The sequence below is a fragment of the Xenopus laevis genome, chromosome 9_10L, assembly GCF_017654675.1.
Source record: "Xenopus laevis strain J_2021 chromosome 9_10L, Xenopus_laevis_v10.1, whole genome shotgun sequence".
Taxonomy (NCBI): Eukaryota; Metazoa; Chordata; class Amphibia; order Anura; family Pipidae; genus Xenopus; species Xenopus laevis.
Genome location: NC_054387.1, coordinates 45,466,316 through 45,585,538, shown reverse-complemented (window position 1 = coordinate 45,585,538; position 119,223 = coordinate 45,466,316). Strand labels below are relative to the sequence as shown.

The 119,223-nt window shown below is 41.2% G+C and overlaps 3 protein-coding genes across 4 annotated transcripts in view; 1 reads left to right on the top strand and 2 right to left on the bottom strand.

The window, feature by feature from the left end:
- Positions 1–1,202: 1,202 nt before the first annotated feature.
- Positions 1,203–15,869, bottom strand: tldc2.L (TBC/LysM-associated domain containing 2 L homeolog). The gene is made up of 6 exons (XM_018235280.2): positions 15,583–15,869; positions 7,515–7,676; positions 6,184–6,336; positions 5,462–5,557; positions 1,684–1,760; positions 1,203–1,605 (listed from the first exon to the last, which is right to left on the bottom strand). The coding sequence occupies exons 1-6, from the start codon at positions 15,760–15,762 to the stop codon at positions 1,470–1,472; spliced, it is 804 nt and encodes a 267-aa protein (XP_018090769.1). The 5' UTR covers positions 15,763–15,869; the 3' UTR covers positions 1,203–1,469.
- Positions 15,870–34,280: 18,411 nt separating this feature from the next.
- On the top strand, positions 34,281–96,430 carry soga1.L (suppressor of glucose, autophagy associated 1 L homeolog). 2 transcript variants are annotated; one of them, XM_018235278.2, is made up of 15 exons: positions 34,281–34,899; positions 51,557–51,781; positions 59,603–59,761; positions 66,475–66,531; positions 72,171–73,400; positions 78,003–78,131; positions 80,683–80,808; positions 82,465–82,692; positions 85,587–85,691; positions 86,906–87,058; positions 90,115–90,360; positions 91,788–91,847; positions 92,733–92,803; positions 92,956–94,387; positions 94,853–96,430. In XM_018235278.2, exons 1-15 carry the CDS (start codon positions 34,417–34,419, stop codon positions 94,997–94,999), a joined length of 4,851 nt encoding a protein of 1,616 aa, XP_018090767.1. In that variant the 5' UTR covers positions 34,281–34,416; the 3' UTR covers positions 95,000–96,430. The 2 variants fall into 2 exon arrangements, with proteins under 2 accessions (XP_018090767.1, XP_018090766.1); XM_018235277.2 differs by having other exon boundaries at positions 78,000–78,131.
- Positions 96,431–117,549: 21,119 nt separating this feature from the next.
- The window catches only part of chmp4b.L (charged multivesicular body protein 4B L homeolog), a 13,765-nt gene continuing 12,091 nt past the window's right edge, over positions 117,550–119,223 (bottom strand). Inside the window, exon 5 of the mRNA NM_001094821.1 lies at positions 117,550–119,223. This exon is cut by the window's right edge and continues 418 nt beyond it. The gene's annotated coding sequence lies outside the window, so the exon portion shown is untranslated.

Genomic DNA, 119,223 nt, shown 5'->3' with positions numbered 1-119,223 from the left:
ATCTATCCATCCCTATATCTATCTATCTATCTATCTATCTATCATCTATCTATCTATCTATCATCTACGTATCATCTATCTATCTATCATCTATCTATCTATCATCTATCTATCTATCTGTCTATCTATCCATCCCTCTATCTATCTATCTATCTATCTATCTATCTATTATCTATCTATCTATCTATCTATCTATCTATCTATCTATCATCTTCTTATCATCTATCTATCTATCTATCTATCTATCCCTCTATCCATCTATCCCTCTATCCATCTATCTATCTATCTATCTATCATCTATCTATCTATCCCTCTATCTATCTGTCTGTCTATCTATCTATCTATCCCTCTATCTGTCTATCTATCTATTTATCTATCTATCAATCCCTCTATCTATCTATCTATCTATCTATCTATCTATCCCTCTATCTGTCTGTCTGTCTATCTATTCCTTGTCCTTCCTCTTCAGGGGGAGGATGAGAGTGTGTTCACGATCCAGCAAGCACTAGGACCTGGTGTGCAATGAAATTACTGCATATATATAGCCGGAATATAGCCGGAATTTGCTGAAGAAGCGTGAAAATTCAGAAGATGCAGCTTGCAAGGGGAGGATGTGAGCGTGTTCACCGGCAGGACCTGGTGCCCGGCGCATGTGCTCGCAGGGGGGTGGGGGGGCGCTAGGACCTAGGGGCAGCAAAAAGGTAAATCTGGCCCTGAATAGTTTAAATAATGGGAAATACCCCTATCCTACACAGTGCTCTTTATTATTTAGCTGAGGAAATGGGGTAACACCCCCCTGAATCATTGTACAGGATAACCCACAGTTATTTCCCAGCCATTCACAAGTATTTAAAACGAACACATATAGGATAAATTTAAAAAAAACGAATTTTGTAGGCAATGATGTATACTTTTTGGTGCTGGTTTTACTTTTGGGTGTAAATTAATATTGTGTTTAAAAATGTCAGTTTTACTGGAGCTTCCTATAGATGTTCTCTGGTCCCTGTCTGTGTTTTAAATTAGGGATGCGCGTGTCCTATGAAGGCAGCCCAGCTGGTAATTGGTTGCTATCCTACAGTGCAGTGAGCGGAGTTCCACCAGCTCCCCTGCACAGCCTGGGAAAGGAGGCAGCAGGAAGTGGGCGGGACTAGTAGGGTTTTTGCAGAAATTTTTAAGAAGTCAGAAATAAAACATTTTTAAAGCACATTCCTTCTATAATTTTAATGCACTGGCACAGTCTTGTTTTTTTTACATAAGTCTCCTTTAAAGGTCTGAAAAGAAACCCATACAGACGGATGGTACATGGTAGCTTGTTATGAAGTTTAAAGCTGGTTGTTGGTTTCCAGCACAAATCCATTCACAGTACAGAGTTCTGCAGCATTCCAGATGGACTGATGGTCTGCTGGGCATTTTCTCCGCCGGCAGAGAAGATGCCAGTGTGTCTTGGGCAAGAGAGAGATGATGAGAGTTCAGGTGAAAGCCCAGACCTCCAGGCTGTGTATGTAGAACTGTTCATAGGTAGACAGAATCTGGTTATCAAAAGTTTCGCATCTTTGGCTCCTTCCATTATACAGATCTCCATCCAGCCATAGGCCGATGCTTCCACTAAAAAATACAAAGGACACGTGAGAAAGAGCAGAAAGTGTGAGGAGCATTAAATGTGCAAGTTATAAAGTTACCCACCACTTTCCTCCTCCAAATGTTAAGGATTCGACATCACCTCTTACAAAGAATGTATTTTCACCCGTCCATCGGAACACCTGTGCACAAGCAAAATATTACTGGGATTAACACAGGGATTATGGTTACTTAATTTATAATGCAGCAATTTTTAGGCTTTATGAGGATTTTTTTTTTTTTACAGAATTTATAATTTATTATATTTAGAAAGTTTCTTCTGTCGGGCCTATCAGTGATTTGAAGCTTATATAGTTCCCTTATATACATGCAGAAATGATGGTATGTTAAATGCATTGAATGGAGAGAAAGAATAAGAGAGATATATTGACTAATAAGGATAAATAACTAAACAAACTATATTATATAAGGACTACTATATAGAATGGACACCGATTATAATGCTATGCTATTAAGATTTTCCATTTGGAAATATATATGATTATTGTCAAAGTTGTTTTTAGAATATTTAGAGATGAGATGATTATCTCAATTTTAATGGTGAGTTGATGTATCCAGGGATGTCACATGATTGATGTGATGTCATAATGGTACTAGCTCTATATAATGAGGTTTCTGAGCAGCCACAGCTCAATAGTTTCTAACTAGCGACCTGTTAGGAGCTACAAACTCTGTGAGAGAGGAGGCTATACATCCTATTCATATATCATTATAATACACAAAAGCCATGAATATCTTGTAAATTATATCCTTATAAACGGTGACTAGTGATGTCGTCAGTTTATAATGGTTGGTAGTGATGTCATTTTTGTCACATATTCAGAGTTGGTGTGAACTCCACGTGAAGTCCGATTTTTGCAGCACCAATAAATATTTTTATGGACCCACTAGTCCATGAGTCAAAGAGTTAAATTGAGCAGGCCCGGATTTGTGGAAAGGCCACCAAGGCCCGGGCCTAGGGTGGCAGGATTTTAGGGGGCGGCATGCTGCCCAACCACACCCACATTGGTTCAAAAACACTGGGGATACAATAATTTTTTAAAATTTCCCATGCACCAATTCCCATTGCTCCGGTACAGATGATGAAAATTTGCATGAATAAAAGGGAGGGGACAGGGGCGCCCAATATGTAAATCCGGCCCTGAAATTGAGATTTGGTGCGCTGTTAAATAAAATGCCTGTTTTCCAGTTCCTAAAAGAAAAAATAGGCTCTCTGATGAATTAACCTTTTTTCAGGGATTGAGGGCAAAATCAGATCTAGTCACAAGATAATTTCTTGGTATGTATGCCTATCGTGGATTTTCCTGCCTCTGTGATGTTAATTCAATAATCTGCAGTGCCTGCAAATAAAGGCTTACTGTATATAATGAATTATCGGCAAAAGTAACAGGGGCCTTGAGGGCTATCAAACTCACAAAGCCGCATATACAGAAGTGCATTAAGCATGCAAGAGCTCTCTGCAACTTTCAAAACTGAAAAATTCACAGTGCAGACCAGTGCGGGAATTGCTACGGGTCCACAATAGTTAAATTCAGTTGGTCTCCATCTTTAAAGCTGGCAATTCATGCTCAGCAGATATGGCCAGTGATGTCATGCCAGCACCTGTCAGGTGAGGTAGATTCCAGCTGGAGGTTGGTTACAGTTGATGGCTGTGGTTCACTTCTGTATATGCGGCTTGGTGAGTTTGATAGCCCATGAGGCCCCTGTTACTTTTGGCGATACTTCACCAAACTTCACATGTAAAATTGTGTATATTCTCTAAACTGCGACTGTTCGAGGTAGAAATAGATTGGAATTTTAATTTACTTTTAGTGGAGCTGATACCCAGTCCAACTATTCGTTATATATGCTGCTCGGCTGTTAAAACCTACATGTTGTTTCTCTTTAGATGGATTCGAATAGATGTTCCATTAAATTGCTTTTTGAACCGGCTTATATTGGAGATAACCAAGAAAAGGAAGAATTGCCAGTCAGTTAGAGGACCTTACCAGGCCCGGTCCAACTCTACTGCCCCAAGAAAAGAAAGTGTTTCCTGTCAGAGCACCATTATAAAAAAGGTTTCGTTATTGTACTGCTGATTGTCAGCCGTGTAATACTGTGCCGGGCAGTCGTTCACCGGCAGCAGCGCATCAGTGAACTTGAGCATCAGCTCCAACTCATGACCAGTAACTTCAAGGAGAGCAGAGAGGCGCTCAAGGACCTCAAAGAGAAGGAGATGAAGCTCAACAACGTAATTTCAATTCTTGAAGCCAAACTCCAAGAATCATCAAAGAATTTGGAGGAATTTGCAAAGAAAATGCAGCAGAGAGAAGCCTCAGGGGCTGAACATGGACAAAATCTGGGTTCCTCAAAAGATCTACATGGGGGATCATCTACTTTGCAAAAAGTTACAAAATACTTGTTCCAGCTGAAGACAATACTTTTTAAACCTTAAAAATCACCACTTTCATGGGAGAAGAAGATGCCCTGCAACCTGTTTTGATGGTGGGTGGGGGGCCCTTACGCAACTCAAGCTCATTAAAGATATAAATAGCTGTTTTTCCACCAAAAATAACCATCAGTGTTTTATTCTTGGGTATTCCAGCAGAATATCAGCAATAGAACTCACCTACGTGATCAAAATTAAACCTCAAATTTAAATCTGCATAAAGATCTGTGCTTTAAACTTTATGTGTGTATGGGATTTGTGGGAGCTGAATGAGAAGGTGTTGTACTGAATATGATATAAAAAAAATCTCAATACAGATTATCTTAAAGTATCCCAGGTATCACTAATGTGTAATTGTGTGATATTTCTCTATTATGTATCTTTCGTTTTCATTTGGCCCCAACATTACTTCAAGATACACATGTTACTAACTACTCACTTTACATTCTGATGCTTTGAAAAGTCTGCAGTTAACACACATTTTTAACCTGTATGAAGGTATCAGGGAGAAATGCATCATACACACTGTTCTTCCCTGTCTGCAGCCAAATGGTATTCAAATTAATGGAAAAACACTGATTGGTAACACAGTGGTGATAAAGAAGTATATGGCATAGTGGGTAGTCAATACAGAAAATAGGTAGAAAACAGGTAGTTACTATAGGCACCATCTCTCCCTACTATACCTGCTATCCCACAGTCACAGTCCCTTCCCAGAGACTATTATCCCACTGTTACTATAGGCACCATCTCTCCCTACTATACCTGCTATCCCACAGTCACAGTCCCTTCCCAGAGACTATTATCCCACTGTTACTATAGGCACCATCTCTCCCTACTATACCTGCTATCCCACAGTCACAGTCCCTTCCCAGAGACTATTATCCCACTGTTACTATAGGCACCATCTCTCCCTACTATACCCGCTATCCCACAGTCACACTCCCTTCCCAGAGACTATTATCCCACTGTTACTATAGGCTCCATCTCTCCCTACTATACCTGCTATCCCACAGCCACAGTCCTTTCCCAGAGACTATTATCCCACTGTCACTATAGACACCAACTCTCCCTACTATACCTGCTATCCCACAGTCACAGTCCCTTCACAGAGACAATAATCCCCACTGCTACTATAGACACCATCTCTCCCTACTATACCTGCTATCTCACAGTCACAGTTCCTTCCCAGAGACAATTATTCCACTGTTACTATAGGCACCATCTCTCTACTATACCTGCTATCCCACAGCCACAGTCCCTTCCCAGAGGTTATTGATATCATTTTTTATAGGCCACCATTACAGTAACTTTAGTCAAATACACTGATGGTGATTTCTGCTTTGCGTTATGACTGATAGTTGTTTCCATGCACTAGCGATATCTAATTTTTACCTGTAGATCTGGTGAGTAACTGAACAGGAAAGTTTCCCCTGTACCATAGAAATTACTGCTGATGCGGAGTTTAATTGTAGAGTAGGCCCCAAACGCCTGCAATGGATTGACTAGGGTTAGTGATATAAAAACAAATCGTTATTTACACATCTGCTTTATCTCTACCCCTGTATGTTAAGCACCTATCTTGTGCTTTAAGCAGTCTTTACTCCTACAGTAGCTTTATAAAGGGCAAAGTTTTGATTTATACTAAAGTTGTAGTTTTATGTTATGTGTCTTGGTCCAATTCTAACCACAGGTCTCATATCCTAGGGGAATGTTACACGCATAGAGCGGATTTAGGGCAAAAATATATAGAAGGTAATCATTTCTTACAACAAAATACAATAGTTCTATATTGCTCTTCCAAATCTCCAAGCGTATCTGTGATATTGTTTTCCTCACAGGAATGAAGTAGTCTTTAAAGGGTATAGAGATTTGTTGGGACTCTGACCAATCATTTTTTTGTCATGTAACAAGGATTGTTCTTGTTTGGCTTTATAATTATAATTATGCAAAACTCAGCTTGAATTCAAGGGGAAGTAAGCCCATGAAGATCATTTCTGACAGTGACACTGTTCAAACACAATCACCCATAATCCTCCCCTTCATACACACCAGTTGCAGTGATTTCATACCACTACTCAGGTGTGTGGGGTTGTATAGACCAATTATATAATTACCTTCCCCTCGTTATCCTTCACAATCAGTAGTACGGGCGAGCTGACAGAGTTCATGGTTCGATACATAGTCTTTAGGCTGAAACCATGTTTCTCTGTGTTATACATCAGCTTCCAGCTCGATCCCAGAACCCTCGGGGGAAGATGCTGGCCAATCTTTAATAAAAGGAAAACTTTTTAGCACATTGTGGAAAATGTATATTTTATTTAAACAGTATAAAATAATGGATCACAAAGTATTTTACACCATGTTATTATGTCTTGATCATGTGCAAATTTCGAAAAACACTATTATTTTTACTTTTTTTTTATAATGAAAGGAGCAGCCACCAGGTGGCACATTTGGACCCTTTTTAGGTTTAGTGAAGAGCAAGGAGGAGGCTGAGCTGGGAAACAGGTTCAGACTGGGTTATAAAGGCAAGACAGAAGGCCCAAGTCAAAGCAGGGTTCAGACAGTGACATAACTAGGTATTATCAGGCCCAACGGCAATTTTAAGGGCCCCATAACATTGTTAAGTTGCCCTATTTTACCAAGATATATTGATCTTGCTCATAGGGTTGCCACCTTTTCTGGAAAAAAATACTGGCCTTCCCACATATTTATCTTTTTTCCCTATTAATAACATTGGGATCAGCCATCATTTTTACCAGCCAGGCTGGTAAAATCCCGGCCAGGTGGCAACCCTACTTGCTCATTAATTAGGGCCTTACTATGCCCTCTATAGTTCTGCCCTCTTTAGTTCTGCCCCCTACAACTGCAGGGTCTGCTTGCAGCAATAGTTCAGGGCAGACATCATATAAGCAGGGTCAGACAGGCAAGGGGCTGTAAGGTTGCACATACAAACTGGCTAAGTCCCATTGGTATTAGCGGCCTTTTTTGCTTCAAATGTCACCTCCACCTGCCAACAGAGACCAACAACCGTGCATTAATTTGAATAAGGAACTGGAATATGAATAGGAGGAAGGGCCTGAATAGAAAGATGAGTAATAAAAGGTACCAAAATCAAAAAGTTGTAGCCTTACAGAGCATTTTATTTTAGATGGGGGTCAGTGAGCCCCATCCGAAAGCTGGAAAGAGTCAAAAGAATAAAGGCAAATAATTTAAAAACTATACAAAAAAAAATAATTAAGACCAATTGAAAAGACATTCCTTTACATGCATATGAACTGTTATTTGTGCCTGCTGCAGAAGTTTCTGAAGAGCCATGCAGTGTGCATCTGAATTATTACGGTAAGTCATTTAGCTTTCAGGTGTTAGATCTATCCAGTTTTTAGGTGGTGAGGTAGCAAACATAATCTGCCATTATCAATAAACAAAATAAACCTTCACTCACCTGCCTGATGTCATCCAGCCCTAAAATCTGGCTCTTGCCAATCAGTACGGGGTCACACTGCTCTTCTTTAGCTTTCCCTTTCATCTCTGTTGGTTTTTCGGACTCATGAACGCATTCAAAATCCGAGTCATCGCTGGAGAGTGCCTCATCAAGGTTATTCTCCTATAAAGTCCAATAAATAAATAAATATGACAATAATAATAATACATAGAGGCACAACTTCCACACATACAGAGACATTAACCTTTTTGGTTTCGTTTTAGGTGATTTTTGGCCACGCCCCATTATTCCACAGTTGCACTTTTTTATACAACACTCCACCCTTTCTCCTCAATCCACAGGTAAAAATGCATCATCCAAAAAAATACCAAGAGAGCAAAACAACTATATTTTCTATTCGGCATTTACACACTGGGCTAATCCTGTCCCTGGAGTTTTTCTGGTGAAAAAGTGTCCCAAATCCTGTTATTAGTTTCAAAGGGAACCACATGTCACCAGTGTAGTGAAAAAGACTCTCAAGGACATAATAAAAAAATGTACTTTATAGAATTTTTACAGCATATATAAACATTATTAAAACATGGAATCCTGACGCGTTTCGTATCTTACCGATACGTAGTCATAGGCCTATGACTACGTATCGGTAAGATACGAAACGCGTCAGGATTCCATGTTTTAACCGACTGAATAAAAGCTGTTTTTACCTACGAGTGGCTCCAGGAGTGCTTGCCGTTTTTCTGCATATGTCCTGGGACTTTGCCTCACTGAGAGGTACTACAGGTCCAGGTCTGCCAGTGAAGTTATTTAAGTGTGAGTTAGTGATAGTGAATACGGTAATAGTCACTCTAGGAGTGAGAGTCAGCACAGGGTAGCTAGTGAGCAGATGTGGCTCCAACGAAGAGAAATAGCGAGGGTTAGGACCCCGTGGTATTTGAACCACTAGAGCAGGGACTACAGTGGGTTAGTTGAGGACCAGATAGGGTGCCAAGACCCCAGGCTGAATACAGTGGGTGAGGTGAGGACCAAGTCCGGTGCCAAGATACAAGACCCCAGGCTGAGAAACCCAAGCCTTAGTGTTCATCCGGAGGGATAGTGCCTAGTGATAGTGCCTAGTGGAGCTCCTTGTACCCCCCGAAGGGAATATTGCTGTTTGAAGCTATCCTATTAAGTCTGTGAACATCTAAGTACATGTGAACTACACCATTGTTACAGTTCTCCGTTAATAAACAAGTTTATGTTACTGCAAAGAAACTTGTCTGGCTGATTGATCCACACCAGGTATCGGGAGTTGCACGGGTACACTGGGGGTCCAGGGCACACTACTAGCAGTTTGGCCTTGTCACATTTAGCCACAGATCCACATTTAAAGTACACTCAAGGGTGTGCTACATATAGAAACCAGATGGTTTATTCAAAAGATGGCAGCAAAGAGTAAACTATTCCCTTACTGGTAGTCCCTCAGCGCCAAGGGTGATCACATAAAACCTGCCAAAAAAACCACAAAGGAATTCTGCTGGGACCATCCTAGACTGCAGACCTCCAAAGTGAGGAGGTTATTATACTGTGGAATGGGGGCTTGAAAAGCATTGCTTTTTGTCTGGTACTGGTAGAAAATCTTGATGCCAATGTTATCAATAGAAATATATAAAATATAGGAAGGACGATAATTTTTATAAAAAAAAAAAAAAAGTGGCAACCCAAGACATAACTGTGCCATACCAGGACATGACCAAGGGGCAGATTTACTAAAGGGCTTCGCACACATCACACCTCTTTGCCAGGCGCAAATTCGCTACCACTACACTAATTCACTAATATGCGAAGTTGCGACATGTTCGCCGAACGCTGGGAATTTTCGTTAGCGTTACTTCATCAGTGCGAGCATTTCATAGCAAAGATCCGCTAGCGTTCATTTGGGCCGAGCGACAATTTGCTAGTGATCATATGCTTAGGTCAATTCGCATACGGCGGGTAATTTAAAGTTGTATGGAGGTCTTTATTATAAATGTTTGTGCAAATGCCTGAAGTTACCACTTTTTCTTATACATGTCCAGGGAACCTTAATAAAGACAAGAGAGTTAATATAATTCCCTGCACGTGAGCCCACTGTAAAATGAATGTTCCATGTTATAAAATGTCTGGAGAACACCGGTTACCCAAAAAAGTTTGTCCGCCAAAAAAAGTTCAAGTCATGACTTTTGCAGGCAATTCCGCTAGGCAAAAGTCACCAGGGTTTTTTGAACTTTGATGCATTTTCGGCACACAGGATATGATGTAAGTGATTGAGGAAGATCTAGCTGCTTTATAGCACTTCAACCTGGTCTGAGGTGGCAAAGGCAACTCTGGCGAAAGAGGTAACGTTCAGTAAAATTCGCATTTTAGTGAATTTGCTGAGTAATGTCCAATCGCCAAAGCGAAAAGTCGCCTGAATGCGAATGACTGCTAGCGACAGTATGTCTCGCTATCGAATTGGTGCGTGTGTCTGTTAGTAAATTGGCGATGTGCCTGCGGGTACTCACGCTAGGAAGGATTGGAGCTTACATCTTAACAATGTACGAAGTACCAAACGCGTTAGTTGAAACCAATGCAGGGGCGATCCTGGCCCCTCCGCCGCCTGAGGCAGCAGCAGCTGCCCCCCCCCTCTCCCGGAAATTCGCTCTTAAAGTATCAGGAGCAGCATTTTTGCTGCCCCTGGTACCTAGTGGGGCGCTGCCGCCTGAGGCAACAGCCTCAACTCGCCTCATTGGGGAAGCACCCCTGAACCTATGGGGTCAGTATGTACTAAACATTTTTTATGACTGCATGTTAATTGAATAAATATTAGAATTTTTATAAACAACTGACCTCGGGACACATTTCTGTTTTATGATTTCCTAGACATAACTGTGCCATACAGGACATGACTAGGAAAGATTGGAGTAAATGTAAAGTCGTGCACGTACGAGTTGATCCCAGTTGATTGCCATCATGGATTTAGGAAGGATTATTTTCCCCTCTGAGGCATATTGGAAAGGCTTCAAATGGGTTTTTTTTGCCTTCCTCTGGAACAACTAGCATTTAGACAGGTGATATATATAGACTTAAAAGGTTGAACTTGATGGATGTGTGTCTTTTTTTAACCTAACTTACTATGTTACTATTAGTCCCTCTCCTATCATGACTATTGTTAGGAGAGCGAAAGTGGTATCAATTCATATCCCATTTATATAGCTTTCATGGCCTGATATAAGGGTACTCTTCCTTATTCATATTCCGTTATAGATTAATTAACAAAATAGGGAGGTAATATTTATCCCTTTCCACTTTTTTACACACAGGCTTCAGGGCTGTGAAACAATAGCAACCAGACATTAACCTAAGACCATTAAATATAGTAGTAGTCATGCCCCTACCACCGGCCAGTGGAGATTTTATGAAAAGGTGGCAACCCTATTTACAGGGTGTGCCCTTCTAGCTTCTCTGCGGCTTGCTCTCTATGGTTTTATCTTTACTTCCTGTTTCTAACTGTACTAATAGTTACATGTGATGTGGCAGCCTTTAGTCAGTGAGTTGTTTAGTCATTACCAGCGAGTTCTGCACAACTTGCACAGTGAGGAGTCAGTTATGTACAGCGCTGACCAAACATTAAGGAATTCAGTTATCATTCTGTGAAAAAAAAAATCCCAACCAAATTCAACAGACATCACTGGGCATCACAGCCTAAAAAACGGAGTACATCAAGCTATGTACTGACTTTAAGCTGCTAACATCTTGGAATCAGAAAAAAATATTAATGTAAATTTCAAATGAAGCGCATTCTGATAAAAACTGCATTCATTTGTTTTGAGAGCTCCCATTTCCATTAAGAGCCACTAGTACCTTTGTGCTTATTGCCTTCCCTAAATAACCATTGCTTTGACTAAAAGCCAATAAAATTCTGTTTGGTGACATACAGTCCAACATACATTCCAGGTCATGGTGGACTGAACTACTTTTGTGGGGGATGTGAAGGGTAGAAAACACTTTTTTGCCAGAACCTTCAGTTTAGGCCTGGGCACTGTCTCTCCTTACTACACCTGCTATCCTACAGTCACACTCCCTTCCCAGAGACTATTATCCCACTGTTACTATAGGCACCATCTCTCCCTACTATACCTGCTATCCCACAGTCCCTTCCCAGAGACTATTATCCCACTGTTACTATAGGCACCATCTCTCCCTACTATACCTGCTATCCCGAATCCACAGTCCCTTCCCAGAGACTATTATCCCACTGCTACTATAGGCACCATCTCTCCCTACTATACCTGCTATCCCACAGTCACAGTCCCTTCCCAGAGACTATTATCCCACTGTACCTATAGGCACAATCTCTCCCTAATATACCTGCTATCCCACAGTCACAGTCCCTTCCCAGAGACTATTATCCCACTGTTACTATAGGCAACATCTCTCCCTACTATACCTGCTATCCCCAATCCACAGTCCCTTCCCAGAGACTATTATCCCACTCCTACTATAGTCACCATCTCTCCCTACTATACCTGCTATCCTGAAGCCACAGTCCCTTCCCAGAGACTATTATCCCACTGTTACTATAGGCACCATCTCTCCCTACTATACCTGCTATCCCACAGTCACAGTCCCTTCCCAGAGACTATTATCCCACTGTTCCTATAGGCACAATCTCTCCCTACTATACCTGCTATCCCACAGTCCCTTCCCAGAGACTATTATCCCACTGTTACTATAGGCAACATCTCTCCCTACTATACCTGCTATCCCGAATCCACAGTCCCTTCCCAGAGACTATTATCCCACTGCTACTATAGTCACCATCTCTCCCTACTATACCTGCTATCCCACAGTCACAGTCCCTTCCCAGAGACTATTATCCCACTGTTACTATAGGCACCAACTCTCCCTACTATACTTGCTATCCCATAGTCACAGTCCCTTTCTAGAGACTATTATCCCACTGTTACTATAGGCACCATCTTTCCCTACTATACCTGCTATCCCACAGCCACAGTTCCTTCCCAGAGACTATTATCCCACTGTTACTATAGACACCATCTCTCCCTACTATACCGATATTCCACAGTCCCGTCCCAGAGACTATTATCCCCACTGCTACTATAGGCACCACCTCTCCCTACTATACCTACTATATCACAGCCCCTTCCCAGAGGCTATTATCCCACTGTTACTATAGACACCACCTCTCTCTACTATACCTGCTATCCCTCAGCCACAGTCCCTTCGCAGAGACTATTATGAAAGCTGATACTATAGGTAAAAAAAAAAAACTATCCAATTCACTATCAATCCAACCCATCCGTATTATACTTCAGCATATAGTTTAGTACCGGTATATATATATAATATATATATATATATATAGTTCCTGGGCTATCGAGGTAGGCAAATAAGCACTCAACTACAAATCTCATCCAGTGGTGTAACTACAATACAGCATGTGGGACTATATTGTTGACCTCTCTCTTAGCCCCTCTACTAAACTTCACAGTCACCACATCTCATGATAAGGCTATATATATATATATTATATATTATTATATATTATATATATATATATAAACTGGTGCACAACAATAAGAAAAAAATGCCTGGGTGCTGGTTTACAATTCATATACAATATAAGACAATAACCGCACTCATAGGACTTTCTCAATAGTGCAAAAACTAAAAAAAATTGTATTTCAACGTTTCGGCCCCTACTCGCAGGCCTTCTTCAGGAAGGCCCTGAAGAAGGCCAGCAAGTAGGGGCCAAAACATTGAAATAAAAATTTTTTGCAATAGTTCCAGGGGTTCTCAGGACAGCAAATAGGCACTCACTCAAAACTCAGCCTTTGAGTCACCCCAAATCTCATGCTAACTAGCCTTCAGGCCAGGTCCTCTTAGCTCATAACAAGGTTACACGTATATAGAAAACTGGGTAACAGTTCAGGGGTACCACACCCCATTCACCCCAAATCTCACTCTATCTGGTCTTCAGACTGGGCCCCCTTAGCTCATAACAAGGTTACAGATATATTAAAACATTGGGGTAACAGTCATCCAACTATGGTTTCAAGGATACTCAGTGCAGCGAACAAGCACTCACCACAAAACTCAGCCTTACTGACTTTGAGGATATTCCCCCCATCATTCACAGCCAGGGGTTGGACAGTTTGGGAACCTGTGCTCTTAAAGACATCTCGACTGTTGGCTGAGCAATATTATAAAACAATTCTATGTTCTCATGACCAACTCTTACTACAGGCAAAAAAGAATCCCAGGTTCCATAATGACATTCATGATTATTTTTATGACATACTAATATTCCTTTTAGCTGGAGTGTGACAGTTGTCACTGGATGTCAATGGCATTATTTAAAGCAAATGATTTACTTATTCCAGTTATGCCAGGTGGCTCTTCCAGTTTTCAGATCAACAGCCAGATACATTACATGCTCAGCGACAGTGTGGCTTTTTGGAATGTTGATATATAAACACATTTTTGGATAACCTGGTGTTGCCTAAACATGTAAAAGTCATGTAATATAAACAGCTGCTCTGATAGATATGGTCTGACCCGACAAATATTGCATAAACTAAGAATCCACTTACAAGATTGAAGCCAATCTCAAGTCTTATTGTTTGCCCCAACAGGAAAAATTGCCAATTAGTAACCAATGTTGTTACTGAGCAGGGCACAAATGGCATGTGACCTGGCTTCTCCTTGTCATGTTAATATCCTTGTTAGGGATGCAACGAATCCACTATTTTGGATTCGGCTGAACCCTCGAATCGTGAAAGATTCGGCCAAATACCGTACCGAATATGAATCCTATTTTGCAAATGGGAAGGGAAAAACATTTTTTACTTCCGTGTTTAGTGACAAAAAGTCACGCAATTTCCCTCCCGCCCCTAATTTACGTATGCAAATTAGGATTCTGATTTGGTTCAGCCGGGCAGAAGGATTCCGAATCCTGCTGAAAAGGTCCGAAAACCTGTCCGAATCCCGAACTGAATCCTGGATTTTGTGCATTCCTAATCCTTGTGCAATTAGAATTTACACATATTATAACACTGTGTAATAAATGATATCTTTTTTATCTATATCAGGTAGGGCCAGGGACACTGAAGCTGCAGACAAAATGAGTCAGATTATATGAATCAGGTGGTGCAACTTGCGTCACTATAGATGTTGCTGTACTGTAAGACCCTTTGGGCAGTTGGGGGGTAATTCCAGAAACCTTACTGATTATTATGTATACACCTCACATTTATAAGTTTGTAATAAGCAAACTGTAAATTATATAGTGAATAAAGTGCCCCCTACTGTAAATGATAAGGAGTTCTGTGACCATATAAAGGCACAAGGCTGCAGACTGAGTTATATAGTGTATACAGGGAACTCTGAGTATCCCTCATATATTATAAGAGATAATGTACCCCTACTGTAAATTATAAGGATATTAGAATTCACTGAGGAGTTCTGTGACCATATAAAGGCACAAGGCTGCAGGCTGAGTTATACAGGGAACTCTGAGTATCCCTCATATATTATAAAGGGTAGTCTACACCCTTCTGTAAATTACAAAGATATTAGATGTCTCTGAGGGGTTCTGTGACCATATAAATGGAGAAGGTCGAAAGCTGAGTGCTTTTATACATGTCATGAATCTCAGAGGTAACTTTAGTATCCTTATGTTTTACAACGGGGGTACATTAGTTATTATAATATACAAGTTTCGGTGAGTCATGAATTTGCAGTATATTCATGATTCTTGTGTGTTATATGTTTATTAACAATGCTTAATGATGTAATTGGTAAGAATTAGTGCTAAGTTGCTCTCCATAGTACATTAGCCTTAGACTTCCATTCCTTTCTCTGGTTGTCATCCAGATAAGCACAAGGAGAACAGTAGGGCATGATAACACTGTGTGCAAATGCCATTAACGGCACATCATTAATAAGCATTATAAGATATAATACCTAAGCCTCTTTACCAGTAAATAATTAGAAAAGAATTAATTGAAATAATAAACAATCACTCATCTTCCAAGGCCTTGGTACATACCAGCGGAGCATAGGAGCAGCGCACAGTTTTCATGTTCCCAGAGCTGTCAGCAGCAATTCTGATGAGGAGAGAACTTGTTGCCTGTCTGGGGAGATTGTTCCCTGTGTTGAACACACCCAAAGCACTGCAATTACTCTCACTCTGGCAGTAAAAACACAAAGCTTCCTCTAGATCGGACATAGGTCACATGAATTTACACAACACACATTCTGCTATAAACTGCTCCCTGCACCACAAATATATAATTTCTTAAAGGGGATACATGACAAAACTAAACTTGTTACCTGTATGTATTGGAAAAAGATAGATAGTTAGACCCCACTCCAACAGATTCATATTAAATATAAATATTTTAAGATACTGTTCTCGGACAAAAATGCATGTTCCCACTGGACCTATAGCTTCCTGTTCAGTATAAGCACGCTGTCGCATATGGAGCTTGTTTGGTGTCATCTGTAAGGGTAATGGGTAATGGGGAGATTTGTCACCTGCAATAAATTTGCACTACTGTAGGCAGGGAGTTGTAGGCTCGCAGTGGTTGCAGAAAGAATCAGGGGAGGGTGTCTGTTGGAGGCCTTGGGCACCTGAATTAATCATCCCAACTGGAAATAATAAAGAGCCAATATGAAACATCCTTCCATGGAGCCCACCATCTGATCATCTGGTGCTCTTACAGACCAGTTCATCCCTGGCAGTCTGCAATGACCTTTAGCGTAATGGCCGACCTACGGGTTGTGACATTGTCCAAAGTTTCCTCACAAGTCAACTTCAAGTGACTTCAGAAAAACAAAGTGACACGTAGGTTTTGTCACAGGCAATTTCAATTATTGCCTGTATAGAAGCATTTTCAGGGGGATTTGACGCCCTCAGTAGTGCAATTTTATTGTGAGCAATAAAATCTCCCCATTGGCCATTACCCTAAAGGTCATTAGCCAGGGATGGACCCCATGCAAGGACATTTTACATTGGCTCTTTATTATTTACAGAGTAGGGCCAATTACTAGAGGTGTTCAATGGATCTAAACTATACCCTCCCCTGGTGCTGCCTGCCACCACTGCTGGTCTACAACCCCCTGCCCACTCTTTCGCCAGCACTACTCCCCTGTGCATTCACTCCTGCTGCTTGCTGAAGGCCATTTTCCCCAGATCTATGTGATGAGGGCTCGATACATTGGGAGTAGATGGTAAAGTGATTTTTTTTTTCTCCTGGAATCGTGTTCCCCTAGTTAAGCCCAAGGCACCTGACTACCCCTTAGTTCTTGCCCTGATTATTTCTACTGCAAAATTTTGCATTAACTGGTAGTTAAGAGTGGAGGTTGGTCTGCAAACGGCCATTTTCATGTATTTGGGCCAGGGCTGGCACTAGGAGTAGGCAGAAAGGGCACCTATCTAGGGTTTAATGATGGGGGGGGGGTGCTGGACAGTTACCTGTTAAATGGTCTTCTGCCTACCCCTAGTCTGAGTTGTCATGCTCCCTCTGCCACTCATGCCTTTTCCCCCACCCCTCTGTCACTCTCCCCTACTTTCTTCCCCCCCACCCTTCCCCTCTGCTGCTCTCCCCTCCCTCCCCGCTGTTATGGCGCAATTGCGAGCACATTTGCACGTGCATGCATGGGGAGTTGTGGGGTTTAGTGTGGTGGCTGGCTGAGTTGCCTAGGGCACCTGGTTGGATTGGCCTGGCCCTGATTTAGCCCAACCTCCACTCCGCTGCATTTGACAGCAGGTAAGCGGATCTTATTCAAATGAATGTAGATGGATCAGGAGAGATTGGTGAGTTGAGTTTAGAGAAGAGCTGAACCAAAGTTAGGAAGGCAGGTAGGCCGTGAGGGAGGGGGGTCTACACAGGGGAGGGTTTTTTTCCCCGTACAGGGTGACTTCTCCTTTAATAGTTGCTCTGTGCTGCAACTACTACAAACAATCCAAGTATAAAAGAAGGAAAAGGAACTCCAGCAGTGTTACTGCATACAAACTTTTATTCCGGGTAGTGGTAAACACAACATTTTTCGGGTTCAATACCATTTATCCAGTGAATAAGGACCATTAACACGTGCACACATTTAAGGCTCATATGCACTTTGACCTATACAGCATAGAGCAATCTGGGTAATCAGTGGCGGATTAACACTACGTGAGGCCCCTAGGCTACACTTTCCACAGGGTCCCACCCAGGCCTTACCCCCGTACATACCCACGAACCACCATATTGAAAAGGCACAGAATGACCAACTCTCTCTCTTCTCTCTAACCCTGGGTCTCCCTCTCTCTCTTTCTTCTCTACGCCTGTGTCTCTCTCTCTACTCCTAAATCTCTCTCTCTATTCTCTATGCCTGGATCTCTCTCTCCCCCGGATTAACTGTCTCACTCTCTTTTGTGTGTGTCCCCCAGTCCTATGGTGTCAGTGAAGTCTCTCTCCCCCCACCCCAGGCTCAGTTATAGCGGGGGGGGGGGGAGAGGGTTGTAGGCCGGGGAGACCCATGTGAGAAGTCAGGGTGCTGGTAGTCGGTCGCTACTCACGAAACTGCTGCCACTCCTCAGACCGAGCAGGGCTTTCCCGGGGCTGCTGTCACATTGCTTAGTGCAGGTTCCGTACCTGGAGGAAGCGGCCGGGGGATCGGGCAGCTCGGGCCAGTGGTTGGGATCCTGCCCCATGTTCTACTCATCCTCCTCCTGCATAGCTGCTCCAAGCTCTCTCCTCTCCACCGCTCCAGGTACACACACATCCTGAGCTCCTGCTGTCAGGCCCAGGGTCCGGCTGCCACTCGAAAGCCTGGGCGCTGGCTGCTAGAGAGTCCGGGAGGATCGCAGAACAGGCCCGTAACAGTGCAAAGTCTTGTGGCCACAAAGCGCCATTTAAACTTCTGGTAGGTCACTGTCTACCAGGAATATTACCGGCATCTACTGTTAGACCATGTCCGCAATCGATGTCCTAGGCTCCCCTGAGCTACAGTCAGACGGTGCAGGCAGTGGACACTGATTTTTTTTTTTTTAAATTGCAAATACCCCATGGACCCCTGACCACTATGGGCCCCTAGGCTATAGCCTAGGAAAGCCTAGGCATTATTCCGCCCCTGTGGGTAATCCATTTAAAGAGAAATGCTCTGACACATTTTAAAAGCATTAGTGTGTATATAGGTTATATTGCAGCCTATCCATAACGTTGTGAAATATATTAAAACATTAGTAGTAAAACCGGTCCTCGGAGCCAATGCTCTATCTGGCTAGGTCAAGGCCAGATAGAGCATTGGCTCCTCTTCTCTCAGCCGGTGTATTTAAGAGAAGCAGATCCACTCCATGCCCCATCTCCTTTCATCTGAATAAGATGAATTTTGTGCAGTGCGGTCACACAGAGCAGAGCATCAGTTGGCCTAAGTACACAAAAGTAGGCATTTTCAGGATGACCTCTGCTCTGCTGCATGTGACTGCATACAAGCAGAAGTGGTTCAAATCAATGGAGGTGGGGTAAAGAGCACATCAGCTTCTCCCAGCCTGAAAAAATACACAGAAAGCAGCGGAGCCAGCCTTAGCCTAGAGCTCAACAGTAGGGGAACACAGGGCATGTACCTCTTCTGCCTGCATACCCCTAGCTTCAGCTCTTCTTTAAATTCGACTAACCAATCTTTCCTACGCTGCTGTCTCACTTCAGGAGGGTGGAATTCTGTGCACGAGTCGAACAGGGATGCGAACAGGGATGCGAACAGAGATACTCGCGCAAACAAGGATAGAAGCTAGCCTAGGGCACCATAACCTGTAGACTGGGAACCTATCAGAATCAGTAAAGGACAACTATTTGTTATGCTGAAAGTCAGAAAATAGCACCGAAACGGCTTTACGTCATATTGCTCTACATAGAGCAGTCTCTTGGCAATAAAGATTCACAGGTATCCTCCTTACCTATTCGGTTTGATGCATTTTACATCTGTTTTGCTGGCCCCTTTCCTTGTGCATAGCAAGGAAGAAGAGTATACTCTTTCCATGAAGCCATTGGGCTGCACCCCCTTAATGTCATGGGTCCATTAATCCATAAAAAAGTAATTCAGCCAATATCAAAATGGATGAACCCAAATGAGGTGGTGAACCAATGAAGACTGCCTCCAGATGAACAGGTAAATCAGTAGCACAGGACTATAAAACCTTATTTCCCATGTGTCCATTGGAACAAAGATGAAACCTATAGTTGTCTCTTGAACAATTTCATACCAATATGCCTAGGATTACCAAGTTACACAGCATGTAGAGACCCCAAAATGAATATAGTGCATATCAATTGTTATGGCTGATACTTTGCAAAACATGTACACTGCTTGTATTTTATGTGTCCTATAGTGTCCTATAGTGAGTTGGTCATTCAAAGCAACTTCCCACTACACATTCACCCTTTTTCAATAGTTATTTGTAAATGAAAGCAGCATCTATCAATCATTTCTTATTCTAACCACCTATGTCCTACATACGTAGAATGCCCATGTACTTATATCCAATAAAGGCTGTGTATAGCTGCAGTTGGCTAACCTGTTATCCTCACTACATGAAATATTGCCTCTTGGCCTGTAAAGATGATACAGGTGAAGCCCGTTTTACCACTTTATATATTCTGAAGATTGTGACGATTTTTTTTATAATTTCACCTCAATGAGACACTGCCTCTATTCTGCTATGTGAGAGAAAGTCAGAATCTCCCAATAAATCTTTCATCCTTGAAGACAATTTGTCAGTTTTTTTTTGTCTACACACAAACAACCGTGTCCTGCAATAACTAACCAACTAATCCAACGTGAGTTCAAAGCTGCCAGTGAATACAGAGGCAAAACAAACAGGGTTATTGTCTGCAGCAGGCATGTTATTCCTTACAATAGAAATAGTTGTGAACTGTCACATTGGCTGCATATTAGTGGACAGCCGGGTTATGCAGTAATAATTATGGACAATTGTGGGTTCAGTGTGTGGACAAGACTACTGCTGCTTGTATTGTGCCACCGACCTCTCAGCAACTCCCGGTATCTTGGATGCTCCTCTCACAAGGATTTCTTTGCAGCAATAACTTTTTTTATTAACAGTGAACAACAACATAAGTGCAGTCAGTAATCACATCTTTGAGGTAAATTCAAACGGAACAGTGACAGATCCCTCCCAGAGGTAAAGCAGACAGAAGTATAAGTTACCCCACTCCCGAGGCAACTTTTCCTTGAGGGTAGATCACTGGGCTTTGGGATTCTCAGGCTGAGGTCTTGTATCTTGGCAGCCTACTAGGTCCTCAACTCAACCACTGAAATTTCTGCACTAGTGGCTCACACACCACGGGGTCCTAACCTTACTATTCCTCCTCGTTGGAGCAGACACTGCTCACTATCTTCCCTGAGCCTTTCTCTTGCTCCTAGACCAACTATAACAAAACTGACTGTAACACCCTCTTGGTGACACCCCTGCTGCCAAGGTTGTACCGTCTTATGAACTCAGGTCCTGAGTCCACTTTGCAAGGTGAAAGGGTACTGGGAAGTTCCTTTCCAGGTCCATCATCCAGATGAGCTGATGTATTGAACCCAACAAAATTAGGCTCGTGTGGGACCTGACAGCAAAGCTGAGCCTGGAGGACCATGGATGGTCTAGTCTGCACTCAACAGAGTCACCTTTGGAGTGACCTACTGTATGGGGCCCTAACAGCCAAGCCTAACTGCTCTTGATTATGAGAATTGCCCACATTGTATTTAGAACAGAAGATAACTGTCACCGCAAATGAGCTGATGTCTGTATATACCTTTGTTCTACGACCCCCAATTTAGAATATTTACATTTATAAGTGGGAGGTGACATATTTTATGTAGAAAAAAGTTTTCTTGGTTATGTTCACAACTATGTAAGAATAAACATTTGCAGAGGTGAGAGAATAGTACAAATGGCCTTGTATGACACTTCAGAGAGAAGAAAGGGAAGGATGATGTGTGCTTATGTACCCCAGTAAAGTTAAATTAGAAAGTCATTAGTATCTCACGATCACTTTTATTCTCTAAACAATCCGGTGGGAAAGTCCCTGGAACTTCATTAAGTTTAGGAAATGGCTAAGATGATTTAAAGTAGGCTATGTTACATGTCCCTTTAGACCTTAAATCTAGGGCAAGACTTGCAAGGCACACTACCATCCTTTAAGGAGCTTATTAAAACTCATAACCTCCTGAACTTCCAGCCAGGAAATGTTATGCACTCAGTTTATAGATAAAAATTAAAGGGGTTCTTTGTGTGCCCTAATCACTTTTTTTGTTTTACTGTTGAACTGCAAGTCTATGATATGTTATTTCATGCTTCTGTACTACCCTTATCAAAATGTAAAAATGGGTCATTCTGGTTTATATGCTCTTATAACCTTCTGTATTTGTCCTTTAAATTACAAATAATAATAAAAAAACTAGGGCAAGATTGGCGTTGCACATACTTAAATAACACTCAGCATAACAGCTAATGTATTAGTATTAGTATAATGATTGATACCCCTGTTTTTTTTTGTTTTTACAATAGGGTCCTAAACTGGATACAGATAGAAAAGTAGGAAACAGAGTCCGAGAGACGGTGGCATTATAGGTGTATCTAAGACCAAACACATTAGTGTCTTACGTGCGCAGACACCAGTCCAGCTCTATTATTAAACATAGTGGAGTCAAAAGTGTGCCAGTGCCAGAGTTACCTAATCCCATACCTCCCAACTGTCCCACTTTTTTGCGGGACAGTCACAATTTTGACAGCTCAACCCACAGTCCTGGGTTTCTTACTGAAATGTTCCAACTTTCTCTTTGATCTTCTACACTGATGCCAGAAAAAGATACAAAGTTTCTGAATCAATTAAAATAAGAGGCTTTTTGGCAGAGAACCCAAAACAGTCAGCAGCTGCACTTAGATACTTTTGTAACAATTTAAGATAAGCAAAAATACAATTGTAACCATTTAAGATAAGCAGGTGCCTTGGGAGAACTGAGACTAAAGGTGGCCATAGACACAGATATTATAGTACAAAAGAATTTTCGTACAATTTCCAGTGCGTGTATGGCGGGAGACGAGCCGACCGATATCGACAGAAGACTTGGATATCGCTCAGCTCCTCGATCAGCCCAGGTGGAAAATTTTGATCGGGCGACTTTGAAGGCACCTGAACATCGCCCACTGTTTTGTGCTGAATCGTCAGATACAGGTAGAATTCTATTGTTTCTACCTGTATATCTGACGATTCAGCTCTACACTTGTGTATTGAAATGAACGATCTTTCTTGGAATGATCTTTTTACAAGAAAGATCGCAATTTTTACATCTATGACCATCTTAGCTTAAAGGTCAACTCACTTTCATTAGCAAAACTGTTATAACTCATAAAACATTGCACTAAAACTCCCAGAAATATGTTCAAAATTTCATGATCTGTTAAATTTTGGAAAATGGACATTGTAATTAGGGGGTGTGGCCATAAAATAGGTGTGGCCAAATGGCCCCTTTTTTGTCCCTCTTTTTGTTTTCCAAATGTTGGTTGGTATGCTAAATATAGATGCATTGTACTTCTCTGCAGATTCTCCCTGAATGAAAACAAGCAGGCTGCTAGTTCTTAAAGGGATACTGTCACGGGAAAAAATTTTTTCTTCAAAACGCATCAGTTAATAGTGCTGCTCCAGCAGAATTCTGCACCGAACCCTGTTTCTCAAAAGAGCAAACAGATTTTTTTATATTTAATTTTGAAATTTGACATGGGGCTAGACATATTGCCAGTTTCCCAGCTGCCCCCAGTCATGTGACTTGTGCTGATAATTTTCAGTCACTCTTTACTGCTGTACTGCAAGTTGGAGTGGTATCACCCCCCTCCCCCCAGCAGCCTAACAACAGAACAATGGGAAGGTAACCAGATAACAGCTCCCTAACACAAGATAACAGCTGCCTGGTAGATCTAAGAACAGCACTCAATAGTAAAATCCAGGTCCCACTGCAACATATTCAGTTACATTGAGTAAGAGAAACAACAGCCTGCCAGAAAGCAATTCCATACTAAAGTGCTGGCTCTTTCTGAAAGCACATGACCAGGCAAAATGACTTGAGATGGCTGCCTACACACCAATAATAAAACTAAAACAAAAAACACTTGATGGTTCAGGAATTACATTTTCCTCTACTGGCAAGAAGAATTTATTCATGCAAAATCAAGCTTTATTTTACACATGTGCCACACAAAATGGCAGATTTATACTTATGTGCTTATAAGGAAAGTATGGCATTACAAAAACATAATAAGTCTAGCAAAGGAGGGGCTGTGGTCATAATGTGATGTCATAAAGTTATGTCTGGACCAATATTACAGATAGGCCCTCGCACAAAGCCACAAAATGTCCTAGACAAGTCCACTATAATGCAAGTTTATGGCAGCTTTGCCAAAGTTCAGGCCTTAACATACAAGACCGGATTTCCCCTGCAGGTGTCCAGAGGCCAGCATCTGCCCTCCCTCCTGCAGGATTGTTTGTTCTTACCGAAGCACAAGTCCCTAGTCCCTAGCGCTCCGGAATCAAGCAAATTTCTAGGCATAGGGTTGCCATCTTTTGCCATGGGGAGGGCGGAGTGATGACGTATTGGGGGTAGGGCAGTGATGTCAGAGTTCTGCCGTGGCAATATGCTGATCGTGGCGTAAATTTCATGGAATCCTGCCTGGTTTTCCTAATTCTGAAAACCGGGCAGTCAGCTTTGACTCAGACAGCCCTTGCAAAACTGGGCTGTTGGGGTAAAAACCAGACAGATGGCAACCCTAGTTGGGCAGCATGTTGCCCTTTGATTTATGCTGCTCCAGGCCTTAATTGTGGCCTTAACAGAAATCCGAGCCTGTAAACATTATCAGTGTCGGACTGGACCACCGGGATACCAGGAAAACTCCTGGTGGGCCCAGGTGTCAGTGGGCCCTCCTGGTTCTAAACTTTTGGCCTATTTCATGGTTATTTCCTATTTCTATGATAATAAAGAGGCTAAATAGATGGAATAATAGGTTATAGTGTGTAAAGAAAAGAGACTAGGAGAATAGAGGTTGAGTGAGGAGAGGAAGAAAATAATATTTAGAGTGGGCCCCTTGTCTAAAGGTTTTTGGGTGGGCCCCTGATCTAAGGGTTTTTGGTGGGCCCCTGGTGTCCCAGTCCAACACTGAACATTATTAAAGGGTTGTTCTCCTTTGAATTAACTTTTAGTATGATGTCGAGAGTGATATTCTGAGACAATTTGCAATTGCTTTTCATTTTTTAGTATTTGTGGTTATTTAGCTTTTTATTCAGCAGCACTTCAGTTTGCAATTTCAGCACTCTGGTTGCTAGGTTCAGAATTACCCTAGCAACCATACATTGATTTGAATAAGAGACTATAATATAATAAGGGGAGGGTCTGAATAGAAATAAAAAGTAGCAATAACAATACATTTGTAGCCTTACAGAGCATTTGTTTTTTGTTTTTATTTGAAAGCTGGAAAGAGTCAGAAGAAGAAGAAGACAAATAATTCAAAAACTGTAAAAATAAATAATGAAGACCCATTGAAAAGTTGCTTAGAATTAGCCATTCTATAACATACTAAAGGTTAACTTACAGGGATACTGTCATGGGAAAAAACATTTTTTTCAAAATGAATCAGTTAATAGTGTTGCTCCAACAGAAATCTGCATTGAAATCCATTTCTCAAAAGAGCAAACAGATTTTTTTATATTCAATTTTGAAATCTGACATGGGGCTAGACATTTTGTCAATTTCCCAGCTGCCCCTGGTCCTGTGACTTGTGCCTGCACTTCAGGAGAGAAATGCTTTCTGGCAGGCTGCTGTTTTTCCTTCTCAATGTAACTGAATGTGTCTCAGTGGGACATGGGTTTTTACTATTGAGTGCTGTTCTTAGATCTACCAGGCAGCTGTTAGGGAGCTGCTATCTGGTTACCTTCCCATTGTGCTTTTGTTTGGCTGCTGGGGGGGGGGGGGGGGGAGGGAGGGGGTGATATCACTCCAACTTGCAGTACAGCAGTAAAGAGTGATTGAAGTTTATCAGAGCACAAGTCACATGACTTGGGGCAGCTGGGAAATTGTCTAGCCCCATGTCAGATTTCAAAATTGAATATAAAAAAATCTGTTTGCTCTTTTGAGAAATGGATTTCAGTGCAGAATTCTGCTGGAGCAGCACTATAAACTGATTCATTTTGAAATTTTTTTTCCCCCATAACAGTATCCCTTTAAAGGTGAACCACCCCTTTAAATAATCAATATGCTTGACTACCATACAAAAAGAGTTTGCATGACTTATCACATGCAGGCCATATAAAAGCCACGTAGCACCACCTGCAGGCTGAAATATTATTACAGGCATTTTTGCTTTATTCAGTAGAAGGTTTGTTTTTGGGTTGTGCCTTGTTTATTTAATTCATTTTATTGTTTATTGTTTTATTTTTTTATATTCTTCTGACTCTCTACAGATTTCAAATGGAGGATGAGTGTCAGTGACTCCAGAAGCCAAAAACGTGTGCTCTGTAAGGCTGCAATTGTATTGCTTGTCTTACTTTTTGTTACTTGTTTCTATCCAGCCCCCCTACCTCTATTATTCATATTCCAGTCTGTCTTTCAAACCCCTGCCAGGTTGCTAGGGTAAATAAGACCAGAGCAACCATATAGCTGCTGAAATATCTCACTGCAGAGCTACTGGACAGAAAGCTAAATAACTGAAAAACCACAAAGAAACAAAGGCAGATTGCAAATTGTCTAAGCATATCAATGTCTGATCATACTAAATGAATTTAAAGTCAACAACATGGCACATGATGAGAATTTTTGTTTGGCCTGAAGTGTTGGCAGGAAACCCCAAAAAATTAAAAAGAGAGCATATTTATTCCCTGGTAACAGTGCTCTGGTGATGGAGACATATAAAGAAGCCTTCTATAATTGTTCTTAAATATGTGGCCACTAGGTTTACTATTTCATTAAGCATATACATGTGTTATGTTCCAGTCTTCAGTCTATCAAGGCAGCCCATGCTTGTATAGATTAAGACAGATTTGAAGCTCATAAATAACCAATGGTGATATATTTTACTGGAAACAGTGTATATATTACTACTGATAAACATGCAAAGGTTGCATAATATAAGCAAAGGTCACACAGAGCAAATAAATGTTGACGTGCCATGTTATGTGCAGTTATGATACAGTTACAGGTATTTCCAAGTGCATTAACTGGATAAAAAAAATGGTTGTCACAGCAAGGTTGAGATAAAGACTATATATGTGTCTACACATGTGGGCAGATCCTGGCTTTTCTAAGGAATGCTAGTGTTGAACTGGCAGCCTTAGCACACATATACTTTTATTTTCTTAAAGGAACACAACATGTTGTTTGTATATGGGCATTATTGCAGCTGCATAATTGACTCTGGAAGGTAACTGTGGCTGTAGGATAGCAGGTATAGTAGGGAGAGATGGTGCCTATAGTAGTAGTGGGATAATAGTCTCTGGGAAGTGACTGTGACTGTGGGATAGTAGGTATAGTAGGGAGAGATGGTGCCTATAGTAACAGTGGGATAATAGTCTCTGGGAAGGGACTGTGACTGTGGGATAGCAGGTATAGTAGGGAAAGATGGTGTCTATAGTAACAGTGGGATAATAGTCTCTGGGAAGGGACTGTGGCTGTGGGATAGCAGGTATAGTAGGGAGAGATGGTGTCTATAGTAACAGTAGGATAATAGTCTCTGGGAAGGGACTGTGATTGTAGGATAGCAGGTATAGTAGGGAGAGATGGTGCCTATAGTAGTAGTGGGATAATAGTCTCTGGGAAGTGACTGTGGGATAGCAGGTATAGTAGGGAGAGATGATGCCTATAGTAACAGTGGGATAATAGTCTCTGGGAAGGGACTGTGACTGTGGGATAGCAGGTATAGTAGGGAGAGATGGTGTCTATAGTAACAGTGGGATAATAGTCTCTGGGAAGGGACTGTGATTGTAGGATAGCTTGTATAGTAGAGAGAGATGGTGCATAGTAGCTATGGGCATAATAGTCTCTGGGAAGGGCTGTGGCTGTGGGATAGCTGATTTAATAAGGAATGCTATGGAAATTCTTTATTGACGTTGCCCAGCCTATAACCCTCCACTCATTCGAGTAGTTCAAGGACAGCTGAAGGCTGGTCAGTCCTATTCTATGAAAATAATAGGGTCTGTTTTCCCCTGGGTCCCAGCAAGCAGCTCTGAATAAGACAGTTCTGGCAAGGAGCCACATGTTAGATTGATGGTAACCAAACTCAACATTAGATTAAGCAGACTGTCTTTTTTACCACTTGATAGAGGTTAATGAAAGGAGCAGCCCCAAGTGAGAACAATGTGGAACAATGACAATGGCAGTCCCAGCCCTTTCTGTGCTACAGGGAACAGCAGAGGGATTTGGCAGTGTACAAGTGACAGTTTAGACACTGCCATAAGGCTGAAGAATAGATTGGGGGTTCACGGTTCATGGATATGAGGCAGATTATTTATGTTGCAAGCTTGCAAAAATAATAAGAAGGAGGGGTTGAATAAAGCATAGATTATAACAATCCACTTTAATAACAAGATTAGTTTGTTTCATCCTAATATTCCTGCATCATCATATATTTGGAAGAAGCTTCTTATTTCAGTATATAGATATATATTTCTATAGAGTGCTGCTAATGTGACTAAGTAAATCCAATTTGCAAAATCCCATTCATATTCACTTTGCTTTATAATGATTAGATTACCCATCATTCAGTTATGGCTGTTGTGTTTTAAAAACACATTTCTATTTTATTATTTTCTCTTCCAATTAGTGCATTGCGGTATTAGATCAATAAATAGTGCATACCCAGTTTTCATGAATTAAGGTATTTAATAGAAGTTGGTGCCTGTGCCTATGGCTGACACTTGTTTATTGTTTCCTTGTCTGAACCATTTACATACTTACATAACTGTGTGAAAATATTCTCTTCTACATTTATACACAAAGACTCCATTCACCTGGTTTGGAGAAGGTGACTTCGGGTTTTAATTCTCTCATTTAATTTTGGGCAGTTTTGTCACCCACAGGCAGGACAATTTCCCAAACAAGACAAAGCGGATTGAATCAAAGTTGGATTGGATCTGTGCCACTGTGACAGAATGTTCTGTTATGAAGATAGCTAGAATCTCAGCCATAAAGCAGGACAGGACTGCTGCTTACAATGGGGATCAGATAGGATCTGTGTCACTGTGACAGAATGCTCTGTTATAAAGATAGCTAGAATCTCAGCCATAAAGCAGGACAGGACTGCTGCTTACATTGGGTATCAGATAGGATCTGTGTCACTGTGACAGAATGCTCTGTTATAAATATAGCTAGAATCTCAGCCATAAAGCAGGACAGGACTGCTGCTTACAATGAGGATCAGATAGGATGTGTATCACTGTGACAGAATGCTTTGTTATAAAGATAGCTACAATCTCAGCCATAAAGCAGGACAGGACTGCTGCTTACAATGGGTATCAGATAGGATCTGTGTCACTGTGACAGAATGCTCTGTTATAAAGATAGCTAGAATCTCAGCCATAAAGCAGGACAGGACTGTTGCTTACATTGGGTATCAGATAGGATCTGTGTCACTGTGACAGAATGCTCTGTTATAAATATAGCTAGAATCTCAGCCATAAAGCAGGACAGGACTGCTGCTTACAATGAGGATCAGATAGGATGTGTATCACTGTGACAGAATGCTTTGTTATAAAGATAGCTAGAATCTCAGCCATAAAGCAGAACAGGACTGCTACTTACAATGGGTATCTGATAAGATCTGTGTCACTGTGACAGAATGCTCTGTTATAAAGATAGCTAGAATCTCATCCATAAAGCAGGACAGGACTGCTGCTTACAATGGGTATCAGATAGGGTCTTCATCCCTATATATTTCTGACCCCAACCTCCACAGATCATTACCAACCCCCTGACATTCTGATAACCCATTTCAAAGAAAAGAACCAGTCAGAAAAACCCACTTTAATCTCTTTAACCTCTGAAAAAGGAGTACCAGCCTTAACATAAATCTGGTCAATTCTGCTACTGCGAGAGCCACAGAAATAGGTGTGCTTGCCCTTCCTGCCCCCTTCAGTAGCCACATCCACCAACCCTGCTGCCTGGACCACTTTTCTCAGAAAGTGAAATACTCATATTTATTATACATTCCGGACCTATCTCCTAGTTAAAGTCCCCGGCTAGGATGACTGGCATTGATGTATGCAAATACTGCCTTATTTCCCTTAGGAGTTCTTTCCTACTTGCCACTGTTTGGGGCACATGCATATTAATTAACCTTGAATCACCCCATCTTAAAGGGCATGTAAAGTCTAAAATAGAATAATGCTAGAAATGCTGTATTTTGTATACTAAATATAAACATGAACTTACTGCACCACAAGCCTAATCAAACAAATAATTTATGCTTTCAAATTTGGCTACAGGGGGTCACCATCTTGTAACTTTGTTAAACATCTTTGCAAGACTAAGACTGTGCACATGCTCAGTGTGGTCTGGGCTGCTTAGGGATTGTCATAAACAAAGCTGCTAGAGTTTTGCATGGCTGGGAAGTAAGGCGGGGGCTCCCCCTGCTGTTCATAAGTATGATTGTTTACCTGCCCAGCAGTTAGGGACCGTCTGACAATTCCTATCCACAGAAGTAAATGAAGGGAGAATTTCACTGCATACAGTCAGGTTTCTTATAAAAACAGTACACGTTTTAAAAGTATTTAATTAAAAAAAAAAAAACATTGGTGGCAGGGGCCCCCTTACAAGTTAAAAAAAATTGGGGCCCAAAAAAAAACAAAAAAAAAAACACACTGGTGGCAAGGGGCCCCTTACAAATTAAAAAAAAAATTGTGGCCCCACAAAAAAATGATTTAAAAAAAAAAAGATTGGTTGCAGGGGCCTATATAATATTAAAATAATACATTGGTGGCCAGGGGATTAAAAAAAAAAAACACACACAAACTGGTGTTCAGTAGAATTGAACTCATGGCTTCAGTACTTCAACTTCGCCTCCTTTCATGACTTCGGGTCTTTTCACCGCTTCAGGACTTCAATTTCGGCTGTATTCGGGACTTCGGGTCTTTGCGCCGCTTCAGGGCTTTGGCTGTTTTCGTGACATCGGTTCTTTTCGGGGCTTCGTGACTTCGAGTCTTTTCGGCGCTTTGGCTTTTTTCGGGACTTCGGGTCTTTTCGGCGCATCAGCTTCTTGGCACTTCCGCATTCGGCAACGCAGAGGCAAGACGTACGGCTCGGGCGCGTCGTAAGGGGGGCCCGGATCTTCAAAAAATGCAGCGCTGCCGGGTCCCCCTTCATGCCCAGGCCCGGTACGCTTGTCCTCCCTGTCCCCCCCTGATGGCGGCCCTGTATATATATATATATATATATATATATATATATATATATATATATATATATATTCTAGATGTTAGACAATACATCTGGACAAACAGAAGCTGCAGCAGATTGAGCTGTCATACACCTGAATGGAAGCTAGAGGGACCCATTGGACGTACATTTCCTTTATGAGTGAGAGCAGTGCATCAGTTAATGTGCCAGACCATGTGTCAGCAGAAACGTACTGCTATGTATGACACACACAAGCCAGCTGCTATATATATATATATATTCCATTCTCGGTCGCGGCTCCAGAGGTTAAACAGCAAAGCTACATGGTCTCAAGGGATTTCTGCTCTCTGTTCACACAGCAACACAGCACAAAAGGGAAGTTCAGTCTCGCTGAGAAAAGTTTCACAAAAATGCCCTCTAATCATTGGCAGAGAGTCATTTAGAGCAAAAACTTGATTGCATCTTTTGCAATTGCATCATATGAAACTGCACTTTCCCATATATTTTACCCTTACACAGCAAGAAACACTAACATAAAAAACCTATAATCTGTAGTGTCTTGGGGAAATTATATGGCAGCTCCCATCCTATGCAGATACACAAATATATAGAGAAGGAATGCTCTGAGCACACAATAAACTATACCCTTATATGTTAATCGGATAAAATAGATGGGAGCTAAAACCTACATACTGAAAGGAACAGTAAAGTAATGAAAATATAATGTACTGTTGTGATGCACTGGTAAAACTGGTGTGACGTGCTTCACAAACACTACTATAGTTTATATAAACAAGCTGCTGTGTAGCCATTGGGACAGCCATTCAAGCACAGGATACACAGCAGATAATAGATAAACTCCGTATATAATATATGTTGTATATCTACTGTGTATCCTGTGCTTGAATGGCTGCCCCCATGGCTACACAGCAGCTTGTTTATATAAACTATAGTTGTGTTTCTGAAGCACGTCACACCAGTTTTATTAGTGTTACTGTTCATTTTAATATAGTTTGCCTTTAATTCTAGATGTAACCACGGGTGCTGTGCCAATGAGTTGAGTTGAGAAATTCGCTAAAAGATTTAAGAGCCAATTTGGCTCTTCTAGAGCAGAGAGTGCAATTGTGCTTTTCCGTGCTAACATCAGGATGCCCCGGACCTCCAGCACCAAAAAGGTGAGCTCTATGGAATGGGGGCCAGGATTGCCACTGAATGTAACCAAGTGTATTCCTGGCGCAAACATGTTTTGTAAAGACTTCTCTTAAAATAATAATAGTCACCTGGATTAGAGTCCTGCAGCGGGTCAGGTACCCGCGGGTTACCCGCTAAAAACCTGAGGTACCTTGCGGGTTGAGTGGAGAAGATCGGGTAAAGACGCGGGTCGGCTGTTCTACAGGTTTGCGGGTCGGGCTGCAGGTCTTCTCAATGGCGATATTCACTCCTTTTTTCTGGTCACGGCAACTTCCGATGATGTCACTTCCAGTTTACAAAGACAGCACTTCCTGTTTTACTCCTCTTTTTCTGATCAGGCCTGCTTCCAATTATGCCACTTCCGGTTTACAATGACGGCACTTCCCGATTCTCGATGATCACCGGGTCACTTGTCCGGGTTGCGGATAAGGTACTTGCGGGTAGGGTCGGGTAGCGGTTCCAAGCGGGTTGTGGGTCGAGGTTGCGGATTGCGGATTGCAGGTTGCGTGTACGGGTTGGGTACGGGTCCCAAAAAATGGACCTGCGCAGGACTCTAACCTGGATCCCAACCATGGAGATCACTTGTGCAGGGACTCCTCTGTCACACCTTGCACACACACATACATGCACACACATACATGCACACAGTGTTGGACTGGGACACCAGGGGCCCACCCAAAAACCTTAGACCAAGGGCCCACCAAGGAACCATAGACCAGGTGTCCACTCTCAGTACTAATATTATTATTCTCCTCACTCAACCTCTATTCTCCTAGTCTCTATTCGTTACATACTTTATTCCATCAAGTTAGCCTCTTTGTTCTGCACTGCATGCACATACACACACATACATGCACACACACATACATGAACAGACACAAACACACATACATGCACACACACATACATGCACACACATACATGCATGCACACATACATGCACACACATACATGCACACACACATACATGCACACACATACATACACGCACACACACATACATGCACACACATACATACACCCACATATATGCACACACACATGCACACACACACACACACATACATGCACACACACATGCACTCACACACATATGCACACAAACATACATGCACACACATGCACACACATACATGCACACACATACATGCACACACACATACATGCACACACACATGCACGCACAAACACACATACATGCACACACATACATACACACACACACACATACATAAACGCACACACACATACATGTACACACACAACATACATGCACACACATACATATATGCACACACACATACATGCACACACACCTACATGGACACACACACATACATACACACACACATATGCACACAAACATACATGCACACACACATACATGCACACACACATACATACATGCACACACATACACATACATGCACACACACATGCACGCACAAACACACATACATGCACACACATACATACACGCACGCACACACACACACACACACATACACACACATACATGTACACACACAACATACATGCACACACATACATACACACACATATATGCACACACACATACATGCACACATACACACACACATAAATACATGCACACCCATACATACACACACACACATAAATATGCACACACACATACATGCACACATACACACACACATACATACATGCACACCCATACATACACACACACATAAATATGCACACACACATATATGCACACACACACATACATACATGCACACACACACATACATAGATGCACACACATACATGCACACACACACATACATGCACACACATACATACATGCACACCCATACATACATGCACACACACACACACACACATACATGCACGCACACACACACACACACACACACATACATGCACACACACATACATACATACATACACGCACACACACACATATACATGCACACATACATGCACACTCTCTTGGCTAGTTTTGAGCTATTTTTGTAGCTGACTTTTGCTGGTTTTGGGAGTTGTAGTTTGCTGTGCAGCCAATGGAAGGAATGATGGGCACAGACAGACACTTCATCCCGGCTTCCCCCTCCCACTCCCGGAGTCTCCCCCTGCCCCGCCCTCTAGCTCCTCCCACCCAGAGGCAGATGAAGCTGATGCAGAGAGTGGACACATCCCTGTCCGTTATACCAAGTCAGGCAGCGGCTGCTCCACTTGCTCGAAGTCTGTAGCTCGGGAGCGGCACCCTACATTCTCTACTGCTGCAATGGAGCCGGGAGGGCCCGCAGGGGCCACCACCCCTCCCCCGGCTCCGGAGAAGAAGAAGAAAATGAACCGGGCGCCTTCTCCAGCCCGACCCAAGGAGCTGAGCGGATGGTCTCTATCTAAAACCCGCAGAAGCTCCCCAGCCTCCTTGTCTGTGCTGCCTCCGGGGCCCCGCCGCCCGCTCCCCTCACCGGGAACCAAGAAACAACCGGGGCCACGGCCTGGGGGCAAATCGAAGTCTCAAGGGGCTCCGGGGCCCCGGACTGACAGCAGCTCGGAGGGCTCATGTGCGTCTGAAGAAAGCAGCGGTACCAGCCGGGGAGCCAGTAGCGAGGAAGGAGGCGCGGGGTCGGGGACCTCCAGCCGGTTGCAATGCAGCACCTCAATGGCCTTCTCCGACCTCACCGAGGACTTGATAGATGGGGGCACTGAGGGGCTCCTCCGGGAGATGGAGGAACTGCGCTCCGAAAATGATTATCTAAAGGTGAGAACGCGGAGGCGGAGCGAGAGCCGCGTGGGCGGGATTACTGTAGGGCGCTGGGCCGATCGATATGTTAGAGATATAAATATATATAATATCTTCTTGTGTAGCTCCCCATGATATATAGTCAATAATTTAATAATGGGCCCTATCAATAAGGGGGCCCTGGAATCTTAATGAATCACACTATATTTGTAAATAGTCGAGATACAGATGGATGTTTAATGGTGCCCCTAACCAATGTGGCAAGAACAATATATACCTCTAATACTGGTACTGTGCAGTGTCACCTGGATTTAGGGCAGGTGTGGACTGGGAGTCAAAATAGGCCCTGGCTGTCCATGTAGAGAGAGGCCCAATCATCCCACTAAATAGTGAATTTATATGGTATCTTATGGCAGCCCCTCTGGCATTTTCCAGAAACCACAGATTGCCAGTCCTGGCCTGATTTAAGGGCTGCAGAATTATAGCTCCCAGGGCAAATAAGGCCTAAGGAAAGGCCCCAGATTGCCATTTTGGTGTAGGGCATAGACATTCCCATACACATGTTAGGAATTTTGTTATTGGAAACTGTTGGTAATTCTAGTGCAGGGGATCCTGTCAGCGCTGCAGGGAGTTACCAGCCAACTCCTCATCTCGGTTACAGGCACTTAGGAAAATACAGTGTAGTTTTGTGTAGAATCCTAACAGTCCTTATAGCGAGTCAGCCATCGTTTTGAAAGGGATGAGTTGGCGTCGCAGTCAGTGGTGGTTGATTATGTGCATAATTTTACCTTAACCCTGGCTCAGTGGCACAATCGCAATGATTCACGGAGGGCAATAAATGGCTCTTTGGAATCCAGAGTTAACAATCCATCTTTTTACTCCGCACAACAAGCTGATTGACTCTTGATTGGGCAGAGGGCAGGACGAGGGAGGGTTAATGAGGCTTTGACGTGTTTAATTAACCCTGCAGAAGAATGTAAACATTGGGGTACCAGCTGGCTCATTTGATGTCATTAACCCCAGAATCCTACAGCCTCTTAAATGTTATTAAATTGCAGGATCTGGAAGCGGCTATGAGATTGGGAGGATGTCTCCTACAGGTTACACAGGATGTGGTGACTTCATGGCTCGCCGCTTTGTATCCCTGCTTAGTAGATAAACCCCTGTTTTTGTCTTCTCTGTGATGTCAGCTTTGTGTACAGGGGACGGCGGATCCTTACAATGTCTCTCCATATCCTGAAACATTGGCCTTTGACACTACATTTCCCAGCATCCCTAAAGGGATTAACAGCCCGCGGTTCCCTAGAGGGATTTCAGTTGAAGTCTTTAGTAAACTACAATTCCCAGCATCCTCATAGGCTTACCTTTCTGAAATCCTGCAGCTTTTAGGTGGGGGTTACTAAAGTTTTTACTTCCCTCATTAAAATGTAATTTTATCTCCGCTTTTAGACTCCTAAATCTGTGGAATTTTGCAAGCTGCGTTGTATCAATGTAGCTGGGTTTTAGAACTCTTCTCGATAGCCTTTATAAGGGGGAAGGAACACCTACTGCTAATTGCCTGCAGGGTAATAATTGGAACATCTTTGAAGAGAAAAAGAGAAGACATTCAGTATTTTCATTGGCTGTAAGGGGGAGATGGTAACATCTGCTGACCAATCAGCCGCAGAGCTCTGCAACCTGTGTTCTTTAGAATTACAGCTGCTTATTTTCAAATAGAAAGGATTGGTTTCTGGCTGCTCCTATTGGCTGCATGTGGAGGGTTATATTTATAGACACTCTCACACACATATACATGGCACACCGGATGTTGCACCCCCTCCTCTCGGTACTAAAGAGTAATGACTTCCAGATGATCCCTGATGTTGGGACAGTGACTGGCTCAGAATTCCCATACAGTCACTCTTGGCCTTGCTACTTGCTGGATTAGTCACCAGATATCAAATGCATTTTTGCACTGGTTGCTATAAATAATAGATCTTTCATTTAACATCATATATATTTCATTTGGTAATTCAGCGGTGCCTGACGTTTCTCATCTGCCGCTTAAATAAACAAGTGGTTTTATTGCCTCCTTACCAGAAAATACCGCTTTTGTATTAAAAAAGTAGTCCCCTAAGTTTGCTCATAGTCTGTATAGATATGTACTATAAAAATATGGCAGCATCAGTATTTGTTTGTACTAAGTACAATTCAGCAGGAACAGCCGTCTAAAGGTGGCCATACAAGGGCCGATAAAAGCTGCCGAAAGACCAAGTCGGCAGCTTATTGCCCCGTGTATGGGGCCCCCCGACGGGCTTCCCTGATCGAGATCTGGCTGAAAGCCGTCCAGATCTCGATCGGATGGGACAAAAAATCCCGTCAGATCGCGGCTGCATCTGTTCGTTGATGCGGTCCCGCGATCCGACCCCCGTTTCCGATGCATTAGGATCCGATCGTTGGGCCCTAGGGCCCACGATCGGATCAGCCCGATATTGGTGGGCATATAGGAGAGAGATCCGCTCGTTTGGCGACATCGCCAAACGAGCGGATCTCTCCGTGTATGGCCACCTTAAGTTTGCTCATAGCCTGTACAAAGAGATACCATGTAGCTATAACAGCATATGATGCCTCCCTTTAAACAGAAGATGTGTGTAACACTATACCTGTCTGTGTGTGTGTTCATGTTTGTGTTTCTTGTGGCTCGTTGTTGCAGTGCAGCTTCGGATCACAACAAGGCACCACATGCTCATTACGGCTGTCGTGCCAGTTTTGCTCCCTCTGTGAAACCAGAGACCTCATTCAGGGCCATGGATGGAAAAGAAAATGTTTATTTGGAATGTGGCCCCTTTGGCTGTGCAGTGCTTGTGTTACACAGGGGCCATCAGGTTCAGAGATGAGCGGGGGAGTCAGACAGTGTCAGGGGATCAGAAGACACTGTCCCAGGAAATTCCTTCTCTGGTCACTGGATTGCACATAGAAGTTATGGGGCTACAAGAACACCTGCTACATTTAAGAAACCACAACCAGGTCTTTTAGATGTTAAGTTACAACTCCCAGCATCCCAATGAAAGCTGAAGATACCGTGGGTGGTGGTATGCAGGTTTGGACTGGGATTCAAAATAGGCCCTGGCATTCCAAGTACACAGAGGCCCAAACAGCCCCACCAGCCTAATAAATAGTGACTTTCTATGACCTCTGGCATTTGCCAGTCCGGGCCTGGTGGTATGTCCGGAGGAATGCAGTTTGTCACAGCTTGGCCTCAATTTTTTTTTACTCTGTTTTATCTAAAAGTAAATTACATTTATTTTGTCCATTTATTCTGATGTTCCTTGTTTTTAACAGAGCTTTACATGAGTATTTAAGGAGGTATTTTTGGAAATATTTGTAGCTTTGAAAACATTTACAGGAAGTTGTTTACTTCTAATTAATCCACTAAAGCTTAAATCCAGCAGTGACGTTAACAATGGGTGTTAGATCTGTGTCACTGTGACAGAATGCTCTGTTATAAAGATAGCTAGAATCTCAGCCATAAAGCAGGGCAGGGCTGCTGCTTACAATGGGGATCAGATGGGATCTGTGTCACTGTGACAGAATGCTCTGTTATAAAGATAGCTAGAATCTCAGCCATAAAGCAGGACAGGACTGCTGCTTACAATGTGTATCAGATAAGATCTGTATCACTGTGACAGAATGCTCTGTTATAAAGATAGCTAGAATCTCAGCCATAAAGCAGGACAGGACTGCTGCTTGCAATGGGGATCAGATAGGATCTGTGCCAATGAGACAGAATGCTCTATTATACAGATAGCTAGAATCTCAGCCATAAAGCAGGACAGGACTGCTGCTTGCAATGGATATCAGATAGGATCTGATAGCTAGAATCTCAACCATAAAGCATCAGTATTTTCCTGGCACAAATACAAACCTAATTTTTTAATCCTAAAGCTGGCCATAGACATGTAGACTATATCTTATGTCAGACGAACGATCGTCCATGCCAATCTTCCGACCTGCAATTTACCATTCAGATTAAGATAAAAGTAGTAAAGAGAACAAATCACCCGATGCTCGGGCCATTAGTTGACCGACAGAATTCATACGAAAGATAAATAGTAGTGACAATCTCCAATTGATATCATCAGATAGGCAATACATGCAGAGATCGTATCAGTATATACTATATAAATCTTTTAATCTGTCCGATCGACTGATCGCCATGGTATGAAAATCGTAAATCTTTGCTTTGTACTATGGTATAATTGCATCTATGGGCAGCTTAAGACTACTCCCACACCAGGCAGATTCTAGACCTGTGGATAAGAGAGTTTAAGCCCCTGTCAAGTGTCTGATGTGCCTTCACCCAGACAGGCACACAAGCGGATTTTGGTGCTGAAACATCTAAATATGCATTTTGGCACCAAAATCCACTTTCTGTGCCTGCGTAAGGGCTGATTCTCAGCCTGCGTGGCAGTATCCTAAAGTCATTTTAAAACTGACTGCAGTGGGTGCCTGCTCATGTGTAAAACTAATCTTCAGTGTATCAGAATGAGCGAGAAGCTGTATGAAGAATCCCATTGGGGGTGCCTCTAAAGCCTCCCAATTGGCCTGCTACCAATAAGCTGGCAGATAATAACACACTAATGTATTATTGTGAGCACTGCAGTGCAGGAGGGTGAAAAATCCTTTCCATTCCCGTTTGCTGCTACTATGGAAATCTTGTTTATGCCAGAGCACCTAGTGTGCGCAGGGGAGTGCGTGTGATGTTACTGGTTTACATATAAAGCTAGCAATGCACTTGCTAGATATAAAAATATACATTCATATGCACATGTTATTCATGGAGGCAACCTTTGTATAATCTGGAGCAACAAAGGCCCTCAATACTTGTCCCATAGCAACATGCAGGTTGGAAATAGCCAGACCACCTCCCAACCTACCCCTGATGGACCTACAACCATTATCCAGTTTTATAGCATGAGCGTGACCCAATGAAATCACCAGAGGGGTGGGGCAGTGTAATTATGTCATCAGAGAGACAGGCCTGCACAATGACATCACTAAGGGTCAGGGCACACTGGCAGATTCAGAGAGATTAGTCGCCCAGCGACAGATCTCCTCTCCTTTGGGGCGACTAATCTCCGCAAACTGCTTCTCGATGGCTAAAATGTAGATCGCCGGCGGGATGGCACTTGGCGAGATTCGTTTTCCGATGTTGCCTCACGAGGAAGGCAGGGGAGGCAGTTTGGGGAGATTAGTTGCACTGTAAAAGAGGAGATTTGTCACTGGGCGACGAATCTGTCTGTGTTTCCTGACCCTAAAGCTGCAGGTTTTAACTGGCCCGCACAGCTTTATTAGGAAATAACTTACCGATTCTCCGCTTGCGCTCCTCTTCAGAAACGGTGACGGCGACAATCCATCGTGTGGCACTCGATTTTGCCTCCCTGGCTATCTCCTATAGAAGGCAGGGAGGAGAAATCGAGCGCCGCACAATGGATCGTCCCCCTGTCTCCGATTCTGATGACAGAATCGTTCCTGTTACTGGTCTTTTAATCATCTGAATTGGCACATTGGTTATTTCTATCTGGTGCCTGTAATCATGTCGTTTGTGAAGCAGAAGTCCTGTGTTTTATTGCAGAGTGTTTCCTGTAAGCTCTGGTGTCTCTCCTATAAACATGCACTTCTCATTCAAGTGTTATTTTAATTGACCGTTATTATGCATTTTCTTGACTAGTGCCAAAAGACCCTAAAAAGAGAAAACAAGGTATTTATAAACATATTATATCATTCTGGAGACAAGGCAAAATAGTACAGATCAAGGGAATACAGATAAAGCACCTAGGACATTTTTAGTGTTTAGTTTTAGTTTTGATATGACTTGTCCTTTAATGACCAACCTATTCTGAGGGGGAAGCATTTCTTGTAAGAACTTCAGTGGCTCTTAGGTCTGTATTTTTTCATGGGCTCAGGATGTTTTGGAGCCCTTTTCAAAACACACACAGATTTTGAGTCCTAGAAACTCTGCCATGATTGGAGGATTAAACTGTCCAATCACAGCCCATTTTACACACTGTACCTGAAACATTATCTGTGCTTATGTATAATTTTATCTGTGTTCCACTTGCTGGTACTTTCCCCATAGCGTATTACAAGAGCCATGGGCTTATGTTGTTCTCCTTCATACAAAACCAATACAAAGTCATAGGTATAGGATGCAGGGGTATATAATGTAACAATATTATTTTCCCTAGCTAAGCCCGTGCTGCTCCTTGTATCACTTTCTAATCCTGTAAACAGACAGATAAGCACAAGAACTGTTTTAAACCATGTGGGCCATCTAAATAATTTGGTGTCACCGAGTCATCATAATCCATTTGTGCCCACTGAATGCTCTGTTATAAAGATTGCTAGAATCTCAGCCATAAAGCAGGGCAGGACTGCTGCTTAAGGTGGCCATACACGGCCGATAAAAAGCTGCAGACAGACTGAGTCAGCAGCTTATTGGCCTGCGTATGGGGGCCCTCTGACGGGCTTCCCCTGATCGATATCTGGCCAAAGTCTATCAGATGTTCATCGGGCAGGGCTAAAAATCCAGTTGGATTGCAGACCACAACTGTTCGTTGATGTGGTCCCGTGATCTGACCACCTGTACTCCTGCATGTTGGGCATATCGGGGATAGATCCGCTTGTTTGGCAACATTGCTACGGATCTCTCTGAATGGTCACCTTTACAATGGGTATCAGGATCTGTGTCACTGTGACAGAATGCTGTTATAAAGATAGCTAGAATCTCAGTCATAAAGCAGGACAGGACTGTTGCTTACAATGGGGATCATATAGGAACTGTGTCACTGTGACAGAATGCTCTGTTATAAAGATAGCTAGAATCTCAGCCATAAAGCAGGACAGGACTGTTGCTTACAATAGGGATCAGTTAGGATCTGTGTCACTGTGACAGAATGCTCTGTTATAAAGATAGCTAGAATTTCAGCCAAAAAGCAGGGAAGAACTGCTTTTTCAGAGAAAGAAATGTAGATACAGGCACGAGTTACAGGAAATTCACTCCCCTATTCAAACACACAAAGGGCACTGTAAAACATCACACACTGCTTACTGACACTCAACTCCGATTGTATGCAGCTGTTTTCAGACTCGCTGGACTTAGTTAACCCGTCTCTTCACTAATATCCTTTGCTTTTATTTATGGCTGCCTCGGTGGGACAAGCAGTTGTCAATATTGACTAAACAAATTTTATATCTATTCAGTGAGAATTCCTTGATCTCCAAAAGCTGGTTGTTTCCCCTCTGGCAGATAGCAGTGCTGTTATATTGTCTCTATGTATACACACCTGTGTGCTTATTTACGTTCCTTCCTCCTAAAGGTGGCCATACGCTATGAGATCTGCTCGTTTGACGAGGTTGCCAAACGACTTGACCTTCCCCCGATATACCCACCAAAGGCAGGATCGATGTTGGGCTAATACAATCGTTTGGCTCTAGGGCCAAACAATTGCATAACAATGATGGGAATAGGCGCCGATGGGACAAGAACTGCATCAACTAGCCAATGAGGTCCTCTCAGAAGGCCCCGTTCATGGGTGGATAAGCTGCAGAATCAGTATAAAGGACCCGAAACGTCAGCTTAAATCTTTTTGTGTGTGGTCACCTTTAGCCTGAGTCTCATAACAGGCATAGTCTATGCAAAATTGTCACCTGTTCGAACAGAGACAGATTGTGGTGCATAGGGTTACCAATTAACCCCTTACTGGCTATATAAATAAAATGCTTATGCTTCATGATATTAGTATTCGTTGCATTTTGCATGGCTGTTTGGAAACCGTGCAGTCTGCAAGATACATTTGTAGCATTAATTAAGCAGCATACTAATTACATATGTGCTTGGTATCAAAGAGATGAGCTGGTAACACTGTTGTTACAAGGGCGCGTTCTGAACTACGTGGTCCACAGGTCTAGAAAAGAGAGAGGCGTCCAGCCCTTTTTTAAAACTGTCTATTGTATCTGCCAGTAGTGTATCTGCCAGTACAGAAGGCTATAGGGCTTCATGTATATTCAGTACTGTTCTTCTCCTCATTTGGAGCTTGTGTCCAGAATTATCTCATGTTATTGGTTTTGCACATTCTTATCTCGTGCGTTATGCACAAAGTGTCCGTGTTTCATAGGGTGTGGATGTGATACAGAGCAGAATCATCCTCCGTGTGATGAAATGCTTTGGCAAAGCAGAGCAACGAGCCTTTGTAATGCTCACATCTCCTTGACATTCCCCATGACACCTCGAGCTGCCTGACAGTACAGTATGGTTACCTAAGGTCGATCTCATTTAGCAGCGAGATCTATCCAAATAAAGAGCGAATGTTTCTTAACTCAGTGATGTTTACCCCCTGGGTCTCCAGCTGTTACAGGCATTAATGGGCTGGGTTACTTTAGTCCTTATTCAATTAATAGTGGCACCAGTTCCTTATATACTGCTGGAGCAGAGTATCAAGATGCATTGAAGTCGCCCTCAAAGGTCTTGGGTGAATTAAGGTGAGAATCTAGCCTCTAAGAATAAATTCTGCCCTGATTTACCCAAGACCTGTGAGTGCGACCTCTAAGCAAGCATGTACAGCCAAAGTGAAGGAGCTTTCTACCAGATATAAATATATAAAAAAAGTCTCATGCTTTTCTATGGTCATGGAACTGCTCTGTAATTTATAATAGCCTTATATTTTACAATAGGGGTACTTTATTCACTATATAATCCATGACTAGCACAGTATGGCATGTGATTCCCAATTCTGTGTGTGCACACCCAATTCTGTACAAAAAAGACTAGTGGCATGCCATGCTTATAGTAAGAATGGCTATATGCCCATTCAGCCATTGCTCTGTAAATCCAAGCTAGCAGTTTTTTTCACCTTTCATTATCATTTGGGGGAGGGGGGGTCAGTAGTCCCAATAGTATTTACACAGCATTTTACCAAACACACATTCAAAAAGTAAAAGGGTAGGGTAAGTTTCCCCTTTAATATAAACCTACCGAAGGATCTGTTGCTCTGTAGAGAATAAACCATGCAAAAACACAACTGATTAATCTGCATATTTGAGTTTTTTGCTATAAGGGACTGCCATACTGCTTGTACATAGTACTAGCAATATACTGTCCCAATGAAAACAAACCTTGCAGCCCTTCTACTCAGTCAGTAGTGAGACAGTCAATGGGTTAAATCTTCTTTCACTTTAAATTCACACTGGGATGGTGCATGCTCACACAGTGCTACGTTGCTGATTATTTCAATGTGGTAACTTATTCGGCTTTATTTTTACCCGCTGTTGCTGGGTGGACTCCCTTGTTTTTCTAGCGAAAATAAGAGGTATAAGCCTCAGCTGAGTGCTATGATCTATCCCTTTCTAATCTCACTCCATCTTTAAGGGCTCTTACCGACGTGCGTTTGAAGCTGCACTCCCCTGTGTTCTGTTTTTTTGGGTTCAGCTGCAGGGGAGCAGGAAAAATGCAGCATGTTGCGTCTCAACCTGCGTTCAGCGCCTACATTGTGGCTCAATGTGGCACTTTTTGTGGCAGCATCTATGGCAAATTTGGTATTGCAGTCACCCTAGTGCTGTGTATGTACAGTAATGCCATTTGAGGGTCACACAGGTTTTTATATTGTAGTGGCATATGTTAAGGTGGCCATACAGGAAGAGATCCGCTCGTTTGGCAAAATCTCTGCCTGATATGCCCACATTGAGATGGGAGATATCGGGCTAATCCGATCATGGGTGGTTAGATCGCGGGAGCTCATTATTGAACAAATGTGGCCACAATCAAACAGGATTTTTAACCCTGCCCGATCAACATGTGGCCGACTTTCGGCCAGATATCGTTCGGGGAAGCCTGTTGGAGGGCCCCATGCATGGGCCGATAAGCTGCCGACTTGGTCTGTCAGCAGCTTTTATCAGCCTGTGTATGGCCAGCTTAAGTCTCTTGTTATATAGTAAATGAGACTGGAAACAGAACAGCATCTTTGTATTATCTCAGTTTGTAAAACATCAAACCTTTAAACCAGGGGTGTCCAAACTTTTTACAACGAGGGCCAAATTTGGTGAGATGAAAATGTTTGGGGGCCGACCAATCAGCATGACATTGTTTCATTCGAACCATTAAGTATATATATATTCATGAAGCTGCTGTATCCAGGCAAAATTAAATGTGAAGCCATTATGGTATGTTAGTGCCCTACTGCACTGATCTTCTGTCCCCATAGCCAGCCCTTACCCACCCCCACATCCAGCCTCTGTAGTCTATAATAACTTTTATTTCAATTGTTCATTCTCTCTCCGTTAGACACTCACCTTTGGAAACTCCCCCTCCCTCTCAGAAACAGGCATGAAAAAAAAGCTTAAAACTCTGTCTCCTCCTTTAAACACAAGCACTCCCTCTGGAGCTCCCCCCTCCCTGCCAGAAACTAAAGGTGGACTCCGACTGTGATTTACTTCCCTGCTGGCACACATTCATTTCTATGTGATCGCTGATACAGGCGTTAGATAAGCAGGATCAAGCTGCAGCAGCACATTCAACACTCGCGTCTCTCAGTGATCACATAGAAATGAATGTGCGGCAGCAGGGAAGTAAGTTCGAGTCCACCTTTAGTTTCTGGCAGGGAGGGGGAGCCGGCAGCTGCAGCAGAGAGAGCTGGTATGTAACGGAGGCCTTGGTTGTAAAACTATCGAAGGGGGAGTTGAGCCAGAGGATAGAACGGGGTTTTTTTAGCACTGTAGCTTTTTTTCATGCCTGGTTTATGGGAGGGAGGGGGAGTGACAGAAGGTTTAAAAAATCACTGCGAGGTGCTGCTGTGACTTCGGCTCCTCTTCTGCTCTTTGCTGCGGGCCAATTAAAATTGGATCGCGGGCCGCATTTGGCCCGCGGGCCGTAGTTTGGACACCCCTGCTTTAAACTGTCGTATCTACCATTACATCTGTTGTAGAGGATTCATTAAAGAACTCTTTCCTTGCCGCCTTAAGTCTTCTCCAAATGTAGAGAGATTTTTTTTTTTGCCAGCTAAGAAGGCTGGAATAGTAGTAATCCTGGGCATGCCACGTTTTATGTGGGGGAAAAGCCTGAGAGAGAGAGAACTTCCTCTTTCATCCCCCTCGTAAATACATAATTTGTACCCGTTGCTAGTAGCTATGTAGTAAGGTAAATTCAGCCGAGATCTGAGTGTTTCTTTGTAGACATGTAGATATTTGCATCCATGACTCACGTGTTGAACTTCCTCTTCTTGCTGGGAATATGATGACTCTGTCCATTCATTGTGATCATCCCACACCAATCTGGACGCTTTTTATTTATTCATTCATATCATTGGGGACTAGTATGACGACATGTTTGGTTTAAAGGGGCAGTCTCCTTGAGATTTGCTATAATGTTATATATAATATTCAGTATAATATGTTGTGGTGGAATTGGGGCCCAGTGCAAATCTGACTTCTAGGGGTGCACCAACCTGTAACCTACTGTACAGCTGGAAACCCGTTATCCAGAAAGCACCAAGTTAAGGAAAGGCTGTCTTCCATAGACTCCATTGTATCCAAATAATCCAATTTTTTTTTAAAATTATTTCCCTTTTCTCTGTAATAATAAAACGGTAGATTGTACTTGATCCAAACTAAGATATAATTAATCCTTATTGGAAGCAAAACCAGCCTTTTGGGTTATTTAATTTTTACATTATTTTATAGTAGACTTAAGGTATAAAGATCCAAATTACGGAAAGGTCCCTTATCCAGAAACCCCCACGTCCTGAGCATTCTGGATTACAGGTCCCATACCTGTAGAATTTTCAGAACTCAATGGGAGTGTTACCTGCAATATAGTAAAGCCACTGTCATGCTGTTTGGAGAGTCAAAAGATATGGGAAATATAATTATTCTACCTACAGCTGCTGATCTATGCTCCCCTGCTTGGACCCCCCGCCCCCATACCAAAGTTACCGGTAGATCAGAAATTCTTAAGGCATATGGCACATTGGATACTTCTTGCATGTGTTGACCACCAGTGCTGGAACTTTCACAAATGAATCCCACTAAATAGAATTGAAGCTTTCAAAAGGGATGTTTTCTGTTGTTTTAAAACACTGGGGCTCATTTATGAACACTGGGCAAATTTGCCCATGGGCAGTTACCTATAGCAACCAATCAGTGAGTAGCTTTTTGAAACCAGCTGCAAGTAGAACAATGAATGCAGCAATCTGATTGGTTGCCATGGGTTACTGCCCATGGGCAAATTTGCCCAGTGTTGATAAATGAGCCCCACTGTCCTCCATTGGCCTAAGAAGTCTTCTTATCTCATAGCAAAGCACACCCAACCCCTCTGCTGTTTTAATTTGGCATTGTCCCTAAGTCTGTGCCTCTTATGGTTACACCACTGCTTTGTATCCTAACAATCTGTCATATAAACCATTTCTGTTGTTCTTAAAGGGGTGGTTCACTTTTTAACTATTAGTAGGTTATAGAATGGACAGTTCTATGCAACGTTTCAATTGGCTTTCATTATTTATTTTCTATCGTTTTTTCATTATTTTCCGTCTTCTGACTTTTTCCAGCTTTCATATGGGGGTCACTGACCCCATCTAAAAAACAAATGCTCTGTAAGGCTATGGTCACACTGGGTGATAAGTCGCCTGCAATTTTTCAAAGAAAGTCGCACCGATCGCCTTTGTGCAGAAGGAAAGAGCGACTTTTACCAGGAAGCGATTATCATCCCATAGTGCTGTGCGCTATGTCCATACGCTGTTTGTCTGTATTGGTGCGGCCTCTCGTAGCGTTGTTACGTAGCGTCTTGACGTCAGCGCGAAATTTTCCATATTATTGCGGCTACTATTCTTTGTGTGTTTGTTTGTGGGAGATTTCTGTGCTTCTCTGTGTACATGCTATTTCTCAGCTATCGCTCCAAAAAGGGTCTCTGTGCGTTTTAAAGCTACAGGCGATCTCAAATCGTGTTGTGTACATATTGGCTCGCGATTTGCATGAATCTTGATGTGTCGACAAAACAAACGACTTGTCGCAAGGACTCGCTTTTAAAAATCGCGGGCGACTTAACCCCCAGTGTGACCTTAGCTAAAGCTACACATTTATTGTAAGTGCTACTTCTGTTTACTCGTCTTTCTATTCAGGTCCCCTCCTATTCATACCTGCATACTGTGCCCAATTAATACCAGGGTGACCAGTAGAAAGCTCACACAGTGCATCTTTAGGAATGTATACGAAATACTGTTCTTCCTGTTGGCACTTTACCAGTATCCAGCAAGTATGTGTGATAATATCTTGGTGACCTCTCTTAGTTGCTGATTGACCTTGAGCTTTCTTGTGGAACCCATTGTCTCCAAATCCATCCAAATCTTTCTCCGGCAGATTTTTTCCTGATATAATAAGTGTAATGTAAAAAAAAATATAAAATGCAGTATCCACTCCCCAGATACACACTAATCCAGGCTATCATAGCTAAACTATAATAAATGAGTAGATATGGAAAGGCATGACCATTACTGCCTGTAGTGATTTTGGGAGGATTTCCTGCTCCAGGAATAACAGACACAATAGGAAGCAGTGTTTACAGTGTGAAAGTAAAATTAAAATGATGCTGTAATTTAAAATGAATATAAACACTGTGTGATTGGGAGTATCTAATCATTGTACACACGCACCTTTGGTCGGTTACTTGTTCCACCCATGGACAAGTTTATTTTTTGGTCTACAGAATCTTTTTCTATGACTAGAATGTGACCCCAAATTACTGGGGGTTATTGTCCTTTCAAAATGAATCGCTGTAAAAATGTTGTGAACAATGCTTTTAAACAGTGTTTATTCTCTGAATGTTTTTGTGAGAATGCAAGAGTCCGTGCATGTTTTACCCTGTATAGTGGTACAGTCTAGTCAAGCCTTTGTTCTGGGCCCTCCTTGGGGCATAACAAGGTTACAGATGTAGAAAAATATTGGTCATTCGTCCATAGCTCCCAGATTATCAAGGGCAGAAAATAGATTTTCACACCATATCTAAATGACCAGCTTTCAGGGCTGCCTTTGAGAAAAAATAGGCATTATCCGCAAATGTTACCCCAGATCTTATATAGGCTGTGACTATGGTCCTAGATATCCAGTAATGAAATAGTTCACACTTCAGCCTTTATAAATTCCCTACACTCAATGATGCAGAGTGCTGGGTTCGCTGGTGGAGTTTATATTATTCCTAGTATACCAGTAGCTGTTTATAAGATGATCATTGTACCAAATACAAGGCAGCTAGATTCTGTTTTCATGCCAAAGCATGCACAGACTGTCTCTCTGCGTGAAACATCTCCTTCCCAGCTTTGCTGAGTTTGCTTTTTAGCAGATTACGGAAGGAGTAACCCTTTCATATCTTGCACGGCACAGAGCCCTAGTCCCATGTCTTTGTAGGCACTCATTTGGAGGACTTGAAGAAAAAAGTCACATGCGATCAAGACTGTTTATAAGCTGCCCTGCATGTTTTCTATGCCACGTTGTCTCCAGGGTGCATATGATGCTGCCTTAAGTTGCTAATGTGAAGTGAGGTTATTTTTATTTTTTAGAAGCTGTTGGGTATATATTATAAAACATTATGATCACACATGGAACCTGAAGCCAAATTCTCCTTGTTTGCAATAGTATTTATGGTATAATTGATCGATTGATACCGTCATGGTGTCAGAATTAAGGAAAACTGGTCGAATTGCTTTCACCCTCCATGGTACAGCTGTCTGGCCTCCTACACAAGCTGTCTTCCCCCCCCCCCCTTTTTTTTTTTTTTTGTCATTCTTGCTATGTCAGGCATAAAGAACCCCTCCACCACCAGCTTTCATGTTTATAAGTGTGTGTTTTATCAGCCAACAAAAAAGGCCATAGAGATTCACTGCTTGTAACAGTTAGGATTCCTTGAAGAATCCTAAATAGCATATATCACATGATACTGTAAACTGCTATTCTTTAAAAATAAAAAAGATAAGAAAAAGAATCCTAAATATCTGTGCTAAATGTCATGTATGTTATCTGTAATTATCCACAAGTTTGCTTAGGGAAAAACTATGGCAAAATAGTTTGTTGGCGTACACTAAGAACAATTTGGGCAAAAACCATTATGTGTAGGAGTGTAGGACTGTGTTTTGCTATACTACCCAGGGTAGGAGAAAACTTAAAGGAATAATAGTTCAGTGTGAAAATAAAAACTGGGTAAATGGATAGGCTGTGCAAAATAAAAAATGTTTCTAATATAGTTAGCCAAAAATGTAATGTATAAAGGCTGGAGTGAATAGATGTCTAATAAAACAGCCAGAATCCAACTTCCTGCTTTTCAGCTCTATAACTCTGAGTTAGTCAGCGACTTGAAGGAGGGCCACATGGTACATTTCTGTTCAGTGAATTTGTAATTGACCCTCAGCATTCAGCTCAGATTCAAAAGCAACAGATATGACCCATGTGCCCCCCCCTCAAGTCTCTGATTGGTTACTGTCTGGTAGCCAGGGTAACCAGTCCGTGTAAACCAAAAGAGCTGAAAAGCAGGAAGTAGTGCTCTGACTGACATGTTATACATCAAATCACTCCAGCCTTTATACATTACATTTTTGGCTAACTATATTAGAAACATTTTTTATTTTGCACAGCCTATTTATTTACCCAGTTTTTTTATTTTTACACTGAACAATTCCTTTAAGTTTTCTCCTACCCTGGGTAGTATAGCAAAACACAGTCCTACACTCCTACACATAATGGTTTTTGCCCCACTGGCTATCACACTTGGGCCAATCCATGTTCAAAATGTGGGTCTGTACATCCTGTCAGGAGAAGACTGCATTGACTGGCCACTGCAGTCCTTGTTTGGCTGAATTTTCTACCCTGCCCAATTGAAGTCTCTGATGTATGTTTGTTGGACAGGCTGTCAGAAAGGCCTTATACATGGTACAGTAAGCTGCCAAATCAGTCTGCAATTACTTGCCTGTATTGGCTCTCTAACTCCACTGATCACTGCCAGAGAGACAGACACTGGGCATGACATTTGGCTAAAGATGGTTGGCTCCAGCCCCACCCAACAGCCCCGCACTGTATGGATGGAGAGGTGGCCCTGTTCAGGGTTGCTGTTTGTTTAAAAATCTTAATTTTTTTTTCTTTGTCAGGTGTTCCTGTTGCCTGCAACTTTGATCATTTTATGTCTATGACTATGACTAAGGGATTTATTCCCGAAACGCATAAAGTGACTGCGATCCGCAGGAGCCTGCAATAAATTTGCCTTTCTATCCGGAGTCCCATCCTCTCTCCTTTTTTGGTTGTTGAATTTATGTCTCTCGTTACATTTGTGATGTTAACATAAGATGGCAGACAACATTTAATGGGTGTTCAGAGGGATGCTGTTCTAAAACAATACAGTCTGAAAGTGAATGAACTGACAGAATTAAGCTTTTACCTAAACTGTTCACCTAAGTGTCCTTTAGACTGGGCTTAATATCCTTTCTCCCTAAATTTCACCCTTACTAGCCTTCAGGTTTGGCCCTAACAGCCTCTCCAGGAAAGCCAGGCCCACTGGTTGGGAATCACAGATATAGGGCAGCTTATTTGAAAAATTATTTGCTTGTGTCCTTTACTAGTGTGTGGTTGTTTTCTACATTTTCACTGTATTTCTCATGTTTCCCTATAGGATGAAATCGAGGAACTGAGGTCAGAAATGCTTGAGATGAGGGATGTCTACATGGAGGAAGATGTTTACCAACTACAGGAGCTCCGACAGCAGTTAGAGCAGGTCCACAAGACTTGCCGCATCTTCCAGTACCGGCTGAAGAAAGCTGAACGTAGAGGGCTGAGGGTGGCACAGACAGGACACGTGGACAGTGAGCTCATCTCCACTTTAGAACAAGATGTGAAGGTAAGACTTGGAAGCTTGGGTAGATAATGTGAGTTATGTAGCATTACTCACAGCAACATACACGGTGAGCTATTTTTCTTGCAGTTAAAAGGAATGGTCCGTTTTTCTTTATACAGCTGTGTTTACATTGAGGATGGGTGAATACTTTTGAAAACCTATTAGTTAAAAAGAGGGCAGAGCAAATTCCATTCCATGACTCCTTATCTTTATCTTTCCCTCCGGGCTAAATATTTAGAATTTTTAATATAATATCTTACACATATTCTCCTTGCATTGTTTATACTATATAAATAATAATAATTTAGGGCAATGACACATGAGGAGATTAGTTGACTGCTGCAAATTTCCTCTTCTATGGGTGACATTGCTCTATTATCATGGTCATCCCTTGAACCATTGTCATTATCTTTACCTTTACCCCATTACAGTTCTTTAGTTAGATTAAAAACATGACTAGGGCAGGGGCACACAAAGCTACTGGGGGAGATTAGTTGCTTCTTCTTCGGGCGACTAATCTCCTCCCGGAACAGCCTCCTCACCGGCTAGAATCTAAATCGCAAGCCGGGATGACACTCGGAGCACTTCGTCTTCCAAAGTGGCTCGAGGGAAATTGGTCGCCCGAAGAAGAGGCAATTAGTCGCCGGGCGACTTAATCTCCCCAAATCTTAGCGTGTGCACTTACCCTAAAGGTAAAGAGCATCAAGAAGAGCCAATATTGGCTGATCTGACTGTGAGAATATAGAAACCTAACAGCAATGTTTGCAGATGGATACTGACTGTGAGAAATATGTGAAGAATTGGTGAAGAGAAGAAATTTGGGGAAACCCCGGTTTACATAAGACCTGCACAATTGCACAGAAATCAGGGTAGTTAGCAATCCATGCACTTCAATTAACTGCTCATTGTGCATGCAGGATGTGGATTTTTTGTGTTCTGGTTTGCATGACAACACACTACTTAAAGGAGAACTAAACCCTAAAAATGAATGTGGCTAAAAATGTCATATTTTATATACTGAACTTATTGCACCAGCCTAAAGTTTCAGCTTCTCAATAGCAGCAATGATCCAGGACTTCAAACTTGTCACAGGGGGCACCATCTTGGAAAGTGTCTGTGACACTCGCATGCTCAGTGGGCTCTGAGCAGCTGTTGAGAAGCTAAGCTTAGGGTTTGTCACAAATTATCCAGCAGAAAATGAGGTTTGTCTGTAATATAAGATGATGCTACAGGGCTGATTATTAAACGATGATGCTAATTGCACTGGTTTCTGTGCTGTCATGTAGTAATTATCTGTATTAATTACTAATCAGCCTTATATTGTGACATTTCTATTCTATGTGTACTGCATATTGTGAGTGTGTCCCTAAGCTCAGTAAGTGACAGCAGCACAGAGCATGTGCAGTGAATCAGCAGAAAAGAAGATGGGGAGCTACTGTGGCATCTTTGCAGACACAGATCTTTACTGCTAAAGGGCTCGGGTTGCCTTGGGCTGGTACAGAAGCACAAAACATCATGTACAACATTTCTACCTACTTCTTTAGTTAGGCATTACTTCTCCTTTAACAGCATATAAATAAAGACTCCTTTAAGGGGTTTTATTATTAATAACATGTATTTATATTTATGAAGCGGCAATGTATTCCACAGCGCTCTACAATAAATGGGTTTATACACAGAACACAAAGAATTTCATACAAAGCACCCAATAACTGATATAAGCGGTAAAGAGGGCCCTGCCCAAAACAGCTTACAATCTAAAAAGCCTTCAGTTTAAAATAATAATATAGATGGATTGGCTATAAGAATTTTGAAAAGGAGAATGAGAGACTAAAACAAAAGGGTTGCTAGTGTGTCCTATGGCACCAGCCAATGAGTCAAGATGTCCTATTTCTGCAGGAATGCCACCTAATGTAGGAGAGTTTGGTGCCATATTCGCTCACCAGAGAAGCCCTGCTTTTCTATGCCTGTGAAAGATGTTTATGTCGTGTGAGTGACGGATACACCTATAGATGAAAGCTTATACTAGCACAGGTTATTTTATTTGCAGTCCCCTGCCTACTAAAGGTGCTTCTAAAAGTGCTATAGAACAGCAGTCTCCAGTGTATTGCAGGAAGCCAGGGCTCTACCCTTGTTGCCTGGCAACGCCAGAACAGGCTCCGGCCTGTGTTTATATTCCTGACTCCAGCCTTCCTATTCTGCACGCCTTAATTTTCCATTAGGGCACTGCCTCTGCTATACTGCTCCCTTCCTCTTTCAAACAAAGACGCTCAGTGCTTGAAAGCCAATGGCAGCTAATATTTTGGTTGTGAGAACCCTAGAAAGGAGGGGGCTTCGAGATGGAAAATACTGTTGTATTTTCATTTCAGAGAGGAGGGGAATAACCCATTTCACTGCTGCATACCTATCAACGTTTTTTTTCTTTTCTTTATAAAAACAGAATTTAAAGTCTGTCTCTAAATGAAGTCTGCCTCTAAATTAACTTTTAGTCATAGAATGAAGCAATATAAGCTGCTATTAGAATTATGATTTATTATTCTTTTTTAAAAAGTGACATTTTGATTCTAGAAAAAAAGAACAATTATGAGGCATGGGGAACTAGATCCAGTTCCATGTACTTTTACTGTCTCCCCACCAATGATGCCTGGTTCTAGAACACTAAATGGTCAACAGGGGTATGAACACTGGAAGCCCAGACAATATTGCATTCTAGTGTGCATGTTTCTGTTCTGCGATCAGCAACAGAGCAGAATCAGTCAAATATATAACAGCTGTCAATCAGTGGTGTTACTTGGGAGCATCGGGCTTCCCCGGAAAAAAAAAAAATCTACTGGCGCGAACATTCCCTCCTCTCCTGGCCCCACTCCCGAACCTCTCATACCACACCTCCCTGGCCCAGACCATGTTGTTATTTAAATGTACAAGGCCAGTTGGGGACCCACGGGGTCTGCTGTATAGGTAGTTACACCACTGCTGCCAACCCCACTGTACAGCTCTGCCTTAGGATGGCAGGACCAATTTCAGGAACCTGCTTAGAGTAATCAGTGATTTTAAGAAGTTACTGGTTAGTTATAGTTGCCCTTTTTATGGAAGAACAGAGACTTTTTTTTTTTTGTTCTTCCCCTGAATCAAGTGCTAACTTGGGTGTCATCTCATCTACGTGGCACACTTTTTCGGTGAGAGCCGGGGACTGGTACCAGTGCTTAGTTTACATTTTTACTGCCCCTAAGTTTGGCTGAAGAATTAACTGACTCGGGCAACAGAGCAAACAGAAAACTCGGCATTATTCATTTTTTTTAATGTAAAACAAAAAGCACTGTCTTGTACTACAATTTCTCTAATTGATATAAGAATGTCAGTATCACTTTAAATGATGTTCAAGGGTGAATGTGCCACCGTATTTGCTCCTTTTTCTATAATTGTGTATTATTATTACCATTTATTATAGAGTTGCTGTGTCAGCACTAGCACTTTAAAGAGGAATCCTTTTGTCCATGTATCAGGCCTGCAAGGCTATTCTGCTGTGATACTATGTAACTATACAGTACATAATAATTTATTTAATTTCGGTGGATGTTTCAGTTTTTATTGTCGGGGTTTATTAACACAACTGAAAAAAGGAACTGATCCTCAAGCAGAAACTGCTCTGACAAAGGCTTCTTTCATTTGATGTATCTAAGCAAATTATACAGCCATCATTATTCAAAGAGGTTAAGGGGAAAAGCTAATTATGACACCGCGTCTGATTAAATTTGATCAAAGTGCTTCCCATAGGATTTCCACATTAAACCAAAACCCCCAACAATGTTAAGACTGTATATGAGCTGTAACTTGCCTGTTTAAAAAATGTCAGATTGGTCAGTAATTTAGCTGCAGAACTGTTTGTGGCCAGTGCAAAGTGCTTATAGCCATCTATAATTCTCACCTTTAAATAAACTTTTAGTATGATGTAGAGAGTGATTTTGCGAGACAATTTGCAATTGGTTTTCATTTTTTATTATTTGTGGTTTTTGAGTTTTCACTTTTTATTCGGCAACAGGAAATTTGGCTCTTAAAGTTACAGGAGGCGGCTTTTTGCCGCCCCTTGTAACTGACCGCTCACTGCCACCTGAGGCAAGGTTCTCAGGTGGCAGTGACTGCTGCTTACAATGGCTATCAGATAGGATCTGTGTCACTGTGACAGAATGCTCTGTTATAACGATAGCTAGAATCTCAGCCATAAAGCAGGGAAGGACTGCTGCTTACAATGGGGATCAGATAGGATCTGTGTCACTATGACAGAATGCTGTGTTATAAAGATGGCTAGAATCTCGGCCAAAAAGCAGGACAGGGCTGCTGCTTACAATGGGTATCCCTCTACAAATAATAAATACATAACTTTATGCATAATTTAAGTACAAGTATCTTTTTAAATGCAGCAAAAAAAAAAGCCTGCTATTTATACCAAACCTGAACCTTGGGAAAACCCCAAATCATCTTATGTCCCATAGCTCTAAAAAAAGAACCCAAGTCATATTTTAGGCTTTATTTACAGAAAGGTAAATGATGCAGAGTTCTTTTTCCAAAGCTGGTATTGCAGATGTGTTCTCTCCTTTGTGGCCCAGCTGTGTGTGCTGGGAACGGTTTACGCCGATTATTCCAGCAGCTGGATCCATGGGATTGCAGTGTATTTCATCATTCTCTGCCTTGCCAGCCAGAAGGAAAGCCAGGGACTTGTACAGCAGCACAAACACATTTCTAACACAAACCAGACTTTCACACACTACAGCCTTTGTGCCATGTTGGAGCTGTGGGCTGACATTCCTGCGGAGTGGGCTGCTGGCTGCCTCCCTAATGTTTTCTAATGAGTGTTATTTCCCTGCCAGGCTCTTTCACTCCTTATATGTAAAAATAACTGTAGTGTTTTCAAGAATAATAACATACACGTACGCCAGTGTTTAAATACATCTGTCTCTCTCCTCCTGGTCTGAGAAATATCAATTTCAGACACTTCTGACACTCAGCACGTGCTGTTCATATATTTATTTTGGGATACTGGGGCAAGGAGTTAGCTTTGCTCTCCTTACTTCCTCTCGACTGTTGCCATAGCCACACAGGAAGTGAGACAGAAAGATAGAATGTATAGAAACACTGCTTTCCTTAATTTGGTAAATGTGGTTTTACCCATCTTGGGGAACCTGTATGATTTTTACCCTGTTCTTAGGAGTGAATTTGTAACCAGTCTTAATTCAACCAGTAGCGTTTGCACTTTTTTTTTCTCTGCAGTAAACCTGCAAAAACGAACTGCTGATTGGTTGTTGCAAGGAGTTTGTAAATTCTACCTGTGTACTCATGGCTTTCCTTTGGATACACAGCTTCCTCCCACATGTCAAAAATATACAGGTTAATTGACTACTGATTTAAAAAAAAAAAAATTGGTCTTAGTGTGTCAAAATGTGATAGGGACCTTAGTGTAAATGATGTATAATCTCTGTAAGCATTGTGGTATATGTTGCCATTATATAAATAATAAATAGTAAAATAATAATAATCACAATGCTATGTTAAAATATGTGCAGCCACACCGTTTGTAGCCCGAGGTTATATGAAATAGTGGAACCCCTACTGTAAACTATAAGGATATTAGAAGTCACTAAGGGGTTCTGTGACCATATAAAGACACAAGGCTGCAGGCTGAGCTTCACAGGTCAGGGAGCTTTGCATTGACTTATTCTTAGTCTTTTTTTGCAGCAGGGAATGCATCTGTCCTTCTAATATTTATAGTTACCGGTATTGACATCCCTGTACAGGACTGTGTGACATGACGGTGCCATATAAAGAATAATTATATTATTATAAAGGTGGTTGCCTTATTTATATCTCTGGATTAATGATGTGTGGGTCGAGAAAAGCTGGACCCACACCCAAACCAAACCTGCACCTGCCCACACTTGGCTTCCCCCTCCTCCATTTATAGACCTGTATCTCCCCACCGTTACAAATAGGGGTGGGGCTGTCGCGCACCTATAAAACTGGAAGCCGGCAGTCTAAAGTCACAATGGTGCAGTGAGGTTGGCCCGAACATGCCCGACCCCGTGGGTATCAGGCTGGCCCACACATCACTACTCTGTTGAGAGAGGACCACTTTGATTTGTGAAGACAGACTGATAATTTAAAGTAATAATGAGTTAGGGTTTTATTTGATCTTTGCTAAAAATAGAAAACTGTTGACCCTCTGTATGTTCTGGCAAATTTGAGGGAGGAAACTGCAAGAGTTCTGATAGATTCAGTGGGGGCTTCATGTTCCACCGATTCCATGTTTTCTTTTCTTTGATCTTTCTTGGTTTTAACAGTTCTTAATGTTTGTGTGGGCACTGTAGGTGTAGTGAGGGTGACTTCAGATATTTGGCATGGAAATGTGGAAAGGTTTCTGTTATACTTGGGGCCTGGTGCATTATCTCCCTTATTGGTAGCAGAGGGACTCTTAGTGGGATTAAAAATAATCCTTTTAATATCTGAAGTGCCTACTTAATCTTGGTCTATTACTTAGTGGCAACTACTTAATTGTAAAGGGGCCTGAAGGGACGTACCCATCATACCCTGCTATTTAAGTCCTGCACTGCTAGTTTAGTGGTTTAAAGAAAATTATATATAGGTATTTATCAGGATTTCATATATAAGATATGTTTCCCACTCTGATACCGGTTTTAGAAATTGCTGATGCAATGTTTTTCAGTCACGCTATGTACCTGCCCATGAGACCAACAATGTATTTGTAGGTTCAGAGGCACGGGGGGGATAAAGTTCCCTTTTTGTGAAGTGCTGACACAGATATTGAGCTTGGATTGAGATATAAAATAAGCATTAGCCTAGATCATGTATAGGCCTGTTTCTGTGTGTTGCTTTGCAATCTTGCTAAGTTATCTGTTGTTTATAAACTTAAAGGGATTCTGTCATGATTTTTATGATATCGTTTTTATTTCTAAATTACAGTTTACGCTGCAAATAATTAACTCTACAAAAAGAAAATTCCATTCCGGAACCAGCAAGTGTTTTTTTATTTTTATTATTATTATTATTATTATTATTAAAAAATATTATTAGTAGGCAGCAATCTGAAGTCGTTTTGCCTGGTCTTGTGCTTTCAGAAAGAGCCAGCACTTTAAGATGGAACTGCTTTCTGGCAGGCTGTTGTTTCTCCTACTGAAGTTTATCATAGTACAAGTCACATGACTTGGGGCAGCTGGGAAACTGACAATATGTCTAGCCCCATAAAATTAAATATAAAATCTGTTTGCTCTTTTGAGAAATGGATTTCAGTTCAGAAGTCTGCTGGAGCAGCACTAACTGATGCGTTTTGAAAAAACGTTCTTTCCCATGACTGTATACCGTTATTAAAGAATAGATGGGGAGCTGCTGGGGACTTATTCTATGATAGATCTTCACTGGTAAAAATGTGGTGGTGGTGGTGGCCTTCAGCTGAAAAACTGTTTGGAAAAAAGGTGCAGCATTTCTATTATTTTATGAACTTTATTTTTCATTTACCTTAACCTGCCCACGCGTGCCCAATTTGCTTCCTTCTTTTCTTGCCATGCATCATCCTTTATTGACAAGGGTGCACTTCCCTTTTGGAGGAAAATGTATATCAATTCCAAGATATAGTTACTCCAGCCAGGGAACCTTGTCTTAAAGAAATGTATTCTTACATGTAGCCGGCATTAAAAAAAAATGATGTTTTAGCCAATGGAAGGTTTTCTTTATCATTGATGTAAAATCGTTAAAGCTAGAAGCGTTTGAGGAAGAGAAATGAGCTTATTGCATTTCTCTTTTATTGTCCACTGTTAGGTGGCTAAAGACGTCTCTGTGCGGCTCCACAGTGAGCTGGAAGCAATAGAGAAGAAGAGAACAAAGCTGGAGGAAGAGAACGAGGATCTGCGCCAACGTCTCATAGAGACAGACTTGGCCAAACAAGTTCTGCAGAACGAGATGGAGAAGATGAAGGAGGTAAGATTAATGGTTAAAGTATAATATTCATGGGGGTTAACAGTTAAATGAGTTTGATGGTGATGGGCTCATTGACTTTGGTTTCATACAACAAGCTCCTTCTATGGCAAGTATAATGTAATCATGAAGATAGGAGAACTGTGTTTAATACAATATTGGGACAATCTCCATTTATTATTTGTATCTTGTGACTTTTCATTTAGTCTATTCTACTAGCAAGAAAGAAGAGTAGCACAGTAGGGTTCTTGATCACCATCTGCTGCTGCTTCAGGTCCTCTTCTCTACAATCTTCTGACAGGAGTATGCACAAGTGACTACAAATTGGACGTGGCTTCATCTACACATACTCAGTGTTTATAGTCACAGATAAGAGGACCTGAAGCAACACAAGATGGCTCCCTTGAAGCACTCTGGGATACTCTGGTTTTCAGAACAATGTAATGCAGACAGCCACTTCTAGTGGGGTCCCCAGTCGTGCCGTTCGGGAGCCTGGGAGTGCTCTGGAGGAGGGCCCAGTTATTGCTCAGGGCTTAGACCTTTCTTAAAGCAGAAGGAAAGTCTTCTTCTACTTGGGGGTACCAAATGTTAGGGACCCCCAAGTTATTGTATTGACTTACCGGAAACCCCAGACGAGCATTACGGAGTGATTCTCTTCCGGCTTCTTCTTTCTTCTCGGGGGTGCGCATGCGCAGTAGAGTGGCAAGCTGAATATTAACTAAAAAGTTGGCTATTTAGTTCAACTGTGCATGCGTCTGCCCCGGGAAATTTGAAGAAAGAAGAAGCTGGCAAAGGATCGCTCCGTGGTGCTTGGCTGGAAGAACCCTGGGCCGGTGCAGTTTTCTGCTGATAGGAGCACTGGCCCGGGGTTTCAGGTAAGTAAATACAATCACTTGGGGGTGCCTAACATTTGGCACCCCCGAATGAAAGAATACTTTCCTTCTCCTTTAACATCTGCACCATGATCTTAAAGGACAAGTACATCAAGAGGAGTGCCCGTAAGGGGTCCAAAGTATGGCCTACTTTCACCCCCAGTGATTTTTCACTATCCTTGTCCTGTACCGATAATACTATAGACCCTTCTTCTGCAAAGTGTCCTGGACTGCTTATGCTATGGCAACTGGGCCCCACAGCAAAATTTTTATTAAGCACCTGCTATTATTAAGGGGGAAGGCAATCTGCTTTGCATTCATATATTTAATAATGTCTATCAATCAGGACCTGTACTCTCTATCCTTGACGCCCATATAGCTACTGGGTGTGCGTTTTTTTTTTAAATTATCCCTCTGGTTGTGATCGAAAGCTGTTAGGGGAGGTAATGTACTATGAGCTTTATATAGGGCAGTGTGGGAAATGTACAAAGCTGGTCTCAATAAGGATGAGGAAATAGAGAGAAATGCATAAAGAAGTGTAGACAGATATGAATGTCACAAAATAGTTGAACAAATAAGCATAAGATCATAGTTATACAATATAATTCCATGTTGTGATGTATTTAGAGAACAGAAATAGTTTCTGTGCAGCTGTGTTCTTGTCCTGAGCATTGTAGGCTACAATCTATGCTTGGCATTGAATTCCAATGTAAATCCTGTGCAAATAGTAGCGGTTTGAGGTGAGGCCTAATCCAAATCAATCTTTATTGACCTCCTGAACAAAGACTCGATATTTATAGGCCTGTGCAACACTATCATCAAAAGACAGATGTTTTATTTGTGCCATACCCTTTCTGTAAGGTTAAGTAAGGTTGGCTGGTGTGGGAGAGAGGAGAGTTTGGGCATTAGCCTAAAAATGTAATATGTGAGATAAAATTTTACTGAAAGCAAATTTACTTTTAAAGGAATTACACAGACTGAAATAATACATTTTCAGTGTTCAGTCACAGATAAGCTCATTGGTTTTCATCTTGGTATTCTGACACCGCCTTTGCAAAGGGACAGAAATGAAATTTATGGAGGTGTCCGTTTTGTTGACAGCAGATCTATTGTGATGTCTCTGGGATCAGGGTAGGCTTATTGTTGTTAACATGTTGTGAATAATTACATCTTGCCTCGATGAATGTTGTTTGTGAATTATTTATTTTATAGAGATCCATGAAATATTTTGATTGTGTTTTGCTTAAAAATGACTGTTACCTCAAATACATTTTTCTATTTATATATCTCTGTAACCCTGTTATGAGCCAAGGGGGCCAACCACAGAGGGTGAGATTTGGGGTGAATGCTTATACCCTGGGTATCCCTGGAACTATAACCTTGTTATGAGCTAAGGGGGGCAGCCTACAGGCCAGTTAAGGTGAGATTTGGGGTAAGCGCTTATTTGTACCCCTGGAACTATAGCAAATGTTGTACCGCAATGGGCCTTTTGCAAGCACCAACTACAATTCCTTGACCAATTGAAATTCAGTTAAATCATGGAATATATTATCATGGAATGAACCTGAATTTCTGTAGTGTGAAGCACCCTGCATTAAGACTTTGTAGATATTTAGATATCCCAGTAACATTTATTAACATTTTTAACACTTTTTCTAGCTTAGTTAACATCCAAGTATAAGGTATTTTCTTTTTTTTACAGAAAAAAAAAAAGCAGATCTGTGAAAAATGTTGTTTTTGTAGAATGCTATTGGAACTAGCCTCTTTCTAACTGGTTTCCATTACCTGTATTTTTGTTCTATTCTGACTTTTCTGTCCTTAAACATTTTTCATTTTAATAGAAAAGCCAAGCCATTAACAGTTTATTTAGCTTAGTTATAGGAAGCAAAATATGTTCGTTAGCAGTTTACAAAGGGCTGATTCATTTGGCTCAGTAAGTAGAATAAAATAGGGTGATGGGGGAAAAAAAGCAGAAACATTAGATCATAACCAGCTGGAAGGAGTCTCCAGTCGTTTATGTAAAAAAAAAAAAAGCGAACGTTCATAGTTCAAATATAAACAAAGAGCACATTCAAAAAATGCCTCTAATTTGTAATGTGGCTGAAAGCCAGAATTCATGGTTGTGGTTTGCTGTGTTTCTAAAAGACCCATTGCTAGTTTTGCCATTTTCAGGCCTCGCTTTGGGAGGGAGAGCGTGCATTTCTGTGGCAATGTGGGGTCTTTTTTATTCTGACCAGAAACAAATCGATTTGATGTTAACAAAACACCACAGGAAATCCCAGAATGCCTTGGCATTTAACCTTCTTTTACTAGTATTTATCATAGATGGAGTTTAAGGGGATTTAATATTGCTTGCACAGAAAGTTCCTTCTCTGCATATATATACATGTATATAGAAGAGTGGGAGCTGCCACGTCTATACTATAGCCTCACTTGAGACATTCTCTGTAGGCTTAAAAAACAACTGTATGATATTGTGGTTATTGGTTAACAACAGAGTACACGGATTTGTTAAGCTGGCCATAGACGCAATGATCCGATCGTACGAATCTTTGATTCATACGATTTTTGGACAGTGTGTGAAGAGTCCCGACATTTTTCGTCCGGCGGAGATCGTTCGTTTGGTCGATTGGACAGGTTAGAAAATTTCTGTCGGCTGCCGATAATATCTCTGCGTGTATTGCTGATCGTACGATTTTCAGTGGGAGACTGTCACTAGTTTTGTCTGACATAACTATCATTCGATTGCTGTCAGGGGTAGTACATCGGCTGATCTGTTCTTTTACTACTTTATTTGATCGGAATGGTAAGACTTTGATCTGACCTGGTTAGTGGCAGGTCGGGAGATGGGAAAGTCCGATCATACGTTTATTCGTACGATCGGATCTTTGCGTTAATGGCCATCTTAAGCGTAGATTGCCTTCACAGACTTTAAACTGTGAATTTGTACTTTCTAATGAAAATATATGGTAGATTTATAAATTGGTATGTATTTTCCCTTTAAGGAAAATAGCTATTCATACACTTTCTTCTCGGAGGTGCTGTGCCTTTAAATATGGCACTGCTATTAGTATATTTGGGTCTAAAAGGTAGTTTTTCTCATGATGTGAAACAATAACCTAAAAGCATGCTTAAAGGAGAAGGAAAGTTTAAAACTAAGTTAGCCTTATCAGAAAGGTCCATCTAAATATACCAGTAAACCCCCAAAGTAGTGCTGTTCTGAGTCCCCTGTCAAAAGAAACACTGCATTTCTTTCCTTCTATTGTGTACACATGGGCTTCTGTATCAGACTTCCTGCCTTCAGCTTAAACCTCATTGCCCTGGGCAAGAGCATGCTCAGTTTGCTCCTCTTCTCTTCTCTACTGTAATCTGAGCCCAGAGCAGGGAGAGACTCAGGCAGGAAGTGATGTCACACCATGTTAATACTGCAGCTCCTATCCTAAACAAACAGAGAGTTTCTAGAGCTTTTTACTCAGGTATGGTAAAACATTCTACAGAATAAATATAGCATTCTAGCTTGCACTATTGCAGCTAATCTATTGGCAATAAAATGCCTCCGTAGCTTTCCTTCTCCTTTAATGGAACAATAAATACTGCTTTCTCATTTAGTCAAGGATGCACTCCTAGTCTAGCCACATCACTCTATTTCAGTAGGCCGATTTGACATGTATGGGAGCAGTAATAGGTGAGCCATCAGGCAGATCAGGGGTCTTGGTGCAAGTGGAGAGCAGATGGTGGCATTGTGGGGATTTAATGCAAAGCAGTAAGATCGCTGGCAGCATCTATTGTACATTCCAGGGATCCTAACCCCTGTGCCTGTAATAGCAGCAGCTTCTCTGGTGTTGGATCACAGCTATTGCAAACACAGTCCATGTGTCAGTCAGATTGTTCCTAGCTTCACTGCATAAAAATAAAGCATCAATTCCCCTGTCCCCTCTATTCTTGACATATTATAGACCACAAAATTGGGTGTGACCTGCACTCTGGTCTGGCAGATTGGGATTATTTTTATATCCGCAGCTGGTCCTACAAAAAAATCCCTGCAGTTTCTAACCTTGCAAACATACAGTTAAGCATATATGTGGCTGGATAGAAGTTTCAAGTGTAACTTATAATTTATCATAAGATAGTATGACATATTGTGTGGACAGGACATTAGTTATATTTGTATTTATACATGTACTTAGGAGCTGCCTTATTTCTCCCCTTAGACAGTACAGTATGAGGGTATTGCTTTTTTTTTATGTGAAACTCCTTCTCTTTTTTCTGCATATTTTCTACATAACGGATGTGTAGGAGGCAAGGTCAGCAGTGTGTGCTACTGAAACCAGAGGCCTTTCCAGTTAAATGCCAGGACCAGCTATTGCAGCCAAACATCAAGGTTTTTTTATGTAGTTATAGTTGAGGCTTCTCCTATTCTTCATTTGAAAGGGGCAGTTCTGATATGCTATAGACCAGGGATCCCCAACCTTTTGAAGCAACATTCAGAAGTAGAAAGAGTTGGGGAGCAACACTAGCATGAAAAATGTTCTTGGGCTGCCAAATAAGTGCTGTGATTGGCTATTTGGTAGCCCCTATGTGGATTGTCAACCTACATTGAGACTCTGTTTGGCAGTGCACCTGGTTTTTATGAAACCAAAACTTGCCTTCAAGCCTGGAATTCAAAAATAATAACCTGCTTTGAGGTCACTGAGAGCAACATCCAAGGGGTTGGAGAGCAACATGTTGCTCATGAGCTACTGGTTGGGGATCACTGATATAGACCGTGGTGTAACTACCAGGAGTGCAGTGGGTACGATCACACCCTCTTAGGGCCCATTTATCGAGGCTTATAAGACGTATTAAGGACGGCAGGAAAGTCCTTGTGCGTGTGTGCATCTGGAGTGTGAATCCAGAGGGGGTTATAGAATGGCAGATTCTAAACAACTTTTCAATTGGTCTTCATTTTCTCTTTTTTTATAGTTTTTAAACTAATTGCCTTCTTCCGACTCTTTTCAGCTTTCAAATGTGGACACTGACCCCATTTAAATAATAAATGCTCTGTAAGGCTACACATGTATTGTTATTGCTACTTTTTATTACTCCTCTTTCTATTTAGACCCTCTCCTATTCATCTTCCAGTCTCTTATTTAAATCAATGCATTTGGACCCTAATAACTAGATCGATGAAACTGGGAGAGCTGCTGAATAAAAAGCAAAATAACTCAAATCCAACAAATACAAAATGAAAACCAATTGCAAATTGTCTCAGAATATTTCTCTAAATCATATTAAAAGTTAACTCAAAGGTGAACAACACCACTTCACATGTTCAAACAGAATGTTATGTAAGTGTCTGGTGCCTGTATCTTTTCTCTCTGTTGATCTAAACTATGTTTTCTTTTTTTCAATTCTGGTGTGTTTTATTGAATTCACTGTAAAACAATCAGTACAAATGTAATTCAGCATGGCACCTAGGGCATTCCGAAGAGGATGCTGGAAAAATACGATGCAATTTGGCAGGGTAATAATATGCTCTATGCACAAGGTAAAGTTGTATCATTCTGTCCCTATAATTAATAGAAACCGATAGTGGAGAAGCCAGCAAGTCTTGCTACTCTTCCTCCTCCAAAGGCCCAATTACTTTCTCTGATTAAATTATACCACATGCCAAATTATACCACATGCCATAATTTTTAAAATCATGGGTAAGTGGGCTGGGCATGGAACAGGTAGCTGTTTTGAATTGTTCCTCATATGTAGGTGTTTTACCTTCCTTTCTCAAGTTTACACTGATAATACATGGTTGAGTGGGATAAAATGCTCAGTAAAATGACATTGGTTATTTGTTTCTTTTAACTGCAGAACTCACTGAAAAAGAGGCGGACGTCTGGGAGGATTGACAAGAAGCCATCTGTGCAGGTATGCGTTACTGGACTTGCAAAGTACTTTTATTTCTGTATGTGCTACTTACTATTGTATGCAGAAAATATGGACGACCCACTTAAAGTTTGTTAAACTAAACTTTCTGCACCCCTGGCAGCCTTTACCTTTTGAAGAGATTCTTGGGATTGTAGCACAACTTCGGCTAGAACTCCACTGGCGATGTTAAGTGCGATACCATCATAGGAGATGAATCATAGGAGTCACGTCGGATGTGCCGAATCTAAGGTAAGTAATAGGAATGTCGGATGTTGTCGATGTGTCGCGTTGTCACTGTCTATGAACGCTGCATGTTGCGCCTTCATCTTGCAGCGACAACGTCCTACATTCCTATTGCTTACCTTAGATTCAGCGCATCCAACGTGACGCCTGCAATTCATATCCGTGAATGCACAGTATCGCACTTAAAATCGCCTGTGGAGTTCTACCCTTAGAGTGCTCTAGGTAGGTGTTGAGGCTGACAGTTTCCAATTGCATATCTCCTATAAAAAAGTGAGTGGACAAGAATAAGGCACTTACTTACAGCAGAGATTAACTGCTCAAAAAGCGTTTAATAGCCGTGTGGCCGTTAAACATTTTTTGAGCAGTTAATCTCTGCTGTAAGTGGCATATTCTTGTACACTCAGTGGCAATAAGTTTTGAGATCTCCTATCTCCAGCTATATCCTTTATTTCAGCATATCTCGCATGATTTTGTTTATTCAGAACTTGTGAACCTGATTTTATTCTGTAAACCTTGTTAAAAGATTGTAAAACCCCTGTTCTAAATTCTTGTAAACTGATGCATTGACTTGCTTGTGCTATATAAAAAAAAAAAAAAATGTTGAAAGTGGAGTGATATACCAAAATGTGTGGTTTAGGGTGGGTTGAGTCTGTGGTTTTGGAAGATCATGGGTGTGGGCAAAAGACCTGGCCTATAATTAGGGATATTGGAGCTGGAAGAGAAATACAAGTAGTGGTTTATGTATTTATATATGTATATATAAAATATAATGTGAGAGGTTCTGATCACTTTATTTTCCTAAATCAAATGTAAATTTTGAGTGATTGTGGAAAAAACAAGCCTGACGTGTGGATTATTCAGAATCATTAGCATTCTTCTCCCGCTGTACAAAATCTGCATCTCAATAAGGTCTTGATTAAAGCTTCTGCCTTCATTAAGAAAAAAGAAAAAGGGGTTTCAAAGTGTTTGCTTGATTACAGTGTAGAGGCATCTGTGGAGGAGACTGGAGGAGAATAAAGACAAAGGCTTTTCACTTTGTGCAATGGCATTGAGCAGCCTAAATAAAAAAAGGGCTCTCTTTTCCTGTCAGTAGATGAGAGTGTGCAGCTATACAGTCGGTGTCAGGGAGAGAGTTCTGATGCCCAGCCAGTGAGGAAGAAAGACCTCTGGTTCCAGCCATTGTGAAAGAGAGACCTCTGTTTGCAGCCAGTGAGAAAGAGAGACCTCTGGTTCCAGCCAATGAGAAAGAGAGACCTCTGGTTCCAGCCAGCAGGACCGCCATCAGAAATCACAGGGTCCCATACAACAACATTTCCTGGGCCCCCTGGGCTACGCCCACCGCAAGCCCCACCTACAGGTCCGCCCTCCCCACCACACAGTAAAAAAACAAAAAAAATATTGGTGGCTATGTTAATAAAAAATAAAAAGATATTGGTGGTCAGGGCCCCCCATTAAAAAAACATTTGTGGCCCCATTAAAAAATATTTGTGGCTAGGACCCCACATGAGAAAAAAAAATTGGTGGCCAGGCCCCTCCCCCCTCATTATAAGAAAATTGGTGGCCAGGGCCCCTTAAACGTCCATGCCTTCCCGAAGTCAGCAGCTCTCAGAAAGATGGGGGGCCCGGCTAATCAAGTAAGTGTGGCGTGGCCGGGCCCCCCTTACCCTCGGGGCCCCCCTACAACTCTCCCCCCTGTCCCCCCCTGATGGCTGCCCTGCCAGCCAGTGAGAAAGAGAGACCCCTGGTTCCAGCCAGTGAGAAAGAGAGACCCCCTGGTTCCAGCCAGTGAGAAAGAGAGACCTCTGGTTCCAGCCAGTGAAAAAGAGAGACCTCTGGTTCCAGCCAGTGAGAAAGAGAGACCTCTGGTTCCAGCCAGTGAGAGAGAGAGACCTCTGGTTCCAGCCAGTGAGAGAGAGAGACCTCTGGTTCCAGCCAGTGAGAGAGAGAGACCTCTGGTTCCAGCCAGTGAGAGAGAGAGACCTCTGGTTCCAGCCAGTGAGAGAGAGAGACCTCTGGTTCCAGCCAGTGAGAGAGACCTCTGGTTCCAGCCAGTGAGAGAGAGAGACCTCTGGTTCCAGCCAGTGAGAGAGAGAGAGACCTCTGGTTCCAGCCAGTGAGAGAGAGAGAGACCTCTGGTTCCAGCCAGTGAGAGAGAGAGAGACCTCTGGTTCCAGCCAGTGAGAGAGAGAGAGACCTCTGGTTCCAGCCAGTGAGAGAGAGAGACCTCTGGTTCCAGCCAGTGGGATAGTAAGAGAGCTCTGGTATCCCACTGTTGAAAAATTGGGAGAGCACTGATATCTGGCCAATAAGAAAGAGAGCCTGTGTAAAAGTGAGAGAGGGGGTTTCATATCCACCTGGTGTGAAAGAGAGAGCTCTGATATTAATCTGTTAAAAAAAATAGAGTGGTCTCACATCTGGCCTGTGTTGTTATCTGGCCGATGAGAGAGGTCTGATGTCTGGCTGCTGTTAAGAAAGTGAGAAAGGTCTGATATCTGGCTGTTAAGAAAGTGAGAGAGGTCTGATGTCTGGCCAGTTGGAAAAAGAGAGCAGTGATGTAACTTGGGAGTGTCAGGCCCTTCCTCCAAAATATCTACTGAGGGGGCTTAGGGCCTGTGCCACACCGCTATTTTAAAGGTATAAGAAAGGTTGGGGAGGGGGGCTATGACACAGCAGATCCTGCAATATGTGTCCCCCTGTTGCCCAGGCACCAGTCCCACTACGCCTGCTGTAAAGTAGTTGCACCACTGATGAGAATGATAGAGCTGTGATATGAGGACAGTGACAAAGCCAGGGCTCTGATATCCTGTGACAGTATAAGAGCACGGTAAAGTACACACTTATGGCCATTTTTGCCTAGTGTAAAACACAGACAGCAGAACAATAAATTTAGGAACACCCCAGTCACAAAACGAGTGGGAGTTTTGTGTGCTGAGTGGCTATACTGAGCATGCTTTGTTTTCACATGTCTTTGTACCTGTGTGTTGTCTTGCCTCAGACACCTGAGAATCTGATGTACTAGATGCATTACAATGAGCCACACAATAGCTAAGGTGGAACATGTTTTAGCTTCGTACAAAGTTAAAAGCAGGCACTATAGAGCACCACTGAAGCATGAAAAGGTTAGTCGGTGATTGGGCAGGGATGTGGGACGGTTTTACGCAATGTTATTTTCTTAAAATGTCTTGTATTAGGAAAGTGGATTGCTCTTGTAATATAGTTCCTTAGCTGTCGTCTTAAGAGGATATTTTTGGTCCCCCTGTGAATGGGTTACGTTTCAGTTTACTATAACTCATCAAAACTTTCTTATTCCACTCTTATACCTAAATCAGAAACAGACCTCTCTAGGCATTAATTGTAAGTTGAATATTCCAATAAACAGCACTCTGTTGTTCCATAAAAATGCCTTTATTTTATCTTATCTCCTGGCAGCAAAACGATTGCAACGTTTCGAGTGGCATCCCACCCTTTGTCTAGCATTGGGGGTGCCACTCTAAACGTTGCAATCCTTTTTTGCTCCCAGGAGATAAGATAAAATTAAAGGCATTTTTATGGAACAACGGAGTGCTGTCTATTGGAAGATTTACACTTGTTGGAGAGAAGCCCTTGTGAGCAGGCTTCATGGCGTGTACCCGGTCTGAGAATTGAACCGAAGAGTAAGTGCGGTTTCATTCAAATTGTGTATTAATTGTAAATTAGTCTTTAGGACTATGCCACATGAGGCGTTTTCTTTGCCAGTCTGCTACCTTTGCCCTGTGAGTGGCAAAAGGCAGCAAGTTGGTGCATACGCGGCAGATTTCGCCACAAAAATGCACAAATTTGCTCCAAAATCCACCCTGTATGTACACTGACAGGCCAATGCTGTGCTTGTCAGTGCACATTAAAGCATGGAAAAGCAGATTAACATTGTATAGGACAGTACAATTCACAGTGCACATAAACAAACCAAGGGCGCACTTACATGTTAAGTCACATGAGCCAATTAATAGACAAAGCTTTGTCTTTTACTCCCACACTTCTTCCTGTTCGTTAGAGTTGCATTATTTCTGGTCAGGTGATCTGAGGGACCACAGAGAATATCATAAAATGGTGGCTCAATGTAAAGGTAAAAGGGCGATATTCACTGATATTTATATTCCAGTTTGGTAAGATTCCTTAATATGATATCCGCTGGTTAAGTATTCAGATTCAGAGGTATAATTTTCCTTTTTCATAGCAAGACCGTGCAGCTTATTTTGCCAGTAAGGAAGTATTCATTCTAGGGGTATAGTTGTTTAAATGAGTGGAGTTGAAATTTTAAGTGGCTTGGCTTGTTGATAGTCTAGGTATATTATAGAAGACACTTTCAAGCTGTTTGTAGTCATGTTGCCTAACTGTAATTTATAGTCTAAAGGTGGCAATACAACATCGCCAAACGAGCGGATCTCGCCCCGATATCTCACCTTGAGGTGGGCAATATCAGACTAATCCGATTGTGGGCCCTAGTACCCAATGATCGGATCATAATGCAGCAGTACGGGTCGTCGGATTGTGGGCCGCATCAAAGAACAGATGAGGTCTGCTATCCCACTGGCTTTTTTAGCCCTGCCTGATCGACATCTGCCCAATCTTCAGCCAGATATCCATCAGGGAAGCCAGTCGGAGGGCCTCATACACGGGCCATTAAGCTGCCAACTTGGTCTGTCTGCAGCTTGTATCGGCCCTTTTATGCCCACCTTTATGATGCAAGACCTTTCATGTTCCATTGAACCTTTCATGTTCAGTGTTGTGTTTTAACGCAATCTCCTTCCTTAAGCATTTTACAGTCTAGTGATATTTGAGTATAGAAGTAAAAATAGCTTTTCCTTCCTCTAGAAACTGCTTCTGTCTCTTTGAGTCTTTCATTAATCCCCTGTTTAACAAGTTGGTTATTCAAAGCTTTAATGTGCTGGGCTTTGTTCATCTCTAAAGTGAATGTCTCTGTAAATATATTCACTTATCTTCAGGAAGTAAAATATTGTCTTCTTCAAGGAGGAGCAAATGTGCAGAGTTAATGCCAAACAAAACAGAAATGTTATTAACTTTGAATTCAAGATCGTTTTTGGGGATGACCAAGAATTTATAACAATTTTAACCTACAGTTCAACATAGGGTTAACTTAAAATATATAAAATTTACCTTAAATGAACTTTAGGGTTTACCTTGAATTCACTACAGGGATGTCCTCAAGTTTATACCAGGCATGAACTTGAGGACAGGGGTGCCCTCAGAGTCATGCAGGGGTGCCCTTAAACTCATTAGAGGGTCCACCTAGAATTTGCAATGACAGTCTCCAACTAGCATTTGTGAGGCTTCTAAATCAATGTCGCTGGGTTAATAATAATAATAATAATAATAATGATATTCTTTTGTTATTGCAGGAGGACAGCTCCGATCTAAAATGCCAGCTACACTTTGCTAAAGAAGAGTCTGCTTTAATGTGTAAGAAGCTCACAAAATTAGCAAAAGATAATGACCATATGAAAGAAGAGCTGAGGAAGTACAGGTCAATGTATGGTGACATGGACAGTTCATTGTCTGTAGAGGAGTTTGCCAATTCACCACATTCCAGAGAGGCAGAGGTTAAGGTCCACCTTAAGCTGGTGGAAGAAGAAGCCAACCTTTTAAGCCGAAGGATCGTAGAGCTAGAGGTTGAAAACAGGGGTCTGAGAGCAGAGATGGATGAAATGAAAATACACCACGACCGTGAACTACTTAGCCAAGATGGCAGCAGATTCCCTTTTACCTCTGGAGAATCTGGAGATAATTTTGTGGAGCTTAGGAGGCATTTGCAGTTTGTAGAGGAAGAGGCTGAGCTCCTCAGGAGATCAATGATGGAGTTAGAGGACCAAAATAAGCTACTAATGAATGAACTGAATAAATATAAATCTGATCATGACCTAGACATCACTTTGTCAGAGGACAGCTGCTCTGTCATTAGTGAACCTTCTCAAGAGGAACTTACTACTGCTAAGATGCAGATCAGTGAACTTAGTGGCAAGGTCAAGAAACTCCAGTATGAGAACCGAGTGCTCCTTTCAAACCTCCAACGTTATGACTTGGCATCCTGCCAGACCACAAGGCCTTTAATGGAGACTGACGCAGAGGCAGGAGACTCTGCCCAATGTGTCCCATCACCTCTTTGGCGAGAGGGACCTATTGGAGGAGAAACAGATGCTGCAGACTCTAGGGAACAGGCAGGCAAAGGCAGCACTAGATCGCCAAATGTTAATCACTCGTCCCCATCCAAGTTATTAAAGATGAAAGAAACCCTTCTTGGTATCACAGCGCAGGCTGGTTTAATAAGCAAAGCCATTGAGGTCTTGAAATCTGATTACAATGGATTCCCATCGGGCTTGAAACTGTGTACGGATAATGATTGTGGGGACCTTCTATTGACCGAGGCTATTGATAACAGCGAGGTGACTAGTGACGCTAAGCTGATCAGTGCCATTTTTTCAAGACTTGCCGTGTTGCAGCAGGAGTTGAATTGCTTTACAAAAAAGGTGGATTCACTAGGGGTCTGTTGCAAAGAGGAAATTGGTTCAGATGCAGCATCTACTGATACCTCAAAAGACTCTTCAAAGAAAGAACACTGTTGCAATACGCAGGTGAGTGCTACATGCATTTCCATGATAAGACCATTCCTGCATCCCCATACTGATACCTACTTTTTTTTTTTATTAACTTGCCATGTTGTGCCCGCTTTAACTGAGAACCCCAATCTTTTTGTACATATATACTTCTTTCTAAAGCTACATGTAATAACTGACTAACAACCTTCAGCCTGCTTGGTAATCACAGCCAAGATAGGACTCTGTGCTCAGAGTGTGCAAGATACCTTTAGAAACGAACATTGTTACATTATTGTAGTGTGCCCAAATAGTTTCATTTTCTGTTGGGAATAAGAGCCTTATAGTGTTACTTGTTTCCCAAGTCCAGTATGCCACAGCAGTCACAGTTTCATTATAATAATTGCAGGAGACAAATAAAACTAATGGGCAATTGGTTGCTATGTAGCTCTAGACCAGGGAAGACTTTGGGGTTTAACAGAACCCCCAAATCCTGCTGATTTTAAATAATTTTGAAATGTTATCAATGACTGTTCATCACCCTTAATTTGGGTGGGAAGGAGAACAGCTATATCCTTTCGACACTGCACCATTTTCACTTGTTTTTTTTTAGAACTTTCTCAATGAATTAAGTAGATAGCATTACGAATAAAAGATCAAGATGGTGGGACCAGCACCCATATTGCCTAATATAAATACAGGTGACATTCCTCATGTTGTTTTTAGACATTTAGCCGTTAAACCGTTTTGGAAAAGCCCAAGTCTAAAATAATATAACCTGGTGTTACCAGCACTCCAGTGCACTTTTGGAATTTTTGGTACGTTCCAGACAAGCTATCTTGTTAGCGAAAGTACTGCAAGGGAATGCTATCACAGCTAAATGCTTTGTGATTGGTATAGTAGACATTCTCAGTTTTTTTTTTCCACTACAGACCATTGAAAAGCAGCTTATTGCACATAGGTGAGCCTTGTCTCTTTTGTCTATTCCATAAGAAGGCAGTATAAAAAAGCCTTGTTAGATAAAATACTGTAAAGTAAATTGATTGTAAAGCTGGCCCATACCTACAGAGATCCGCTTGTTTGGTGAGGTCGCCCTAGGGCCCAACAATCGGATCACAATGAGGAAAATACGGGCAGCCAGATCGAAGGCCACATCAACAAACCGATTCAGTCCTTGATAAGACAGGATTTTTAAACCTGCCCGAACAACATCTGGATGATTTTCAGCCAGATATCGATCGGGAAAGCCTGTTTTAGGGGTAAACTGCCAACTTAATCTGTCGGCAGCTTATATCTGCTCGTGTATGGGAGCCTCAATTAGGCATTTTAACAATTGGAGATATGTTCCTTTTATTATCTGAAAAGAGCTTCTTCAAATTTTAAAGTCAGTTTCTCTTTTAACCAAGCGATATGACAGCCCACCCCCCCCCCCTCCGGCACAGTGCCATTGGAATCAGTGACCTGCATTTTACTGCCGAGCAGATAGGTGGATAATTGGTTTATAGCCATAAAATCCTTGTTCTTCAATAATAGCGTGTCTGCCCATTTCCCCATCCTGCCTCTGCCCCCGGGCTACTTTCTGTAGCTATTACTAATCATGTGTGCTCATTACATACCGACACTGTGGCTCTTTGTTCTTTGGAACTTGAAAGATCGGCCATTAAAAAAAACAACAACAAAAAAAACTCTTGTACAATTTTGGTTTCTGTTAGGGTTCTCACTTCCAGCACCTCATGTCTTTTATTATCTTTATTTAAGTGCAGTTCCCAGCAGTGACATCACTGAACCAGAGATGGTTATGAAATCCATCTACCAGCCTCTCACAGTCACGCTTATTGTGGAGAGGGATTCTGGGTAATCACATTTAGATGTAAACACAGATTCATTATCAATAGATCAGTTCATAGACCTAGATTAGTTATACTAAATAATAAGGGGGGAAAAAAACACCAAATCTATTATATATCGGAATATCCGGTTTCTTATTTGGAGTCTTATTTAACCACTTGGCCTCTAGCTGCAGCAGCCTCTATTTAAATCACAATGAAAAAAAACGTGGAAAAGTAGAATCTATGACACTTGGTAGTCGGGTACATGCCCGAAAGAGCCGTAGAACGATTCAATCTGTGACGGGTTAAATGTATATGTACAAAGGGTAATTGTCAAGTTATTTCCTTTACATAGGTGTAACATATAAGGTTACTTAGGCTTTGTACAAAATACGCTTTTGTAATTTACCAAATCTCATAATTTACCAAATCTTATTTTGTCAATTATGGCTTGATACCAGTGTTTCAGTGGGGCTGAAGGGGTTAACTTTTTTTAAAAAAATTTGCCAAGAATAGTCAAATTTAGGTCAACCTTCATTTTTTATATTTTATAGTTTCTGAATTATTAGCCTTTGTCCTCATGGCCTCTTTCCGGCTCTTGGAAATGGGTGTCACTGACCCGGCAGTCAAACTATTTCTCTGTGAGTCTAAAGTTTTATTATTATTAGTGCTACTTTTTATTACTTTTTGTAAAAAAAAAATTACGAAATGAAAACGAATAAAGCATAAGCAGTAAGCACATGCTTATCTTAATGAAGGAAGTATACAAGGATCCCTGGGTAGAATAACCTGTACCCAAATATTTACTGGGTAAAAAGAAGTCACAAAGTCTTAATTATAAATAGAATCGATTTTCCATTTGAACTTACTAGCTGTACTTTGAAAACTCAAGCCCTTGAATTGTTGGCCAGTGCTTTACAGACTGTGGTATCCTCTCTGTGTCCACGTCTGTTTGGTTGTTGTTACCCCGCAAGGCATATTGTATCCTTCCCTTCCCATAATGAGTTTGGAAGCAACAAACAGCATAATCCTCCTGTACTGCCACATTAACAGATGGCTGCTTTGTAAACATCCAGCTTGTCACTGTCAAAAAAGGTCTGTAAGGCTTGTGTCTTCTGTTTGGTCCATCAACTTCTAGGATCTTAAAGAACTATAATATCCAAAATAAAGGGCAGGATTGCTGGTTGCACTTGGTTTCGAATAGGATCTGTGCCACTGTGACCGAATGCTCTGTTATAAAGATCTCAGCTATAAAGCAAGTAGGGATGCACAGAATCCACTATTTGGGATTCGGACGAATCCCTGAATCCTTAGTGAAAGATTCGTCCGAAAACTGCACCAAATCTTGCATACGCAAATTAAGGGCAGGAAAGGAAAAAGTGGGGGAAAAAAATCTTGTTTTGAGACAGTCATGTGATTTCCCTACCCGCCCCTAATTTACATATGCAAATTAGGAAAAAGGCAGAATCCTGGCCGAATCCAGAACCGAATCCTGGATTCTGTACATCCCTAAAAGCAGGACAGGACTGCTGCTTAAAATCAGAATGGATCTGTATCACTGTGACTGAATGCTCTGTTATAAAGATAACTAGAATATCATCCATAAAGCAGGACAGGACTGTTGCTTACAATGGGTATCAGATAGGATCTGTGTCACTGTGACAGAATGTTCTGTTATAAAGATAGCTAGAATCTCAGCCATAAAGCAGGACAGGACTGCTGCTTACAATGGGTATCAGATAGGATCTGTGCCAGTGTGACAGAATGCTCTGTTATAAAGATAGCTAGAATCTCAGCCATAAAGTAGGGAAGGACTGCTGCTTACAATGGGGATCAGATAGGATCTGTGTCACTGTGACAGAATGCTCTGTTATAAAGATAACTAGAATCTCAGCCATAAAGCAGGGCTGGACTGCTGCTTACAATGGGTATCAGATAGGATCTGTGTCACTGTGACAGAATGCTCTGTTATAAAGATAGCTAGAATCTCAGTCATAAAGCAGGTCAGGACTGCTGCTTACAATGGGTATCAGATAGGATCTGTATCACTGTGACAGAATGCTCTGTTATAAAGATAGCTAGAATCTCAGCCATAAAGCAGGACAGGACTGCTGCTTACAATGGGTATCAGATAGGATCTGTGTCACTGTGACAGAATGCTCTGTTATAAAGATAGCTAGAATCACGGCCATAAAGCAGGACAGGACTGCTGCTTACAATGTTTAGCAGATGACGGCCTCTTACAGTGTTGAGTAGAAGTTTTGAGTAAAACATTTTCCCCTATGTCATCTGAAAAGCAGGAAACAAAATATGGATCTGCTTTATGTCTAAGAGGTCATGATGTTTGGAATTGAATGAACATAAATATTAAGTAGGGATAATGGTTGATGAACAGCACGCTCTTGTTACCCAGAGTTCTATTTTACCCCGCATGATGCTAGAATGTAGCGCTAATCTCCCCTCGCTCCCTTAGTCACTGCATGGGCACCATAACCGGTGTTTGCACATCTTCTTCCCTTCTCTTTCTCTTCCCCTTGTTTTTCCTCATAATAACCACCCAGCCCACTTGTCTGCTCATTGTGTGTTTCCTTCTCCTCTCCACTTTGTCCTTCTCCACTGTCACAAAACTCTTCTTCCTTTTCCTCCTCTTTTTCATTTTGTGATTTTTTTTTTATCGTATTTTTTTTTTTGTTACTGTTTTGGAGACCCATTTATTTTATTCATTTTTTTTATTTATTCCACCCCTTTTATACCTCCCTTTCCCCTGCCTTTCTCGTTCTGTTCTTCATTAACTTCCCCCTGCATGCAGCAGCCTGAGTGTAGGAACTTGCGCCAGAAGGAGGAGTCTCGTACAGAGAAACAAGATGGTGACCACAATTGTGACCAGACCAAAAGCTATAAGACCTACCAGCCCGACGATAACGAGTCCTATGCAGCAGAGGTAAGTCCTGAGTTTGTGATCAACAACTTTTTGGTATTCATTTTTTTAATAATCTTTTCTGAATTTAGCCTTGTGATCTGTTTACTCTTTGGTACCAAAATGGCTAAAGTTAGCAACCGGTTAGTATTTTAAATTCCAGATAAGTCCATAGAAAATAAATTCTGGGCCAGTGGTAGAGTTGTATTTATTACTACGTCCTGCTTATGCAGTAGGTCAGGGCATCCAGTATTGAAAGTAGCTGGAGTGCCCTGAGAATTGGACACCCAATACAACCTCAGTAAAGAGCGAAGAAGCCCTTCTAGTAAGAGGGGTTCCTTCTCCTGGTGGAGGGATCTTGTTTATGGGCTCTTTACCTACTGCATTACAAATTCCCACATTTGGGAAAATGGCTTTTCATTTGATCTTCTCAGTTGTCCATAAGTACCAAGGAATTTGGCCCAATCCCTCTTTGATTCTGAATGTGATCATTCTGACTCATCAGTTGTCCAATCACTGGCACCCTTCTCCGCTACGGGGAGGCCCATTTATCAAAAGTCGAATTTCGAATTCATGTGAATTTTTTTAATTCAAATATATTCACAATTCGACTGGGAGGTTATTTAAGAAAAAATATGGATGTCTAAAGGTGGCCATACACGGGCAGATAAAGCTGCCGATATCGGTCGTTTGGACCAATTTGACAGCTTATCTGCCCGTGTATGGGGGCTTCCGACGGGTCTTCCCGATCGATATCTGGCCACGATATCGATCGGGAAGGTTGGATTTTTACCCGACCGACGCGTCGGAGCCCCTTGGCGCATCGTAATTCAATCGTTCGGCCATACGGCCGAACGTTCTAATTACCCCCGATATAGCCATGCCGTTATTGGCACATCGGGGAAAGATTCGCTCGTTTGGCGATGTCGCCAAACGAGCGGATCTTTGAGTCTATGGCCACCTTAATATTCAATTGAATGGTTCCGAATTGAGTATTTTCTCTGAAAAAAATGGCTAAACGGACCTCTGCATATTGACTTGTAAATGAACTCGAATATTTGAATTAGGACTGTTTCCACAGTCGAGATGTGATAAACGAATAGGGGGATGTGTGAATTTTGGCACTCGAAAAAGTCGACTTTACTATTGAGCTCCTTCAGAAAATCTAAAAAAAAAAAAAAATGGTAAAAACACTGTCTGTACTTCAAAACATAAAATGTGTTTTTCACAGACACAACTGATTAAAAAAAAACAACCTTGATAGTCTGTCTGTGGTCCCTGGGACCTTTTCCAGTCCACACCCTGTAGAACCAAAGTGATCCAACCCCTCCCTCACCTTGTTCCATTGTGAAGTGATGGATTCTGTGACATGATATCCCTCTGCTTTCCAAAGAATCTGTGCACCACCCACTATATAAAGAAGAGGGATTTCAAATCCCAGAATCGATCATTTCATAATGGAATATGGCGAGAAAGATGTTGCATTACACTGTGAGCCTAAGGGGAGGTTGCAAAATGGTTACTATGAGTCGCACATAAACTATCATGGTTTTTTTCAATCTGTGTAATTATATTTATTTCTGGAGGTTCAGTGTTTTTGCACCGTTTCTACATCAGCCCAACCGCTCACATCAAAAAGGGGGTGTACTTTCCCTTTATTCGTGTTATTGTATAATCCTGTGCTATTGGCAAATGTCTGGATATGAAGTAGTTGCTTTAATCAGATCGGTTGCTATAATTAACTCTTGTAATGATAATGTCCCTTACCCCACGTCTTCAGTGGTGAGTTTCCCTTCTCTTTAATTTTATATGTTAACCCCTATTATAATAGAGACAATATCATTTTTGAGTGGCTAATGCTGGTTTAAAAGCGATTTGGATATGGTCGAATGTGGGATAAATGGTGTGAGCGTTCCTTTGATTCATGCAGCGGAACAAAAAGGTTTCTTTATGAAAATAACTGTGGGATTTGGTGGAAAATCAATCATTTTGCCTTTGAGAGGTCAATGCATTGCTGCGTAAGCTCTTCCCTACTCAGACTGTATGAATGCTATTGCCTATCCTGAGCAGTGATGCTGGGCTGCCTAGCAACGCCTCTTTCTGTTGCCTAGCAGCCATGTCTCCATCCATATCTCCAAGTAACAGTACGGACCAATCTGAAAAGCAGTTATCACAGCAGCTATTTAACTCTCCAGCTGCTGGAAGTATTTGAAACTGAGCACAGAAAGAAAATATAGGATGACAAATGTCTAAAGGAAAGCTTTAGAGGGGTCCTTCATCCAAAAACTGATTTGCTGTCTGTTTAAATTCTCTGCACTTTCAGCTGCTGTGGGTGTTTTTTGTGTAAACAAAATAAAATCAAAATGTTCCACTTGAGCATATATATAATTAGAACACATATAGGGCAGAGAACTCCCTTGTGATTGTCTCAAGTCATTTCAATTATAACCTGCAATAGGAATTTTGTAGGAGGTGGAAGCAGTGTTCCTTTGCTTGTAAATGGTTTTTTGTTTTTGTATAACTTGTAGGATATATAGACAGTTTTTATAAAACTAGAGTTTCCCCCTTCCTTTAGATTAAGGACTTGCAGTTGGTACTTTCTGAAGCCAATGAGACCATCCAAGGACTTCAGGAGCAGCTTTCACAGGAGCGAGAGCTTCGTAAGGAGGATGAAATGACATACAACCAGAAGATTGCCCAGGTTAGGGGGTCTTTGTTTTTGTGTGCTTGGAAATTCACTGGAGATGATAGTATCCTAAAGGGATACTGTCATGGGAAATAAATTTTTTCAAAATGAATCAGTTAATAGTGCTGCTCCAGCAGAATTCTGCACTGAAATCCAATAATCAAAAGAGCAAACAGATTTTTTTATATTTAATTTTGAAATCTGACATGGGGCTAGACATATTGTCAATTTCCCACCTGCCCCAAGTCATGTGACTTGTGCTCTGATAAACTTCAATCACTCTTTACTGCTGTACTGCAAGTTGGAGTGATATCACCCCCTCCCTCTCCCCCCCCCAGCAGCCAAACAAAAGAACAATGGGAAGGTAACCAGATAGCAGCTCCCTAACACAAGATAACAGCTGCCTGTTAGATCTAAGAACAACACTCAATAGTAAAAACCCATGTCCCACTGAGACACATTCAGTTACATTGAGAAGGAAAAACAGCAGCCTGCCAGAAAGCATTTCTCTCCTAAAGTGCAGGCACAAGTCACATGACCAGGGGCAGCTGGGAAATTGACAAAATGTCTAGCCCCATGTCAAATTTTAAAATTGAATATAAAAAATCTGTTTCCTCTTTTGAGAAATGAAATTCAGTGCAGAATTCTGCTGGAGTAGCACTATTAACTGATGCATTTTGAAAAAAACATGTTTTCCGATGACCGTATCCCTTAATTATTAGAAAAAGATGCTTTTATACAGGGAAAAATCGCATTATTATCACATTGCTGAAAGGCTTCATAAATATTACAGGTATATGGGACCTGTCGTCCAGATTGCCCGGAACCTCAGGTTTTCCAGATAAGGGATCTCCCTGTATTAAAATACCTTAAGTCTACTAAAAAAAAATAATTTAAATAACATTGAATAAACCCAGTACAGGTATAGAATCCGTTATCCGGAAAGCACCAAATTACGAGAGGGCCATCTCTCGTAGACTCCATTTTAATCAAATACTTAAAATTTTTAAAATGGATTCCCTTTTTCTCTGTAATAATAAAACAGTACCTTGTACATGATCCAAACTAAGATATCATTAATCCTCATTGGAGGCAAAACAATCCTATTTAATTCACGTTGAAATAATTTTTTAGCCGATTTAAGGTATGGAGATCCAAATTGCAGAAAGATCCCTTATCTGGAAAACCCCAGGTCCTGCGTTTTCTGGATAACTGGGGGTCTCAGAGGCCACCTCAGGGTGGTCAAGGGCACAGGATCAGCCCTGCCCCTATCAAATACATACACACTAAGGTACCATACATTTTATCATCAACCTGCCTGTATGGTTTAATTTTGAGTGTGGGAGGAAATTGGATTAACCATATGGAACCCACACAGACATGAAGGGGAACATAAACTCTGCTTGTAGATGGTGCACTGAATGGAACTGAACCTATGACCCAGGGCAGCTGTGCTTCCATTCTGTATATGAAGAGTTATTTTTGTCCGTAGCAGTTCAACTACATTTAAGAATGGTCCAGCGTAGATAAAGCATAGCTTTGTTTAACAAAAGTGTTGGGTTTTGTTCTTTGTTTTTTTTTTTTTTTAAGCAATAAAAAGTAATATGTTCTAAATCCCCAAAACTTGAACCTTAGTTTAAGCAGTGGACCTGCTGTTTTTCCTTATTGCAGCGGAAGGAAGATCAGGAGAAGCTGCTCTTAAGACGTGAGTTTGAGCTCCAGAGCCACGGCCTTCAGAGGAGGCTGGAGCAGAAGTTCTGGAGCCAAGAGAAGAATGTGCTGTTGCAGGAGACCCACCAGTTTAAGCAGAACTTCCTGCTACTCTTCATGAAGTTGAAGTGGTACCTACAGCGCTGGCGGCAAGGAAAAGCCCTGCCGAGAGATGAGGACTTCTTAGAGGTAAGTCCAAAGTCAGAAGAACTCTGCAAAGAGATTGTGTTACATAGGAACCAAACTTAATTCAGATATGTAGAAAGGGAGATTGTCATTCATACGCATTGAGTCTAGAAGGGACAGAATCCATGTACATGCTGCTGCCATTAGTACACTTTGGCCCTAAGAGGGACTGAACCCTTAAAGGGGAAGTAAAGTCTAAAATAGAATAAGGCTAGAAATGCTGTATTTTGTATACTAAACATAAACTTGATAAATCTAGTTCAGAGAAACAAAGAACATGCAATTATTTCAAGCACACTGCATGGGTAAATTGTCCCTTTGACTAGAAATGTACTGGAATCTGTGCCCCAGAGGTTAAGTTTAGCAGCAGTGTCCACTATAATGAAATGCATTTCTAATTGATTTTAACTGGGTCATTTTCTCTTGTGGGTATTTTTAGGGGTTTTGCAGCACACCAATATTATCATGGAAATTGCAGTGGAATATTGAGAGCCTGAAGCAATCTAATGACATCTGAAACAGTGCTGTTCCCTTAAATGATGAGGGCAACGCTATCAGTTTCTAATATTTAACCCTCTAAGTGCCAGGTCTCTCTCTTAATCTTGCTGCATGCTTATTGCTAGTAAGTCCTATATACTATGCAATATATAAATATATATAATATACAGGCCAAGGCAGGTCTTTGTCCATCACATGCCTAATCACTCAGTCCACCAATCTTCAGTACCGTGACTGTGATCCTAATGTAAGCCGACTTGTATCAGCAGTAATGTTTTTTAGCCCTCTGTGGGGAGCAGGGGAGTGTGGGTAATAAGCCTGCCCGAGGCCTTGTGTTTCTTGTTGTGACAGCAGCTGTTTGGGCTCAGCATGTGAGCAACTACCTCTCCTAGCCCAGCATCCCTACCCAGTGCTGCCAGGAATTTATTAGGCTCCTGTGGATTAGAGGGACATTGTAAGATTGAGCGCAGGGATGGGCTGATTATACAGTTCTCTGTGAATTAGCTGGGGTTTGCATTGCCTCATTTAAACGGCAGTCTTATTATGTCTTAATAATAGTACTTGGGTATTGGATTTAACAGTCTGTCCTATAAATAACATAGGGAGTGACAGGGAATTTTCATATGCATTGTTATACTGACTCGGCTGTCTTTGATGGCATGGTGAATAACAGGCTACAGGCTACATTTAACTCTACTATACCTGCTATCCCACAGTCACAGTCCCTTCCCAGAGACTATTATCCCACTGTTACTATAGGCATCATCTCTCCCTACTATACCTGCTATCCCACAGTCACAGTCCCTTCCCAGAGACTATTATCGCACTGCTACTATAGGCACCACCTCTCCCTACTATACCTGCTATCTCACAGCCACTGTCCTTTCCCAGAGACTATTATCCCACTGTTACTATACCTGCTATCCCACAGCCACAGTCCCTTCCCAGAGACTATTATCCCACTGTTACTATAGGCACCATCTCTCCCTACTATACCTGCTATCCCACAATCATAGTCCCTTCCCAGAGACTTATCCCACTGTTACTATCGGCACCATATCACCCTACTATACCTGCTATCCCACAGTCACACTCCCTTCCCAGAGACTATTATCCCACTGTTACTATCGGCACCATCTCACCCTACTATACCTGCTATCCCACAGTCCCTTCCCAGAGACTATTATCCCACTGTTACTATAGGCAACATCTCACCCTACTATACCTGCTATCCCACAGTCACACTCCCTTCCCAGAGACTATTATCCCACTGTTACTCTAGTCACCATCTCACCCTACTATACCTGCTATCCCACAGTCACAGTCCCATATCCCTATTGCTAGATATATATGATATTAAGTAAAGTACTTTGATATCTCTACCTGAGCTGTTAGTGTAATGTAATTAGTAGTTAACAGATATTTATAGATAGATGTTTTTTGTAGATTTTGTGCTCCATCGGAAGAGTATAAGGACATTTCCTCTACACTTAACCACTGGTTTTGCCCATTAAATATGTCACTCTAGTCTACCAGTAAAACTGACACTTTTGCCTGGTTTATTTAACTCCTTTGTGCAAATGCACAATTTAACCAATCTGCCTGTGGGACTGACATGGCATAGAAAGAGGGGTTTGTTTTATTGTACAGCTGCTGTCTGGGTTATATGTTCTATACAGGAAGGGGGCTCACTCCCTTGCTCTCTGCATTCCTCATTAGGTTATGGGAGACGATAAAATGTTGGTAGTATGTCTTTAACTCAAATGAAAGTACAAATGACAATATCACTTATTGTGAGGAGAGAACATCCCTTCCCAGTGTATTTGTGTTTATATGAATGGAGCTGTCATATTGGTTCCCTTTTGTGCCAAGAACATCATTGTCTGTAGTATTTATGCAGTTTGTTCAGAGCTGTCCAATTGCATACTTTAGGCAGCATAATATGAGGATATAGCTTATTACTGTATGTGCTAAGAATATATAGTGTATATTTGCATTTATACTTGTTAATGGGAACTGCAATATCATTTCCCTCAGATAATAAAGTTGGATTGTGTAGTTTATGTGTCCAAAACATGATTATTCTATTGTATATCTACATGTATACATAAGGATGGGGGTTTCTATAGTGTTTTCTTTAGACAGTAAATTCTAAGGATATAGATTATTTTATGCATGGAACAAAGTATGATATACATATTGATGGAAGCTGCCATAACATTAAAAGTATGAGCTTATAGTTAACCGTTGTATTATAGGAGGCCAGAAATCTTCATTCACCTACATTATGGAACTCTCAATACTATGTATTTGTACTATTGTACTGCTGCTTACTTTGGTGGCTCTATATAAATCAGTACATTGCAGTACTTCTGAATTTCTGTTTTTTGTTCCTCCAGGTGAACAGTGTCAAAGAGCTATATATGCTGATTGAAGAAGAAGAATTAAATCCCCCGATCTCCGATTATAAGGTGTCTGATGGTGAAAGCTGGCCTCAGAATGTGGTTAGTATAGAAACAGCGGGTTGTTGTTGTTGTTGTGTTTTTTTTTTTGTTTTTTTTTTGTTCTGCTGAGACCTGATTACTGAGGTTACTAGGATTCCCTGCTCTCTTGATTCTGTGAAGTTATAACACAGTTTTAGCCTGTCCAGACAGACTGGCTGACCGCAACATACCTTATAGATTGTTTGTAACTCTATAAAGTAACAGTAACACCCAAAAAATAGTGTTTTAAAATACTGAAAATGTAGTATTGCTCTGCACTGGTAAAATTGGTGTGTTTACTTCAGAAACACTACTATAGTTTATATAAACAAGCTGCTGTGTAGCCAAGGGGGCAGCCACTCAAGCACAGGATACTCAATAGATAACAAATAAGTTTTGAAGAGTCCCATTGTATACTACAGAGCTTATCTGTTATCTGCTGTGTATCATGTGCCTTTTTTCAGCTTTGAATGGCTGCTCCCATGGCTACACAGCAGTCTTTTTATGTAAACAATAACCTATAACAGAGTTTCTGAAACACCAGTTGTACCAGTGCAGAAAAACAGTGCAGTATATTTTTTATTACTTTAAAACATTTTAATTTTTTGCTGTTACTGTTCCTTTAAACAAGGACAAAGGCTAGTATCCATAGGGCTGTGTGACAGTCGGCGTGGGCTATCCAATCAGGGTCATTAAATGGAACTTTATATAGGGACAACTTTTTTAAAACAAATGTACAGTTTGACTTCTAAAACTATACCAGCCTAGGTATTATACTGTAATCAGTACAGCTAAGCTAAATCTGCCCTAGTAGGGAATATTGCCAACCTGGCAATTCCCTGTACTAAGCACAATTCAATAGTAAGAGTCCCCTGCCTTAAGATCAGGGTTGGACTGGAACCCGGTGGACCCCGCCGGCCCAGACCCACTCCCTGATCGTCTGCCCCCCCCAAAAAAAACGGTATGAGGCCCTGCATGCATGCCAGCTTTTGTGGGGCCCTGGAAATTTAGAACCCGGTGGGCCCCCAATGGCCCAGTCTGACCCTGCTTAAGATTATTATAGCTTGTACAGATATACTGTATGCCATAGGTCCATATCAGCAAGGTATTCCCCTTTATGAATCAGAATCGTTTGAGTACATGTACAGTGGTATTTTACGCTTTCTTCTGTGGTTTGTTGTGTGAAACAACCCTTGCTTTCTTAGTTTTATGGATTTTATAAGTGTTTTCGACAGGCCAGAGAATCCATAAAGACCTTATCTGACATTAAGGGGACCCTGAAGGACCTTTGCAACGAGTTGCAAGAAGAGAGGAGAGGGATGAACGAGCTTCAGCAACAGTTTGCCAAAGCAAAGGCTGCGTGGGAAATGGAGAAGATGGAATTAAAGGTCAGTATATAAGTGGAGGCAGAGAAATTGCGGGAGGGGGGTATTTTGATCACTTGGATGTCACTGTCCTTTTGTTGTTTCCTATGAGGACCAAACTTATTTGTAACCAGTTTTAAGTAGCAGCTACTAGTCTCTCTTGTGTACATCCCAGTGATGGCTGCTATAGATCAGCACTCCCACTGGCCATTTGTCCATTAGCATAGAGCTCATTGTGTGTGTATGTATGTGTACTCCATGCATGGGCAGTTATTGTGACACTTAAGTCGGCAATAGACGCAAAGATCTGATCGTACGAATCGAGGATTCGAACGATTTTCGGACCGTGTGCCGATCATACGATTTTCAGTGGGAGACTGTCACTAGCTTTGGTCGGACATAACTTTCGTATGATTGCTGTCAGGGGCAGAACATCGGCTGATCTGTTCTTTTGTACTTTATATGATCAAAATGGTTAGTGGCAGGTGGGAAGATGTTGTACGATGATTCGTACGATCAGATCTTTGCGTCTATGGCCAGCTTTAGGGGCAGATTTATCAAAATGTGAGATTAGAACTCACCACAGTAAAATTTATTCACTTTCTATGCATTCCTATGGGATTTTTAGAATCCTATTTATCAATCGAGTTCACTGTTTGATAAATATGGTTTTAAAAATTCCGTAGGAATGAATAGAAAGTGTTTTTCTGTGGTGAGTTCTAAATTCACACTTTGATCTGCTCCTTAGTGCTCATGTGTCCTAGTAGATCTGTCGATCCCTTCTTTCAGCTGCTTCATTCTTTAAATGAAGTGTCTTTCAGAAATCACAGACCCCTCAATCAACCTTGGAAGTTTATAAAAATATCTATTTTAGAATCCTATTCCTTTTAATGAAACCGCTTTGGGGGAGGGTTAAAGCCGAAATGGTGTATCTCGCCAACATGGCTGATGTGAAGCAAATCATTAACAGTTCCTTCTCCTCGTACACAATTCCCTGTTCGCGGATGTGGGAATGAGTGCAGTTCTCTGGTGCATAAATCGTTATATTTAATTAGCACATTTTAATGAAGTGTTATGGAAAGAGAAGAGGCCCTGTGTTTGTAACCATGTGAGCAAGGCCTGTAGGATATTGCTTCATTGTCCCTTAGGCAGCAGCCTCAGATATAGAAAGTAGGGATGCACCGAATCCATGGGATTCGGCCGAACGCTTTGTGAAAGATTCGGCTGAAACCAAACCCAAATCCTAATTTGTGTATGCAAATAAGGGTCCGGAAGGGGACATTTTTTTTTTAATTTCATGTGTCATGTCATGTGATTGCCCTCCCCACCCCTAATTAGGACTCTGATTCGATTCGGCCACACACAAGGATTCAGCCAAATCCTGCTGTAAAAAGCTTTATCCTGGATTCGGTGCATCCCTAGTAGAAAGAAATGCTATCTTGGTTGACTAATAGAGAGTTCAATCCAGGCATTTCGATTTTTCAGCTACCAATATGCCAATGTATGTAGCTGATTTAGAACATATTTTTTTTTATTTTCGTATATATGTCTGTTATTGGTGGTTTTTTTTTTTTTTTTTTTTTTTTGTTTTGTTTTTTATGGGTGGAGTTTCCCTGATCAACACTACTTTTTTTTCCCCTGCGCTTCAATCCGTATATATGTTTATCATTATATATCTGCTACTCTTTCCTCTGCCCCAGCTGGGTTCTTGGTGTGTTGGTTGCCATGTACGCATGGATGGCTAGCTGCAACAGATGTCAGACCCCCTGAATATTTTATTAGTGAAACAGGCTGAGAGCAGCAGCAAAATGAACACATGAATAATGGAGGGTTTTGACGGGTTTGTCGGTCCAACTGTGACTTGCCTGGAATAAAGCTTTCCCCTGATTCTGGTGCATTTATATATACATCTATGAAGGTGCTAATAATTCTGCTTATTTTAGCTTTGCCTAAAGTTTGCCAAACGAGCGGATCCTTCCCCGATGTGCTCCCCTTGGGTAGGGCGATATTGGGCTGATTAGGACCAAAACGATGTGATCACAATGATGGGGATACAGGGCATTGAGGCAAGGACCACACCAACAAGCCAATGAGATTTTTAAATTGGTCCAACTGATTTTCAACTAGATATCAATCAAGTATTGTTAGTGGCGTAACTATAGATGAAGCAGTGCTCCCCCCCCCCCGCCGCACTTCTTCTTTAAATTTTTGCATGAGCATGTGGAAGGAGCAGTTATGGGGGCAGTTATTCATGCTGGGTCCCTCTAAAGTTCTTTTTTGTCAGGGGGTCTGGTATGCCATCATTACTCCACTGGGTAGTCCTATCAGAGTGCCCCATACACAGGCAGATAAACGGCTGACTGATGAATATCTGTATGTGTTTGGCCACCTTAAAGCTGGCTATAGATGCAATGATCCGATCATACGAATCCTCGATTCGTACGATTTTCGGACCATGTGTGGAGAGTCCCGACATATCTCTGCATGTATTGCCGATCGTACGATTTTCAGTGGGAGACTGTCACTAGCTTTTGTCGGACATAACTTTCGTACGATTGCTGTAGGGGCAGAACATCGGCTGATCTGTTCTTTTGTACTTTATTTGATCTGAATGGTTAGCGGCAGGTCGGGAGATGGGGAATGTGTCTATGGCCAGCTTAAGATCAGTCATTGCAGTATAATGTGGTCTTAAGCAGACCTGTGGGCAAAGTTATATTGGTCTGTGTATGGATAGCTTGAGACAAGTTTTTTTTGAGTCCAAGCCAGGTTCCCATGTCACATTGTTAAAATGGTAGAACATACATCCTCGGAAGCAAATAGAACCAAATAATGAGTCAGATGATTGAATCATATATATTATATTTAATTGCAATTTAATTGTTTAAATGGATAAACAAAATCAATGCACTGAGATGTAAATGTTGAATATTTGCAATAAAGAAATATTGAAAGAAAATGGTAGAATATTATCTTTGCACTTTGCTATCAAAGATGATTAATTTTCCCAGAGTGGCTTTAGGAATATTTTAGTCCTGCAGATTTTATTTGTGTAACCAGAGGAGCCATGGTTGTCTTTTTAGCTGGATTCCGGAAAGCATGGTGTTGATCGCTCAACTTCAGATCTCAAAGCCGCCCTGAAACGAGAGAGAGAGGAGCACCAACACCTCCTTACTGAGTCCTACAGTGCAGTCATGGACCTTACCAAGCAGCTGCAGGTCAACGAGAAAAACTGGACCCAAGAAAAAGAAGAGCTCCTAAACAGATTCCAAGATGAACGCAAACTTGCCGACCAGCAGATGCGGGAGCTGCAGAACAAACTTAAACAGGTGAGGACTGAGCTGGCATCTAATCAGCATCTTTGGCCTGTGCTGAAGGATCCTGGGAATGGAAATTCATTGACTGCAGTGATGGCGGTCAGATCCCCCAAATCTGATAGGAACATTTTTGACTAATAACAGATTTAACTTCTAGGGGTAAATTCAAACTTGAGTTTGCACATGTTCTACCGACTGTCATGTTGTAGTAGGTGGCTGTGCCTGTCTGAGAGTTGCATTTGCAGTAGGGAGTTCTGTACTTTAATTGCGTTCCAAAAATCACTTGGTTTTCTAAAAGTTAGTCTCACTGTTCCAGTTCTTAAAAATCAAGGTCAAGTGTTTATAGCTTTTCCAACTGATCTGTCTTTGGTGGAGTTTGTTTTACCAACACTTTATTCAGCTGAAATAACATAGTTTTATTTCCCCAAAAAGGCAGTCCTGTTCAAATGCAGGCTAATCCCTGCTTAATGCCACTTGCTACCCACCCCCCCATACCTATTTGTAACCTCATTTTGCTTGAACTGAATTTGTATAGGATGGATCCAAATTATGCAAATCCTTCATCCGTCAGCAGCTGAAATGATTGTGTATCCAGCACTTGCTGGAAGGAAAATTCTGACTCCAAAACAAAGTATAAATAGTTTGTTGGGTAGCAGCTCTGAGTAGTGTCGTTATCTCTTGTAGCAACGGCCAAATTATCTTGGTCGTATATAAATAGAAATGTGGGTCTGGAGTGAGTAACAGCTTGGGCATATAATGTAGTTTTCTATCCAAAATATTTTCAATGTTATGGGGTACATAGTTACATAGTTAAATTGGGTTGAAAAAAGACAAAGTCCATCAAGTTCAACCCCTCCAAATGAAAACCCAGCATCCATACACACACCCTCCAAGGGGTAGTGTAGAGACGTTTTTGTTAAGACAAAAATCTGTTTTTTGTGGTTTTTGAATGTTTATATTTTTGTTTTTGTTCTGTTACTGAATTATAGAATTTTAACTTCTCTCTAATTGCTTTATTATTGTAGCAACCAGGCAGCAGATTAAAAGTCAGAGTCTTATGAAACAATGGCCTCTAGTGGCCTAGGCATTACATTTAGAATCTATGATTTCTACATAGGTTTTATAACAAATATAGAATCCTATTATAAAATCCTCTCCAGACCCAACATACCCTGATCCAACTCATGGGGTTTGTAGATTACAAGTGGAAAATTGCTAGTATCCGTTATCCCACAGCAACCAATAAGAAGACTGCTTTTATTATTCTATAATAATGTTATGGTTATTATTATAACTACCTATGCCTATGTAACTGCTTATTATTACGTGACGGGGGAAATACGTTCAGCACAGGCAGTTCCTTCCTTCCCTCCCTCCATATTTGGACTTGTGTTGTTTCTTTGCCATGTTGTATAACAGTACCTGTCTTATATTGACAGAAGGAAGCAGATTCCTGGGTGATAAAAGAGCCGGAGAGGAAGAGCAGCTGCTGGAAGGAGGTAAGCCAGTTGGGATTCTCCTGCTATATCCTCTAGGACAGGTACATCCAACATGGGCTCCAATTTACCATGTCATATGCCAGTCCATCCTACAATAAGTTCTATGCTGATGTTGTGGCATTCATTGTTTATATTTTAAAGGGCAAATAAAACACCCATAGGAATAGTTGGTCTACTTTTTGAGACCAGTCTGACAAACAATCCTCCATTCTCTAATGCTTTGAGTTGTAGTTTAAACCACTGCAAATGCAAGTTGCCATTTAGAAGCCTGTTTGCAGTTCTTCATTAAAGTGCACAAATATTATTGCATCTGCTTGTTTCCCTGCCATTCTTTACTTTCTCTTCAGCTATAAAAAAGCTTGTGCATCTCTGGTAGGAAGTAGCAACTGCAAAAAATAGATCCTTCCCCCACAGAACATCCCCCTGCTTATCAAGCGGCTACTTTTGAATCATTGGGCACACTTGTTCTGTTTAGATAAGTTTTAATATCCCTTTTTAGTGCATTTCATCCATCCTCTAGTTTGGCTGCTGCCTTTTCCAGATGGCTTGTGGGAAGGAAAAATACAACAACTTTGCTTTTGGGTAGCCCTAGATAATTGTCAGGGGAGTGTGTGGCCTGACCCCAGACAGCTGCCATCTACAAAGAAAGACCATGGTAACTCTATAGTTCCACAGCTGCTCTCACAGACACGCCTCTTAACTCTTTAATTCCTGCTGGGGACATTACTACTCTGACACCATAGGAAATTATATTTTTTTTTTATTTTATATCATTTGATTCCATAAGGGGGTTTATGTAATGTCTGGTGACTTGTTCTCAATGTAAAGATCATGATGCCCACACACAGGCCTTCCCTGATAACCCCTGTGCTTGTTTTATCCTAGGCTGTCAGTAATAATCTTCAGGATAAAGACATTGACTGTGACACCGATGCCAGTGTGACCAGTTTAAAAAGGTAACGCATGTTTTACTCCTGTTTAGCTGTTCACTTTATAGTATCCTCCATTTGCTCCATATGCAGTCATTTGTATTTTTATTAGCCTTGAGTCCTAGTAGCAGTCTGAATATAAATGATAGTATTTTACTTTTTGTTTGATTTTACTTTAGGACCAAATCTGTATCTTCCATGTCAGAGTTTGAAAGTTTACTCGATTGTTCCCCCTTTCTGCATGACAACACATCCTCGGTTGATGGCGAAAATGCCAAAGGGAGGAGAGGTCTACCAGCTTCTTCACTTTTGGCCAATGGTTCTAAATATCCTGAAAACCATTGTTCCTATGAGAGTAATGACAAGTCCTTGGCTGGACATCTTTCCAAGGGTAACCTGGTGATTTCATCCTGGGATTATACTATGGCCAAAGCTGATAATCGTGTGGATGGGCAGAAGCACATACAGAGGAGCTATACAGCACCAGACAAGACGGGCATTCGAATTTATTATAGCCCACCAGTGGTTCGGAGGCTTGATGTGCCTTTGGTCCAAAATAAAGAAGAAAAACTCATGGTAGAAACTGGGTTTCTGTTTACCATGGCCAAACCAAAAGAACCAGAAAAATCAGACCAGTTATCTGGGAATTCGTGTAGCCACTGGCTTTGTAATTTCTCCAAAAAGCAGCGGGATTTGTTGGATAGTGATTCGGTAAAGGACTCTTCTTCTGTCCCAGGGTTTCCATCTTCCCTGGGGGATTTTGAGATTTCTGGTAACATGAGTGATGACATGAAAGAAATCACAAATTGTGTTCGACAGGCCATTCGCTCAAGCTCCCTAGAAAGGAAACCAAAGAGTACAGCAAGCCAGACTGTTGGGCTGTCCAGTGTTGGTGTTCAGACTGTTCAGATGGTTAGCGTTAGTCTTCAAACTGATCCCATTAGATCAAGCCTAACTTCAAAGAGCTGGTCACCAAGGGGTTCTTCTCTGCTGTCTACTAGAACCAAACACATTTCAACATCATTGGACAAAGTTCACTCAAGGATAGACCGGCCTTGCTGTTCTCCCAAGTATGGTTCCCCTAAGCTTCAGAGAAGGTCATCTTCCAAACTAGATTGTTCCAAGGATCGGAGCTTGTGGAATCTTCAACAAAATAAACAAAATGGTTCAGCTTGGGCGAGGTCAACAACAACTCGGGACAGTCCTGTCCTCAATAACATCAGTGATGGGTCATCTAGTTTGTTCAACGTGGTTGAACATGCCGGAAGTTCTGAATCCATCTACAGATTGGGCCTTGGGGAAAGCAGGAGCAAGTCTGATACTCCTAAGTACGGTATTGTGCAGGAGTTCTTAAGGAATGTGTGTGGCCGAACATCTCAAAGCTCCAGCGCAGTGTCTGAGAAGAAAGACACTGAAGACTGCAACAAACGACCTGACAACCATGACCACTGTTCTTCTGTTTGTCACTCCTCCTATAATGTGTCTAAACTACTGAGCAAGAAGGTACCAAGGCAGCACACCAGTGATGAACAGAAGCCTTCGATCATAACTCAGGGGTGCAAAGAGGGAAGTCCTAAGGACTCCGACATTATTTCTACATCTGCTAATGAAGTAAGTGCCATTTCTAGCTTTCCTTAGTTCAGTTGTGATGACGGTTCTTATAAACTTATTTCAACTGTTGCAAGAAAAGAGAAATTACATCCATACTGATGTATGAACTGTAGCATCTTGGTGGTCTTTCTATGGGCTGTTAATCACTGGGCGCAAAGCAAACATCTGTCCACATTTTCTTTAAAATTCAGACACTCACTATGTATTTCATTGGTGGTTATGGTTACCAGACATGGATGGAACTATGCACTAATACTTCCTGCCTATTTCAGCCGCAATTTATTGACCATCGTTCTCTTTGAATGTGTCGTATGGTGTTACCAAATCAGTGAAGGCAAAACACACCTAAATGCAAGGCATACATCATATAACCTACTTATTAGCTTCCGTTGAAGACCTTCTGCCAGAGACCTCTGTTCTATATCTGTTTTGGTCCTCCTATTGATCTTTACTTTATATTTGCAGGATTATGACTGTAATTGCAGTTCACAGCCTCTCACGTCCTGCTTCTCCAGGCCATCCAGGCCTCACTCACGCCAAGCTCACTACAAGTGCCAGCTCCACCCAGACCCAACCGTCCCAGAAGACAAAGCGGGCCCTGCCTGTAATTGAAGAGAAATGAGTCGGTCCCACTACCCCGTGTTCCCGTTTACCTCCCAGAAGCCATTTTGCTCCTGTGTTCACTAGAATGGACTACGGTCAGTAATGAGTGCTTAATGTCCCACTCACAAGTTCCGCAAAAGACACTTGAGTGTCTGCATTAATTCGGACTTGCATTCCTCTTATTAGCACTTAACTGTTTACCTATGTGTGTGTTTTTTATGTGTACCTTTATATGGGTCCTTTAGTAGAGTATACACGACATGAATTATTTATTGATGTATCTTTTTTTTTTTTTGCAAAACCAGTGCTAAAGACTTGAAATGGTTTTAATAAGGGGGAGGAATGTTTAGATAGGGAATATATCCCTGACAAACTGTACTTTTTTGACCCCCAAAAGCTGCCTAATGACCTGCTTAGTAGTGATGTAACAAGAAGATGCTGTTCTCTATTGTTACATCAATGCTGTACATCCATCCACAGAAAGTACATTCCATTAGGAAATCAGGCAACTGTACTATACTTGAATGAAGTGGCCATGTAATCCTACTCACTGCACTAGTTTACAAGCAGCGTTAAAAATTAATAATAATGATAAATATATTTTTAATAATCATTGAGAGCAAATCGTAAAACAGTTCCGCTGGAACAATCCCTTTTAATTGATTATAACTCCAGATTAGCGTTCCAAATCCAGTTTTAACCTTTTAACAGCAGAGAAAACCGGTGTGTATGTACCATCTTTCCTCCCGGATGGAGAAGGGGGAGGAGAATTATTAACTTACATGACACTAGGGTTGTATTGTTTGGCCTAAAGCGGACAACTGCTTGTGTCCCCTACCAAACCAAACTCTTAATGGGGCTTATTCACTTTTGGACACTTTCTCCGTCCCTCCCTCAGGCATATCATACAGGGTGTTCTCTCTCTGGCTGTATATGATTATCATTATATTTTTTTTTTTTATATATTTACCCAATGCAATCGTAAAGTCTAAAGGGTCCCATGAATTATAATTTAAAAAGAACCAGGATACATCAATTCCAGAAAATGAAATATCAAGCAAGTCGGTAAAGGTTAGCTTTCGGCAAGTCTTTAAAGCAATCTAATGATAAAGCTGTTTCACAGGGCTGGTTCCAAGGAGGCATGAGAATGTCAGAAAAGGATTCTGTGCTGTCATTGGCTCACTTGTGGGTGATGTCATAGTATCGGAGTGTGGGGGTGAGGTCATAAAGAGATTGTGCCTCAAACACCCCAAAAGCCTTGAGCCAGCCCTGGCTATTGAAAATAATTTGTACATAGGAGTGTTCAGTTATGTAGAGATATCTGTGTGTATAAATTGTAATTATACATATATAATATTCTTTCCAAGAATACTGTTTTTTTCCAAATCTGAAATGCACTGTTTCCTCCTTTGTGTATTAAATAAACCCAATTCGCATTTTTTTCCCATTTAGTCAGAATTTATTCCAAATGTAATAAATCATTTCTACCTGTGAAATGACTCCCTGTGCAAGCATATATATATATATATAGGGAATAGATGCTGTTGGCTAATAATTAGGCATTTGAACCCTGGAGAACTAAAGATTAAAACACTGGGCTGTGCTAATATGTTGTACACCCCCCAGCGAGGCAAATTCCCCACCTTGTGGTTCAGGCTGGATTTAATTTTTCATATAAACTGCACTGGCCCGGGATACTTTCTTCAAGAACACTGCACCGTGATCAAAAACTTCCCAAGTATCCCCTGTGCCATAAACTCATCAAACATGGCAACCTTGAGAAGAAACTACAGTTCTGGAGATGACCTTCCCTTAGATTTTTATATCCCCCAAACTACTCAACATTTTATTATGATCTGACCCTTAACATGTAGTTTAGTGAATAACCTGCCACTCTACAAAACAAGTTGAACAGCACTGCACTACATCTTGCTAAGCTAAATTTAATTTTAACAACAGACCTCCCCAACTTTTATTGGCCAGATGCCGATTCAAATGGATGCCATTTTTACCTTTCATAATAGTTCTCCACTGCAATGGGGATCCAAAGTAAAAGAAAAAACTGCATTTTTCCTGTTACTTTCTAAATTACAATTTCATTATTTTATGTAGAGGTTTTAAAACAGCAGCTGGTTCTCTGCCCCTGGGTTAAAACAAGATTGACCCACGTGCTCCAGGCATTCCTGTCTACTGACCATAGCGGCAGCCAATATTAAATGAGCCAGTGTTTCTGACTTTAAATCTTCTTTTCTAACATTAAGGGGCCGATTCACTAAGGGTCGAATATCGAGGGTTAATTAACCCTCGATATTCGACTAGGAACTAAAATCCTTCGACTTCGAATATCGAAGTCAAAGGATTTAGCGCAGATAGTTCGATCGAAGGATAATTCCTTCGATCGAACGATTAAATCGCTCGAATCGAACGATTCGAAGGATTTAAATCCAACGATCGAAGGAATATCCTTCGATCAAAAAAAGTTAGCCAAGCCTATGGGGACCTTCCCCATAGGCTAACATTGACTTCGGTAGCTTTTAGATGGCTAACTAGGGGGTCGAAGTTTTTTTTAAAGAGACAGTACTTCGACTATCGAATGGTCCAATAGTCGAACGATTTTTACTTCGAATCCTTCGATAGTCGTAGTCGATGGTCGAAGTAGCCCAAAACAAACTTCGAAATTTGAAGTTTTTTAACTTCGAATCCTTCACTCGAAGTTAGTGAATCGGCCCCTAAAAGTGGTCTTCACCTGTTCCTCCCATGAGAACTCTTGGATAAACTAGTAATTAGGCAGGTTAAAAAAGAGTTACAAGGTTGAACTTGATGGATGTGTCTTTTTTCAACCTAACTTACTATGTTCCTATGTAATAATTCCATGATTAACAGAAAGATACAGTATGTCTATGCTTGCATTAATTCTCATCAATGATAGCCAAGGATAGGATTACTAGTAATTTACTATTGAGGGGCCTGATTGACCAAGAAATGCAGTATGACTATCCTTTTTTATTAATTCCCTATCTAAGGATAGGGTTACCAATGAGGGAACCTGCGCTTATTGGGCTTCATATAGGAAAGTGTCTTGCTAATCTTGATCTACAACAACTATGGGATCTACAGACCACAATAATTAAGAAAAATGTACATTTACTATCTGTGAAATGACTGGTTACAGTAATAGACATTTAGGGGCCGATTTATCATATATTGAACTAGGCAATCCTGAAGGACGTAGCTCTGGCAGGAATGTAACCTCTTTCCGCAAAACACTGATCATTTATTTTGAAAACTATGAAATAGATTTGTTTTGCATTTCTCACAATGCAAAGCATGGATGCTCCCAGTTAAAAGCCTTTTTGGGGCGATTTAGTAAATGGTACAAACTTTGCTACGGTTCTGGCAACCCATAGTATTTATTAGTCAGTTGTTTGAAAGGAAAAGATTGATTGGTTGCCTTGGATTACCAGACCTGGGCAATCCACATTACAGGTATAGGATCTGTTATCCGGAAACCTGTTGTCCAGAAAGCTCCAAATTATGGGAAGGCTGTGTCCCATAGACTCCATTTTTTCTATGTATTAATAAAACAGTAGCTTGAACTAATATATTGTTAAACCTTTACTTGATGCAAAACAATCCTATTGGGTTGGATTAATATTTAACTGTTTTTTTTAGTAGACTTAAGGTATGGAGATCCGGAAAACCCCAGGTTCCGAGCATTCTGGATAACCGGCCCCGTAACTCTACATTATACCCAGTGGAGTAACTAGATGCTACTGGGCCCCACAGCAAATTCATTTTAGGGCCCCCAACATTTCCAGAGGTTTTCCTGTTTTACCAATATATATTGACATTTCTCATTAATTAGGGCCTCATAGGCCCCCTATACCTCCTGGGCCCCCCTGCAGCCGCAGGGTCTGCTTCCTCTGTAGTTACGCCCCTGATTATACCATTGGTTCTTTAAAACCATTCAAATTCTACAATTTCCACAATAATCTGGCCAATGTTGGACGTGCTGCATTGGGGTTATAGAGCATCAAACCCATATGATTTAGTGAAGTACACTCACTTTACTTCCTTTACTATATTAACCCAGGAGCACTTATACCAAAGATTTCAAATACTAGCCCAAATGTTACCAGAATAAAACAATATTCGCCATTTAACAGCTTTTGCTTCCGCAGACCAGTTATTAAAACCTAATGGTGCCTCAGGTCTCGCGTGAAAGCTCCGCATGTCCATCTTTCCATAGTGTAATTTAATGCAAAAAAGTAGTATGAAAAATATCCCAGTAACTCAAATACTATCCACCGCTTATTTCCTAGGCCAGTTACCATTAAACGCCTGATAAAAAAAAAAAAATTCTTAAAAATAGCAGCTGAAACTGCTTATAATACCACTGCCCTATATTCCTTCTGTTTTAAATATAATAATAATAATGGGTCCGAAATGTTTTCCCATTATCCTTTACATTTCATATATAAGCAGAAACTGCCATGATATAATCTCCTTTTATTATTACACAAGCTTTAATAGTGCTGTGATATGTTCCGTCACATTTGAGGTTCAGATTTTTATATACTTTAACGTTTTAATTGTTCAGGAGGTTTTGTTTACTCTGCCGCCAATGAGCTTTTTCATCTCCTCCACAGTCACAGGCCTTTTATCACAGTTAAAATATAGTTTGCTTTTGTGCCTCACATGTTATAAATTCAGCCAAGTAATGATTTTGAGGAAATAAACTTATCTATTTAGATATAAAAGGTTAGTTTGTTTTGTGCTTATAGGGAACGGATTTAAATCTTCTCAGTTGGTTCTTAGTTTTTCCAAATAAAGCTGCAGGTCTGTACTGAGAGATTGCCTCAAACATTAAGGGGCAGATTTATCATGGGTCGAATTGAAAATTTAAATTTTGGTCAAAACTGTCACATTCAACTAGGGAGTTATTAAAATTCGATTCAAGTTCTTTAAAAAAAATCTAATTTGATTTTCGAGATTTATCTGGCCCTTTAAGAACTCAAATTAGACTATTTGCCACCTTAAACCTGCCGAATTGCTATTTGTCAATGGGAGAGGTCCAGGGTAGTGATCTGCGCATTGGGATTTACCCGCACCCGACCCTAACCTGCCATCCCTTATCCTGCGATTGCCCGAATCCGCGCTTCCGGGTTGCTTTTATAGACCCGCCCCACCAATGACACAAAAGGGGGCGAGCAGGCGTATCATCTATAAAAGACAACCCCAGAAGCCGGCAGGGAGGGGAGAGCAGGATAAGGGCTCAACCCGCCACCCACAAAGAAGCGCGCAAGGTCAGCCTGAGCCCATCTGACCCGCTGGTATCGGCCGGCCGTACATCACTAGTCCAGGGATCACTTGGGTGTTTGCAGCCTTCCTGACATTCAAGTTTTTTTCGGAGAAAAAAACTCGAATCGAGTTTTTAAAATTCAAATTGAATTTGATTCGAGTTTTCGATTCCATCTGTCCGAGTTTAAAAAATTTGATTTGATTGGAGACTAATCTGCCCGAGTCTGCCCATGTGGCCAGACCCTTAAGGATATATTAAGGGGGTTTTTTTTATCAAAGGTCGAATTTCAGAGTTCTTTTTATAGCTTGAATGAACTCGCAACGTGAATTCTTGAAACGAAAAAACTCGAATCAGTGAATTCGGGGTTGACAACCTGAAAACTTGAATTGATTGAGTTTTCGGGCAAAACCCTTGAACATCATAAAGGCTATTAACATCATCAAATGGTTCAAGGGACGTCTTCCATTGACTCTTACATGACCTTGACAAGTTTTAGATGGGGTATTTTCAGATGTAGGGCTATTTCCAGGGTCAGGGAATAATAAATCTCGAAAAATTCTTTTTTTTTTTTTTTTTTTTTTTTAAATTGAAAAATTCGTTGTTGTTTTTTTTAACCCGAAAATGGGAATTTTGACCAAAAAAAATCAACTGGAATACGTGAAATTTTTATGGAAAACACAACTGAATCCTTAATAAATAACTCGCTTATTGGCTAATACAAAGTCTGACTGAGCCTTCTAGGACCCGCCAGAGAACATGGCATCTAGGAATCATTCTATGAAACATTTGATGTAGTATATGGTAACTCCTTTACATAGTTCTATAGACTGCTGATGGGATTTGTCATACAGTGAGGCCCAACCAAATTCCAATCATTTAGTAATATATGTAAGTCGAAAAAGTTACATATATTTGATGAAAATTACATCTTTTACTGACAGCAGAGTTCCTAGAGGGGGGCGGGCCCTGGTGCGTGATGCGCAGCCGGGCCCCGCCCCCCTCCGTACGGCGCGCTGCCGGGTTGATTTCAGCGGCGCTGCCGGGGGGCCCTGAGAGGGTGCGGGCCCTGGCCCGCTCGCACCCCCTGCTCCCCCAGGAGTTCCGCCACTGTTTACTGACCAAATATGCTCCATGTTTTAGGAACATTTTTGGATGATGTCACTCCTTTAATATTAATGAGCCTTACAGCTAAATGGTTACTGATCATTCCAAATTTATATCTTGAATCCTCGCCATAAAGCAAGAGAGGACATGTTACTTTTTGACAGCAATTAATTGCAAACCTTGTCATTATTACTAGAAAATGGGTCTTTATAATTATGCACAACTATCGTTTAAATCAAATTACTTTGATCTTAAAACAGTAACTATTAATGTTTTTCCCCAATATCAACCATGCTATATCTGGTTTGAATTTTTTAAAATATCCTCCTTTTTTTTTTTTTTTTTTTTTTTCAATTTTTTCCTTTTACTGACCATTTAAACCAGCCTCCTATTTGGCAGCTTTGTTTAACAAAAAAAACAAAACTGAAAAGTGCAATTTTTAAAGAGAATAAAACTTTTTAGATTTTTTTTAATTTATTTTTACTATTAGTAGAACTTTTGCATGAGTTACTTCACCTTACAATAGGCTTGTGAATTGAATATTTCTGATGTAAATACTTGTTTTTTTGTTTTTTTTTATAGTTACTTTGATTTTTAGCTTATTCGTGTCCCTTTAAAGGAAAAACATGAAATAACTTTCATTAATGTTCAACATTTTTTTAAAACTGTCCACTTTTTGGAATCCCGACCCTTTATACCAATGATTTGTAACGATTTGTAAGAGTGAATTCTCAACGAGCATTTGTAAATAACTAAAGTGTATTTCTAAAGTGGGGATGTAATTAGTTTTAGCAGCAGGACAAGCAAGGGGAACCTTTCAGATGATGTAGTCAATTTACTGAAATCCTTTTGCTTGTGTTTGAAAAAGTTAATATATAGAATGTATAATACATTTTCTTTAGTAATGCAAGAATTTACATTTACAGTACATTGAGGGTTTTACGGTTGCCCCTTTGCATGAGCTTGAAAAAGTTTTTGGCAAACAGGGGATGGAAGGTATTTGCTATTTATGCATTTTTATCATTTTTAGCAAAAATGCTTCTGAATTTCAGTCTTTCACTCTCTCTTTCATTATGTTTGTGTCCCTGTATAACTGTCGCTATGTCACTTTGCGCTCATTTTCCTTAAATTAAACTGTTGAAGAAAAGTTCTCAGTCTCTTGTTGTTATTTAAATTTTCAAGGAAGGGGAAACATACTTTGTTCATAAAGTAATAGCTGTTGGCACTGTATAATATAATACACTTCAGGGCAGATTTATCAAGGTTCGAATTTCGAGGTTATGGGAGTTTCTAAAAACTCTCAATTCCCAAAAACTCGAAATTCGGAAGTAAAAAAAATGACCAATCAATTTATGGTTGAATAGGATTGAGCTTGATCAAATTCAATTTGAGTTTTTTTTTTTTTACCAAAAAATATTTTTTTTAAATATTTTTTTTAAAAAAAGTGTTTTTTCAAAAGTCCACCGAACGACTCCACATTGATTGTAGGAGGTCCCCCATAGCCTAAAACACCAATTCGTCAGGTTTTATCAGGCAAATAGTCGAATTTGAATTCTTAAAAGGATAGTACATGATACATTTAAAAATTTGAATTTCAAATTTTTTTTAAATTCGAGCCGGATTTGTACTATTCCCTAGTCAAATTACACTAAAATAATTTCTACATATCGCCTTACATCAGACGAGCTCATACTAATGCGGGGTCTACTTTTAGTGATGTTGTCCCGTTATGATCGACGTCCATAAAAGCATTATTAGCATTCTGTTCCATGGAAAATATTACTTAAATATTGATCTATACCTTTGATATAAATGATTTATGAGAAAATTAATATTTAACAAACATCTGTTTCTTATGTAACCATAACATAATAAATATCTGAATGAAAAACATGACATAGGAGGATGATTTAGACAAGCTGTTTGTTGACAAGTGTCTTGAGATCTACTGATCACCAACTCAAGGTCCCAAGCTACCTTTTGGGCACCCCTGCCTTACATACATACAACTACATACAGGTTATGGTATTGTTTAACCCTCAGGGAGCTCTATCAAAATAATATACAGCCATGGGTCCCATATCTTTTCAACCCCCTCTGGCCAAATAGGTTAGCTTGATGGAAGGGAGATATTTGATTACATTGACCCATTGAGTGACTGTTGGGGCACCATTGCCCAGCCAGTTCATGACTACCACTTTCTTGGCATAATATAAGGCTAGTCTCATAAGTGATCTGGTTTAGAGGATAGGAGATCTTCCACTAACCCAAGTAAACAGATTTCAGGGGAGCATACCTGTGGAAATGCCAAGTTGCTTGCTAGTAGGGATGGGCGAATTGGACCCGTTTCGTTTAGCCAAAAATTCGCCGCCATCAAAATGTCACCGACACCCATTAAAGTCTGTGGGCGTCAAAAACATCCCTACTTGCTAGATATCGCATTACCTCCCCCCGAAAGCTTTAGATCCGAAGGCATTGCCACGCCAGGTGCAGAAAGGATACCTCAAGCTCTTGGCATCTCGGGTACTCGGCTCTGGATTACTGGCCCAATTACTGATGTATAACTTTATACTGGATCACTGTAAAGGACCTCAGTGGCCTCCTCCCACAATTGCGTCCGATTTGCCAAAATGTATGCAACTGTACTTACACTTTGACTCAAATTGAGCACAGCTGCACCAACTATTTTCTAAGTTTGTGAGGCACAATTTTGTGTCATCGCTGCTGTCATATTCAGTGTGAGGTGTGTCCCTATTATTTTGACACAAATTGAACTGCTCCAATTGCTACAGGGTGCTAAGGGAACAGCTGGTCTGGAGGTGGCAGTAGCTCCAGGGTTCCTTTGCGTCATTAGGTGCAGCAGCGCTTGTTTCAGAGAAGAAGGCAGGGAGGACTAAGTAGCGCCATGGGCAACTATACAAAATTGCAAGGAGCAAAGCTTGACACAAGGACCTTTAATGAAAGTGGTGTTATGTGCAACTGACCGCGGGGACTACAACTGCGCTAGTGGACATACACGAGCCCTATTGTCTTCTCTGGATATTCATGATATTATCTGCAATTTTTGGGGCATATCATAATTTTTATTTAAAACACCCCAAGGCCTATTTGTCGGATTTAAGGTCGGATTTAATGGTTTTCTAGGTTTTTGATTAAGTGATTAAGCTCACTTTCTCTAAAATCACGAATGTCACGAAAGTTATAAAAAAATCCGAATATAAGAAACATGAAGGAAAAGAAATGCTGGATGATGTGCTAAAAAAATATGAAAACCTCTTTGGGACAATTACTAGCAAAAAATGAATTCAAAAACCTCCGAATTGATTAAAAATGGTCCAATAAGATCAGCACAGCTCCCATTGACTTCTATAGGACCTCGACAGCTGTTACCTGGCAAATCTTTATTAGAGGTTTTTATTGTGGTTTTTACACTTATAAATCTCAAATTTTTTTGTGTTCATTTTATAGAGCACCACGGTGCAATCCACTTCTGTCTTCTTCTTTCTTCAAATTTCCTGAGGCAGATGCATTTTTTTTTTTAGTTTTACACTTTTTAGTTAAAGTTCGGCTTTTGTTCTACTGCGCATGTGCAGCTGCTCGCAGGAAAGAGGAAGCCGAAGAAGATCGCTCCGTGGTGCTCACTGGTATAACCCCAGGCCGGTGCAGTTTTCTGCTGATAGGAGCACAGGCCCGGGGTTTCAGGTAACTCAATACAATCACTTGGGGGTGCCTAACATTTGGCACCCCAAGTGCACCAAGCCTTTCCTTCTCCTTTAAAACCATAAAAGGGCCACTATACTGTTATCCGTTTTTTTCCCATTTTTGTAATGAAAATACTAAGACAAATATAAAATTCAAACATTTCCCTCACTTTATCCCTCCCCCCCCAACAAGTATCTTATTAGTAGTTAATTTAGATTGCACCCGTTCCTAAGCTACCATTGTATTTTAGGCTGGCTGATCCATAGACTTTCTAATTTATTTTTTTAAATACCTGTAAATCAACTGTACTCGATTTTGACAGCTCAATCTGCAGTCCTCGATTTGTACTGAAATATCCCGACTTTCTCTTTGATTTCCTGCACCGAACAGCCATAAAAAGATACAAAGTTTCTAACTTAATTGGCTTTTGGCAGAATATGTGCTAGGTGCAAATTGTTACTAGCAATTTAAGATAAGCAAAGAAGCAATTGTAACAATTTAAGATAAGCAGGTCTCTTGGGGAAACTGTGGCTTGCAGCTTAAAGGGCAATTCACCTTCATTAGTGTAATAACACATAAGAACCATGGAAATGTGTTCAAACTTTAATAACCTGCCAAATTTTGTAAAATGAACATGGTAATTAGGGGGTGTGGCCACAGAATGGGTGTGGTCAAAACAATTTTGCCATGCTCCGCGTGACCAATCTTTTTGTCCCTCTTTCTGTTTCCAAAATGTTTGGAGGTATGTCTTATTTGTCAGACCAGTGAAGTAATGTGAATAGTCAAAGAGCAGTGATATTCTCATTCAGGCCAGTCCAGACAGACTGTGATCCAATGGGGTTGCATGAAAGCCTGTGAGAATTGTCACCCCCTACAGGGAAAGATTGTAATGTCGTAAGACCAAAATCATTCAGAATTCTCAGCCATGCTGTTGGTCCTGTCACTGTGTTTGCTCAAAGCCTATAGTCAGAGATTCCATAAAACTGTGCTAGCAAAGGTATTTGCCTGTATATAGAACAGCTTTGTTAACTTTTTGTATGTTATAGAATGGCCAATTCTGAGCAGCTTTTCAATTGCTCTTCATAATTTATTTTTTCATCATTTTTGAATTATTTGCCTTTTCCGTCTGACTCCATTATACATCAAATGGGGGTCACTGACCCTGTCTAAAAAAACAAATTCTCTGTAAGGCTACAAATGTATTTATACTACTTTTTATTACTCATCTTTCTACTCAGGCCTCTCCTGTTCATATTCCAGTGTCTTATTAAAATCAGTGCATGGTTGCTAGGGTAATTTGTACCCTGGCAATTAGACCAGGGTCGGACCAGGGTAGGCCCCCGGCTTTTTTGGGCCCCGCCGGGCCAGATGCGCTCCCTGAACTTCCTCCTTAGCTCCCGGACCAGTAAAAGATATTCACGCGCATGCGGGGCCTGGCTGACCCAGAGTCAGACGCGCTCCCTGCCCGGAGGACGGTGTCGGATGCTGAATCAGACTGCTGAAATAAAAGCTGCTGAATTAAAAGCTAAATAACTCAAAAACCACAAATAATAAAACATGAAAACCAACTGCACATTTTCTTAAAATATCACTCTGAGGCTACACCATACTAAAAGTTCATTTAAAGGTGAACAACCCCTTTAATTTGCTATGACCCTGTACAAAAAGCTAAATTAAAATGATACCACTGTACTGTATGTATTCCCCTGTATTAGTCACAATTCTGCAGGAACAGCTCCTATGTTTGCTCATAGCCTGTACGGTAAGATACTATAAAACTATACTAAAATGTATTAATCTCCCCATACACTGTTAAAGCGGTTTATGGGGGAGGTTTTAATGTGGTACCGGCATTTGTTTATATTTTATAATATTGGCACAGTATTCCCTATACTGAATGATGTCCCAGAGTTTGTCAGAAATTCCATGTCAGTATTTGGCTCCCTGCTTCCCATCTGTATGTAAAAACATTCTTTTACAAGAGCCAGAGCAGCAGAGAATTGAATAAATGATGCTTTATAGTGTATCCTTGGTAACCCTGAGCTCCTATTCATAGTCCCCTTGCTTTGCTAGTCACGGGTTTGGGCTGTGAAGCCTCTGTTATAACAACCACTGACCGTTAGCCTTGGTGCCAAAAATCTAAACACATTTTCTCATTAAACCTCCACAGTGAAGACGGGTGGAAATGCAAATTTCAAATGGAATTTAGGGGGAAAAAAAAACTAAAAATTTTTCTTTTTGTGGGAATTTAAAACCATCACAGCTCAGTATGTTGTCTTCACCCTGTCACAAAGTTTTCAAAGGGATCGTTCACCCTTCAAACACTTTTTTTTCCCGGTTAATTTGTATGTTCATTCATTTTTTTATTCTTTACTATTATTCCAAAATTAATGTTTAATGTTCTTATTTATTATTTAGAACAGTTTACAGAGTCGGCGACCCCCCACTCCCAGAGCTGCTTGAGAGAGACATAAGAAAGTGAAACTGTCTGAACTGAAAAAAGTGTTGGAAGGCGAACAAACCCAATTTATGTATTTTATGTATTCACCAATGGCAGCTAAGGGGTTTGTATTTATTCACCAATAACAGCTCAGAATGTTTACTTTTTCTCTAGTCGAAGCCAAAGGTTTGATTTCTTTGCCAGGTACAGCTTAGAATGCTCAGTCTTCCTCCAATAGGAGCTCAGAATGCTCAGTCCTCCTCCAATAGGAGCTCAGAATGCTCAGTCTTTCTCCAATAGGAGCTCAGAATGTTCATTCTTTCTCTAGTCACAGCCAACATGATCATTTCCCACCAATCCCAGCTCAATAAGTTTATGTGGTGCTATAACTGTGAAAAAAGACATTGTTGTCAGTCTGGATGCAAATGAGCAGACTATAAAGTATATTTAGATATTTTATACCTCAACAAGCCCAATATTATTATTATAGGGTCCATTTACTAATGTCTGCCAGTGCATCCAATAAGGCTCAGTTGCACTTGACTTTTGTCATGACTTAGGCACAAGTTTCATTGATCAGAAGTCTGGTACACCTATTAAAGCGATGGTTCACCTTTAAGTTAACTTTTAGTATGTTATAGAATGGCCAATTCTAAGCAACTTTTCAATTGGTCTTTGTTATTTAATTTTTTGCATTATTTGCCTTGTTCTTCTGATTCTTTCCATTTTTCATATGGGGGTCACTGACCCTATCTAAAAAACAAATGCACTGTAAGGCTACACATGTATTGTTATCGCTACTTTTTATTACTCGTCTTTCTATTCAGGCCTCTCCTATTTATATTCCAGTCTCTTATTCAAATCAATGCATGGTTGCAAGGGTAATTTGGACCCTAGCAACCAGTCTGTTGAAACTGCAAACTGGAGAGCTGCTGAATAAAAAAATAACTCAAAAACCACAAATAATAAAAAAAAGAAAACCAATTGCATTGCAAAGGCATTATGGATTCAATAACAAGGGCAGGAGGGTGACGCTGGCGATAGACGATAGGGATAGACGCTAGCACTCATTCGCACTCTATAGACAGCAAATTCACTAAGATGCGGATTTTACTGAACGTTACCTCTTTCACCAGACTTGCCTTCGCCAACTCAGACCAGGCGAAGTGCACTGGAGTGCATAGGACTTCCTCAATCTTCTGTTACTTACATTTCCCACCGTATGCAAATTAACCTAAGCGCAAGACCTCTAGCAAACTTGCACTAGGCAGAAATGAACGCTAGCGCATCTTTACTTTGAAAAGTCGCCAGCGTTTGGCGACCACGACTAAACTGCATTTTTTTTGAATCCGCATTCTCTGAGCGAATTTTCGCCTGGCGAAGTGTAGCGATGGGTGCGAAGCGATTGCTGGCGACTTTTCGCCGGTTAGTGAATCTGCCCCCAAGTCCCTTGTACAAATTGCATCAATATGATTTTTCCGTCATGAGCTTTCACTAATGACCCCCTTATGTGTGACAGATGATGCTTTTATTTTAACTAATCTGTGCTGTGTATTTTACATCCACTTTCTACTTGCTAGATACATTGACCTAACCAGTAGCAGGTATGTGAACCTTCCCATGCACCCCAATCATAAGATATGTGAACTGTTGATCTCGGACATCTGATCTCGCTGGATTTTGACAACAATGCTTTTGGCAGCATCAGATATCTAATTAGTAATATACTGGGCTAGGAAAGTATTCCTCTGCATGGCAACTCCCAGATCTTGTTCCCACATGTGAATGTGTTGCATTGCCCTCTAAAGCCTGACAGCTGCTACTTATTCTCAGCAATAATGGGAAATGATAGTCTGTAATCCTCTGACACAAATACGGATCCCTCAATAATGCCCTCGAGGCTTGGAATACAAAAAATTCAAGTTTAACCAAAGCATTCCCTGTATGATGCCTGCAGGGATCCACCTTAATACTGCTCCATAAGAGCCAATCTCCAAAATATCTGATTGCCATTCTTCTTCCTTTTCCTATGCTTTTTCCATCTCATCCTCTCCTCTGGTATTTCACTCCTTTCAGTGTTTATTCCTTTATATCTTCCATCTTTTTTCTCCTCTTCTACTCCCCCTTTTCTGTATTCTTATCTTGCTTTTCCATTCCCTCTTTTTCTTCTCCTACCCTCTCCTTCTTCTTTCTCATACAACAGAGTAGGTTCAGCCATCAGCCCCCCCAGTTATTGAATTGGGGACAGGGACATATAGTACTTAACCAGTGGGCTAGACTAAAACACTCCAATAGCAGCCCACAGGGAAGTGACACAAAATCCTTAATGGTGTGGGCAAAACTAGCAGGGGCGGTGTGCCTTTTTAATTCAGGAAAAATAAGAAAACTTGGGATAAACAGCTTTCAGGCAAATTTCCATTATTTGTTTCGGGTAGAACACTTTTCAAGTGTATAGGGTGCAGGGTGTTAAATGGGAATAAATACTCTCCCCAATTAGCAAGGAACCTCCCCCCGTTCACCTCTTAAAGTGACAAACACAATTGATACATAATAGTACAAAGTAATACAAAAACTTTTTATTTATTTAATTTAAATCAAGTCCATTATTAATGTGTCCATGTGATCCATCCAATTACAAGTCCTTTTAATTGTCTATAGCAGGGAAATTGCCTTTCTTAGGCCTATCCCTGGTGATAGTATACTGTATAGTGCTTTAACTCAATGATTAGAAGACTTTCTATGGCAGTTTATGATGGTTCCAGACACATTTTAATTGGTTGTAAACCCAAAAAACTACTTTTGCCTAATGAAAAACCAAAGTTGTACAACACTTTCCCCCCAAAGGGCGACAGTGCCTATCCCACGATAACAATCAGCACACTGCTTGGATTATATATCCACTCTCCCCCAAAAACTGTCAACTAAGTGTTCTATTCCACTCATTGGATGGGTACTCTTTGTCCTGCCCCCACATATGTTTCCACTACAGTGTTGTATTCCACTGCTTAAACTAAGATACCTAAAAATAGAAAATATAATAAATCAACTTTTTAAAGTTCATTAACATTTTGCATTGGCTGTAATGTTGCTGAAATTAATATCTATATGTTTAGCCACTGGTGTCTGGATTCACTGCTGATTCTGACTGTTGCAAGTGATGTAGAAGCTTTCCTCCAGCCAATAAGATTGCATTGTTTCTAGTTAAAACCAGCAGTGCAGAGAATAAAACAGCCTTTCAATAGCAAAATACAATGTAAATAGCTTTAAAACCAATGTGTAATGTACTTAAGACAATTACTTATTATATTTTCTTCCATCAGCCAAATTTTTGTTTTTGAGTTTACAACCCCTTTAACTCAGGCATTGGGCTGGAATAGAACACTCTTTTGAGACCATGTAGCAGGACTAATACGATGTTTAAGCAATATATTTGACTAAAACACCCTTGGCAGTTGAATGGGTGAATGCAATTCAAGCAGTGTCTGATTGTGATAGCAGCTTAGAGTGGGAGATGCACTTCATCCTCTGGGGAAAATGGATATGGACTTCATCATGATTGGCTTAGAGTTATTGAGACAACTCAACCATGTATATAACATGTCTTCATCCAATTACAACACCCCCCCAACCTTTAAGCACACCTAATCACTGCACCCTTTGACTCTTGTGCTGAAACAGAGCAATAGGTTCCTCGCCAGCAGATGGAGTCATGGTTAAAGCAGCTGCCTGTGGTGCACTGTGTCCTGAGTTTAATTACCACCTCCACCACGTCCTAACTGCCAAGTGTGACCTGTGGAATACATGCAGAATAAAGCAGACAAGGTTCTCTTTTGTGTGGAACGTGCAATAAATAACATGATGTCAAGCAATGCTAGCCCTGTACACCAGTGCTCCTTCAAGGCTGCCAACTCCAGGTGTGCTTTCTGAGCCACACCACCATAGTTTTCTTTACTAGCCCTGGCTTCTCTTACTGTTTTATTCCACCCACCATTGGCCACTTCCAACCAGCTATCTTGTCTTCACCTACCACCCACATGCCCACCATCTTTCTCTTCACTTCTGTACTTTAGCCAGGGCTTATCTCATATCCTTGCCACTCAGGGAAGTGGCTTAAAATGACCAGTGCATGACTGATGTTATTGCTTACTAACAGGCTGGTGATTGGTGAAAGCAACTGAAGCAAACAAATCAACATTAAAGCATAAGTATTTTTTATTAGCTGGAAAATGGATCGGGACTATATTTATGAAGCTTAGAAAGGGATTCAATCAGAGTTTTTCAACAAAGCTGCTATTGAGGGCACAGAACAGGTGTGAGGAACTGTTCATGTCCCCTGAAGCAGCAGTTTTAGGAAGCACCAAAGGGCTGCACCATAACGGTTCAGTATACCTTTAACTCAAACACAAGATAGAACAGCTGAACCATCTCACACCAGGTATAAGAGGAAAAGGTTCTAAAACATAAAGCCTTAAATACAGTGAGCCCTTGGAACATGGATAAATGTTCAGTCTTGCTCATTGATATAGTAAAACAGAAATAAAACCCCTTTTTGAGCAACACTGTGAATTCCCCTTTAAGTATGTGCCATCTTTTATTTTCTCTGTCCCCGGCTAATCTCAAGCAGCCACGACTGTGACACATTTAATTATCTCACCATGGTGTGACTGCCTTGCGTATAATCTATCTTGCAGGAAACCGAGTATTTTTCTACAGGCATAATTCTCCCCAATGCTCTGGCTTTTAGCAAAGGAAAGGAGGAGGCTTCCTGCGTTACGGAATTTGGAAAATGCTGCTGTTTACTGATATGCAATTTATTTTTACAGCAGAAATGAAATGTCCTTCATGACAAATGCTGTATAAAAGTGCATTTGCAAAAGGAATTGCTCTAATTTAATTAGATGTTGTTGCTGAGCTGTATCTCCCAGACAGAATGCTCAACTAGCAGCTTCCCAGATGTTAAGGAGAGGGAGGGGGGACTAGAGGTAGATTACCTTTATTTTTATCTTTATTACCCACTTTTATTGCCTTAAAGGAGAACTATGCATTCTGAATGAAACCATACAAACCAACTTATAATTTATATCCTAACCAGTGACTGATCATAAAAATGTTTGTACATTACACATACAAGTAAATATTCCTTTTATAAATAGCCCTTTAATGTCTTTACACGGAGCCACCATTTTTGCAATGTTCTGCTTGATCACTCATCACCTGACACGGAATTAATCAGGTAAGAAAGCCACGCCTCTGTCCATTCATTGGCCCATGTAACCTAGCATGTATATATATATGCACTTGGTTTGAGTGTGAGCACAGAGCCTTATAGGAGCCAGGGGAATTGTATGTAATGTGGAAATACCAATGTCACATATAATTAGAACATATAATATAATTATATATTATTTCATGAATAGTCTGTGTTGGTATAAAATGTGATTTGTATTTATAAAGATCTGCAATGTTCAGGGGTGTAGTATAGGGGTGTTTTGTGACCCAGCATTTGTCAGACTCCCTTTAGCTTACAAATATACAAGATCATTGTTGTAACAGTCACCAAGATTTAGGTGGTATGTGGAGCATAAGCAATAGCAAATAAGTATTAAGCCCATATCAAAGACAATAACCTTTTTAGTCCCTTTTGGGGGGGGAGGAAGATTTTTGGCTGTGCCCCTAAATCACCACCATCATGATCACACCACCATTCCACCCCACTACTCCTGTGCCCCACGCTACTTGTATAAATAGACACTCTAGAAAACCCAATAAGGGCTCCACTCTAAAACCATGTCCCCAAAACATCAAACTGGCTCTGTTTGGCAATACAAACAGGCAGCCCTATAGTTTCAATTTACAGTTTCATAACTGGCGTAGTTAAGCATGAGATCAACAAGGCACACCCACCTACTCATTGAATAAAGTCTAAATTATGCTCCACTTTAAATCATCCTAGCCTGGCACGCAGTCTGAGAGCTTTCCAAAAATCATAAGGATTTCTGGGCTTCCAGCCAGGACTTCTGGGTAATAACCTACTAATAAGGGCATCACTTTTCACTATTCTATGGATTTTAACAAAATGAATTCTGTTCAAACAGAAATTAGGCTTATGGATTTCACGTCATGGAGCTCTTAGTTGTTAAGGTATAATTGGATTGGCTTATTGAGTTAGGTGCGAGACACCTCAACCATGGTAGAAATTACAATGTTTGTGACACGTCTTCATCCAATTACAAGTGCATGATGAGCTCCATGCTCCGGTAAATGGCACATGCACACACACACACCTGTCTAATTTGGGAATATTTGGTGTCAGGTGCTCCTTTATAAAGAATCAAGACTCCTATAAGCACACCTAACCACTGCACCTTTGAGCCTTGTGCTAAAACAGAGCAAAGGGTTCCTTAGTTATGGTTAAAGCAGCCACCTGTAGTGCGCTGGGTCCTGAGTTTAATTCCCACCTCCACCACTTCCTAAAAGCCAAGTGTAACCTGTGGAAAGCAGGAGAATACAAGCAGATTTAAGTAAGTGGCTGCTGAGAGCACCAACGGAAAGGCCCAGAATAAAGCAGACAAGGTTCCGTTTTGGGTGGAACTACAACCAATACCATCTTATAAAGCAATGCTAGCCCAGTGCTCCCTCAAGGCTGCCAACTCCCAGTCACGCCACAATTGGTTTCCTTTACTAGCCCTGGCTTCTCTTACTATTTATTTTATTCCACTCACCATTGGCCTCTTCCAAGCATCTATTGTGTCTTCACCCAACACGCACATGCCCACCACCTTTTTCCTCACTTCTCTATTTTAGCCAGGACCTACCTCATATCTTTGCACTCAGGGAAGTGGCTTAACATGACCAGTGCAACTGATATTATCGCTTACTAACAGGCTGGTGACAGGCTGGTGAAAGCAACTGAAGCAAATGCATGAACACAAAAGGATAAGTATATTTTATTAACTGTTCTCTTAAAGAAAGTCTTGTATATTTAACTACTGTGGTTGCTTCTTCTGTGTTAGGGGCTAAATAGCAACGTTTGATGTGCTGTTGTGTTTGACAGAAGCTACATTACTTTGCAATCAGAACAGACTGCATAAATAGACCCCCTGGGACTCCAGTGGAGCTTGCTCTAATTTGGGAATATTTGGTGCCAGGATCTCCTTTATAAAGAAGACACCTGTAAGCACACCTAACCATTGCACCCTTTGACCCTTGCACTAGAAACAGAGAAATAGATTCTGAGCTGGCAGACGGAGCAGTGGTTAAAGCACCTGCTTCCAGTATGCAGAGAACCAAACTAGACTATGGCCACCCAAGATGATGAGGACCCATCACCAACTAGAAAGCAGCCACACCTCCATGGCATTGACACTTCACTGAAAAGTGGTTTGCCACTCCAAATCGAGGTTCTATTGTCAGACCAAAAAGTGCTCTCCCCCCCTCCATCATGGAAACCTAGTTGCCCCCCCGACAGGGAAGTAGCCCCCACCCAAGAAGAGGCCTCACTTTGTCCCCTGAAAGGGAAGTGGCACCCCCAAAAAAGAAGCTTAATTTTGGGACTAAAAATCGATCCAACCGCACCCCATCGTTTAGGCCCCACTCCCTCCCCCAACAGGGAAGCTGTCCCCCATGCAAGAAGAGGCCTTGCCCTTGGATCATGAAGTTATTCTCTCCCCCTCCATCGTGGGGCCCTTCCCTCAACAGGGAAGTGATTTAATTTTTGGATCAAAAAAGTGATCCTTTCCCCCTCCATCATGGAGGCCCTGTTGCCCCCTGACAGGGAAGCAGCCCCCACCTAAGAAAAAGCCTCGCCCTCAGACTGGAAAGTGATCCTTCTCCCCTTCCATCGTGGAGAACCTGATGCCCCCAACAGCGAATTGGTTGCCCAAAAAAGAGGCTTTGTTTTCAGACCAAAAAGTATTCATTCCCCCCTCCATCATGGAGGTCCCGTTGCCCCCCTGACAGGGAAGCGGCCCCCACCCAAGAAGAAGCTTTACAATTGTTATATGTAAATAAATATATTTTAGGAAAACATAGCAAAATTCTCCATAGGGAATTTCCCCTAAAGATGGGCTCGATTTGGCTCACACAGCACCCCGTTTGCATAGCTAAAAACTATATTTCTAGGTAGCGTTTATCAGCCATTTATTCTACCTCAAATCGACAATGTATAAATGAGCACTGTGGGGATTGGGTTGGGGGTGTTATTGCGGTTAAAGCATAACAAATGGATGTTACCTGGAATGCAGTCACTTGAATGGATAGGACTGTAACCCTTACTTTTACCCAACACTTTAAGTCTTAGTATGGTATACAATGTCCTGTTCCCCTTTCCAGCTTGCAAATGAGAATTCAATGACCCACAATGTAATACAAACATATTAAATTGCAAGGCTACCATTGATTTACTTATCTGCCTATTCAGGCCTCTCCTTTTCATCTTCCATTCTCTCATTCTAATCACGGCCTGGTTGCTAGAGTAAACTAGACCCTAGTAACAAGATAGCTGCTGAAATTCCAAACTGGAGAGCTGCTGAACAAAGTATAAAAAAAGCATAAAATCCGTCTACATCATACTAAAAGGTGGACAACCCTTTAAACATTTGAAACCTAAGGATATGAAGCCATGAGATATCACAAGGAACAGTATAAACAGGGAAAGCTTTTTATGGGACAGGGTCGCCATCTAGTGGCCAGAGACAGTTGCACTTACTAAGTAACTCACTACTCATCGTTTTGTAGTAGATACAGGTACAATAATATTCAGTTATATTTTCATGCTGCCCCCATTATGAGCATTATGTGTGGGACTGGTTATTCAGAACTCTCGGGACCTGGGGTTTTCCAGATAAGTGATCTTTCCGCAATTTGGATCTCCATTCCTTAAAGGGATACTGTCATGGGAAAACATGTTTTTTTCAAAACACATCAGTTAATAGTGCTACTCCAGCAGAATTCTGCACTGAAATCCATTTCTCAAAAGAGCAAACAGATTTTTTTTATATTCAATTTTGAAATCTGACATGGGGCTAGACATTTTGTCAATTTCCCAGCTGCCCCATGTCATGTGACTTGTGCCTGCACTTTAGGAGAGAAATGCTTTCTGGCAGGCTTCTGTTTTTCCTTCTCAATGTAACTGAATGTGTCTCAGTGGGACATGGGTTTTTACTATTGAGTGTTGTTCTTAGATCTACCAGGCAGCTGTTATCTTGTGTTAGGGAGCGGTTATCTGGTTACCTTCCCATTGTTCTTTTGTTTGGCTGCTGGGGGGGGAAAAGGGAGGGGGTGATATCACTCCAACTTGCAGTACAGCAGTAAAGAGTGATTGAAGTTTATCAGAGCACAAGTCACATGACTTGGGGCAGCTGGGAAATTGACAATGTCTAGCCCCATGTCAGATTTCAAAATTGATTATAAAAAAAATCTGTCTATTAAAAAATCATTTAAATATTAAACAAACCCCTTAGGACTGTTTTGCCTGCAATAAGGATGAATTATTCTTAGATGGGATCAAGTACAAGGTATTGATTTATTATTACAGGGATTTTTTTTTAAAATGTAGTCTATGGGAGGCAAACATCCCATAATTTGGAGCTATCTGGATAATGGGTTTCCAGATAATGGATTCCATACCTGTACCTACATTTTTCCAGTTGCCTTTATGGAGAATAGATGTATAAATGAGCCCCAGAGGTTACTTGCTAGGCTTGCAGCTTCAGTCTTGTATGTTTTCTTAGGCTGGCCGGCCAACCACAACATCGATATCTCCTATAGCTCCGCCTACTGTGTCATTTCATAAGAAGCCAGAAGAGTCTGTAGCTGGAGGATAAAGTAGATCACAAAATCCAGCCACTGAGCTTTTAATAAAACAAACGCCAAATAATAAGGATTTGAAATATATTTATTCTTGAAAGACTAAGAGTGATCGCAAATTTTATCGAACCAAAAATGTTATAAACAAGGACATACCATATGCAAAATACATTCACCCCATGTACAAAGCTTGATTATTATTTATTTTTTTTTTTTTTGCAGGCTCTCAATGTATATCTACATATATATATTATAGGTTATTGAATTGATTATGTTTGTGTTCCAAGAGCTTATGCTTAAGAAACAGAACAGGGTTTCTTCAAAGGTGCAATATATATGTGTTCAACAGGGCTTCCTGTAAAAATATGTTCTGGCTACGGCAGTAACTGTAGAGAGAGAATTAAGTCTCACTTTCCCTCCCAGTGCAAAGGGAGAAAACGTGCTTATTTGCACAGATAACACCATAGCAATGAAATCCCTTGCAATGCTAAACACACATATATAGATCATTTGTGATTATATACATTTTCAGAACACAAGTTTTAATTACAGGGCCTGTTCTCAGCACAAGTTTATGTTGTCCTTTTCAAAAAAGCAGCGGAGAGGCAGGAGAAGTCGCATGGTAAAAAATAAACCAAAAACAGGACTATTGAGGGAAAAAAAAGTGCTATTTTGGACTATTATTGAAAGCAACACGTTGACAATGAAACATGGTAAAACAAAAAGAACCGTTCTGCAGCCATACTTCTCCTCCATGCTCCACAAAAAGGACTAACAGCACGTTCCTGCTAGAACAGGACTGCAGCGAGACTGTAAGAACCTTGTAAACTAGAACACTTCAATTCAGTCGTGTCCAAACTGTGCGCTCCCAGTTAATGTTTAACTACAACTCTTAAAAAACCCCAAACGGACCACCGACTACTGGAAGTTCCATCACCTCAAAGGAAGGCATCAGACTTGAATTCTCGGAGTGCATCTAAAGAACTCCTGTTACAGCAGACCTCAGCAACCCAGCAATGTCTGCAGGGGCTCAAGGCTAAGCACACAATATGCAATGTCCTAGGGGCTTTTTATGAATCCAGACTAGCTGATTAAGATGTGCCCGAGACTATGTCCTTTGTAAACATATGCACCTGAAATCTAGCTAGCCTATAAAAAGAAAAACACTAAGAAAACACAAAGGCGTGCATACAGGAGCTGTAGCTTTAAAAAATGTATCGCAATATGCATATTATGCACACCGCAATAATCTAAAGATTGGTGGTATGCAGGGCAGGGCTCTAATGTGTGATAAATATCTACAGCTTTTTTTTGTATTTTTACTAAAATGAACAATTTTGCCGCTTTTGTGAATTCACCATTTTGGTGGTGTTATTTAATTGTAAGCTCTTGTGGCATTAGGGCAGACCAGAATGGGGGCTGGTTGTTCTACCTCTAAAGAATGAATGTAGTTTATTTATGTATATATACAGTACATAGTACAGATGAAACAATGCATGAACAGAGGAGAAGATACAACATATGACCCCTCAGCTAAAGCTACAAGTCGTTTAGTTAAAGCTGAAGAGTCTTAGGCGCTTGGTACATGGGGTATGTTGCTATTGCACTCATGCAGCGGCAGACAAAACACCCCGCGTAGCAGAGGCCTTCGTTTGCAGCACAGGTGTAGTCCTGCACAACAGCATTAAATATTGGTGCTATTACTATGGATGCTTTTATTCAATCCTTTGCAGATGACTGGCACAGTTATGGTGTAACGGAGGTGTCTTCACAGTAATATTTCCTGATGTCATACTCCCAAAGATACAAAGCCTTCTCCTGAGAAAACAAGAGAACAAACCAAACCAGCGGCACGGGAAGTGATGAGACGATGGATTG

Bases quoted from the DNA above. Each gene is read 5' to 3' on its own strand.
- tldc2.L (XM_018235280.2), bottom strand. From the start codon at position 15,762: ATGTCCGATCTAGAGGAAGCTTTGTGTTTTTACTGCCAGAGTGAGAGT. The intron at 5,558-6,183 runs GTAATTATATAA...AATCCATTGCAG, and splicing joins TGAAGGATAACGAGGGGAAG to GCGTTTGGGGCCTACTCTAC. The intron at 1,761-5,461 runs GTAAAAATTAGA...GCTTGTGCACAG, and splicing joins GTTACTCACCAGATCTACAG to GTGTTCCGATGGACGGGTGA.
- soga1.L (XM_018235277.2), top strand. From the start codon at position 34,417: ATGGAGCCGGGAGGGCCCGCAGGGGCCACCACCCCTCCCCCGGCTCCG. The intron at 78,132-80,682 runs GTAAGTCCTGAG...CCCTTCCTTTAG, and splicing joins ACGAGTCCTATGCAGCAGAG to ATTAAGGACTTGCAGTTGGT. The intron at 85,692-86,905 runs GTTAGTATAGAA...TGTTTTCGACAG, and splicing joins AAAGCTGGCCTCAGAATGTG to GCCAGAGAATCCATAAAGAC.